Source organism: Ictalurus punctatus, chromosome 18 (assembly GCF_001660625.3).
Source record: "Ictalurus punctatus breed USDA103 chromosome 18, Coco_2.0, whole genome shotgun sequence".
Taxonomy (NCBI): Eukaryota; Metazoa; Chordata; class Actinopteri; order Siluriformes; family Ictaluridae; genus Ictalurus; species Ictalurus punctatus.
This window is the reverse complement of record NC_030433.2, coordinates 11,641,399-11,778,898: the sequence shown is the minus strand read 5'-3', so window position 1 is coordinate 11,778,898 and position 137,500 is coordinate 11,641,399. Positions and strand designations below refer to the sequence as shown.

Genomic DNA, 137,500 nt, shown 5'->3' with positions numbered 1-137,500 from the left:
CAGTGAAATTGTTTTCTTTGCATACCCCAGCCTGTGAGGAAACTGGGGTCAGAGCGCAGGGTCATCCCCGGTCATCCCCGGTGCCCCTGGAGCAGAGAGGGTTAAGGGCCTTGCTCAAGGGCCCAACAGTGGCAGCCTGGCAGTTCTGGGGCTTCCGATCAGTAACCCAGAGGCTTAACCGCTAAGCCACCACTGCCCCACTTTGAATATCCCATTCAAAAATCATGAACATTAACATGGAATTAGTCCTCCCTTTGTTGCTATAACAGCCTCCGCACTTCAATGAAGACTTCCCATTAGATTTTAGAACATGCCTGCTTGAATTTGTGCAAAATTCAGGCAGAAGAGCATTAGTGAGGTTGAGCACTGATGTCGGACAAGAAGGCCTGGCACACATTCGGTGTTCAATTCATCCCAAAGGTCTTCAGTGTTGTTGAGGTCAGGGCTCTGTGCAGGCCACTTGAGATCTTCCACTCCAACGTTGGCAAACTATGCACTCATGGATCTTGCTTTGTGCACAGGGGCATCGTCATGCAGGAACAGGTTTGGGAAGCTTTGTTCTAGTTAAGGAAAATCTTATTGTTAAAGCATACAAAGATGTTCTAAATCAATAGTCACCAACCCTGTTCCTAGAGATCTACCTTCCTGAAGACTTTAGCTCCAACCATATTTGTGCCCACCTGACAATTTAATCATTAGAAGCCTTCAGAAGTTCATTAGTAGCCTTAATAACTTGATGAACTAAAACAGGTGTGTTAGATTTTAGAAACCTGCAGGAAAGTAGATCTCAAGGAAGAGGATTGGTGACCACTGTTCTAAACAATTGTGTGCTTCCAACTTTGTGGCCGCAGTGTGGGGATGACCCACATATGGTCAGGTGTCCACATACTTTTGGCCATATAGTGTATATTAAAATATACATATAATATATATATATATATATATATATATATATATATATATATATATATATATATATATATATTCATACAAGCCACATGAGATGGTCACTTCTACACATGCTTCTTACTATCAGTCTTAACATGAGCTCTGCGTGTAGGTGAATTGTGAAGGATTTTATGTTTCAGTCCATTCGTTCTCACAGCTGTTGTTTATTTATGATAATTTCTGTAATAATACAAGACAATTTTAGCAGCCTGGTGAAATAACTAGCCTATTTAAGAAAACAAAGTGTTTTAAAAATGCTTCGTAAGGAGTAACATTTAAATATTAGATTTATACTCATTTGCAGGTGTAGTCATGGAGTCCTGGCTAGTGTTACCACTTAACAGCTCCAGGGTCCTGGACCCTTTGACTCCTGAGCTCAGGTTACTGTCTGTGTGGAGTTTCACATTTTCCCCATATGTGTATGGGTTTCATCTGGGTTCTCCAGTTGGTGATGCTAAATTTCCCCTGGGTCTTAATAAGTTTGTGAATGTGCATCGTGCCCTGCGATGGATTGGCCTCCCATTCTGCATGAATTCTTCCTCCTTGTACCCAGTGTTACCAGGATTGTAGTGTGACATTGTTTTCGGTTACAAATGACTCATAATGTACAGAGCTGTTTTAACAGCCCTCACAGGATCTGTACACACAGGAAAAAGATGTGGAATGAGAGTGGGCTCATACTATGTTGGTGTCATTTCAGCAGTATATATTTTGTGGCTCTTGGATTAAGGCCTAAAATAGATGTAGTACAACATTTGCAGTGAATATTTTTATGATAAGAGAATGGTAGGCTACACAATATAGGAAAGTCCATGCTAGAGTGAAAGGGAATTACACTTTACACTTGTGCTCTTCAGCATGGGTTTGCTTTTTTAAACATTTGTATTCTGACTAAATGCTGCTGTATCAGAAGAGAAAGAAATTCTCTCTCGCATTGCATTTCACTTTCATCAGCGTGTGGAAATTATGTGTGAATCGAATCACTGTCCAATCACAGCACAAAACCATTTGGAGTGTGACAGAAATCAGAGAAGAGAAGGGCCTGAAAGTCTCATTTTCCATTAGGTGTTACTGTCAATTTATAGGAACTTCTTTATCATTTCTACTACACTGATTATTGAACCCTTTAGGTTTTCAGAGTTATTACTAATACATGATAAGTGTTAATATGGCTAACAGCAAGACTGAGGACTAATTACTTGGACTTACATTCAGCTAGGAGTAAGATTAATATTTATCTATGAAATTCCTGCCATGTTTTAGGACAGCATCATGCTCTCATTTGAGCAGTTACATTGTACTAATCTGCTATTTGTGAATGAGTATGCTCTTTAAGGTGCACATGGAGAAGTGTTTTTGTAGATGTAGGCAATGAGATTACTATTGCAGTGTAACTTCATTAAAATGCTTCCATTGAAACCTTATTTCAGTGTCTGTTCAACTATCAGCTATGTGCTTTTTGTGAGACAGCATAACAGGGAGTCCACTACACGGCAGCCTGTTGAAGATACTCAGTACTGTATGTACTCAAGTTTATCCAGTATATTAAGGGAGGCGATCCATTCTCAGAATAGAAATGAAATGTCTTTCTGATTGAACAGCAATTTAGAGTTTATAAAATGCCATATATACGTAGTAATGATATTTTGCTAATTGGACCATAGAGAAAGATTTCTTTCAACAATTTCAGCCATAGTTAGGCAAAGAACAGCAATTTTTCATTAAAAAAAAACTGCAAACTTTTCTTGGTTCAAGAGAAAATGGCAATGAACCAAGAACCACTCTTTATAACCATGGTGAGCAGAAAAGCATCTCAGTGTGCACAATACATTCAGATAGGCTGCAACAGCAGAAGCCCACATCAGGTTCCACTTATGACAGGACTCTGAGTCTACAATAGTCACAAGCGCCATGAAAATGGACTGTTGAAGATTGGAAAAAGACCAGGTGAAGACTGTTATAAAAAGCGTGGTTATTTATGTTGTAGCCATCCTGTCAGCTTGAACCATTTTCCTTGGACTTATCTCATCAACATGGAGTTTCCACCCACACACTGTTTGTTTTTTTCACCACACCATTCGGTTTAAACTCTTAGAGACTGTTGTGTATGAACTTCCTATTCCATTCACCCATATGAAAGGCCTTCTGTAAACACATGGACAGGTTTCCAGAGGCTCCTGTTTTCTTTAGCTATAGCTTTAAATAGCATGAAGCAGCAGTGGGTAAGTTTACACATAGGAACCATTTAGTGAGCCGAGTGTTACACCACTGGGGAGGGGGACTGACACAAGAGTACTGTGCCCTTTAATCACTTTGGGGACGTAGTAATGGTGTGGTCTTTAAAAGCGGCTTATGCAAGAGCATACACAAAACACAGCACATGGCCAAAGACGCAACGTGCGTTTTTGCACCAAGGGAACACGGAGATAAATATGTTCAATTACAGTATGTAAATATAATTTACAGAAAAATAATTTTGTTTAGTGTTCTAAGAAATGTAACAATATTTAATATAGATACAACCATCGATCTTTATTTTCTTTGGATAACAAAAGATTATTTTGATTATGCATTAAATTGCAATAATAATAATTTACGGCATCCATTGCTTTAACTCCTCAGTAAGACTAGAAGACATTTGGGGTTATTTGGTTATTGTGTATTTAATTACGCTGTGAAGTCAGACACCTATACAGACCTCTAGTGTGCACTTGTGAAGGTCCAAATTACACTAAGAGTCATACATTCAACATTCAAACATTACAGGAAACATGATTTAGATTGGAAAAGATTAAATTCTATCCATAAAACACTAAAAAGCTCAAAAACTGTGGCTTTTATTTAGTATACATTAACGAGTAGAAATTTCTGACAATTCTGACAGTATTTTCCTCAACAGTTTTTACCCCCAATGAAACCCTTGGCTTTAAACTGAACAAAAACATGCATTCATCAACCACGTTCATCATCCTTCAGCTCTATACCTGTAGACAATTTAAATTCTAGCTATTTATTTGCTTTTGGCTACATATAATAAAATAATAATAATTAAAAAAAAAAAAAAAAACAGCTCAGTTTACATATGTCTAGAACTAGGATTGCATTTCTATAAATGTCTCAGTGCATAGCATTGAATTTATTGAAGTAATCCAAACTGGACCTTGTAAAATCCCTGAACAAAAACACACATCGCTCTTTCTTTCATTGGATCATTGTTTTTGCAGTAGTCATACATAAATACAGAGGGAAAAGGTTTTTACAGATGAGGGCTTTGCTGAAGACAGATTAAGTCAACATGTCCCAGAGACAACAGCAGCACAGAGCCGTCCAGCACGCGGTCAGACACGCCTGATCTCCTGAATCGCCCCGCCGATCTTGTTCCACAACATACACTGTAGAAATGGGGAGGGCTAATAATTATTCACAACAATTATGCACAATACACAAAATTCCTGGAAGAAATACTGTATTTTTAGCCACTTTTTAAAATTCTATAATATATAACAATGGTTCTCAAAGTGGAGACAGCATTTTTTTTTATTTAGTTACCAGAAATATCAGGTAATTCCAGGTAATCTCAATCTAGCTGCTCATTTGAATCAAATGGGTTTAATTTAAAAAATAAAAACCAAGGCAGCTTATACATAATGTCAACTTGTCCCTGTGAATGGAAAGTTCAGGAATAAAAAGCTCTATAGCGCCAATAAATCTGCCCTGAGGGGTTCTGTGGAATTTATGGTCACAGTTAAAAGAGTCCCTGGCTACAAAACCTTTGAGAATCTCTGCTATGTAGAAACCTAAGGAAATTTAGCACATGACAAAAATGGAGGAATCAATGCCATTTCATAAAGAGTGAGAATAACGATCACGTTACTATCACAAGAGAACCATACTGTTCCCCTATTCAGACACAAAGCTCTAGTTCCACCGCAGTGTGCATGTGTGAGTGCGTGCATATACAGTCCCTTCCGAAACTATTGCAATAGCAAGACCAATTCATTTGTTTGTGCAATCCACCAAAGACATTTGAGTTTGAGATATGAGACATGAGTTCAGGATTTCAGTGTTTACTTCCTGGTATTTACATCTAGATGTGTTAAACAACATAAAACAGAACTTTTTTTATCAGACCAGCCAATTTTTAGGTCAGCAAAAGTATAGGATCTGACAAGTCTTGAAGTAAATTAAAGTAAAAAACACTTAATATTTGGTTGTAATATATTTGCAATAACTGCATCAAGCCTGCGACTCATTGACATCACTGGTTTCTTCGTTTGTGACGCTTTCATTTGTTGTTTGTTTCACGGGGTTTCTCCTTCCAGTCTCCTCTTCAGGAGGTGAAATGATGCTGAATTGGGTTAAGGGCTGGTCATTGACTTGGCCAGTCTAAAACCTTCCACCCCCCCCACCCAAAGTCCTTTGTTGAGTTGGTAGTGTGTTTTGGATCAATCTCTTAATGCATGATAAAGTTCCACCCAATTTCTGTATACTTCTGAATTCATTCTGCTGCTACCATCAGGAGTGACATCATCAACAAAGATTAGTCAGCCTGTTCCAGAAGCAGCCATGCAAGCCCAAGCCATGACACTAACTCCACCATGTTTCACAGATGAGCTCATATCTTTTGGATCATGAGCAGATCTTTGCTTTCTCCACACTTTGGCCTTTCCATCACTTTGGTACAGGTTATTTTTGGTTCCAGAACTTTTGTAGCTCATCTCTGTATTTCATTGCAAATTCCAATGTGGCTTTCTTACCGCTGATCTTTGCGTTTGCATCTTGTGGTATTGCCTCTATATTTCTGCTCTCAAAGTCTTCTTCAAACAGTGTATTTTGATACTGTCACCCCTGCCCTGTGAAGGTTGTTGGTGTTGTCACTGACTGTTGTTTTGGGGGTTTTCTTCACAGCTCTCACAATGTTTCTGTCATCAGCTGGTTTCTTTTTCAGGACATTCAGAGTTGTTGTATTGGCTATGCTCAATGTTCTCCAATTGTTGTTCCCACTTTTCTCAGTTTCAAAATAGCTTGCTTTTCTCCCATAGACAACCCTCATGTTGGCTTCTCCTTTTTAACAACAAATGCAGTCTTCAGGAGGTGAAACTGAAGGCTAAACCCAAGAGTACATGTTCAGAGCTATTTATTGTTTAATCAATAGATCAATTTAATAGGACACACCTGGGTAACAGGTAACATTTGTCAGTCACATGTTCCAATATTTTTGCTTGCCTACAAATTGGGTGGACTGATACAAAATGTGCCATGTCGTTTAACACATCCACATTGTTACATCCCAGGGCATAAATTTGTTATTGCTTATTCATGTGGTATGTTTATTGTTTACTATAAAATGCAAGTGTAATACTATTGCCTGTGAGTATGGTTCCATTCTTATGGTGTTTTGCTTTCTTTCTTCTCGGTGTACAAACAGATTGCCTGATTACCACCAGCTGCAGATTGCTATGGTGATAATCAGTCTCAGGCATGGATTGGTTACTCTAAGTGAGGAAAGCAGTTAAAAGCATTGAGATGACTAGCAACGAGCAGAGTTGTCTTCCATTCCAGCCAGTGTGTTGAGATTCAAAGAAGGAAACTATTGAGTTGTTGTATAGTCCTAGCTGACTACATATGTTTCCAATATGTTGACATTTTGCTGCCTGCCTTTACTGTTTCTAAAATTGTGTATTTTCTTGTGTTGTTTATCAATGATAATTCCTTTGTTAATATTATCTGGAAGCATAGGGAGGAAGGTGCCATTTAGTTTGTGATTACCATCTTTTTCTCCTGTTTTTGTTAGAAAGAGAAGCTAAGTAAGATTTCTGTTGTTAATTTTCTATTCTTTTGGTTGTTAGATTATGATAAGTTCTGTCAGGAGACAGTGTGCGTTCAGTGCAGGAATTGGAGAAGGGCTCAGTTATACTTTTTTATTTTTCCTCTCATTGTTGCTTCTTTCTGACCCCTAGAAAGGGGAGGAAAGTAACAATATAAATACCAAGAGATAAAAACGGACATTCTAAACTCTCTCATTCATCTTTTGATCTCAAACCCAAACGTTTTCAGTCTACAGCAAAAAAAAAAAAAAAAAAAAAAAAAAAAAGAATTGGCCTTGCAGTTCCAATAGCTTCAGAGGTGACTGTATGCGTGTGTTAAGTCAAATCAAGACTACAGCAAGTGCATTGTCCTCTCTGTGGTAATAAAATGAAACCTGGTGGTTTTCAACATTAGATAAAACCACAAGCCTAAGAAGCTTTCTCAGGCTACTTAAAGCCACAAGCTGATGCACTGCAAGGGACAGCAAAGCCACATTTATCACTCTATTCTTGTGAAAGAGGATTATAATAAAGCCTATTTATAGAGTTCAGAAAATAATTTTTAAAAAATGTAAGTTTCTTTCACATTGATTTTTGTATTCATTATTTTTCTCTAAAAGGTTGGACAGAATTCAGTTACATGCTTCAAGACACTAGCATAAAACCCTAACTTCTGCACAGTAGCACTGCTCATGACCAGAAATGTCAAATTCCAGAGAATGGCTGTGCCCTATTACCCTTCACTCTTCAGCTCAATGCTGGTATTCAGCCTCACTGGTATAGAACTGCATAAAATAAAACCATAAGAATAAACAGAACTGGGCATGCTATTACAGGAAAATAATCAACAAAGCAGAAAGCAGAGCAGTTGAATAAACCTCAGATTATTTTTATGTAATAGCACATTGTGCTTGTAAACTTGCCAACAATTACAGATTTTTATTTATTAAAGAACAAGATGTCAGTTTGTTATGCAGTGCCTGCTATCAATTATGTTACAGCATCTGTAAATGATAGTTTCTCTCCCTTTCTTTCTCTGTCTTAATTTAATTTATTAAGACAAACATATTTACAGCTTATCCCATTACCAAGAAAATGCAATGCAAAAAAAATTATAAAATAAATAAAAATCATTGAAAGCTTTCTTATCACCAGAAAACGTACACGCTGACACTAGAAACCAGAACAGAAACCTTCTCTGTAGCAACCATTATGCATTTACTACCCTTGTTGTTCTACCAATTTCAGTTCTATAGCAACAACTAACTCACAGCTTCATTAAAGAAAATTGAAAACCACTTTGTATATTCTTTAAAAAAAAAAAAAAGAAAGAAAAGAAAGAAAGAAAGCTGAGTCAGTTGTTGCTATACATAATAGACAACATATTAGAAAAAGTATTTTAATAGATACCTATGACTTGCCTTGCAGCTAGTACTACTGCAAGAGCTGTGCTGTTATAGAAAATTAAAAATCAACACCCTTTGATCAATCAGAATTATAAAGTGCTGAAGAAAGTACTAACAGGGTTGATTTGAAGCAGCAGAAGCTCACCTGTGTTTTTGGGAGGCTCCCCATACACCGGTCCTCCATACCCTGGTTGAGGAGGCACTGGATATCCCTGATAGCCAGGTTGGGCAGGGTACGAACCTGGTGGTGCAGCAGGGTAGTTAGGGTATGGTCCTTGCTCAGGACCAGGTGGATAGCCCTGAGTGGGGTAGCCTTGAGGTGGATAGCCCTGAGGTGGATAGCCCTGAGGTGGATAGCCCTGAGGTGGATAGCCAGGAGCGCTGGCAGGAGGGTAACCTGGAACAGGGGCACCCGGGCCTGTATATGGTGGAGGATTCTCATAGCTCATTTTCACGTAGGAGTGGTCACCTGGAGAAAGAAAAAGTAAACACCGCTTTGTTAATAGTTGGCTTTTATTTGACACAAATACACTCTAACTCAGAAACCAAAGGCCAGTATCTGCTGTTGACGTCAAGTGTAGCCTCTTGACTATGCCTGTCAGCCTTGCACACCCTAGTGCTAGTTGATAATGCTCACATTAAAAAAAAAAAAAAAAGAACTCAGAACCTATAAATGACTCATTTGAGGCAAACATTCACACATTTCTGATAACATTGTCACAATGGATTACAGTCATTACCACACAGAAGTTTCAACATGTTACCCTGTACTGAGAACAAATAGGTAACTGACTCATAACAAGGTTAAGGGTTGTTGTTGGGGTGTTAATGGACAATTAAATGTAATGTAAATCAAAACTGTTAATCTCTAAAAATGAAGGTCTGAGAATGAGAGACATGAGACAATGTCCTACCAAGTCAAATACCAAAAAAAGATACCAACAGCCGATACGATGTGATACTTTGTAACGTAAGCATAGTGTACACTGTAACGCTAATGAACCGACAACACAAAATGACAGCGATCTGGATGCATTTCACGATTAATAATGGCAACCAAGCAAAGTAGACTGCAAACTGTACTGTGAAAATATCAAGAGGAGGTACTATAGCATCTTCCTACGGTACACATAACCTGATAAAACATCTTGTACACAATGCTCAGCACAAGAAGTAGCAGCAGATAGCAACAAACACAAGCTAGGCCAGAATGTCTACTACAGTCAGCACTAGGTCAGTGAAGATAAAAGCTCTTACCCAGCATGATGTTCTTCGTGATCAGTTGCTATCGGTCACTGACAATGAGGGATTTCGGTGCAGTGAAGACAGTAAAATGTAGTTTACATACAGCTGTACAGAAGCACAACTCCAAATTGGAACAAAACTGTTCTTCTCCATTGCAACTCCACTCAATCCAAGGTAACTAACATAGCTAGATAATGCACTTCAATTAATATCAATTAATATTATAAAGAACAAACCTTAGTGGCCTAAGTGCATGACCAAGAAAAAAAAACAAACAGAGCTAAATAAAACTTTCCATGACACACCTGATTGCTTAACACCAAGTAGAATATTATTCAAAGATATCATCAAGTAACAAAAAATATGTGCTGGTACTCAGACTACTGGTACTAGTCTGAAGAAATGGTATTGATGCATGATCAAGTGCAAACAGACACCTCCATGTTTTCTGTTAACACATAACCTAGTCATTTTCAAAATAGGCCTACCTTCGAATGGGGATATTTATGAAAGCATTACACAAAAATGTGTTTCACATAAACGTTTACTAACTGTCCAAACAAGTACCACCAAAAGTAAACAGGCTTTCCATTCTTTTCTCAATTTTGAAATTCTTGACTGTTTAATATTACTACATGTTACAGTACATGGAGATTAACTGAAAATGTAAACACTGCTGAAACATTTCTTCAAAGGCACATTCACTCTAGGAGGAAGTGCACCATGAACAGCCTGGATCATATTCCTGAACCTTTCATCTGTATTAAACTGTACATCATATATTAATAAACATTAACAACAGGCCACAGGTCAGAACTCTCAACAATAGCTGGATATGGTTGAGTTTTTAATGATTGGTTTGAACGGTCAGAAGAGTCTGTAGCGCCTGGAAGCTGATCGAAAATTATGAATATTTGTGAATTGGAATTATATACACGTCACATTGTATAATTCCCCCCCCCCATTTTTCACATTGTAATATTTTTTTCCCTGTTGTTTTTAACTAGATAGAAGTAACATTTGCCTTTAAAACATAATTCTAAATTATAGGTTGTAGTTTTGAGATTTAAAAACAAAAAAAAACAGAACCCTAAATTCAGATTTTATGTAAATTAGGCCAAAGATGAGAACAATCCATTATTCCCAGGAAAAAGTAAACATTTTCAAAGCGGTCAAACTCACAGTCGTCTGCCATGCTTACATCCATGAAGTGAAGTGAAGAGACATGGTGTATAGTTAAGAGTCAAAATGGAAGACATGAACCGTATAGTTACTGTATATTTACCGTATAATCACCATACCAAACCGTATATTTAGATAAGTGCATCTAAATTGCTATTAAGCAAGCAAGTTTGCCAGTTAGCTGCTAAAGACTGGCAGAAATCTAACATTAGTGTAGCCTGACCAGCGAGAATGTTACATAAATATGTACGCTGGTCGTATACTAAGCATCGTCTGTTTAACATCACTGTATAAAAATAGCTATTTGAGAACATAAAATCTCTTGTCTGAAAGCGTGTACCTTTCCCTAGAAATGCCACATTCTTTACCTTTCCATTAAATCTGTATTTTTTGAGATTTTTATTTAGGCCTCCGATTTTTTTTTTTTTTTTTAAATCTCAAAACCGTAACCCATGATTTCAAATTATATGTTTGAAAATCTTACTCCTTCAAAACAAAGGGAAAAAAACATAGGCAAAAAATTAACGTTTTTTAAAATACACAATAGAACAAAAACAATTTTATTTAATGTGATGTGTAGATAATTGAAATGTACAAATTCATGTTTAAATATTTTTGTCAGCTTCCAAGCTCCATAAGTCACCATTAAAATTTCTCTCTTGACATTTTATTTATTTAAAGACTGTACAGATTCTCGTATTTGTATAATGACTATGATTAAAGATGATAAAGTCATGTATTTTGCTTCACATAATGGTGTAGTAACCACTTTGATAAATGTCCCATGACAAACACATGACTTTCCCAGTGGTAAACTCAATCAGTGAAAATCAAGCCTGGACAGGATGTCAGTATATACTGTTAATATACAATAACACAGCTTTCACGCTGCAAATCCATTTAAGTGCAATATCTAGTCTAGCTAAAACTCACACTGAGCAGTTCCATAGTGGAGGTGAATTATTAACTAGAGGGCGACTTAATGGTGTGCACACATTACACAAACAACACTGGAGGGCTTGTATGTCCATATAACACAAATTAACACAGGAAACGCATTCACACATTGGAAATAGAAGTATTCTGTTTACGCTAGAAAGGTATTATAATGCTTTTGTTCAAATGTGTATGACATTAAAAATGATGTAAGGTCCAAACTTTAGGCTAGAACTGGTGGCTCTGGTTACTTGAGTATCGTTATTGTTTAATTATTAGTGGAACCACATGAACATCATGCGCTAGTGAACGCGCCATGTTCAGGCGAATGGAAGACCGTGTTTTCACCCACGACAAGAAGCAGGTGTTTGCGTGAGGAAGTCAGGCAGTCCTAGCAAACAAACACGAATTTATATTCTGTCCTCTTCACACTTGAATAAAAAATACATACAACACGAAGAGTAGCTTGCTTTTTATTTAAAAAGTGTAGTTAACGGATTCCTGTTTTGTTTTGTTTTTTAAAGGATGACATTAAGTAGACAGATCTTTTCTAATGAAGGAGATCTTTTAAAGGCTATGTCAGTAAAAACAAACAAGCAAAAAAAAAACACACACAATTACCTTTGGTTTTTCGGAAGATAGCGGTATCAAATGTCGAATGAGCTTCCCGAGCGCGTTCCTGCGTGCAGCGTTCACTTGATCCTGGTTATGATGGTTTATTGATCTTTAAAGTCAGGCTGTTGGAGTGCGTATGCTGAGTCAAACTCGACCAAGGCGGCGTAATAATGACGACACGGTTGCGACGGGTGCGCGCGACCTTATTGGAACGTTCCCACAACACTTTATCAGCTGACCCTCGGCGGTGTTGCCAGATTGTGTGTCGACTCACCCGACTGCAGTGTTTTAAAGTCGTACTAGGTTGGGGGAATAGGCCCTGTGCCTGTCGTACATAAATAACATTACAGTTTAGGCTGGTTTATTATTTAATTCGTGACTAGTTTCGGAAAAAATATTCAACTCAAACTGGCAACCTGACAACGCAACGCACTCCCTCTCTCATTCGATACTACGTCATTTCACCAAAATGAGGCTGATTGTGTAACATAAGTGGCTGTGATGGTGTAGCCTTTCATTCATTTCACTGTTTACTGGAAAACTTATGAAGAATGGAAAAAAAATATATTAGAAAGAGCTAACAATCTGAAAGAAAAATGTTCTTTATTGTTTTGATTATATTTTTTAAAAAATATTTTAACTTTGACATTTATGACGTCTCTCTCAACTTATTTGTTTGAAGATACACTATATGGTCAAAAGTATGTGGACAATTGAAAAGACAATCTGAAAAGAAGAGATCAGATATTTCAAGCTAAATAGTTTTCCTTTATTTATTTATTTGTTTGTTTTTATTATTTTCACATTTGCTGGGAATTTGTCAAACAGAAGAAAATCAGAATTTACTTTTAAAAAAAAATTAACAAAATGCAGTGTTCTACAATATGGACCAAGCAGGTTGTTTGTATATGTATTATATGGTCATCCTGGGTACACTTAGATAATCTCCCAGACAGTTTGCTTTTTACTACATTCGTGACAGAAAGTGGTTAAAACCCATACACAAATTATCCTCAACTGCCTTAAGCGACAATACTATTACATAGAGTGCAATGAAAATAAGAATAAAATAATACATTAGTCGCTGTGTGCATTAATATAACATCAACTAAAGCTGTTTAACTTGTGAACAGATTTGGCCATATTTTCTGACTAAGTCAAGAATGTATGCTTTGTCGCTCAGTGAAAGACTGTCTGTCTCCAGCGTTTATCATGGAGGAATGGCCAGAGACAATTTCTAATTGCTGTTTTAAAGGGAGTTGGTTCCACACTCAGCCCAAGTAGGTCCAGACGAGAACATTCTAACTGAGCATTCTGCGGCCTCTGAGCGCCGGCTCCAGCAGGCTGCTCGGTCAACTACACAGAGAGAGAGAGACAGAGAGAGAGACAGAGAGAGAGAGACAGAGACAGAGAGAGAGAGACAAAGAGAGACTATTTGCATATAGTGACCAAAAACATTTAACTGGGTGATTAAGTCAACAAATTTAAGTACAAGATCCTGATAGAAACAATCACCTATATTACACAGTACTGTGTAAAAGTCTAAGAAATGCAAATGCATGTAAAGCCAATCTGGCTTCAAAATTAAATAATGAAATTAAACATTTCTACATATTTAAAAAAAAAAAAAAACCCATAAAAAGAGCAGTAAACAGTGATCAACTAAACCATGCCAATAATTGGTGTGACAGCCCTTTGCCTTTAAAAAAAATTGTAATCTCAGGTATAATTTTATAAGGAAATTAGCTGATAAGTTGTACACTTATTTTTTGGCCTGTTATGTAATATGTTGCTTTCTTTACTAATAAAGTTTTTTTTTTGCATAACATTTAATTTTTTTTTTATTGGAAAAGTAAATGTTATGAAATACATGTACAATGTTTTTGCACTGACTAAAGGCAGAAATCATAAAATGAACATCTACAAAAAAATTTTTACTAAAAAACAGGGTGCCTAAAATGTTTGCACAGTACTGTATATTATAATTACATTTATAATAAACTAATTTGCTGGGGGTTTTTTCTATGTACTTCCAAAAATTCCCTAAAAATAAGAATGTAGTAGGCTAACTGTCTACATTTACAAGACACAACAAGCAGAATGTTATGGTAGTTTAACGTGACTAAACCCCAGTAAAACTGCATGCAGTGTGCATGCGACTGTAGACGTACCGGTATCAGGTGACTCCTGGGTAGGTTAAACGCATCTGCAATAGCACAGGCTATCTCATATTTAGTCATCTGTTCTTTTCCAGAATAATGGAAGATCCCGTGCAAGGATGAGTCCTAAAACGTCACATCAACATAAAGACATGAGTAGAGATCAGCAGAAGTGTCATTCCATTGATAAAGATGTGAATTGATCCCAAATCATCCTTCTCAAATACTCTTTCCTGATGCATTTTTTTGTAGACAGAGCTTTTTTATGCTAGTAGACCAAATCTAATATCTTGCCATGGAATCAGCACAAAAGATGAGACATCCACAGTACTTCAAAACACTGCTACTACTTCTTCAGATGATCCTCTTAAACCCTTTTCAAAAAGATAAATTTCCGACTTCTTTCAATATCGAATGGAAAACAATTTGCCTCTGCCAAGGGAAAGAGTTTAACCCTAAATACTAAATACTCTGCTTTGCACAGAGAGCAGGGCTCAGCATGCCAAAATGAAAATAACATGCAAGTAAACAAATTAGTTCAAGAACGAACAGGTTGTGCCCAGACAGCATAGTGTATTCACTATTCAGAAGAGAAATGGAACAGATATTTAGGCCCTGGTGAAATTTTGACCTTTTCTACTAATGCAATTCTTGAGTGCTTTTTGAACATCCCGTTCCAGACTTAGTCCCACACTGCTGCTATAACAACCTCCACTCTTCTGGGAAGGCTTTCTACTAGATTTTTGAGCATGGCTGTGGGGATTTGCCCATTCACCCACAAGAGCATTAGTGAGGTCAGGCAATGACGGTCAGCAGGTCAGGGCTCTGTGCAGGACACTAGTGTTTTTCCACCCCCAACTTTGGCAAACCATGGCTTCATGGAGCTTGCTTTGTGCACAGGGGCATTGTCATGCTGGAACAGGTTTGGGCCTCTTAGTTCCAGTAAAGAGAAACTGTAATGCTACAGCATACAAAGACATTCTACACAATTGTGTGCTTCCAACTTTGTGACAAGAGTTTGGGGAAGAACCATATATGGGTGTGATGGTCAGGTGTCCAAAACATTTGGTCATATAGTGCATGTTTCTCAATAAAAAAAACCAACAATATATAATCTGGTAAAAAGGGAGAAAAATCACATTTAAAGATTTCAATCTGACTGCAGCGCAGGAGCATCAGGGACCTTTTGAGCAGATATCTGATTACAAACTGAACCGATTAGACTTGTGGCTGTTTCACCATGGCATGTAGCTATCCAACAACTTGAACAACGCATGACATATGTAAGAAAATCTTAGCTAGCGTGGTTTTAGGCATTTTAATGCAGACTGACTGTTTTTCTATCTATTAAACTGGCTCCTTATCCAACATGGTCTTTCCATGATGATAGCCTAGGCAAGATTAAAGAGTAAATAATTTTCACATACTTTTCATGAGCCATTTTTGCTTATTAAAGTTGAGGTGCCAAAGTATGGAAAAACCTGATTTTGTTTGTCTCTCTCCCTTTTTTTCCTTCTGTTTTTTTTAAGCTGTTTGCCAGAATTCAGCCACCGTGACAAATTTTATTAGGAGCCCAGACTGGCTGTATAGCTGTCTAAATCTACAACTCAACAATTCAACACACGGCATCCATTGTGTAACTGCTACCAGCACAAGAAAGTATTTAATTTAATCAGTGTCTATACTATACATGCAACAGTGTTAATGAAACGAAGTCTTTTGTTGTCTTTTGCTGTCATTCCTCTATATAGCTTGTATACATTGGAACTAATGTTTCTCCAGGGCCATGTTGCAACACATAACAGTACGCAAGACTACATAAAGTGCAAATACACAACAGTGGAAGACGAGTGCAGCACAGTAATTAAACAGAACAATAAGTACACAGGACAATAAATACACAGAATAGGAGCTATAACTGCAAACTATTGAATAATATAGTAGCAATAAGTATAAAGTATTAAAAATATTAGTAGCAAAATGAGTTCCATAAATGAAAAGTGACAGATGCAGCTTTGTAAACTACAGGTGTGCAATGTTTGAGTCATACCTAAAGGGCGGGGCACTGAAATTGACCCAGTTTTTAAGCCTTACTAATATTAAAACCAGTGTTGTTGAACCTTTTCACCCCTGTTGGTTAGGTGGTTAAATGTGCATTTGCAGCATTAGCTATAAAGACACTCAGAAATGCTTAACACTCTTTACCTGAAGACATCGATCAGCCATATTCCTGCAGACACGTGCAACATCACTGGTATAGGTGGGGAAGCGCTGCTGGCAGTGGTCTACAGTTGAGCTCTCAGCTCCTTCCTGAATGCAGTCCCACAGCACAGTGACAGCACTCTCCTCAACCTTCTCCACCTCTCCATAGAGAATGGGCACCCTGAGTATTGCAGCACCTGAAATAAAATAAAAATAGAAATAAAAAATAAATAAATAAAAACATTTTAGGAAGTAGTTTTCCCAGATTTTCCTCACATCTGCTAAGAACATTAGGATTAAGGATAACCATCTTCTAATTAGTGACTGTGAAGCCACCAAGAGGCCCAGCGTAATTCTCAACATGATGCTACCACCACCACCATGCTTCACTGTGGAGAAGTTACATTTTGGTCTAAGCAAACCAGGGAACCATTTAGTTTTTTTGAGTAACCAACATCTCTTTGGGCAAACTCCAAATGGGAATTCATACAGTTCACCACTCTTCCATAAACCTGACTGTATTGTGAACAGCTTCTCCCATCTGAGCTGTAGATCTCTCCAGCTTGATCAAGAGTTAACCTTGGCCTTTTGGTTGCTTCTCTGAATTCCCTTACTTGCTTCATTGAGTTTTGGTGGATGGCCTCCTCTAAGCAGAGCTTTGTTTGTACCATGTCTCTTAATTTTTTAATAATAGATTTAATGCAGAATACATATACACTCATTTGGCTTCCTTATCAGTCAGAGAACAGAGATAGTTTTGTGAATATTTTGATGCTGTGTGGTAGCTTTTATTCAATGTATTTAATACAGTGGAAAAGGAAATACATGAAAAATTCAAGAAAGCTAAATTTAAAGGGAAAGTATTTCCCATACCTGGACAGTGTCGGAGTATCTCCTCTTCCCCCTTAAGCTTTGATTTCCCATACATGTTTAACGGGTTGGGGGTGTCGTTTTCTCCATATGGGGGATTGCGTCCATCAAACACATAATCAGTGCTAATGTAGATCAGAAAGATGCCAGCTGCATGAATTGCAAAAGGACAAACCATAAGTTAATCAGAGCCAAGACTCTTCAGGAAACTAAGCCTTTTTCCAAAAGATGCAGGCAAATATTATTGATTAGTTTCTATTACTCATTTGATATTTGCTGATGAAAAACTAAGTTTTAAGTCAGACTGGCTACACACAAATGAAATAAAGTATCAAAATTGATTGATTATATGTTATGTACTTGGCTTCGTACTAGCTTCATGGGCAGATTAGCAAAGCAAGCTAACTGTACTAGCTATGTACACTCCTGGTAACCCTGTTCTGATGAATCTCCAAGAATTTCCAGCCCAAAGTCTGCTGAAAAACCTGTGCATTCTGTTGCCTAGACTAACCACTTTCTTGGAAATTTCTTCCATTACACGTCCCAAATGATCAACAGATAAAGTGCTTAAATAGCAAGCAACATGAGAAGCCAACTCCTACACTGACCTCACTGGAATAAAGTGCTAGCATTTGTAAAAGGCGCAGCAATACTTTTGTGCTTTGCTAGAGCAACACAGGCAACCAGGTCAGCATGGTGAGCTCTTATTTCACATCTGCAGGCTTTGCAAAAATACTTGTTCCTTTTCATTTGGGACATGTTTTATCCAGTCCATCAGCCCCTTTACTCTTTACAATACCATCTACTGTATTTCTCCCATTTACCTGTCTTATTAGCTGTTTAAGCTACTAGCTATCCAGCCAGCCTTTCTCCTCAGTTTCTGTTCATCTCTCTCTTGCTCTTGTTTGCTTTCCTGATCCCCCCCCTCGTCACTCTTGTCTCATTTGTCAACTCATGTTATACTCTCCTTTTAAAACTATTTGAAATGGTTTTGCCAATGTTAACATGCACACACTCTTCCTCGCTCCAAATGTACAAATTTACAGTAAAGACATGTACGCAAGTCATCAACCAATGATGTGATATCAGACATGCCACCCACTTTCTCTCCTTTTCCTCCATCTCTCAATTGTAGCCTACTGAATGTGCAGGTCTGTTTTTATGTAGGCAGGTATTTAAATCACAAATCAAAAGAAGCATTGACAATTAAAAATAAACATTAAAAACAAATCATCATTTTTACCTGCGACTGTTTTTCCAAACCTGCCAAATTTGTGGGAAAATCCTTGGACCTGGCAACCCTGCAACAGAGGACCTATCTCTGCTACTTCCTGCCAAGCTTTATTTTTATTCATTTTATTCTTTACACATTTTATGAAAAGGTCATATATGACAGGAAAATTTAAACCATGATTTAAATTATTCTTCCATTTTTGCTTGTCAAATAGTAAATGGGAACTTATTGAAGTTATTTATGTACAGCTGTGAGTGTAGGACTGAAGAAACATCAGACCACATGAACCATAGGATTAGTCCAAGGAATCAATAAAGCCAATCATTTAGATTTGTCACTTTACTGCATAATAACTAATTTGTACAGAACTGAGAAATCATGGCTCCATGTATATGTACTGTGGTCCAAGTGGTAGCGGGTTGTCCACTAATCGCAGGGTTGGCTGTTCGCTTCCCGGTCCACATGTCGAAGTGTCCTTAGGCAAGACACTGGACCCCAAGATACTCCCGATGGCAGGCTTAGTGCCTTGTGTGCGCGCGAGTGTGTGTGAATGAGAAACAATGTAAAGTGCTTTGAATGGTTTCCTGTTGCTTTGACACTTGTTAATGTAAATGTAGGGTGACTAATCACTTGACTAACCTGCTTCTTTTGCCAGTGTAGCACATGCATGTACATTCAGGTTCAAGGCTGCTTCAGTGTGATGCTCCACCACATCAGGCCTTCTCTCAGCAGCACAGTGTACGATCACATGAGGCTGCACGAACAACACACAACAACTAGTTAAGAAGTTGCTTGGCATTAGTGGAAACTTAAATGTCAGAGGAAAACACTGCAAATTATTGTTCTGAATGCAGTAAGCTTGTAACCACCTGGAAGTTGTGAATAACCGCCCGCACAGCCTCCTCATCCAACAGGTTGCAGCTGAGGAAACGAGGCCGAGCACGAGTGTATCCACACCCCAGGACCTCCCAGTCATTGTTCTGGAACTCCTTGTAGACTGCACGTCCAAGTAGACCAGTGGCTCCGGTCACCAGCACACGCCGGCATGGAGTGCAAACATCCTCCTGAAACGGGCAGAGAAAGGGAATAACTTCTTACTCCTCACTTACAAGCAACTTAGGCTGTAGTGTTGGATGAAAAATTGCTATTGTGACACAAAGGTGCATGTGAAGAATATTTTCCTCTTAAATTCTAACTAATTTGGAGGGAATTTGTTCAAAGGTTAAAAAGGATATTCCAATGACAACAGCAAAAATATGTTAACTCTGCTTTTTTTTAACATCACAGCTTATAGCCAACATATAACCAGCTGAGAACTACACAACATACTAAATCGGAAAATGGCAGAGTCATGGCAGTCCGAGTTGATGACTTTAGTTTTCACAATCATGTGCTTCTATGTAAAAACAGACTGTAGACAGTCAGGCAGAATCCATCCTCAAGGGCTTCATCAATATAGACAGTGGCATGTACATGTTTTTAGACATGGGATGCCAAAAGTCAAGACAAAGTTGCTTTTTCAGAATATCAGATTTCTTCCTTGTTAGGGGATGTCACGATACCAAAAATCTAGAAGTCGGTACCGATACCACCAAAAGTACACGATACTTGATACCAAAGTCGATACCACGGTGTGGTATAAAAAAAATTAAATTTGATTGGTTTGATTCCCGCCAGGGCCATGTGTGTGCGGAGTTTGCATGTTCTCCCCAGTCCAAAGACATGCATGGTGTCCATAGTGTGTGAATGTGTATGTGCCCTGCGATTGGACTGGCACCCGGTCCAGGCTGTACCCTGGACTTATGCCCGATGCGATAGGCTCCAGGTTTCCCCGTGACCCTGAAGGATGGATAGTTCCTATTACTCACAATTTTGATTAACATTTCAGCAATGCTACATTGATTATTTAAATCAACATGGGGTTGATATCTACATGAATGGCACAGGACTAATATACTAACAGGGAGTTAAAGTAGCGAGACTTGTGACATCCACATCGGTTTCAGACTGAAATCAGCTTCAGCTTATAACTAACTAGATGTGTATAACGCATGTTATACAGCACAGGCAAAAATATTGCACCCTTATGAACTGTATCCCAAGTAGCAATTCACAACTGCATCCTCTAAATCAAATACATTAAGACGTAACTATAAGGTAAATGCATTTCCGGCGTGGCTGGTATTTAAAGTAAAGCAGGGAGTGCGGTTTCATTATTGAGCTTACCTGCACGAGCTCTACGTGACCTGGGCTAAAACGGATCTTTAGCTCCTTCTCCCTGATGCTCATGTTACTATCGTTACTTGACCAAATTTACAAAGCGCCACTGCCTAAATTCAGCAGGTAAAACCCAACATAATAACAAACACACGCGACATAGTCTTGACAGAAGTGCTGGTTAAACTTTAGGAACCATAAAATGACAGGAAGATTAGAGGGAATTTGCGCATGCGTGAATTAGGGAAACATCCACCGCGTCAATACTACACCGAATGGCGCAGTTTGTCATTATTCTCATATCTGTCGCATCGTAGTGCAGCACAAAAGTTATAAACTAACAACAGAATAAGAAATAGTTTCGTGATATGTACAGCCATAAAGGGAACATAATTTACCGCATTATCTGAACATATAATAATCAGTACTGGTGATATTTGGCTACCGTTGCATTTAATGTCCTGTATAGAAATGTGCTATTTGCAACTGCTAGGACCTTTTGTCTTTCCCTTTTCTCAATGTCCAAGTGAGCACATTTCATAACTGATCTGATATAGCCTACGTAAAAATAAATATCACAGAACAATGTGACAACAATCAGTTGCTACATTTATCAGTCGTTAACGCACATCATGACACAGCAGCAAACTGAAACTTCACTGAAGCCATTACACACTTTCTACACCGCCTGGATTTTTACCTTGGAATCGCCATATCCACATCCCAGCATAGTTGAGCAGCGTTTTATATATAAGTATAAAATGCTCCTGCAAAATCTTCCCAGAAGATTGTTTTGGTCCGTTCGGCTAGTTTAACTTGCTGTCAAATCATTTCAAAGTAAGAGTCCCGTTTCGAAAATAGGCTTCTTGCAGTCTGTGGCAATCTGCGGCCATCTTGTAAATTAATCTATACTATATGGCCAAAAGTATGTGGACTCCTGACCATCACAGTCACACCCATATGTGGACCTTCTCCGAGCTGTTGCCGCAAAGGTGGAAACAAAGTTTTTGTATGCTATAGCTTTACAGTTTCACTTCACTGGAACTAATTGGCCCAAACCAGTATGACAATGCTGATGTGCACAGAGCGAGCTCCATGAAGACATAGGGTGCTTCTAATTTCTTATTTGTGCATTCTCGTTTACCTCCCTCGCTTCCTTTCCTTGCGTCTTAGCTCCACTCCCTTATGATAGTGGTTTTCAAAGTGGGGGGCGCCCGGGGAGCCTCAACAGTTTGGTGTGAAAAATGAATAAATGATTTTTTTTTTCAGACAACCACACACAATCAAATCCTAATGTAATGTAATGTAAAGATGTAAGATGTAACTATTAATAATAAAAAATGGGGGGGGGGGGGTATATTCAGAAGTCTGTATTTTTTATGTGTTTTAAAGACCCAAAAGGGGGGCCTCGGTCAAATGTTAATGTTTGAAGCGTAACTTCAAAACAAAGTCAGTTAATGATGAGTGCACTCAGCTGCATGACCTCACTGCACATCAGGGATGTGCTGTTATGTTGTTGGAGTTTGGTTAATAACAACATTCTTAGTAAAGCAAAATGCACTGATAGTATATGGAATGTCTGGCTTATTTAACAACGAATTAATGAACAAGACATAATTTATCACATCTTTTGTCAATTAATTACAATACTCATGGTACACATATTATTATTTTATTATGTTTCACATAAAATTACCCACATCATCAAGGGACTTTTTGTCTGGGATTGTGGCAGATGTGCCGCGTGACATGGTCCATTTCTGGACAGGGAAAAATTTCTCCTGGAAGTAAATAAAGTGTTTCCGCCCGGTTTCGAACCGAGGACCTTTCGCGTGTTAGGCGAACGTGATAACCACTACACTACGGAAACTGCGCAATGGCAGAGAATGTGCACCATGCAACGTGTCCTCGAGAATATTACTAGTGTTATAATATTACTAACTAGTGTTAGAAAGAGTTAATTCTTTTCTTAAAGAGTAGTAAAGAATGTTAGTGTTAGAGATAATGTTAAAATAGCGTTAGAAAGTCTTAAATAGCGTTAAAGTATTACAGTATTTTAGTGTTAAAGAGTTAAAATACTTTAGTACTGGAGTAGTACTGACAATTTAAATACACAAAGGGTTTAATCCATCAATTATGTAGCTGCTTGCAAGTTGAATGGAAACATAAATACTCAGGCAAAGTTACTGGATGTTATTGGATGAAGAATTCTCGTATGTTATAGTATTTTCTGAATTGAAAAAAATATAAACGCAATAAAAAGCTTTCAGTGTTTCCGCCCGGTTTCGAACCGGGGACCTTTCGCGTGTGAGGCGAACGTGATAACCACTACACTACGGAAACTGCGCTGCAATGCAACTGAGCTCTACTGATTTGTTGATTCCCAGGCGCTGTTTCCAGGTCGGCGTCTTGAATTATTTCAGCTGCTGATCATCAAGCTCAATTATTAATCTTTTTTTTAATCTGTTTTTTTGTTTGTTTGTTTTTGCCAGACGTCGGGTGAGCTGGTGTAACCTTGGTCATTTTACCTGAAAAAAGCGCAATAAGGCGGCAAACGCAGCAAGTAAAATGAACTGTACACTGATATATTGAAAAGAAAAACGTCATCAGTATATTATTAATATTATTTGAATGGTTTATAAAGATAAATGTAGGGTAATTGCAGAAACATTATTATGAGGTTGTAAAGTCACATTTATTTTTGTTCAATAGTCAAACCCACAATAAAATAAGGTATTTTGGCAGATCCCATTATCCACTACAAATACCATTACAAACCATCAACTAACCTTTAAAACCATTACCCTTACTGATCCTTAATTCTGGATTCCTTATTCCTTATTTCTTATTCTGAATTCCTTAATTCTCTAGCCCAGAACCCATGGTTCTGGGCTAGAGTTAGTTCTTGATCCACTCTGTGTATAGTGTGTATATATCTGAATAATCTCAAATAGGATGTGCTTAGGTGACTTCCTTTACCCGTCAGACGCAAAGCGCTTTAGTGTGATGGTGTTCATTAGGGATGCACCGATCGGGATTTTTACGACCGAAACCGATCCAGATGCCAATCTTTTTTTGTTTAAGCTTTAATCAGGAGGTCTGTCATAAACAGTTAAATGTAAGCTCTTTGCTCATGGTCACTGTTAATTGAATTAAAATAATAGCAATGATAAATACTGTTGGATAATTGATAAATAAATAAGCATAAAATATTAAATTTTAAATATTTTAAACAATAAAAAAGTCCTAATTAAAAGTAGACTAACACAAAAATTATCCATATTAGGAAAAAAGCTAATAGCCTTCTAAGGAGCTAGCGAACTAAACTTAATGTCAAATTGATATTAAGTGCAACCCATAGTAATTAAACATCATTTAATTTCTCATTTTATTTATTTTTATGGAGTTATTATAATATCTATTTTTTTATATTAAATGATGTATTTATAACTAAGCACATTTTCTGTCTTTACATTTTATTATTTTGTTTGTTTGTTTGTTTATCAGTTGTTCCTTTTAGATCGGTTTCCCCAGTACAGTGTTGCCATGTCTGCTGATAATAGTGAGTTATTTGGGGGGATTAAATCAAGACATGGAAACTGGAGTTGATTTTTCTAGTGATATCTGGCAACCCTGAGTGTAAATGAAGTGAATGCGGCATGTATTAGAGTCCTGATGAGAGAGAAGGAGAGCAGCAGAGTACTGTATGTTTACAGACTGAACAGTTGCTACTCTTGATTATGATTGGTGAGGAATTATTTAATAAAGAAGCTTGAATTAAAACCCATCTTGTAGCGTTAACATTATTATTATTTTACCGCTGTCTCTACACGAGCAGGTCACAGGTGCAGGTCTTTCCGATTTTATCGTACAACTCCGAACAAGTCACTCGCACAGGTGCTCCTAAATATTTATTCACAGTCGTACAAAGAACTTTCCAGTCGCAAATGTGAATGAAATGGTCGCACTGTAAAGCCCGGGTCTCCCAAATATTTTTTATACTTGTATATATTGTTACGGCCCAGTCAAAGTTAGGCTGCACAGAGTAACCAGCTCGGGATTCAATTGGATTGATTTTTAAATAAGGGAAGCCAGGAATAACAGCACAAACAAGGTTGTGTGAAAAAGGCTGTGGTATATTGTAACAGACAATTATACACATATAACTGTATAAATGAACCAAACCAGGCGTAACTTCAGGGTGGGCCAAGGCCAAAATAATAAACAAAAGAATTCTATTATTAGGTAGATAGCTTACCTAAAAGGAAAAGAAAGAAAAATACAAGGATACTTCCCTGACTACCTAAGCAAAAAAACAGAGACAAAAGGACCCTCTCCCAAAATAAATGGCAGCCACACCACTACTGCTGGTGAACCAAGTGAACATATATACAATAGTGAAGAGAATGCACAATAACAGACACAGGGACAACCAAACTCAAAGTCCAAAAACCAGGGAAAAGTCCTTAAAATAGGTCCATAGAATAGGAAATAGCATGCAACCCAACACCAACACACATCATTCTCACTCCTCTTCCTCTTTAAATATGGCCGTCAATCAGCGAGGTCATCCTGGGAGGTGGGAGCAAGGCAGGCTAGGGCAGGCTGGAAAGTCTGAGGGAGTTTGCACACAAAATATGTCACAGCACACAAAAACTTCCCATCCCAAAGATAGCGGGTTGTGACACACACACACACACACATATATATATATACATATATATATATGTGTTTGTGTGTGTATACATATATATACAGTATCTCACAAAAGTGAGTATGCCCCTCACATTTTTGTAAATATTTGATTATATCTTTTCATGTGACAACACTGAAGAAATGACACTTTGCTACAATGTAAAGTAGTGAGTGTACAGCTTGTGTAACAGTGTAAATTTGCTGTCCCCTCAAAATAACTCAACACACAGCCATTAATGTCTAAACTGCTGGCAACAAAAGTGAATACACCCCTAAGTGAAAATGTCCAAATTGGGCCCAAAGCGTCAATATTTTGTGTGGCCACCAATATTTCCCAGCACTGCCTTAACCCTCTTGGGCATGGAGTTCACCAGAGCTTCACAGGTTGCCACTGGAGTCCTCTTCCACTCCTCCATGATGACATCACGGAGTTGATGGATGTTAGAGACCTTGTGCTCTTCCACCTTCCGTCTGAGGATGTCTTACAGATTCTCAGTACAGTTCAGTCCATCACTTTCACCCTCAGCTTCTTTAGCAAGGCAGTGGTCATCTTGGAGGTGTGTTTTTTGATCGTTATCATGCTGGAATACTGCCCTGCGGCCCAGTCTCCGAAGGGAGGGGATCATACTCTGCTTCAGTAAGTCACAGTACATGTTGGCATTCATGGTTCCCTCAGTGAAATGTAGCTCCCCAGTGCTGGCAGCACTCATGCAGCCCCAGACTATGACACTCCCACCACCATGCTTGACTGTAGGCAAGACACACTTGTCTTTGTACTCCTCACCTGGTTGCCACCACACACGCTTGACACCATCTATCACCATCTACCATTTATCTCGGTCTCATCAGACCACAGGACATGGTTCCAGTAATCCATGTCCTTAGTCTGCTTGTCTTCAGCAAACTGTTTGCGGGCTTTCTTGTGCATCATCTTTAGAAGAGGCTTCCTTCTGGGACAACAGCCATGCAGACCAATTTGATGCAGTGTGCGGCGTATGGTCTGAGCACTGACAGGCTGACCCCCACCCCTTCAACCTCTGCAACAATGCTGGCAGCACTCATACGTCTATTTCCCAAAGACAACCTCTGGATATGACGCTGAGCACGTGCACTCAACTTCTTTGGTCAACCATGGCGAGGCCTGTTCTGAGTGGAACCTGTCCTGTTAAACCACTGTATGGTCTTGGCCACCGTGCTGCAGCTCAGTGTCAGGGTCTTGGCAATCTTCTTATAGCCTAGGCCATCTTTATGTAGAGCAACAATTCTTTTTTTCAGAGTCTCAGAGAGTTCTTTAGCATGAGGTGCCATGTTGACCAGTGACCAGTATGAGGGAGTGTGAGAGCGATGACACCAAATTTAACACACCTCCTCTCCACTCACACCTGAGACCTTGTAACACCAACAAGTCACATGACACTGGGGAAAGAAAATGGCTAACTGGGCCCAATTTGGACATTTTTACCTAGGGGTGTACTCACTTTTGTTGCCAGTAGTTTAGACATTAAAGGCTGTATGTTGAGTTATTTTGAGGGGACAGCAAATTTACACTGTTACACAAGCTGTACACTCTCTACTTTACATTGTAGCAAAGTGCTATTTCTTCAGTGTTGTCACATGAAAAGATATAATCAAATATTTACAAAAATGTGAGGGGTGTACTCACTTTTGTGAGATACTGTATATACGCATATATATATATATATATATATATATATATATATATATATATATATATATATATATATATATATATATATATATTTCAGATAGCCTTTAAGGATGCCTTTGAAAACAGAAGAACTTATTGAAATCAGAAGCTTCTGTGTCCAGTTACATCCCAGATATTAGCTGCTGGAACTGCTCCCTCCATCAAAAAATCTGGATGAACACAGAGATGGAAGTCATGGTACTCCGGCCAAGATCACAAACAGTGACACCTTATGAAACCATGTTCCTTGTGGCGTTATCCTCCTCAGCCTGAGCTTATAGAAACCAATACAGGCCTGTCATCACCAAAATACTTCCAGCTCCATTCATTCTTGATATGGAAGCCAGAATACAGTATAATGGAAAGGCTCAGAAACAATTACATCCTGCCTTTTCTCTACTGTCTAGCTGTCAGGTTCTTTCTTCTGGTGTGGGATGACCTAGAGTGATTATTGGTACCAGTGGGCAATATTACATCCTTTCTTCTCATCTGTGCTGTAAATCGTGCAAAAAATACTGGTTCGCTGATAAACCCTAGTGGCTAGACATGCTACCAAAGTGTTTCAGTAACACCTTGCCAGCCTTCCTCACCCATAAGAAGGCAATCTGTAAAACAATGATGGATGAATTGTGGCCCTCTGGAAAAAAAACAAATGATATGGCCAACCAGCTGTCTGAGGTACTTCACCTCAAGTATGAAGAGCCAACCTAGCCTACCTGCTCAGGATGCAGAACATCAGGGATGCTGAAGCAGGGCTGTATGGACAGAGGACTATAGCTGGAGGACTGCGGAACAATTGCACACCAGCACCATTTGCGGGACAGGAGGACACTGATGGGTGGCATAGGGTGTCTGTGACTGAATATGGTGACATGCCTTCTGCATATCAGCACAGGAGGCAGCTCTCACTTATGTCCAACAAGGCAATTTTGAACCGGTGTTCAACACAACAGCTAGTTAAGAAGTTGCTTGGTATTAGTGGAAACTTAAATGCCAGAAGAAAACACTGCAAATTATTGTTCTGAATGCAGTAAGCTTGTAACCACCTGGAAGTTGTGAATAACCACCCGCACAGCCTTCTCATCCAGCAGATGAGCTGAGGAAACGAGGCCAAGCACGAGTGTATACACACCACAGCACCTCCCAGTCATTGTTCTGGAACTCCTTGCAGACTGCACGTCCAAGAAGACCAGTGGCTGCGGTCACCAGCACACGCCGGCATGGAGTGCACACATCCTCCTGAAACGGGCAGAGAAAGGGAATAACTTCTTACTCCTCACTTACAAGCAACTTAGGGAATTTGTTCAAAGGTCAAAAAGGATATTCCAATGACAACAGCAAAAATATGTTAACTCTGCTTTTTTTGAACATCACAGCTTATAGCCAACATATAACCAGCTGAGAACTACACAACATACTAAATCGGAAAATGGCAGAGTCATGGCAGTCCGAGTTGATGACTTTAGTTTTCACAATCATGTGCTTCTATATAAAAACAAACTGTAGACAGTCAGGCAGAATCCATCCTCAAGCGCTTCATCAATATAGACAGTGGCATGTACATGTTTTTAGACATGGGATGGCAAAGGTCAAGACAAAGTTGCTTTTTCAGAATATCAGATTTCTTCCCTGTTATGGGATGTCACGATACCAAAAATCTAGAAGTCGGTACCGATACCACCAAAAGTACACGATACTTGATACCAAAGTCGATACCACGCTGTGGTATAAAAAAAATTAAAATTTAATTAAAAACTCTCCTGGAGGACATCCTCCTCTGGCTGATACTGGCAAAAAAAAAAGAAGAAAAAAAAGAGAGAGAGACAGAGAGAGGGGATATTTTAGTTATCAAACACTGTCTAACATTGAGTGGAGGTGCACTCCTATAAATGCACACACACACGCACGCACGCACACACACACACACACACACACACACACACACACACACACACACCTTATACTCTGAATGCAAGCACTAGTTTAAATTCACTGATATGGTTGCAGGCCATAATCAGTAAACATAATTTACTATAAAATTACTGTATTGGCTTGCCAATTGCTTGAGTATAGTTCTTGATACTCAAGGGATTTGGTCAACAATCATTATTTAATTAAACATGAGGTAGATATAATTTCTTTAGTCTGTATGAATGGCACAAGATTAACGGACCTCACAGAGATGTCATCTGAGATTAAAGTTCAAGTGGCAAGTGTGATTTTAAGATTCATTTAACCCTGTGACATCCACATCCAGGGTTTCCAGCTTTCCGACTTTTTAGACCACTCCAGCAACTGTAATTGAAAAACCTTGCAAGAAAACTAGCAACTTTATGAGCATACATTAGTGAATGTCCTGCACTCAATACATCACAAGTGAAGGTTATATGACTTGAGAGATCAGGTTCAGTCAAATGAGTCACACATACATGTTAAAGGTCAATCGCTAATCAACACTGCTCCCAATGACCAATCAGTGATCACTGTTGTTCCCAACAACTAATCACTATTCACAACTGTTCCCAACAACTAATCACTATTCACCATTGTTCCCAAGGACCAATCATTGACCCCAATTGTTTGTCCCACCCATACTCCTCTTTGTTCTGCGTTTTGTTTTCTCTTCGTGGACATATTTACAAGTGATACAAGAGAGTTATTCCATCCTTAACAGTTTCTTTCATATCTGTGTCCCAATTTCTGACTAACACATAAAATTACCCACATCATCAAGGGACTTTTTGTCTGGGATTGTGGCAGATGTGCCGCGTGACATGGTCCATTTCTGGACAGGGAAAAATTTCTCCTGGAAGTAAATAAAGTGTGTTTCCGCCCGGTTTCGAACCGGGGACCTTTCGCGTGTTAGGCGAACGTGATAACCACTACACTACGGAAACTGCGCTGCACTGTAGTTGAGCGCAATGGCAGTTCTTATCACTACGAGTGTAATATATTTGTGGCCACACGTTGAATCCCTGGCGCTGTTTCTGGGTTTGTTTCGTTTTTAAAACGTGCGTTGGACAGTTGATAATTAGTGAGAATGTTTACAGCTGACGCCTTTTTTACTTTTTTTAAACATAAATACTCAGGCAAAGTTACTGGCCAAAATTAACACTTTTAGTTCTCTAACTCTCTTTTATTTCTGCATTTTGCTACCTTATTGTGTTTATGTTTTTCTAAGAAGGTTTGTCTATTACCACTACTATAATGCTCCAATTTCCCTCGGGATCAATGAAGTTTCTATCTATCGTTGAAAGGTGATATCGGTAATCGGTGCAACTTATTTCTATGGTAACGTAAATAGGCCGTGTGTATAGAAATAAAACCTCTGGTACCTACAGTATTTAAGGGTTGCATGTAAGCTAGTATTGGATGAATTCTTCTCGTATGTTATAGTATTTTCTGAATTAAAATAATATAAACGCAACAAAAAACGGTCTGTGTTTCCGCCCGGTTTCGAACCGGGGACCTTTCGCGTGTGAGGCGAACGTGATAACCACTACACTACGGAAACTGTGCTGTAATGTAATTGATAGTTTTTTTTTTTAAAGTTTTTTCACAACCTGATTACGACCTGAGCTTATAGAAACCAACACAGGCCTCAGGTTGTTTCCTCTGGTGTGGGAAGACCCAGAATGATTATTGATACAGAATGATACTTCTACCGCTCCAGAAACATCTTTGAGGCATACTCAGCAAAGGGACTGACCGACCCCACGTGTGGCCACAAATATATTACACTCGTAGTGATAAGAACTGCCATTGCGCTAAACTACAGTGCAGCACAGTTTCCGTAGTGTAGTGGTTATCACGTTCGCCTCACACGCGAAAGGTCCCCGGTTCGAAACCGGGCGGAAACACAGACCGTTTTTTGTTGCGTTTATATTATTTTAATTCAGAAAATACTATAACATACGAGAAGAATTCATCCAATACTAGCTTACATGCAACCCTTAAATACTGTAGGTACCAGAGGTTTTATTTCTATACACACGGCCTATTTACGTTACCATAGAAATAAGTTGCACCGATTACCGATATCACCTTTCAACGATAGATAGAAACTTTATTGATCCCGAGGGAAATTGGAGCATTATAGTAGTGGTAATAGACAAACCTTCTTAGAAAAACATAAACACAATAAGGTAGCAAAATGCAGAAATAAAAGAGAGTTAGAGAACTAAAAGTGTTAATTTTGGCCAGTAACTTTGCCTGAGTATTTATGTTTCCATTCAACTTGCAAGATGCAAATGCATCTTGATGTTGTTTAAGCCAGCAATATCCGACATCTTTGAGTCAGCGCTCGTAAGGATGCTGAAATTTCACTGAAACTCTGAATGAATATTCCAAGGTAATTAACCATACCTAGAAAGCGTTGTAGGGCTGTGACATTTTCTGGGATGCTCATCTCTGTGATTGCCTTAATCTTTGAAGGGTCTGGCTTTAGTCCTTCACTTGTGAACACATGTCCTACATAACATACCTCTGCTAGCCGAAATTTACATTTGACAGGGTTCAGTCTGAGGTTAAATTTTCGTGCATGATCCGGCACATTCCTGAGATTTTTGTCCTGAGATCCTTTCCTCCCACGAGAATATCATCCATTATAATAGCACATGGATAGCCCACAAATATTTGTTCCATGGGTCTTTGGAACCCCTTACTGGCTGAGCTATTTCTAAATGGCATGAATCTACCAAACTGGGTGTTGAATTTTGTCAGCACCGATGATTTATCATCAAGAGAAATCTGCCAAAAATGTTTTGCGTCTATGGCAGAAAAGACAGAGGAGTTTGGCATTTGAGATGTAACTTCTTCCACCATACGCAAGGGGTGGTGTGGACGTAGACAGGCCTTATTGAGGTCTCTTGGGTCGATGCATAACCTTATCTTCTCCGAATTCTTTTTGTGGTTGACCACCACTGATGGTACCCATTCAGTGGGCTCTGAGACTGAGGTAAGGACACCTATATTGACCATCATTTGTAGTTCTGCTTTGACGTTCTCCTGCATGGCTGTCCAGTTTCATTGAATATATTACTGGAAGCCCACCAAATTCATCCTTGAAAAGGTTTGCATATTCAAAATGAATTTGGTTTGGAAAACTTGAATCCTCATCTGCTGACACGTGGTGAATTTCTTTGTTAAATGAGACGAGTTTCATTCGTAAAGAGTCTGGTATCAATGGTTGCACATTTCTCTTTACCACATAGAACAAGAGGTTGTGTACCCTTTCTGATGACTGGCAGGTGAATTTGGCAAGACCTGCTAGGTGTTCTTTGATTAGCTTAATTCTTTTCTGTTTTTTACTTTTATGAATAAAGCTTCAGAAATAACATTGAATTTGGCACCAGTGTCCACTTTAAGGTCGACTGAATGTCCATTGATGGGCACTGTGCAGATTAGCTTAGTCTTTTGTGGAGTTCTCGTTTTAAGTATTTTAGATGAAAACTTGACTATCGCCTTAATCCTCTAAGACGAACTTCGTCCACGAACCGTCTTCGAACCGTCTTCTGACACCACGTTGAATGATGGACACATAAACAGAGCTTTGATTAGCATAATCCAGGGGTGTCAGGGGTTGCATGTAAGCTAGTATTGGATTAATTCTTCTCGTAGGTTATAGTATTTTGTGAATTAAAAAATATAAACACAATAAAAAGCCATCTGTGTTACTGCCCGGTTTTGAACCGGGGACCTTTCAGCGCATGAGGCAACCGTGATAACTACTACACTACAAAAACTGAGCTGTTTAAAGTCACTATAGAAGCCCACAGAAGAAAATAGGAGGTCAGGTCAGCAATAATATTAAAGTTCTGCTTAACTTTCCATAACCTACCATATTCATTCTGGATGGTAGTTCTTATCACTAAGGATGCAATATATTTTTGGCCACATGTTGACTCTATGGGGCTGTTTCCAGGCTTGTTTTTTTTTGTTTTTTTTTTTGTTTTTTTGAAGACCTACATTTTGAATTGCCTCCACTGCCTATCAACCAGTTAATATTTTATCGGCTTTATTTTTTTCAGCTTTCTTGTCTTTTTTTTTTTGTTTCTTTTTTTCCCCAGACGGCAGATTAGGGTTAGGATAACATTCATCATTTTACCTGAAAAAAAAGCACAGTAAAGCGGCAGGTAAAGTGAACTGTACACTTATTTACTCAAAAGAAAAATCGGTATATTATGAATATCATTTGAATGGTTTGTAACTATATATGTAGGGTCAATTCAGAAATATTATTATACGTTTAGTCAAACACACAGTAAAATAAAGTCTTTTGGTAACAAGTGAGCAGATCACACAATTATATTAGATTAGGTTAGAATATATTACAGTAGATGTGTATCTTTTCAATAGTTGTATAATTAAATGTTGGGTCATTGATCTTTTACTCTAACATGAAACCTGTCAAGTCATTTTAAAAGAATCAATTACCATAATTTTACTTTACAAAACATTATGCATAACTATGTAAATGCTTTTATATACTTATTTATGTCAGTTGTTCATATTTATGGGTACTACTCAGGCTGTCAGCATAAAGAAAACATTTTTTCCCCTGGGAGAATCAAAGTGTCCTTCAGGGGAGGCCCATCAGGTCATTTACATCGGGACCCATCTGAAGAGACAAGAAGTATTAAAGACAATCATTCTTTGCAAGACAAATCAACACCTCAAAGAGAAGATATGGTCAGGAACAATACAGCCACCCGCTCCATTCAATCCACCTGCAAAGGGTGTTCCTGAAGACGCCCCTCTAACACAGGCAGCAGTTGAGAAGATGGTTAAAGACACCCTAGAGAAGCAAGAGGCAGCCCTGCAACAACAGCAGCAGCAGCAGACATCAAAAAAACAAATTAGATCCTGTTTAGCTTGTGCTCAGCCAAAGTCTCGTTACCTGGGTGATGGCTCCTCGTGCATTTCTTTTATCAGGCTGGTGATGTTAAATACTTCTACTGCTCCAGAAAAGTCTTTGGGGCATACTCTGCAGAGGGACTGACCAACCCCAGGATGCCATTTGAAGATTTTTGCAGACACTCCCTTCTTTCAGCGGGAGCTGGAGGCCTCTAAGCAGAGGGGGCAGAGAGGAAGAGGGTGATTGAAGAGAGAGGCAAGAGGAAATCATTAGTGGAGCATCCTTCTAGTCATCTGTGCAGGTTCTGCCACCAGCCACTAAAACAAGGACCCAGTATCCCTCATGTCCATACTGGTTTACCTGGAGTGGCAGGCAAATACATTTACTGTCCTGCTAAAGTGCTCTCCCTGTATCAGGCACAGGGAAGGAATGCAGAGATGACATGGGCAGAGTTTCAGCAGTCTCCATTCTATGAGGCTGAGAGGCAGAGGTGGATTGTTGAAAAGAGAAAATAACTCTGTTGTGAAATACAGCATTTAAGGTCTGTGTATGGCATGTCTGATTCCAAGCCAAGCACAAACTTGGATTTTGGTAAATAGTTACAAAGCCACAAACACTTACTGTGTAATACTGTTGTCCATGAATCTCTTTCTGTTTGTTCTGTGCGCACGCTCGCTCGCTCTCCTTACCATTGTGGAATTGTGTACAGATATCTTTGTATTTAAAAAAATAAAATAAAATAAAAAGTTATTTGTCTTGTGTATTTGTAAATATGTTTGTATCATGCTTGTATTTGTAAATGTTTTAACTCTTAGTGCTTATTGGCAATACATTTTCAATAACTTACTATAACACACTCTGCATGTATTTAGTATATAGTTATTTTAATTTTGACAAATTATGAATTTCACATTCTCCTTTAACAGTTAATTTTACACACTGAAAGTGTATCAAAATAGTAAATGTCATGTCACAGCAAACCAGTGACCACATTTCCCATACTGCACGGCGGCCTACAAACATGGCCGCCATGGACTGCAATTCCACTCACACACACTCATTCTAATCACACGCACTCACAACCACAGTGTATAAGACTGTTCTAACACTATGACTTTGCGAAGCATTATGTGAGTTTTCCCGTATACCAAGCGGTTGTTATTCAGTTCATGTGTTATTGTTTTGATCTCGTTCTCGCCCTTGTTCTTGATTCTGGTTTTGCCTCATTTATGCCTGTTTTTTGACCACGCTATTGTCTGATGTTTTGGATTTGTCTGCCTGCCTCTCTTTAAGTAAAAGCTCTTATCTGTACTTGTGTCCATCCTTGTGTCCTTTACGTTTATTTCGTGACAAAATGTTCACAATTTTAAAATGGTTACATAGTTACAATATGTAACAGACAATAAAAATATACTAAAACTTGATCAAAGCATCAAAATATTGTGTGGAGTTTTCAATTTAAATGGAAATATCTAAACATTTGAAACAGTAACTACTAATGACAATGTCCCTATCAATAATGGTTTATTAATGATCATTTTTACATTTTCCTCACCTTAAACAAAGAAAACTCTTAGGAAATGACTTTTATTTTTGTTTATCATATTGTTATGGATTCGACATTAAAAACAAATTTTTAATAAATCATTTTTTTTTAGCCAAGGTGGGATTCTAACCGCACATTTTTCGCTAGGTTCGTCCGACCCGCCTCCCGGATTTTCCTTGCTTTCTATTGGCTAGCCTGGGCTCTACACCTACGTGCGACTGCGTGAGGCGAACGTACTAGCCAATATGCGATATCACATACATACCTGGTGGATATCATAATGTTACATCTCACTTGGTTGCAGACCAAGTACAACCCTCCATGGCAGTGGCCTCTTTCAGCAGGATAATGAGCCCTGCCATACAGCAAAAACTGTTCAGGAACGGTTTGAGGAACATGACAAACAGTTCATGGTGTTTACGCCAAATTCCCCAGATCTCAATCTGATCAAGCATTTGTGGGATGTGTGGACAAACAAGTCTGATCCATGGAGGCCCCACCTCAGAACTTACAGGAATTAAAGGATCTGCTGCTAACATCTAGGTCTTGTGGAGTCCAAGCCTCAATGGGTCAGAACTGTTTTGATGGTATGAGTGGGACCTAGACAAATATTAGGCAGGTGGTTTTAATGTTATGGCTGATGTACTGTAGACAAATGTATTAAATTACAACATGGTAAACTGCTACTTCACATTTATATACCATAAAACGATATATTTAAAAATGAAATGACAAAATCGGAATTGATATTTACAAAAAAGAAAGCAAGTGTCCAGTTTTTATTTATATATAGAATACTTCTGATGGTCAATACTCTTCATTTATTGCAATTCTATTGAATGGCCCTTTTAATAATAGACAATATCACAAAGCAGCTTTACAGAAATAGTTCATTAAGATCCAGGCATGAGGCTACAGTGGTGAAGAAACTTAAGAGATCCCATCTTCTTCTGGGTGACATCGGTTTGTAGGAGAAGTTGTTACTCCTCTACAACTGTATGCTGTAAATTCAAACACCACCAAGTGTGTTGTCCTTATGATTACAGCAACAGTTCTTAGGTACAAGTCCACAGTAACCTTGTGATATTATCCACTGAAGATGTGGACAAACTGTATTGGGGAGTGAAAATTTTTAGGGTATACATGACATCAAATTAACATCCTAATAACATTTTTGGGTGGTGTGCTACATTGTCCCAAAGTAAAACCAGAGGTAATTTTTTATTTTATTTTAACAATTTGTCTTAAATCAGACTAACTGTACATCCCCCTACAAGGTAGACTAATAAGGTAGTTTATTTATTTACTTTTTTTTTTTTTTTAAAGTGGCCAGTAAGAATGCATTATACAATGACCAATGAGTGCCAATAACAAAAAAGGTGTACCTAATAAAGTGGACAATTCTGTGTGTAATAAGTTTATTATAATTAAATGATTATATAATAATCAGTTGTATTTCCATCCCTTTTCAGTGAAGGCTGCATTTAATTACAAACAGATCCACCCCCCCACCTTAGTGTGTTGGATTGTTACTGGTATAGGAACCACCTGCAGAAATGTGTACTGAGATTTGTGCAACTGCCCAATTACATAAGACACACACACCGAGTACACAAGCATCTTTAAGACTTCAATGAAATTACACAAGTCAACCTCCAAAGGATGGGCGTTCCATGCATCAGGTCTACTAGGTGATGTGGCCCAGAATATTTTACAAAATGCACCAATTTATAAATATTCTTCAGGAAGTCAGAAAATGACTATTAAATATTTGTCCTTGAGCTTTACTGTACTGAGCTGCCTGGTACATATAGCCGTGAGTGAAGACCGTTCATCATCAGCAGAATCAAAGCATCGGCAGGTCTTGCCCCATTATGCCGATTTTAAAACGTGACAAGGTAGAGGTCATCTAGACTCAAGAAACTTGGACAAATTTTGATGAACAAGTCACAGAAGGTCCAGTTAACTAGATATAAACAGACCTATGCAACAGTGGGCTTATGGACCATAACATTAATTTAAAGTTGGTTTTGTTTTTTTAACCTAAAACCCCCAAGACATTAACAGTAGCATTACAAAAATATATGACAAAACGATAGACAAATATTAAACAAAAGGTTTATTTCTAACAATTTATCAATTACACTATAGGAATATGAGCTCAATAAAGGCAGAAAAGCCACCTTGTTACAGGCATTAAGCTTAATCTTACTGATTACTACCATTTAAAGGTTTACCAAGTTAAAAACGCAAAAGTCAAAATGAATCAAAACTGCCAACTGCAGAAAACATGACCCAGATGCTATGTCACTAGACAACTCTAAACCAATCACTTCCCTTGTCCCGTCAACCCCCCCTCCCAACCCCACTCCACTCTGTGCATGTGACTTGAAGCAACAAAAAATGTTAAATCCTGGAAACACCGGGAAAAAAAATTACTCAAACATTTTATTTCAAAAGCTCTGGCAGCTCATGATCCTCATACACTGTAAATTCAGTTGACATGTAAAATACAACCATACAATACATTAGATTCAAAAAAGGTACCAAAAAGTACAGTAAAAATTACACTTCCACAACTGGAAATGTGGACAAAGAAAATAAAATAAGAAATAAAAAGTGTGGAACGAGACACAGCGTCCCCATTCATCCGTTGTCCTGTACAAATGGAGCACGAGTCCCATCATACCAAAAAAAGGAGAGAGAGAGTCCCATCTTGTATGACCTCTTGCTGCTGTTATGGGTTCTTGGATTGAACATACTTATGGCCTGAAGAGAGGAAAAGGTGCAGGAATGACTGAGTGCATAACAAGGTAGGAAGAGAAAGAGAAAGGACATGCTCCTAAAGAATAAGGAGTAAAGAGCTGAATAAGAGTTATTATATTCCAACAGAAAAAAAGGCACCAAGCATTAAGCAAAGCAGAATATTCTACCGCATTTAATTGTAGAAGAATAGTTTAAATCTCCAACATGCAAATTGAGCAGTCCACCACCACCTCAACCCTTATTGATCAAGTAGTGTAGTTCAGATGCACATTTTATAAACGCTAGTAAGATTCAGTGGCTTCCCATAGCCCTTCTAATCTATGGCGGTTTATAGTTTTAAACTTTTATAATCCAGCGAATAAAATTGAGTTGTGGGGCATTTTAATGAATTCCAAATAAAACTAATAAAGTACCTACGCTTAACCACAGAAGAGTCAAAAAACGCATACCTGCACTACACGTGATCAGTATGGCTTGTAGCTACTCTGGTGGCCTCCACGTCTTGGAGTTTTCCCATAGCTCGTATTGCCCTGGTCTGAAAGACGAGAAAGAGGATCTGAGCACCTCTGTGCAAAGGTAAGTGAACCATGGTGATCAGGCAAGCGGAAGCAGACAGCCTGTGCACTTACTGTAGTCATATCCACCACCATAGCCATAGTAGCCAGGAGAATAGTCATAGTTGCCATAACCCCCATAGTTGCCGTAGCCTTGCTGTCCACCATAGCCATATCCCTGATTGCCATAGCCCTGGTTCCAGTAGTTGCCGTATCCCTGGTTCCAATTCTGGTGTTGGCCTGAGAAGGAAATTTTCCACAGGGCCAAGTTTACTTCTGAAAGGTCATCTTGGTTATGCATGTGTATTCAGTAAACAAAGAAACACTCAAATTGCACAACCCTTAGTCATACTGCACACAGCAACCATCTACATGTCCACGCTGAGAAGAGTGACTAATCTCTGCCGCACAACACTTTCAGACACCCTATGTCAAGGTAAAAACTAGCTCTTAAATTACCACCAACTCTTCAAAATGCCCACATGACAAAACATTCCAGACTGATAAGATCTGACATACCACCACGACCCCTGCCCCGACCTCCGTAGCCACCACCACGACCACCATACTGCTGCTGCTGGTAGACCTCCTTAGGCTGGGCAACTTTAATTTCACACTGAAATGGAAAAGAATAATTAATAATAGTCCATCAGCTGCATTACCCCAGGGCAGTTCGGGCCAACTGAAACACAACACCCCCTAAAGAGCACACATTCTCTAAAGGCTCTTAACATCGAGCACACTCTTCTCTATACACAAGTGGTTACCTCTACAAACCTTGAGCAGTACAAGGTTTAACATGCTATTTCAACATCTACACATGAATCATCATCATCATCATCATCATCCACACACACGCGTTTAAAAAGCATTTCCTTTTATTACCTTGCTTCCATTAACAGTATGGTATTTCTTTTCTAGGACTTTCTTGACAGACGACTCCTCCTTATAAGTAATAAAGACGAAACCCCTTCTCTTGCTTGTTTTTGGATCCGTGGGAAGTTCAATAGATTCGATCTTTAAAAAATAAATAAATAAAAATTTTCAGTATTCAAACACTTGTAGATGAAAGGTGTAGTTAAAATTCACTTGGCCAGTACTCACCTCGCCAAAAGCCCCAAAGTATTCCCGAATCTTTTCTTCTGTAGTCTCAGGGTTGAGTCCGCCAACAAATATTTTTTTAACAGGATCCTTCTTCATTGCCATCGCTTTCTTGGGATCAATCTGTCTTCCATCTAGCCGGTGTTCCTTTTGCTGCAACACCTGCAACATACAAAAGGGCTAAGAAATATGCCTATTGATATTGCCATGCAATTTCTCTCTATTTGTTTTCCTGAGTCACCACAGATAATGTCCGTGCATTTCCAAAATTGATGGATGGCAACAAGTAACTGATATTCTAATTTATTTTGTACCATGTCTTATTTCCTCCCCACCTTTTCCATCCTGAATAATTAAAAAAATTTTCATACACAATTGTTGGCACTGACAAATGAGTAGCAATCCTAAATACTGAGCTAGGCATCATGGAAAGCTCTCAGCATGGCTACCTTTCTGCCATATCCACCACGATTTACCCCCTAGTACAGATGTAATAAAATACCTTTTCCACACTTGCTGCCTCTTTGAAGAGGATGAACCCAAAACCACGTGACCGGCCCGTGTTAGAGTCCATTTTGATGGTACAGTCTGTTACCTCACCGAACTTTGAGAAGTAATCCTTAAGATCCTTTTTGCTCGTGTCCCAGCTAAGACCGCCAACAAACATTTTGCTGCAGTTAAAAAACAAAACAAATATTAGATTGCAGTAGTATCTATTAAATCAAAGTAGAGTACAGGGATTTGTTGTTTTCAACTTCCCAAATAGTTGTTTTCTTGCTTTAAAAACAAACAAACAAAAAAACCCAAACCAAAAAAACAAAAACCCCACACCATCAAAACTGAGATTTGAACAGCTTGTCTAGTACAGAGAAGGAAAAAAAAAAGAAGAAAAAAGAAAAAAAAAAAAGAAAGAAAGAAAAAAAAAAAAAAGTGTCTAAATGAGAGATGTATGACTTGTGCATCAAGGTGTCAGAACATCCATACAATTTTCAAAACACTGGAGTTCCCAAGGCTGGAAATCAGGGTCCTTAAATTAAAGCTTTTCCAGACCTGCACAAGACAACTGCAACTGCCGAACCCTTTAACAACTATGTAATAAGCCATAACAGAAAACTCTATACAAACAGATGAAACAAGCTGCACTAGCGATTGTAGCTCCTGATTAAAACCAGCGCATGCAGTGCTGCCAACATCTCTAGACTTTTCAACGTTTTAGACCCCTTCAGCAACTTTCATTCAAAAACAGAGCCTAGTGAGAAATCTAGCGACTTTTTGAGCAGACATTAGTGACTGTATTGAACCTGGTACAGATATCCAGCTCACATCAGAAATGCACATGAGAGCAGGTTTACTCAACTCACCAGCAGCATTTAATGCCTGACTGTGCTTGTGACCAATCACTGACTACGTTTACAAGGACAGCAGTAATCTAATTAATGACCTTACTCTGATTAAGATAATAATGTGATTAAGGTGTTTACATGAGTCGCTTTCAGAATACTCCTGTCATGTACCCATTTTACGTGTTATAGAACATAATTATATTAACAGCCCACGTCATTACGTCACCGTGCCACGCCGTCTGACATCCCTCCAGAATTTCACGTATCAACATACAGTTCGTCGTCGTTATGGTACCATATACAGTTTTGGGTGTTTTTATCAAAATTTTTTTTTTTTTTTACAAGCGCTTTAAGTGCAGTTAATTATTCGTCATGCTATATGTGCTAATAGACAACTGCTTGAAACCACGTACTTACCGTCTATATAGTAGCCGAGATGCATGTATTTTTCCCCACTACAGGCCTATAGTAGGCAATTATGCGGTTTGGGACGCAGCCGAACTCTCTTCGCCGTAAAATGTTGAGAGCTGCCATGTGTTTTCGTGTCCTGTCGCAAAATGTGGTGAAAACTCTCATAATGTGACGTTCATAATGTGATTAAGGTGTTTACATGTCTGTAATACACGTCCATAATGTGACTAAAACAGGAGCACTCCACCTGTCTTAATTCGATTAGAGCTTAATTCGAGTATAACCTTGATTAGATTAAGGTAATTAAAAATTGCTGTTTACATGGTAGTTTCTTAATCAAAGTATGGTCTTAATCGGGTTAAAAGTGGATTACTGTTGTCCATGTAAACGCAGCTACTGATCACTGTTTCACAATGACAAATCACCACAGTTTGTCTCACCATTGCACGTCTTCATTTTTCATTTTAAACTCTCTTCTTTGAGATGGTTACTAAGAAAAGTGAGTAACCAGTTCCTTCTTGATTATTCGCTTATCACTGCTTCTTTTTGTCTGTGGTATTGATGGAACATGCAGTGTTTGTAAATACATCAAAAGTTTAGTTTTTGCATGGTGCCATGACCAAAGAATTTATTCCTATAAGAATTACATTATAATCTTATTTTCTATTCTGATAAAATTTTACTGTATTAGTCCAAGAGAAAATAGTCCTTCATGTACCCTAATTTGAAATGCCAATGATCCTGATGAATAGATTAAAATGCAAATAAATCTTCTTACAACTTCCAACACGTGCCCTAGAAACATTCCTCTTAACCATCCTCTTTACTGCATGCCTTATGAAATAATGGATTAGAAAAATATTTGCACAACATCCACTGACTGTCAGCAGCACATCGTTGTGCCTTTGTCAGTGGAAGTCCACTTCTAGGTTGGTCCACAACACTTCCAGACTTTTGAATATGTTAATAAAGTTTGGTGACAGCGTCGTGTGTGATGTCACGGCCAACATGTTTACGTGGGCCCCACATTGGTTACGGGGTTCCACATGGGCATGGACCCAAAATGGGCATCTTACCTGGGGCCCACATGGGCGAATCCAGGTGGGCTCCTTAGGTGGCGCCTAGTTGGGTCACTAATGGGAAACGAGTGCATGGGCTCAAAACGGGGGCCTCAATTTTTTGCTTTTTTAAAAGGATCAAGAGCCCACAGAACATGGAGAAAAACAAAAGTTGGGGCGGGGGGTTTGCCAAAAAAACAAACAAACAAACAAAAAAAAAACACCATAAGCAAGAGGCCAGACTATTGAGAGATCTTGCGAAACTTTTTGCAGGATGTCGCAAAATCCCATTCCCCACCCCCTGACTTTTCCCCCCCATCCGTGCCATTGTGCTGTTAATTTTCCAGAGGTGACTTTGCTGTCGGTGTACCTGAGGCAAGAACTACATTTATACACTGTTTTCACAACATAACGTTAACCAATACATTAGACGTTCATCTGTCTGAACGTGTTTAATAGCAATTTATCAAATTGCTGAACAAGCAGAACATAAACTTAAATACGACATATTTGACTTCCAGCAGTCAACCCCCCCCAAATACATAGGCACTATATTTTACACGAGGATTTACTGATGGGTTGTCGTGACATCATCTGGGCAGTTCTCCATGGAAACTGAGGACCAAATCGGCTGGGCCCCAGTAGGTGGGCCCCAAATATCAGCCCAGGTGCAAACCCTTTGGGCCCCAAGTGGATGTGTTGGCTGGGGGTGCTTTCCATGCTTCCTGTTAAAGTTCACTGTAACCTTGCAACAGTTTTCAGATCCAGCCATGAGAAGGATTTCAAAACATTATTCTTTTGTCATAGGTGTTTATAAAGGCTATCTGAAAAAGAAAACCTAAAACTAAGACTGAAAATTTTTGGGAGACATTTCGCTAAAGCGTGTTTATTTCTCCTATATACACTGAGACCTGTGGGAAACCTGTTGAAAAATGTTCTTTCTTCAGTTACCCCAAGCTGTAATTTGATGTGCCAGTGATCATTTAAAAATATATAATATGCAAATTAAGACATGACAGGTAGCGCGCGCTTTAACGGCATTCATCTTAAGAGTTGCAACACTTGTTTAAACCTCCACAGCATCAGGAGCGGCGATGCTCACACTTCATACAACGGAGACATCCCGGGCCCATCCCCCATACACAGGCACATGGCGCTAACAAAGAGCAGCTGAACAAAAGCCTTAAAACAACAAATTAGACCAACAGCGGCACGAGTGCCTCGTCTCACCCGGCGTCCTCCTCTGCCTTGCTAGCTTCGATCTGCCCTCCATCCGCCGCTCCGTTCTGCGACTCGGCCTCAGCGGCCTCTCCTCCCGCCTCGAGCTGGGTGTCCGCGCCCGTCGCTCCGTTCAGCTCCTCCTCTCCGTTTCCGTTCTCCGAGGTCTCCATGAACTGCTGCTCACTGTCGTCGGCCATCGCGACTTTATCTTTTAGCCTCCTTTCAAAAGCAAGTTACATGAAAACATACAAAAAAGTACAATGTAGTCAGCACGCGCATCACTCTAATACAAAGATAACATTAGCGGCTAACAAGCTACACGAAAATACACCTACACTGAGTGATCGCATAAAGATACAAATCTGCAAGCAAATGAAGCAGATTAGCTTCTAGACATTTTCATGTCAAACATACCAGTATTTCGTTATAAATTAACCCGTACAACTAACGCATACCACCCGGCTTTACACATTTACAATGGCGCACATATCTAGCATACACTATTTACGCTACATGCTAATTAGCGCAGCTGAAATGCTACACTTGCGGCCTATACGCTTGCTATAGCAACGCCTTAGAAATACCCGGAAGTCTATTCCAAAAACGTTTTTTGTTGTTGTTTTTTTTTTTTTTAAGTATGTTTGTGCAACATGACAAAGCAAACTGTGAGTGACCATAAACGAGGAAAAAAAAATATGTATATTGCCGGCTTACTGTTTCAGCTCCGTGAGCCTGCGACTACTGTTCAAGATGGACTCTCGATCACATCGCCGACTCGTGGCAGCTTTTATATTGCCGGATGGAGACTCGCTGAATAAAACACGTTCCGATTGGACAACTAAAACGAACAGCGCGTTGACGGTGCCTACTCATTGGTCAGTGCCCCTTTACGTCATCTGTTACGCTCTTCATGCGCAATTTTTACGCCAGTTCAAACCGAAGGCTAACATACTGACTGCACGAAATGGTCCAGTGTGAGTCAGCTGGTATCACGTTCAACTAATGTATTTACAATAAATGTAAGGAAATCAGGTAATTTATTTACGTTAAATCAACTAATGATTAATTTTTTTATGCCGTAGTATGACAAAAATCATCATAAAACACATCAACATTAAAGAAACAAATGGTCAGCAAGTATACAAAAGCAAATTCTCATCAGAATTATTAAGTGAGATAAATTTGAAACTTTGAAACATCTAATCACATCCTTAAACTTTATGTCAACATTTTAACCAGCTTCAAATAAATATAATACTTTCCTAAACTGGGCAGCTCTCTTTCACATCACCTTATTTACAGGGACAAATATGCAAAAACTGGGATATTGTTGGATATTTGATTAAATATTATATATAATATCTAATAGATCATATCTATTCATATACTTAGATATACAAACATTGTAAAGGGATCATTATAAAACAAATATTTTTCATGTGTCATAAGAGCACTGCCAGATCCAAATTCATATGGGTTACAGAAACATTGTAAATTGAGAGATGGGGGTTTGGCTATACCTGTATACATCTGGTTTAGTGTTACACAAAGTTATACAAAGTGTAATACAAAGTTATAATTGTGTCTAAAAAATCCTGAAAATTAATTTTTACATCCATGATTAAAACATGCACAAGACTAAAAATAACCAGTGTTCACTTTGAAACTTCAAAGTGAATATTCAATGTGTAGTAATTTTTTGTTCAATTATGATTACAGCTAAAATGTTTTACCATCTGAAAAGTGTTCAGTAGCACAAACACAAATATTCAATAACTCATGTTATTAATTCCTCTATATCTATATCCATATACTAGACTGAAGGTCTAATATAGCTTCTCAGTGCCCATGCTACCATCACCTACATCCTTCTTACAAAATGTTGCTCAAATATATATATTTTTTAAAACAACAACTATTACTAAGATATTAAAGCCCATAAATGTAAGGGGAAGAGAAATAATGTAAATTTACAAAATGTCAGCAGACATAATCTTTTATATATAACAAAAAAATACACACCAACAATCATACTGAGAGTTAAAAAAAATTCTGAACACACCTCAACATAACCAGCCTTATCTTTATATAGCTTTACGATACATTCACTCAGTTTCAACTTTAGTTCAAGACTGTCTGATACTGTGTGTGTCGCACTAGAAAGCAACTGAGATCATACACAGTGTTCTGTCTACAAGAAAACAGATCAGACACATGGAAAGGGTAAAATTAACCGTAATCACCTGTAAATACTGTGCTGCAGCAATGGTAGATTTTGACCAGGATTTAAGTGTCAAACATGTTTTTGAAACAGCTCTATAGTCTTATTATTGCTTTATCTATTATTAAGCTTCACTTAGCCAAAGCTGAGTTTCTTATCCTTCAACCAAAGCCGGATTCTTTTCATTTAAGTCGCTACACTGATGGGGATTAAAGAAAATAATTATTTTAACTACAGTAAAATCATCCCTACATTTTACAGTGCTTGCTTCTCATAATTAATTTTTCTCAGGACCATTAATAGAACTGGTTCATGTGTGGAAAAACACCACTGCAAAAGTTTGGTCAAATTATTACTTAAAAAAAAGAAAAGAAAAGAAAAAGCAGTTAGTATTGATCATGTGACAGGCAGGAGTTATTGCATCATAAAACATAATTCGGTCATATTATGCAAATGCAGGCCACATATATATTTTTGTGGTAAGTTTTTTATGAAAAGATAGTTTTATTGGTGTGCGACGGGAGCGGCTGAGAAGCGTCCGCTGTCGTTATACAGTACGAGAGCGGCCTCTAGAGGCGAAATCAGCATTTTTTTAAACAATTCATTTTGGATGCCTCTATTTGTATCTTTTTTATTTATTTATTTTTAAATTATATTTGGAGTGTTTCTTTTTGGTTCGGATGCATATCTTATTTTCTTTGATATTTATTAATAGTTAATATATTTTAATATTTATTTAATTTAAAAAGCACACTACATTCTCATGGTACAGACAGTACTGTTTCTTTTTGTAATGAAGTTAGCAAATATTTTAATTTGAGTGGTGTTTTCATTCAGTATCAATTTTAAAAGCTATCAGTTGATTAATCAGTTATCGGTAGGTACAGCCCAACTTAATTACTGGTAAAATCCACTGTCAAACTCTAGTTACTATACCAAAATTTATATTTTTAATAGCACATCCTGATGCATGTTATTCCTCTTATAATCACAGCAAATATCTCCCAAATATGTTGCTATATTTTCTGCACATGCATATGGGGATGCTTATTTGATTTAATAAGCAATTATGTCAAAACAATTGTCAGCTCCATTATAAAAAAATAATAATAATAAAATAAAAGTCCAGCTTGTCTCCAAAGACCGCGCTATGGACTGCATTATGAGAAATTTGCAACTGTAAGAACTCAATATATAATTGCCTGAAAATTGAAGAGCAGATTCCTCAGCCAGTATACTTGAGGTAATTATCCTTCCATGCAACAAAAATTCACACGTATTGCGTAAAAAAAAAAACCTAGAATGTATAGTGTAACAATAAATAAACAATGAGTGAAACAATGCAAAATCTACGGTCACATTACTTCTAAAGCCTGTTATTTCAACAGTCACTTACACACACACACGTATGTGTGATTGATTATATATATATATATATATATATATATATATATAAAAAATCACACACATATATACACACGCTAATAAATATAAATAAGTATTTATGTATTTTTTTTTATGGATCCACAATTTTAAAAATCTCATGTTACGGTTTCTGTTCACTGCCTTTAGGCATATTGTTTTACTTACATTTACTCTGATCGTTGTGTTTAATCTGATTTTACTTACACTACACTGTTTATCACTGAATCTACATTGTGAGTGAGGAGCAACATGGCCTTGTTACAAATAGATCACTTCTGTTATAATAAATGACAATTCACACTGCATCGTGCAAACACAACATATAATGAGAAACTTGCATTTTGGTTATAAACATAAGTTAATACCACACGCAGACCAACTAATCAATAATGGAATTTGTTGACTATTTTCATAATCGATTATTTTCGATTAACTGTTGCAGCTCTAATGTGCAATATATTTTTATATATACACACTATCTCTCTCTCTCTCTCATATATATATATATATATATACATATATATATATATATATATATACATACATATATACATATATATATATATATACACATACATACACACACACACATATATATAAAAAATACATTAGAGCTGCAACAATTAATATATATGTTTTTAATTAATTTTTTTTATTTTTACATAAACCACTAATTTTCACTAAACGTTATTGTTTGCTCTTTCCATCATGCAGGCCATGATGATGCCCAGTAGCCATTAACAATAAATGCATGATGTGTTAACAGGATGTGTGGCTGCTATTGCTTTAAGACAAAAAGAAAGTTGAAACAGTTATTGCTGTTGTACTACACACGGTATTTTTACCTTTCACTGCAAACTGTATCCACCCACCCTGCAATTTTCTCCCTTGTCTAATCTTGGCCAGTTCCCACCCACCAGTCTCCCCCATCATACAACAGATACCACCCGGAAGGGTGAAGGCTCTCACATGCTTCCTCCAAGACACTTGAAGACAGTAACACACTCTGCGGAGAATGCTATCCGGCCCCTTCCGCATGCATGTGCTATACTTGTTTGTTTTTGTTTAGTTCTTGCACAAAACAGAAATCTCCAGCAAGTTTTGAAAAAAGTATGCAAGTAGATACATATGTAACTTACTTCAGGGAAAGTGTGAAATTTCACCTGTCACACAAACCTCAGCCGTACCCTAACAAATAAAAAAATTAAATAAACTGCGCCAAGTCACTAGAGACAGCCAGTGTGTAAGCATTCAGATACAGACGAGATGACCGTTAACTTTAACCGCATAACAGATATTACCAAGACAGCAGAATAAAAAAAAAAAATTAATCAAAAAACACTAAAGATACCAAATAATCCGATTTTTATTACTTTATTCGTTTTTATCCAAGTTCCATTCTTAGCATTTTGTTCTTGGAATTAAGGAGTCTATCGGGTTCCAATGGTAACCTGCCACACCCTGATGAGGTTGTCAGTGTAGCCAGCAAACAGAGTCTGAGAAAGAACACATATGAAACATTATGCTTAATACAGGTGCTCAAGAGATCACCCAGCTGCTGCATTCACACATCACATCACATCTCACAGCCCACTGGCTGCAAAGACACGTATGTCTTATACACACACCAATCCTGAAGTCTGCTCTCTTACCTGTCCATCAGCAGACCAGGCCAGGGAAGTGCACTGTGGCGGCTCAGCCTTGCTGCTGGTGCTGATCACCTCCTGCCTCAGCTCATCAACGATGATTTTGCCCTCCAGATCCTGTGGAGAAAGCAGTTACTCTTAGGTGACTCTTAGGAGCAATCTCAACAGATAAACAGCTGGTAATGGCAACAGATGAGCTCATGGAGCATAATAATAGCCACCATCCTGTAGTACAAGCCTTCCACGTGATAAAGAAAATCACAATGCAAGCAACCAGTAATTATAGTACCAAGTTTACTTGATTGGTAAACGTGTGAAAAGAGTCACTGCAGTGGTTTTGTTGTATTTGTTTAAGAAACAGGGCTTTTAATATTTTTTGAAAAGTTACAAATCTTAAGGGTTAGTACAATATGAAAACAGACTGTTCATATTACAAGGACTTTTATGAAACCTTATGACAGCAGTTTTACGTGGAAATGGAGCGACAGCAAGCAGGTTTGGGCTTTTAACGGTAAAACTGTTGACAATTCTGTGCCTTTTCTGCTATTTGAAGTTTTTCATGGAAATGTCACATCAATCACCTTATTATTCAATACAGAAAAATATCTTCAAAAGTACCAAAGTAGTCAATTCACAGTCAAAAGAAACCGATAAAGTTCTACTCTTAACTTATTAAGTACTAACACAAAACCTTACCGTCCACTACATCTAACACCAAGTTCCAGCCATCTTTCAGTGCTGAAAATAAATAAAAACCATCTTGAAGTACCTCATCTTAGACCCAGAAGTGAGGAAGTCATATTTAGGTCTGGGTGTCTACTCATTTCACTACATGTAAAAACGCAAGGCTTTGGAGCATTGAGCCTACTTTAAGGTTAGTTCTGTCTCCTTTCCGCTCGCACCCAATCACTTTGCCAACTGACTGAGAGATGCAGACGTTTCAGGACCATTTCCCACCCGTCTGTCCAGTACTTCCCCGTGTAAGCCTGCAGCATTGTTCTGTTGCATTAAAATGCAAGTCAATCAGGACCATTCTATCTAAAGCCTTCACGTGATCAAGGACCTGCTTCTCTTGCACTCTCGTCTCTCTTGGGACATACTAATCTCCACACGGATTCAAACACCAAACACACCTGATCCAGCTCATCAGCTAATTTTGCAGCTCTTCACAAATCAAGGCAAGAGCACTAGGAGCAAGGAAAGACCTAATACTGTTCTGATTAGTGAAGCCCTCAGCATGGATCTGTCAAACATTGGTATAGACCATTCTTGTTGACTTTAAGTTACGAACTTTCTCCTGTGGAGCTATCCATCATGCTACACTGACTAAATATTCATATGCCGATTTGTTTACTGATGTTTTGATCTCTTTCTAACATGTCCGGTCTACCTAGACAGGGGTCTCCTCCCAGAGGTGTTTCCTTTGCAAGCGAGTACATTTTTAAAAACTTACTTATCACGCAAAATACATACTTGTCCAATTCAACCTCGGTTCAAAATGTTTTGATTAAAGACATGAGAAATACCATCAATTTGGCTTAGCAGCAGTAGAGAGAAAAAAAAACTGAAATGAGAAGGTCAATTGAGGACAGATGCTTTAAACATGACTTTAATCACTGGCCTGCACAAGTGATCTTTCTCCAACAATCAAGATGAATAGAGACTCTTGGGTATGATGAAAGCTATCCTTTCGTTTTAATTGAAAATAACTGTCCATATGCGTTAATGTTAGACTCTACCTGCGTTACATCCAACACAATGTAACAAGTATAGGAAACTTAGTGCTAAGAAAATTTTTATAAAGTTCTCAGAACAGCTGTAAAGTGAAAATGAAATAGAAAAGCGGCAATACCCAGATCTTGATGGAGGGGCCAGTGGCTGCGCAGAGCCAGTATCTGTTAGGGCTGAAGCAGAGGGCGTTGATGGTGTCGCCACCATCCAGAGTGTACAGGTGCTTCCCTTCATTCAGATCCCACAGCATGGCCTGCCCGTCCTACATAACGAGAACGAGACAAATTATCAGTACAAATACACTACACAAAAGGCCTATTAATCTGATTCAATATCACCAAACGGCAGGATCGCACGACTGACTGCTTTCAAACAACTGCTGAAAATTTATCCTCATATGACCAATCAGGCTTGGAGCTGCTGACTTACGTTCCTTTAACACAAGCTAGTCGTTATCCATGGTTAAATGGTGGCGTTACCTTTCCACCAGAAGCGCAGAGGGACCCATCAGGGGAGACGGTGACCGTATTCAGGAAGCCAGTGTGACCAATGTGGTTGGTCTTCAACTTGCAGTTGGCCAGATTCCACACCTGAGGACCATTACAAAGTTACAGAGAAAAGTAAGATGCAAGAAACCCTGCTTTTTCTAAATATTTTATAACAATTTACAGCCTTTCCCAAAATCTACTACGGCTGCATGAATTGTCAATTTTCCAATCGATGACGGAAACCTGACCTGGAACCACTAATCAGAAAGCAACCAAATGAACAGGGGTTTATTAGCGAGCTCATTAGCACACGCGAGTGATAAAAGACCAAGAGTGTCATAAGGTCTAACAAGCGATACATTGTGCAGCCTTGAGTGCAATACAACAGTCTTACATGAAAAATGTACGAAGGTCAAAGTTGCCATAAACACGAGCTCACCTTAACCAGCTTGTCCCAGCCACAGGAGACAATGATGGGGTTGCTGCTGTTGGGTGAGAAGCGCACGCAGGAAACCCATTCACTGTGGCCCTCATCCTGTGAACACACACACACACACACTTTTAAAGATCAGAGCAATCAGTCAAATTTCTGTCTTCTTCATAATGGTGCACAAATAATAACCAACCAGAAAGTTACTAGTGTGAAATGGGGAAAGGGGGCGAGGCTTGATGGGTAATGTCAGTTAATACTGGAGTATTAAAATATATATATATATATATATATAATATATATAATATATATATATATATATATATATATATATATATATATAATATATATATATATATATATATATATATATATAATATATATATATATATATATATATATATATATATATATAATATATATATATATATATATATATATATATAATATATATATATATATATATATATATATATATATATATATATATATATATATATATATACAAAATAAAGAAACCGACACAATGGTCAACCTTTCCAGATTCACGTTGATATTAAGTGATAACTCTGAGTACCAGCAAACTCCTATATTAAAAAGGTTGGCAGGTCTGCCTAACACTCATCCAAAGTCAAAAATGAAAATATGTAGCCTTGCGAGTCGTTTTTTATAAATACTGAACACCTCTGGTGTAATTATTGGGATTTTCCAGGTTATAGAGATGAGCAAGTCCCACCTGGATGGTGTATTTGCAGACACCCAGTGTGTTCCACAGCTTGATGGTCTTGTCCCGGGAGCCAGACACAATTTGGCGGTTATCAGCAGAGAAGGCGACACTCAGCACATCCTTGGTGTGTCCAACAAAGCGGCGGGTTGTGGTTCCCCTAGAAAAAGGGATACAGAAGTAAAAACAAGGACGTGTCCTAAATCGCTAACAGATCAAAGCTTAGGAATGATATACCAGTATCATCTGCTCAGCCAACAACCACACTGACTTCATGCAACTTTAAAGCTCAACAAACATTAAGTTTACTCCAAACAACGTAACAGAAGCTTATAGCCACCTGTTAAGCATTGTACAAACTGCAGGCATAAACCATGCACCTGTCTAACAACATTACAGACTCGATTTAAACCCAAACTGTTCATGTGAAACTGATCCCACTGAGCCAGATGATGCGTTTTGAGGCACATGTGTGATGATTTGCTCTTGAAGATGCTAAACTGGAGACGATAAGATTCCTTTACATTTACATTATAGCTCCAGTGGAAAACTAAATAATCTTAGTCACCAAACATGTCTATACAACTGTCTACATTTGGGGTAAAATAATTGGTGGTGTGCTGTTAAGTCAGAGAGAGACTGAAAGCTGTCAGCCTTTGTGCCGAGCGTTTCCTCTCTCAGACTCACGTGGTGAGATCCCAGAGACGAAGGGTGCCATCCCACGACCCGGACAGAGCAAACTGGCCATCCGAGGAGATGACCACGTCGCTGACGAAGTGCGAGTGGCCACGCAGGGCACGCTGGGGGACACCATAGTTTGTTTCGTCACGGGTCAGCTTCCACATGATGATGGACTTATCTGCAGGACAAAGTGAAAAAAAATTTTGCTGTTCATAAGCGCAATCCATTTTTGACATTGCAGTTATATGGTGTTGTAAAAGTGCTCACTACTTTATAGCAAATTACAAATAAAGAGTATTTGTGATTGTAGTAAGGCATCTAACAGTAATGTTAGGTTCTAAGATAGAGCTCATTTTACTAATTCAGAAATATTCTAATGAATATTAACTCACAGTGAGCCTGGCATGCTTAACATTATACTCAATAGAATACTAATAAAAACAGGAGAATGAAGAGCGCTTGAAATTGAGACCCTTTTATATGGGTAACATTAAACCCGTCAGCTTAAAAATACACCTAGACACATTTTTCTGGCAATAATAAGTTACATTAAATACACATTTATAGGTCCTAAGGTTTGTGCTTCTATCGTTATTTGGGTAAGTTATTAATCAGAGCCCCGACAGAGAGCACTGAGCTGTGCCACATAGACCAGCCGGCACACAGCGCACAGTAATGGCGCGGCCCTCACCTCTGGACGCGGACAGAATCATGTCGGGAAACTGAGGAGTTGTGGCGATTTGGGTCACCCAACCACTGTGGCCCTTCAGGGTCCCTCTCAGAGTCATCTGCTCGGTCATTTTGGCAAACTTGTATCGCGCCTTTAGAGGTCGATGGCTTTAGATTGAATCGGAGGGCTAGGCTAGCCAAACTCCTCAGTTTTTTAGGCACAGGAAAAGGACCGTCAAACACCCGGAAGCAAATCTTCAGCACGCGGGTTCGTTCTGTTGCATTCTGGGATTTGTAGTCTTTCAGAAGTCGATTGGAAAATCATTTCCGCCTTTAAAAACACAAGGACTGCTTTATAATCTCAGTTCATTTTATAAATATAAACTAACTGTTCGAGTATTCAGCTGTTCACATTAGGCAAACATGTACTACTGTTTTTCATTTATTTATTTATTTATTCATTCATTCATTTATTTATTTATTTAAATTCCAGAATGTTCCACCAACAAAACACAGACTAATACTGTGCTAAGATACATATTTTGTGGGGTTTCCGAGGTTCATTATTTTTTTTTAAATTCATTTATTAGATTTAAATTGACCTCACCAAAACTAATTTACAGTTAACACAGAACGCTTCCCTAAAGTTATTATCATTTGGTTCGTCTATGTTTACTGTTGTTGGGAACCTTTTCATAAACCTCTGGGAGCATTCTGTTTTGGTTAACAAGTCAGTAATAAGTTGGTTAATAAGTCAGTGCTGTTCCTGAAATGTTAAAACACAACGGTCTCTTAGAGTTACATGACAACCAATGAAGAACGTTTGCTAAAGGTTGCTTTTTAGGTATTAACTACAAGATAACCTTCTGGGAACGTTCCTTTAACGTACGTTTATGTTCTCATAAACGGAAGTTCAACAAATAGCTAGGTGAAATATTTGCAATTACAAGCTAGCGTTTTGGGAACCTTCCTCCTCTTATGGGTTTTAAAGTTTTATTTTTGTATATAAAGTAAGGTTTTGGGTACAGATGGCTTACAGAAATATAAACAGATAGGTCACTGTAAAAAATTTTGATCAAAATGGATGAATACATATACTGTAATACAGAAATACATTATTTACCAATTATTATTATTATTATTATTGTTATTGTTATTATTATTATTATTAGAGTGGGCACATTATTCAATGTGCTTATTAAGGGCCTTGTATGAATCTATTAGTATCCAAAAAACAGAGCTACATTAGTTCCCTATGTTTAGGGTAAAAATGAATGTGTGTAGTGACTGCAGTACAATGTTGAATCCCATGTTACTCAATGGCGTCAGCCCTGTTAGACAGTTAATGTAAACATCACATATATATTTTTTATTCACTCAGTGAAAAACCATGTTTCTTTCTGTTGTGATGCGTAGCGTGGTTATGAAAGTCTAAATTATTCAACTACCCCCCACCAAAAATGTGTTTCCGCCCGGTTTCGAACCGGGGACCTTTCGCGTGTGAGGCGAACGTGATAACCACTACACTACGGAAACCTGTATAAAGTGTCTTTACATTTTACAGGAGGTCTAAATCATTTGAACCACATTTACAGTCATAATGATTTTTGTTTTACATGTATTAAATTATCCCTGCACAAACATACTGGGCAACCACTAGCACATAGTATTATACTATATATAGTCTAATAGCTGATTATGGATACTGTAGAACTGTGTACAGCAGTGTTAGAGCAAATGATGTGATTTACGCATGAAAAAAACACGCATAAGTAGACAATCAGTGCGTTTACATGGACAACAATAATCCACTCTTAACCCGATTAAGACCATACTTTGATTAAGAAACTACCATGTAAACAGCAATTTTTAATTTCTTTAATCTAATCAAGATCATACTCGAAGTAAGCAATAATCAAATTAAGACAGGTGGAGTACTCCTGCTTTATAGTATATATAGCACTTTACACTGTGGCTCATTCACACACCAGTGGTAGCAGAGTTACCATGCAAGGCACTAACTTGCCATCAGGAGCAACTTGGGGTTCAGTGTCTTGCCCAAGGATACTTCGGTATGTGGAGTCACATGGGCCGGGAATCAAACTGCCAACTCTACCACCTGAGCCACAGCCACCCCTCTGTTTTAGTCGCATGTACATGTATTACAGTCATGTAAACACCTTAATCACATTATGAACGTCGTGTGAGAGTTTTCACCGCATTTTGAAACAGGACACGATCACACACGGCAGTTTTATGTTTTACGGCGAACAAGAGAGTTCGGCTGCGTCCCAGACCGCATACTTGCCTACTGTAGGCCTGTAGTGGGGAAAAATACATGTATCTCAGCTACTATATAGACGGTAAGTACGCGGTTTGGGACTCAGCCCATGGTTTCAAGCAGTTGTCTATTAGCACGTATAGCATGACAAATAATTAAGTGCACTTAAAGCGTTTGTAAAAATGAAAAATAAAAACGCCCAAAACAGTATATACGGTACATATATGTACTATAACGAAGACGAACTGTATGTTGATACGTGAAATTCTGGAGGGATGTCAGACGGTGTGGCGCGGTGACGTTAATGACGCGGGCTGTTAATCTAATTATGTTCTATAACATGTAAAATGGGAACATGACAGGAGTATTCTAAAAGCGACTCATGTAAACACCTTAATCACAATATTATCTTAATCAGAGTAAGGTCATTAATTAGATTACTGCTGTCCATGTAAGTGTAGTCAGTGTCAGTATTGCTGTTAAAAGTCATATAAACAAACCCATTATACAATAATGAAATTTAATGAAATTACATTACTTAAAGTTTTAATATTAGAGCCTTTTGAGCTCTTGTAACCAACCAAACTACACAATCAAAACACATCTGCCAAGCTGAAAAATACATCCAATCATTATAAACCACACATCAAAACTGATACAAAACACTGCTGTAAAATCTTACAATATTACACGGGCATGCTATTAACACAAGAAAGCCTACTGCATGACAAAATGTACACATGTATTAAAGGACTGATGAGAGGAATACACAAAACACATCATGTTGCATATCAATAGGACAATCTTATTAAACACTGATCACTAGAAGACAGGGGGGGTAATAACTATACATATTATTTACACTAAATCAAAAAGAGTATTGAGAATGTCAAGCAGTTCCTTAAGATCAGTAATTGAAAAGCTGAAATTCTTTTGCGCTGAATATCCTGTCCACTTCTCATCTTCTCGTAGTGCAAACCCTGACGTTATCATGCTTTAATTTCTGGATTTTATTCAGATTAAAAACAAACAAAAACAGATTGGTTTCTTCTGACATGAGACGTTCTTCCTGTGGGATCATCCATGCAACAGTCAATATCCCATGTAGTTACATTTTTAGAGTTCAATCCCATGCGCTAGCACATCAGTGGTTCCCTCATTTGAACAACTGTACACCATGCGCTTCTCTCCTGATGATAAACTTTATCCTTTCAAAGAAAGAGAAACACTGGACAACTGAGAGTTTCAGACAAACAAAGGCTGCTTAAAACAGTGCAGTTCAGAAATCACATGTCACGCTACACAGTCTGTTAGATGGGTTTGGGCTTATGCTGGTGTTATGCAAACGCTGGTGGTTTTTCTGTAGTCAAGACCAGCGTCAGAGTACTCTCTCATTCCACAAGTCCATGTGCAATCCACAGTTGATCTCAAATCAACTCTCTTTGCTTTAGTCCTTCAAATTAGAGCCTTTCTTTGTAGAAAAAGCAGCAATATAGAAAGTACACATGGAGTTAAAAATATATATATTTTTAAATCAAATCTCACTATATTAAATAGATCATAAAAAATTAAGGGGGGGTTAAAATGTTAGTTTCAAATATATATATATATATATCTAAATATGTACAGACTCCAAAGCTTCTGGCTTGTCATCACTGCAAGAGAACAAGAGAGCAAAGTTTAATGTAGTATTCTGAAACAAAACATCATATTTAAAAAAAAAAAAAAAAAAAAGTCCAAGCCATAATGTACAAACCTTATGCCAGCATCCAGGTATTGGTAGTCCATCCCGGTCCTAAGAACAGAAATAAGAAAAAGACAAAAAGTTACTTGTATAAATACTGTTTACAAAATGTCTAGTCCTTCTTGTTACTAATGTGTATGCTTGACATAAAATATACTTTAAACAGGAAGGAAGCTAATAAAGAAAAACTATATCAGAAATTTGACCTTGCTGTTACCTTGACCCTGTTTGGATCAATTCCAAAATCAGTTAATTTCCTGGTTGCAATCATAGTACCAAATAAATCCTACACACCATTCAACCATACCCTAGCAAGAATCTTAGACAAACGGATAGAAACATAACATAATTCCTCCACCACCTAGGCATTAAAAGTAGAGCAACAGGGCACTTTTTTAAATATAACATATCACTCATACCTCCAGTGATTTATGTTCATTTATTTACAAGGAACACACCATGTGAGACATGTCTGGATTTAATCAATCCAAAACCCAATAACAACACACTAATGACACTAGAGACTATTTCAGAACTATTGAATTTCAGGATGGAGGAGGAGTATGTTTTAAAATCAAAATGGCAATGCTCTAAAACAGGGGTGTCTAATCTTATCTGGAAAGGGCTGGTGTGGGTGCAGGTTTTCATTCAAACCAAGCAGGAGCCAGAAGGTGTTGATCAGAAGTGATCAGAAGGTGTTGATTTTCTATCACAGCATGGCTCTGACAATAAATTTCATTTACACGTTTGTATTAATGCACTCATACTAATATGTTAACTTTTCTATAATAACTCTTCCACAGCGACCTGTATGGCAGACAAACCACATAATATAATGCTACTAATAATCAGATAAAAAAACAAGAAAAACATTAATAGTTTTCTGTTAGGAGATGTTTATTTAACATTTATCAAATGAGTGTTTGGTGTCAGTGCTTTGTAACAAACTGCAAAAAAATGTCTTATCTTGAATAAAGGAAGTTTTCTAATATTTCTAATTATGAGATTGTGATATAACAAACTTAATATACAATAATTATGCATATTTCTAGTCATATTTACTCGTTTCAAGCTTAGAATTGTCTCATTTTATTGGCAGATTGTTTGACTTCTTTCTAGAAATAAACACTTGAAATAAACAAAATGATCAATGATGAAATAGAATAAGACAATTCAAGCTTGAAATGAGTAAAAAAATCTAGAAATAATTTGAATAATCTTATAGAAATAAGATAGAAAAGAGAAATATTGGTTGAATTTGCTTATATTCAGAATAATTTTACTTGCTAAGGCAATAATATTCTGTAGAAAGTATCCCCCCATGGGAGAGTCTTCAGGATGGAGGAGTTTACGCTTTCTGGTTTTTCAGTAACATGACAGGATGTTTTTCTGCCTTATTATCTTCAAGAATTAGAAAGAGAGGCTGGTGAGGGAACAACTATTTATAACTGCTGCAATGTAAGTATTAACAGGAGTTAACTTGTTTCGCAGATGTTCTGCAACATTAATGTAACTATAAATGTTTAAAATGTGTGACATGTCACTCAGTAATAATTTATATATTATAGTAGTTGGCAATCGTTGGATTATTTTTCTTATAATAGCATGCACCATTGTGTTTTATTCCTTACATATTACACTGTTAAGCATATTTTTCTGTTTCTACAGTGCAGAAGACGTACCACAGGACAAGGCTGATCCAGCCCTGGAGGCCCCTGCTCTCCTTTATCTCCTTTTAGACCCCTTTTCCCCAATAAGCCTCTTTCACCCTGAAAGAAATAGACGATAGCATTATGAACTTGACAAAAAAAGAAATGTCCTCTCACATTCAACTGCTTTCATTTCCAGCAAATTTCTTAACATGTGTAAATATTTGTAAAACATAAAAAGATTCAACTGAACAAGTTTCTCAGACATCTGAGGAACAGAAATGGAATAATGAGTCCCCGAACAAAGGGGGGTCAATATCAAACGTAACAGTCAGTATCTGGTGGCCTCCAGCTGCTTTAAATACTACAGTGCATCTCATCCTCTTGGACTGCATCAGATTTGTCAGTTCTTGCTGTGAGATGTTACTCCACTCTTCCACCAAGGCATTTGCAAGTTCTCCATCACCTCTGGGGGGACACATGCTTACATGTAATTTTCCACTGCAAGGACGATCAGCTGTCCTTCCTGTCTCCCTGTAGCACTGTCTTAGGCGTCTTACATTACAGACATTGCAGTTTATTGCTCTGGCCACATCTGCAGTCCTCATGCCTCCCTGCAGCAGGCCTATGGCATGTTCACGCAGGTGAGCAGGAACCCTAGACATCTTTCTTCTGGTGTTTTTCAGAGTCAGTAGAAAGGTCTCTTTAGTGTCCTAAGTTAATGTAACTCTGAACTTAATTGCCTACCTCCTGTAAACTGTTCGTGTCTTAAGGACTGTTCCAAAGGTGCATGTGCAGTGATTGTTTATGGTTCATTGAACAAGCATGAAAAACCTTGTTTAAACCCTTTCCAATAAAGATCTGTAAAGCTTATTTGGATTTTACAAAATTATCTTTAAAATACGATCTCCTGAAAAAGGGACATTACTTTTTTGCTGAGTTTATAATGGTACAAACTATTAAGCCACCACATATGATGTCATGATGTACAGTACATTATGTACAAAAATGTGCAAGGAGAGTGTCTCTTTTTTCACCTTTTCTCCTCGTTCTCCTTTATCACCCTTCTCTCCTCGGAGGCCTGGGAAACCCTGTGCGGGGAGACATAAGGTCAGTAAAAGCTTATATAATGCTATATAATAATAGCTATATAATTCTATATGATTGTGCCCAAAGTCTACTCACATCTAATCCAGGTTCTCCTTGTTTTCCCTGTTAGAACAAAATTATATCCATATTTAAAGCAGTAAGAACAATGTTTCCCAAATCTAATATCAAAAATATATTCAAGTCAATTATGGTTTTTGGAAGTCACTGACCTTTTCACCTTTTGCACCTGGTAGACCCACCAATCCATTAGAGCCAGGATAACCTTGAAGACCCTGAACATAGTGGAGGAGAACAATATCAGACTAGTCCAGTGCATACTAGACCTTTTGTGAAGATGTCCTTATGAATTGCTCCTCTCCTGGACAGTTATTTATCATCTATAAAGACTGTGAGGTGAGAAACACGGCTTACCCGTGGCCCTTGTGGACCTTTCTCTCCAACATCCCCCTTCTCACCTTTCACTGCTTCACCTGGCTGTCCCTGAGTTAAAATACATGCACCCAGTTACATCAATCCTGCCTTTAGTCCAAAACAAACAGAAAATGGTCCTTTTAAATGATTTTGCTCATTCTCATTTCAAACTGCTATTACAATTGTACCTTTTGGCCAGGTATTCCATGATGGCCCTGAGAACGAATGAGACAAATTTAAGGCATTATTAGTTTTGAACCTTAATTTGCTGAAGAATGGTTGCATCTGAAAACAGAATGAAAAGGCTCTGATATTTTTTAGTACCATGACTCCCTGAGGGCCAGGTGGTCCTGGAGGCCCTGGAGGACCTGGCAATGCAATAATCTGAGCCTGAAAGGACATTCTTGACATTATAAGGACAACACAAAAGAACTGCAATTGTCAAAACAACAACAAAACAACCCAACGTAATAATTTGCATTTGTCCAGAATAGATTTTATTAAAACCAATATAGCAGAAAAAAAATCAAAGAGAGCTTTTTAGAGAATGCATATTAATGATTTCCACGTACCAGATTGTCCTCAATTCCGGCGTCTCCTTTCTCCCCTTTCTGCCCACCAGCTCCCTGAAATAAACATGCAAACTTTAATCAGTACTCTTCTCTTCAATATAAAACAATCTTTTCTTCACAACACCACATTTACTTTATATCATTGGTCACTTTCTCTCATATACTTTGCATCACACTCACCGCTGGCCCAGGCTGACCCATCTCACCCCTCTCTCCTCTTTCTCCTGTCGCTCCATGTTCTCCTCTATCCCCCCTTTCTCCTTTTGAACCCTGTGAGGAGAAAGATGGATTAACAGGTTAAGACGTGAAGACACTTACAAAAAAGTCACAATGTCTAGACTGTTTAACTATATATTGCAGATAAGATATGCTACAATACATGTTATATCTGATTTACTCTACCTGTCTGCCTTCAGATCCAGGAATCCCAGGAGAGCCCATCTCTCCCTGTTAACACATTACATTTCAGTGGCTAAATAAAACAAAAAATTCTTAAAGATCATAAAGGTGACTAAAGCCAATGCATTGATTCTGGGTCATTTTTGAGGGTGTGAAGGATGTGAATAGATCTGTATGGCAGTATTTCATTGTCGGAATTAGTGGTACATACAATATATAAAGGGTTAGACATAAGCATTTCTCTTAGTGCAATCATGCCTATTACAGGTGCATCTCAAAAAATTTTAACATTGTGGAAAAGTTAATTTCAGCCCCGTAATTTAATTTAAAAAGTGGAACTTTCATATAGTCTAGATTCATTACACATAATGTGAAATATTTCAAGCCTTTTTTGTTTTAATTTTGATGATTATGGCTTACAGCTCATGGAAATCAAAAATCCAGTATCTCAAAATAATAGAATAAAGAATTTATAATACAGAAATGTCCACCTGAGAAGAGCGCTAATCAGCAAATTAACTCAAAACAACTGCAGAGGTGTTCTGAGCCTTTAATCTCTCAGTCTGTTTCAGTACACACAACCACAATTATGGGGAAGATGAAAGTAAATTTTCTATTTCATTTGGAAATCAAGGTCCCAGAGTCTGGAGGAAGAGTGGAGAGACATAGAATCCAAGTTGCTTGAAGTTTCCACAGTCAGTGATGATTTGGGGTGTCATGTCATCTGCTGGTCTTGGTCTTTTCACGCAGGTCTTTTCAGAAGGTCGACATTTCTGTATTAGAAATTCTTTATTCTAATGTTTTGAGATGCCGGGTTTTTGATTTCCATGAGCAGTAAGCCGTAATCATCAAGATAAAAAAAAAAAGAGGCTTGAAATATTTCACTTTATGTATAAAAAATCTAGACTATATAAAAGTTCCACTTTTTAAATTAAATTACAGAAAAAATGAACTTTTCCATGATATAATTTTTTTTAGATGCCCCTGTAGTACATAATGTGCTTATGTTGCCCCCTTGACTATTGATGACTTAAGTGCAGGTCCTATTTTGCTTATATCAAGGACTTTTCACAATATATGAAAACTGTGATATCCAATTGTAATGTTATTATACTATGACCTTTCCATATTGCTTCAGATGGGAATCATAAAGAGCAGGATGAATATTCTTACCTTTACTCCTTGCTCTCCAGGAGGCCCTGGTGGACCAGGTGGGCCCTATAGGAAAAGTATGTAATACAAATTAAGTCTGAAATTATCTGATTTTATGAAACAATGCTACAAATTAGGATAATATTGGTTTTATAATGGCCTGAGAGATCCCCACCTGTAAAATTTGTAATCTTTCAGACAGGTCAATGTTCTCAGAGACTCCTGGAGCACCCTTCTCCCCAACAAAGCAATCAGGATAAGGTAGATGAAGTAAATATACAGCATATTAAAGCTAATCATATTATACTGTATGATTGCTCTGCAGTGAGAATAATCTATTAGGTTCATGGATTGGGGACACACTCCTCTTACCTGGAGTCCTGGAGCACCAGCGTCTCCTTTCTCTCCCTGTAAAATCAGATGTGCAGCTGAGTTTGTTATTTAATACTAATGTGCACCATGCAGTGAATGTTATATGTTCTACGTATATACACCTCAATGATCCTTTACATGAGTGTTACCTTTATGCCTGGTGGTCCATCCATGCCTCTTTTCCCCTCACCACCTTGGTCTCCCTGCAGAATAACAACGAGATAAAGACAGAGAGGTAGAGCTTAAGAAACTGATGCAGATACAAACCTCAAACTTACATTTAGTACTGGCTTTGGTGAATATTACAACCAATAATTGTTTAATAATTGAATTAATCCTAGAGAATGTTTGACAACATACCTTTAGCCCTGGAGGACCCTGAAGTCCAGTCATTCCAGGTTCTCCAATATCACCCTGTGTCAGAGACAGTGGATTTAACAAAAGTGCCAAGCTTAATCGTGGCATTTAAACAGATCCAAAGGAATAATCAAAACAATATTTAATGAAGGACTTACCTTTATGCCAGGTGGCCCTCTTGAACCCTTTTAAAGATAGGGGCACAAAGACAGTCAAAAATAAATAACTAACAAATTAATTGTTTTGATGCTAAATTTGATGCACATTTGATGCAACACCAAATACCAACCTCGTTCCCATCCTTGCCAGGAAGACCCTGTTAGAAAGGAAATCTGATGTTAGTGGTTCAATTCATTAAAAATTATGACGTGTGGTTATAAAGATTATCCACTAGATGTCTCTCTTTAACAAGCCCACAGAAGATAAGCCTAAGTACCGTACCCTAAGCCTAAACTGAAGCAGCAGTTAATAACTTTGTGTCTTATGCAACACATGTCCACAGTTTGAGACCACAGCTCAAAGGGAGAAAGACGTTATAGGTCTGTTTTCAGCTGTGTACAGAGAAAGCCACTTGTTCTGTCTGTAAATAGGTCAGAGTTATTATAATAGGGAACTTGTACATAAAAGAGTAATGTGTAAACAACAGAATTAAGCCTGAAATTCACTGCCTTCTTTAAAAGAAAAGAAGAACATAATCGAATCCTACAGTTGGTAGAACTAATGTTGCACAGATGAAAGTCTGCTGTAGTAAATACGCAGTGCATATTGCATATCTTTTTACGAGAATAATTAATTTCCCCTGACACAAAGCCAGCCTCACTGATATTGCAGTCTGGTAGTTATGAATGAAGGTTATGAAAACATATTTTCAACATGAAAGTGTGACATTGTGAAGGTCAGGTTGTTTTTGCTAAAGTACTGGTACTGGTTATGACGAAATAACAACAATAAATCCTGTGATGTAAATGGCACTTATATAGACCATTTTTTAAAAACCTTACCGGTTCTACTCTGGTTCTCATTCACCCATTCACACACACCATGCAAGGTGCTAGCTTGCCATCGGGAGCAACTTGGGGTTCAGTGTCTAAGTGTCCTAAGGACACTTCGGCATGTGAAGTCACATGGGCTGGGAATTGAACCGCCAACCCTATTGGACAACCCTACAATTAGCGGACAACCCACTCTACCACCTGAGCCACAGCCGCCCCATGTAATATTCCATGTAAACATGGAAGTATTTAGGTAGAGCACTTGAGAATGTGGCTGTTGTTGCAGAAACATGCACGTGCATATAGGTTTGGTAAAAGTCAAGATGTGATGTGGAAAAAAATCGAACCCATGCGTCAACATTGGGTTAATTGCCGTATATATTGTGTCACCATGTGAAGAGCAACACCTGTTGAGCAAAGAGGTACTCCTCCAGATGTGTCTGAGTCATGAAGGCTCATATGAAGCATGAGCTCATCGCAGGAGATAAAATGAATGTGTGTATGAATGCAAATGTGCCATGTTCACACTCTTACCGGCTCTCCTGGGTGGCCTTGGGGTCCGTCTCTGCCCATGTTTCCTGGGGGCCCTCTGGGGCCAGATGGTCCAGGAGGCCCTGGGGGTCCTGGAGGCCCAGCCTGACCCTGATCGCCCTATACACAGATAGAAAGAGAAACAGAGAATAGATGGAAAGCATAACACTCATCAAAATTGCTCTATAATATCCTTTTGTTTCACTTTCATGCCTAGATGTTACTTGGCTGTTTTTTGACACCCACAAGCAATCCGTGTTTCATATTCGTTTCACAATACAATACATAATAAAGCATAGACATTTGGCAGCCATGGCCAGACCCGAAAATTGGCTAGTTTAAAAGGCACGTGGCGGGATGAGATGGCCCAGTTTTCCAAAGCCTCACTGAGAAACGGGCTATTGGCGAACTGCACTCTCATCTAAAGAGAGAGAATTCAAGGCTGTGGTTTCATATAAAATAGTCCCATTTCAGCATATTATGCTGTCAAAATGAGAAAACACTATTTTGGTTCATTTCATCAGCTGTGGTTTGAGTGGCATTTTTTTCTCTCGTAATGTCCGTAAACAAAGCATTTAACCACGCCAAAGCTTATATACCTCTCTCTCAGTTTTGGTCTCTCTAATTCAAAACAGGCATGCCTGTTAACAGTCCAGGCTTCTATAGGAGCTAACTGTGGGGTCAAGGCCAAGGATACACATGCCATATGTCAGTAAAAGTATAAGAGGAAGCTGAGGAGAAGAAAGTGATGAAGAGAAATGATGATGAGAGCAATGAGAGTTGGAGCGAAGGAGCTGAAACGTGCGTGCCGTTTTTGCTCTACCTTCAGAATGTCTGGTGGTCAACTCTGACCTGTGAGGAAGCCAAGAGCTTAGTGTGGAAAGACCATCTGTCAGCAAGGGTGCAGAGAAAGACAAGAAATAGAGCAACAGTGTGAGAGAAAAGAGCAGGAGAGAATCAGTGAACCGTTTTGAGGAGAATATCTCAGCGTGAAACAGCCTAGGTGCAAGACCTCAGCAAAAAAGAGCAGCAAGAGTTCTGTGGTTCAGCTTTCCGTTCACATGCAAAATAACAAAAGAGCAAAAAAAAACAAAAAAACAATGGAGTCAGATTTTTAGAAACAATGCTAGAAAAAATGCAAAGATGACCAAAGTGATGGCGATAAATGAAGAGGAACAGCGGCCAGTGGAGGAACACACCTTGACTGTAAGAATCTGATTACTGAGCAGGCCAGCGGAGGCAGCGTGTGCTGGAGGGCCCTGGGAGAACAGAAGAGAAATCCAGGAGTAGAGTGACAGTTGGACATGAGGAGAAATGGGGGATACAGAAAGAGACAGATTTAGGATAACAGATAGCATGAGGGAAGTCAACAGGGACATTGTAAGAACACACACAAGAACTATATGACGCAATGTTTGCATTGAGCGGCAGTGATCTTTATGCCTCTTTGTGCTGAGGTAATTCACTTTGACTTAGTTCCCAGCCAACAAATTACAAGTAGACTCTTATAGACATCCTGATTATACTGTTGTTTCAGATACCATGCACTTCTGGATATGATTACCTTTCATTGGAGCACAAGGTTTCTATTTAGTGTTGCGGTTAGCATGGATGGCAAGGGGTCCAGAAAAAGGCAGCATTTTCCCAGGAGAGGTTTACTCTCTTTCCCAAAATAACAGTGGCTTTTGGTGTTGCAGCACTTTATATTACAATACCTATAATGAAATAATGACGACCACTGGGAATCTAAAAATGGAATGTTGGGAGAGAACATTGTCTTTTGTCTGGAGAAGCTTACAAGTTTGTTTGTCTTCAGTCATTTATATATAAATTATGATGTCGAGGAACTTGACTGATCATGACTGATGCGAAATAGACAGAGGTCAGGGGTCACCCACACTTCACCTGCAGTACAAAGTGAGTCCTACCATCTCTATGGAAACAGCTTGGATCTGCTTCCAGGTCTAAACGTAACCCTCCCCCAAAAGAAATAATGGATTCCACAGGTCATAGATCTTAAAATCTTACACAGGTTTTAATATATGACAGAACACAGTACTAACACACTATTATAATCAAAACACATAGGACTAATGTAATAATGCAGACCACACAAAACATTTACAATCTAGACAAGCCACCTGTTTTTAATAAGACAAGCTGGCATAGCAGGTGAAAAATAGCAAACTTTGTTAGTCTAACACGATGGGTCTGGAAAATATATATAAACATTTTGTACACACATCTTTGACCCATTATTATAATTGTAATATAAAATGGTGGGATCCAAGATAGAGACTGAGAAGAGAAGCAGTAATTGGACATCAGGACCTATGACTGCCAAAGCCAAAATCCTGAATAAGGAACTGGTCATTTTCTACCTCATAGTGAGAGTCTAATATAGAAGAATCCATATTTGAGCTTTGAAGAAACCAACAGGCAACATACACCCAGGGAGTAGCCTAAGCTACCTGGAAAAGCCATTGATTTTATAGAATCAGTACATTTTCAATGTCCTGTTAAGAATTTTTCATAGATGTTCTCTCTATCATCAGGAGATGGCCACTTTTCTCCAGCCATGTGTGGCTGGGAGTCTAGAGAGCAAAACTGGCTTTGCTGTCTGGGTGGGAGGAATGGCACACTCTCTCTGCACTGTCAATCAGTGTGGCACTAACCAATTGTGGGTGTCTGTGAGCTCATGTATGCAGAGGAGGGCAGACAGCACTTTCTTCACAGTGTGTTATGTTGCCTTGTGAGGTGCAAAAGATGCACCTACAAGCTTCACATGTCTCAGGGGAAACATCCTTAAGCCTTCATCCTCCTCGATTTGGTAGTTGTTGTATGATGGGGAGAACTGGCTAGTTGGTAGGAACTGGCTAGTCTTCTTGTTTAACTAACATTTAATTCTGAATACATTTTTTGGGGGATGAAATATACATACAACTCTGATGCTAAGTCAGTGTGAAAATAGAGTTCATAACAACACTGCCATGTAAATGTTCTACAGCAGAAATAAAATTGCCTAGCTGGTTTACACAGAACCTGGTGTGTGTATGCTCACTGGGGCTGTAGGGCAACAGTTTAGCATTTGATGATTATGTACTCACCCTGGGTCCCATGTCTCCCTGATCCCCCTGAAAAGACAACAGATAGATCTTACTTAGGTGCAACCATATCTGACATAAGTACTGTTCAGTGTTGTGTAATCTGTTTCGCAAAAACCCCCTGAAGCTGTGCTCTGGAAAGTGCTGCGATATCTCAGGACTGGTTTACATTAGGTTAAAACCTTTACTGATATCATACTCATTGCATTCTGAAGCTTACTATGCATACCTTATCTCCTTTTGGCCCTGGCATCCCCTGTCAGAAGAAAAGACAGATGTCAAAAAGCAGATAAAAGTTTCTTATCACAATAGAATTCAACAGGAAATTGTGAAATGTCCACTGTTATTCTTCAAGCCTTGTAATGGTATATTCTCTGAAATGAGAGTTTATGTGTACTCTGTAGGCCAAGCTTATGTGAAAAGAGTGCTATCATTTGTCTGCTACACACACTCTAGCCTCCAGTATGTCTGGGGTACAGTATTTGCTTGACTGGAGTGTAAACTGTGACGGAGTGTGTACTAATGAACTTGCAACACAATGGGAATGGGACTCAACTCTTCCATTTTTCCTACAGACAAATGGATTGTGTTCATGTTTCTCAGACATACAAGATTTTTCATGTTCTGCCATTTCCTCTTGCATTTCCTTTGTGTTCATATGTGCCTGCTGGAAAATCTGTTGCAAGTACACTCCACTCTGCAGTTCTAACACATAATTGTAATATATATTATTTATTATTTTTTTATGTAGGTATTTATTTTTCTCCCCAATTTGGTCACCCATCAGCAAGCTCTTAACAGCTACCAACCTGTATTTGTTTGTATGCACATTCTTAGTGTATCATTTGCTAAATTAATCATACCCACAAGCAAAACTGACTGCAATTAGCCACTTCTTCTCAAAGCTGTCCCTTAAAAAGCTTGATAGGAAGTTGAGAACATACCTGACTGCCTTTAGGACCAGGAGGACCCTGTAAACAACCAACCAAAAAAACAAACAAACAGCCTTATCACATGCACTACTGCAAATAGCAAAACATCCCTGACTACTTTATCATGATATACAGTATCTCTATGTTTTGTAAACCTAAAATATCAGGGTAGAAATAAAGTAAGAGTTAGATTAAACAATAGGCAAAAGACTCCCAAATGCCTTGCATGTACTGCTCTCTGCTGTTAAATGGTGATCTATATGGTGACAGATTAGAGTACTTACAGGCTTACCATCCACACCCAGAGGCCCCTGAATGAGAAAGAGAGAAAAAGGGAAAGTCATCAGAGGATCAGATGCATCATATTTAAACTTTGTCTCAGAACGCATGGCATTGCGGATGATTCATTTATTAATGTTACATTCAGAATATTTCACATTTCTGGCTAAATGATGCTACATTTCCTATCTTCATTTGATGATGCTGCATTTCTTATCATTTATTACATACTGTTATGAATAGGGGGAAATATATATCTATAGCTATTGGTCATGAGGGAGAGAAAGGTTTCTTAAAATGTTTTGGGAAATTGTATGACATGAGTAGATAGAGGTGTGGGTGATATAAAGCGCAAAAATGGCATTTAACTCATGGAATGCATGATACCACGAGTAACACACAACATATGGTCAAACGTTTGTGGACACCTGACCATCACACCCATATGTGGACCTTCCACGAACTGTTCCACAAAGTTGGATGCACACAATTGTATCTTTCTTTGATGTAGCCTTACAATTTCCCTTCACTGGAACTAACAGGCCTAAAAACCTGTTCCAGCATGTCAGAGCAAAGTGAGGTCCATGAAGACATGGTTTGAACTCATGTTGCCTGCACAGAGACCTGATCTCAACCCCACTGAACACCTTGGGGATGAACTGGAATGCAGACTGAACCCCAAGCCTCCTCACCCAACATCATTGCCTGACCTCACTAATGCTCTTGTGGCTAAATGGGCAAATCCCTACAGCCATGCTTCAAAATCTAGTGGAAAGCCTTTCCGGAAGAGTGGAGGTTATTATAACAAAGGGGAATAAATCTGAATGGGATTTCCAAAAAATGAATGTGAGTGTGATGGACATGTGTCCACAAACCTCTGGCTATACAGTGTATGTTACAACACATACAGATACACTGAATCATCATGACTGAGAAATTCATTCAAGCCTCATTCATTATTTCAGACTCAGGCTTATACTGCAGGGCAGATAGGCTGCTGTCCACTCCACATGAGGTGCTGAAACACCCCTCAGTGACTCGTAATGACCTTGGCTGTCTGCAAATAAATATATGTATGGGTGACAAGTTAAAGGAAAACCCAACATAAAGTGACTTAGCGAGGTGTTAAGCCACCATGAGCCACCAAAACATCTTCAATACACCTTGGCATATATTTTTCAAGACTCTAGAACTATACTGGAGCAAAGAACACCATTCTGTTGTTTATCTTGTGAGAGTGAAGGCCATATAATATAATTTACATAACTGTATTATTAATGAAACCATTCAGTGAGCCCATGTGCGCTGTAGATGGGGGTGGAGTCATTCTGGAAGAGACCACTCCCATCAAGATAGAAGGGTGATCATTCAGAAACACTTAGTATTGATTTGCAGTGACCCTTTCATTTAAGAGGACAATTGGACCCAAACCATGCAAGCAAAATAAATAAATGCCCCTACAGCATAACAGAGCCACGGTTTTCTCATTTCAATTGTCACTGCTGTAAGCTGATAATTACACACTTTCAAACTGTGGAAGGGATTATTAAGGCAATATGACTTAAATTACCACATACTTACTAGCCAAACTCGAGCTAAGCAGACAAGATTAATACAAACAAGACAGAAATGGGCAAGAGATACAGATAAGTAGGTTGAGGATAAGAAAGATCAGTAGATATCTTGTTTTGAGATAGCATCTAGCAGAGAGGGCTAGTAAGACCACATATGGCAGGACACAACAGTCTGGAACAGCTCAATTGTTGTGCTTGGACTGACTTCACACAGTTGTATTGCATTATTACAGTGCAGGGGCTGCTAAAATAAGTTGCATATGCAGTAGTCAGGCTGTTTACAACTAATACCTGTGTTCCAGTAGAGGTGTGTGCATACGGTGTTATCAAGACCAGCAATTTTTGAGCAGTACTCATATATAGAGAACGTTGTGGTCTGTAACTAATATCAATAATTGTTGCTCCACATGTTCTGGTTCAGTTTGTGTGTATGCACTGAGAAAATGTTATTCCTTGTTTGTTTTAATCTCATGTGAATAATCCTGAATCGGAATAAGAAAATGCAAAACATTTTGTCCAAGTTTGGGTACTTGAGTTTTTGCCGGTTAAAACTAAAGCAGAACTTCTAAAAACAAGGGACAAGTGCTCTCCAGAGAAGTACTACTTATTTGGTAAACAGTAATAAACCAAGAGGAAATAGTCTATCATCAGATCAAAATGTTCTCTTGTATTCATTCATCCTTGCCACAAAAATCCTTTCTAATCATCAAAGACTGAATATTGAAAAAAGACGCTAGAAGAAATGGCCATGTTTCCAGCAGGTGGCGCTCTGCATCACTTAAAGGCGGTTAAGTCTATAATTAAAGTCCCAGTCTGGACAGCAGTTATCCACTGATGAGAATTAGAAAGATATTTACCGGGTAGCCATCTCGCCCTGGAGTTCCCTGTTAGGATTAAAGAAAAGAAAATACCATTAATTCTGGAATAAGCACACAATTCACTACTGTCTCTAAAGAGAAAACAAACTGAAGCTGCACATGCCTGAACTAATCTTCTGTATTTAGTTAGTTACAGTTACATTTACATAGCGCTTTTCTAGAGGGGGGGATCTCATCAGAAATCTCCTCAGAGATCTCCTGTGTAGCATCCACCTGGATGATGCGATGGCAGCCATAGTGCACCAGACACAGACCAGCTCTTAATGGAGAGGAGAGTGATGTAGCCAGTTCAGAGATTTGTATTTAAAGATGAGTATTTAAAGGTGGAGTGCTGTAGTAAAAAGATAAACCCTGGAATGCATATTTTAAAATCTCTTCCATCTGCTTGTAAGTATAATTAACATCCCAAAAACTCCTTTATTAGCGTTGACATATTTTTAAGACCCACTGATGTTGCTATCTAGAAACATCCTAGGAGTGACAGTCCTTAAGACTATCATGTGGGGTGATAGTCCCTAAGAATACATCTGTGTACTTCTAGTATATATCTTTTCTTGAATTTCCCCTTGGGGATCAATAAAGTATCTATCTATCTATCTATCTATCTATCTATCTATCTATCTATCTATCTACCTATCTATCTATCTATCTACCTATCTACCTATCTATCTTTTACCTGGAAAATGAGTCAAACCTGTAAAACTCATCTGAGGTACATAATCTGACTTTAAGGATCACTGTTGTACCTTCTGAAGTTACTTTTACATTGCATACATCTTGAGGAGCAACTATGGACTTCGTATATATGTATAGAGTATTTTTTATGCAGGCACCAAGATCTATGCTGTGTGTGAAAACAGTCTTTAAATTTGTTGGCAGCTCAAACTCTTAAGGCAGAACATGCAACTGCGGTTGATTTTAAATAATTTTAACGGATCCACACTCTAGACTACATACCTTCTGATCTTACCTTGTTTATAGCCAACGTTATATCTGTTAGCTAGAACTGTGATGGGAATCGAATTTGGGTCATGTCACGGCTGACAATGAGCCAGATTCACATACATGTGTTCTGCATTAAGTGTCCACAAATATAGGGTTACTTACTGGAGTTCCTGAAAAACAAACACAAACAGTTAACTGTTAGCTATAGAGCACGCTTTTTACATTTTCTCAACAAGTTTGACTCAGCCATTGTTCTTATAGCATTTGACTGTCAGGTATGTTGAGTTTCTTCATTACATAGTTCAGTCTTTGATTCAGTCCTCTCCAGTAAGTACTTTAGCCTGGTCAGGATTGCGGTGGATCCGAAGCATATCCTAGGAACACTGGGTGTGAGATGGGAATACACCCTGGATGGGATGCCAGCCCATCCAAGGGCACCACGTACACACACATCCACACACTCATTCACACCTATGGCCAATCCACTTACACGCATTTTTTGGGGAGAAAAGAGGAACCCGGAGAAACAGGATGATTCCTGCATGCATGTAAAAATGTAACAGTCAACAACATATCAAATCCACCACAATCTTGACTAGGATAAAGTGGTTACTGAACAAAAATGAAAGACTAAATGAATGAGTGAATGGATAGCAAAAGACAAATGCAACATACACCAGCACAATGCAGAGAGGGTCTAGTTCTGAGGTACTGATATCAAAAGTTCTAAACATCATGTTCATGAGTGCCAAAAATAGTGTACAGGATCCTTGTGTCTGCCAGGGTGCAATTTGAGTCTATAATCAGAACGTAATCGGGCCTACTCATAATGGTGGTCACACTCTTGACCTCATACTAACATACGGACTAAGTATAGAAAATATTATCATTTTTCCGCAGTCTGAAGTTGTCTCAGACCATTATCTTATCTCGTTCATAATACGTATTGATCATAATATTTCCACCTCGCCTCGCTACCGCATAAAACGTACCTACACATCAGCTACTGCACCGAGCTTCATAAATAACCTTGCAGAAACATCAATTAGATTTGGATCACCGTCAGATCACACAGAACTCGATCAGGCGACTGAAAGCTTGGAGTCAACTCTCCGCTACACGCTAGATAGAGTGGCTCCACTCAAAAGGAAAATAATTAGAGAGAAAAAATTAGCACCCTGGTATAACGATCAAACGCGAACCTTAAAACAGACAACTCGACAATTAGAACGTAAATGACGTCAAACCAAACTGGTGATATTTCAAACAGCATGGAAGGAGAGCCTACTGAAATATAGGAAATCTCTTGGCGATGCTAGAAAAATCTATTTCTCCACCTTAATAGGAGACAACAAAAACAATTCTAGATTCCTTTTCAACACAGTAGCAAAATTAACTAGGAATAAAACCACTACAGAGAGAAACACTCAATCATTACATAGCAGTGAAGATTTCATGAAATTTTTCATTGATAAGGTTGAAAATATTAAAAATACAGGCCATTAAATTAAAACTGGACAGTACTGTAACAAACCCATTACATGACAATGTAGCAATATCAGATCAATGTTTAGAGTGTTTTGCTCCGCTTAGAGAGACCGAACTAGCTACATTAATCTCTTCAGCCAATTCATCAACTTGCATACTAGATCCCGTACCTACATGTTTGTTTAAACAGATTGGTCCAGGAGTAATTGAACCACTTCTAAATATAATCAATTCTTCCCTAAGCACTGGCTATGTACCTAAATCACTTAAATTAGCAGTTATTAAACCCTTGATTAAAAAACCTGATCTTGACCCGTCTCAATTGTCCAACTATAGACCAATATCAAATCTCCCCTTCATCTCTAAGATTTTAGAAAAGGTTGTAGCAAAGCAGTTATGCTCGTACTTAGATAGGAATAACATTCATGAAATGTATCAGTCAGGATTTAGACCTCATCATAGCACAGAGACAGCGTTAGTTAAAGTAGTAAATGACCTTCTACTGACTTACGATCAGGGTTGTGTCTCGCTGCTTGTGTTACTCGACCTTAGTGCAGCTTTTGATACTATAGATCACACTATTCTACTTGACAGATTAGAAAATGTTGTTGGTATTAAGGGAACCGTCCTCTCCTGGCTCAGGTCTTATCTGACCGATCGTTATCAGTTTGTAGATGTAAATGGTGATTTCTCCATGCGTACTGAGGTTACTTTTGGAGTTCCACAGGGTTCTGTTTTAGGCCCACTGCTCTTTACTTTATGTATGCTACCCCTAGGTCAAATTATTCGTAAACATGGAATTAGCTTCCACTGTTATGCTGATGATACACAGTTGTATGTTTCAGCGACGCCAGAGGACAGACAGAAGCTTAGTAAAGTTGAGGATTGTGTAAAGGACATTAGACATTGGATGTTAATTAACTTCCTTCTACTTAATTCTGATAAAACAGAAATACTTTTATTAGGCCCACGTGTAGCTAGAAGTATTCTTTCTGATCACATGGTTACTCTGGATGGTCTTTCTGTTTCATCATGTGCAGCAGTTAAAGACCTTGGAGTGATTATTGACTCCAGCCTATCATTTGATGCTCATGTAGATAATATTACTAGGATAGCCTTCTTTCATCTCAGAAATATTTCTAAAATAAGAAACATATTGTCACTACATGATGCGGAAAACTAGTTCATGCATTTGTCACCTCTAGATTAGATTACTGTAATGCCATACTGTCTGGATGTTCCAGTAGGAATATAAATAAGCTCCAGTTAGTCCAGAATGCAGCTGCTAGAGTTCTCACTAGAACTAGAAGATACGACCATATCACACCGATATTATCAATACTGCATTGGCTCCCAGTAAAATCTCGCATTAATTATAAAATACTTTTATTAACCTATAAAGCACTAAATGGTCTCGCGCCACAATATCTAAGCGACCTTTTGGTTTTATATGATCCGCCACGCCTACTTAGGTCAAAAGATGCAGGCTATCTGACGGTACCTCGAATAGTGAAGGCTACAGCAGGGGGAAGAGCTTTCTCTTATAGAGCCCCACTGTTATGGAACAGTCTTCCTATTAGTGTTCGGGACTCAGACACAGTCTCAGTGTTTAAGTCTAAGCTTAAAACGTATTTGTTTACTCAAGCCTACCCTGACTAGATTCTGTTCTACTACTTCGCAGTCATAATTATCTTTTTTCTCCCTCTCTCCTTTCGCCAAGTCCCACACGAATTTATGGAGATACTAGAGATCCAGATCCTTTCTGCCTCTGGATGGAGCTCAAATCTTCTTTAATTCCAGACTGCTGGGACTACGGCTGCTCCTAACGCCATACAGACTTCATATAAATCCATAATGAACTTTTTCACACTATCTGTTGTTACCCAGATGAGGATGGGTTCCCTTCTGAGTCGGGTTCCTCTCAAGGTTTCTTCCTCTTAAAACATCTTAGGGAGTTTTTCCTTGCCACCGTCGCCACTCAGTGGCTTGCTCAGTTGGGATAAATTTGCACCTTTAATATCTATATACCGTGTTGATATTTCTGTAAAGCTGCTTTGAGACAATGTCTATTGTAAAAAGCGCTATACAAATAAAAATGAATTGAATTGAATTGAATTGAATTAATCACAATTTTGTAACTATATATCGGAATTCGTATATGCATTCAGGTTAAACATTTGTATTCATTCACAAATCTTCAGTGTCCTGTTCAGGGTCATGGTGGATCCGAAGCTTATTCCAGGAACACTGGGTGAAGGATGTGAGAATTCACCCTGGATAGGCACCAAACAGACACACACACACACACACACACACACACACACACACACACACACACACACACACACACACACACACACACACACACACACACCTAGGGACAATTTAGAGTAACCAAGTTTTGGTTAGTGGGAGGAAACTGGAGAACCCGGAGGAAACCCATAGGAGGAAATCCACAGGGAGACCATGCACAATTCCATGTGGACACTAACCCAGACTCAGGAATTAACCTGGGACTCTGGACCTGTGAGGCGGCAATGCTACCCTCTGCGCCACTTATATTCATGCGTTGCATATTTTGCACTTTGCATATGATGCACTTTCGTTAGTTGCCACTACAGGTACGAGAAAAATAACAGTTAAGACCAGCAGAACCTCCTTGTCCAGCTGCACAAACATAGACATCTTATTCCAGCACATGGACATAACATGTAAATAATGGTCACATGGAAGTTGTCGCCCAGGAAGTCCTAAGGAACAAAGGCCACACTGACACTAAAGAACAAAGTGAATGTGTAAGGTCAAGAAGCTGCAGCACAAATATTCACCAGTGAAACGTTTGCTTCGCTCTAGCCACTGTGCATCCAACTGCCTGACGGTTGAAGCAGGAACGAAACAATACTAGTTACAATTGTGTCTGTGGTTCTATGACTTCTGAATGGCCGTTTGAGGTGGTGAGAAATACAATGGCTTTTTCTTCTGCACAGGCCTAGGTCTTAGATCAATCCTGCCAGTAATCTGATATTATATAAATTTGCCCTGAAAGAGTTGAAAACATCAACAGATTTGAGCATTGTTCAGAAGAAAATTCCTTTAAATCACAGGCATCTGTTCGATTGCTCACAGTCACCAAGAACATGTGAAGCATCCCAGCAGTGTGGAAGCAATCTTGGTGGGCAAAAGATCAGTCTTGCATAATAACTTTTGTACATTCTCATACAAGTCTATTTCGATCAGCTTGGATTTAACAGTAATTAACATCGGGCTTCTCAAAACATAACCTCTGCAGAAATACAATCAGTGTAATATACATGAGTTGATGCAGAAGCTTAAGCTCGCTTGACCTTACTTTAAAAGGTTTAAAATATTCGAAGTGTCTTATTGGATTTTGGTAATGTGGGCTATTACTTCCCACTCTTGCTGCATAGTTTCCTTTGCCCCTGTCCATTACACTAAGCATAATGGTTTAGGCAGATATTGGCAAAGCTCTGGTGACTCCAGAGGGATGATAGCTGGAGAATCTGACAGAAAATGGAGTTTGACTCGTATGCAGAACTGCAAAAGGTCTTGAGCTGATCTGGACAGGATCAGAGCACAGCGTAAACAAACAAGAACTCCTACAAATGGCTGCACTGATAAGGTCTCTTTTAAAGGGTGTGCTGTCACTCAGCCATGTGGGAAACCCGATCCATCTCTGCCATGGTGAGAATAATGAATGAGTGATTAGAAGATAGAGAAATGCAAGAAAGATCCCACTGTGTCAGTTCAGGTCACCCAGAGCACTGGGCCACTGAAGGGGAGCTTTTTATGGAGAGCAGGCAGAGTGTTTTGGAGGCTGTAAGTCCTCCCGTCGTCACCATGGGCCAAAGTCATCAAACTGAGAACAAAGACACATTTCTTCTCCCCTCATCCACCAAAGCATGTGTTTGTGACTGTGGTCTCTGATGATGTATATCCCATGTTGTTTTTTCTAATGCTTGCTGGTGTTGACTCTCCATTATCTCACCTACCATATCTCATTATCTCATACTGCACACATTACACATTAATCCAATAGCTCACATGCCATACACACACATACACAGTCATGATGTGTTACTGCTTTTTTTTCTTGTGTACTGATACTTCTGCACTGTGTAAATATGTGTAGTAAGTAAAATAAAAAAAAGTTCATTTCCATCCACCCATTCATCAATTCATCCTGTCCTCAATCCATCAACCGACAATTCATCCATCTATCCATTTATTTATCTACCCACTCATCCCTTCATCCATGCCTCAATCTATCCATCTATCATCCATCCCTTCATCTATCCATTAATCCACAATCCATCCATCCAACCATTCACCTATCTGTTCATCCATCCAAACATTCACCTGTTCATTCAACCACCCATCCATTCATTCCTTCATCAATCAATCCACAATCCTTCCATCCATTCATCCATCTACCCATCCATTAAACTATTTATTCCTGCATCCATCCAGCAGTTCATACACTCAATCATCCTTTTATCAGTATCCCATTCCACAATCCATCCATCCCTTCATCCACCCACCCGTCTATCATCATCCAAGAATCCATCCATCACCTATTCACTCATTCACGCAATGCATCCATTTACACAGCCGTCCATCCCTCCATTCGTCCAACCCTTCATGCATCTAGCCAACCACCTATTCGATCATCCAATCATCTATCCATCCATCCAATCGCTTATCTGTTTTGACATGCAGAATTCAGAGGTAATGCAGTTCATGGCACTGTATCATACATAAAATAGGTGCATGCAGTTAAGTGTTGCAGCAACACTATTAAAAGCAGCAGCTGAGTCTTACTATGAGATTTAACAGAAGCACCTTTCATCCATAAATTAATCGACAGTCAGGTGAAAAAATGTGGAGCCAATCCAGGAAAAAGCTACCGTCTGACAGGGAGTTATAAAAATTGTACTTTGATCTGATGCACACTGATAAAATGAAGTCATAAATATTGAAACAGCTTCACACATGTGCATGGGTGAATTCTGAAACTTGCTCTGTAATTAATTATTTTAAAAATATGTGAAAGTCCTTTGTGGTTTTACTAAAACAAATTTACAACCTCCTACCGTCTTCACCTTTTTATTACTTAATATGTACTTTTCATTTTTTTCTTCAATGCCTCACTCCTGCTCTGGACTCATGTTGCACATTTCCTTTCATCACCATTATCTTCATGAGCTATATGTTAGCTGCTCATGATTAGTCTTGTTATGTTTCTAGAGTTTAGTTACAAAGTCATGCATATGTATGGCTGTAAGACTAAGCTGCGGTTCTTTGAATCGTCTTTCTCTGTTCCTTGTTTTCCTCTAATCATGTAGTTTCTGATTTGCTCGTCTGTGATTTGACCCCTGTTAATGGATGCTGTCAGTAATAAAATAATAAAAATGCACACTTCCTTTTCTTTTATGCTACAAATACATTAAATTATAGCTAGAATACTCATTATGATATGTATAATATGTTTTTTCTCTGTATTTCCTGAAAACCAGCTTTTTATTGAAAACTCTGGGATCAACTGTAAGGTTTTTTTTTTTTCAACTGGACGGAAAAAATCATAACTATAACTGATATTTTTTGTCATGCATTGAAAGGTCATGCATTTATCCATCCATACAACCACCCATCCGTTCCTCCATACATCCAGCCAGCCATCCATTATTCCACCAACTCACTCATTTATGCATCCATCAATCCACAATCTATTCATCTATTCATACACCCACTCATCCCTTCATCCATCCATTAGTCCATCAATCCACAATCCATTCATCCATCCATACGACCAGCCATCTGTTTACCCATCAATCCCTCCAACCATTCATCATCCATACAACCACCCACCCATCCATTCATCCATCCCTTCATCAATCCACAATCCATCTATCTACTCATCGACCCACTCATCCCTTCATCCAGCCATCATGGATGCAAATAGTTACAATGATGTATTGTATGTTGAGTAGCTTCTGTTTAGCACATCGCTAAGACAGATACTGAAGCATTGACTCCTAAACCTCAAGGAAACATGGATGATTCTACACCTCACCTCAGACTTATAACACAATATTAGTTTCATCATTGTGCATTATTTTTAATGTAGGTACTGGGCAGTAAACCTTAAGGTTTGGAAATGTATAGGTTAATTCTCTATGTTATGTGACCCCATATGATAAACCTGATAGAAATCTTACCATGACTACTGTGTAAAGAAACCTCAAATGTGCACAGACTTTACGTATGTTCTAAACAGATGCTCTACAAACTAACATGACAAGAAGCCTATGACCAAAAAAACAAACAAAAAAAAGAATAAAAAGAATATTGAGCAAACATGAAGACATGGCATAAGGGATGAGACTTTTTACATTTTTTTTTAATTATTATTGGAACGCAACTGAAATAAATTTAAACTCTTTTTAGGTTTAAAGGTTATTATTATTATTATTAAGGAAATAAATACTCACCAGGATTCCCTTTTCTTCCACGTCTACCTGGGGGTCCTGTGAAAAGAAATAAAGAAAACGATTACCAGTGTTATCAATGTTATTTCACTTATACCACAGTGATTTACAATCGTTACAATGTTTACTTTATTAATGAAAGACACATCACACATTTTAACAGTTTATAGTTCAAATGTAATGTTGTGGAATATCTGCAAGACAAGCTAGCTCCTGTTACGGCTTGCATTATAGCATTGATAAACAGTCGTTGACTCACCGCATCACTTTCTCCCTCTCTCGCTCTCAAAATAAATAAAAAAACATTTTACTGACAAACCATCAAGGCATAACCTCCGTCGTGAAGGCATTCCACTGCTGGGAAACTCTGCAAAGCACTGTGTTAACTAAATATCTCCTAATGGAAAAACTTCACCACATCAATGATTATTTGTTTTTCTTTGTCAAACAACACATTTTAAAATCTGTTTATTATTAGTTTTAGATTATGTGGAGTGTCCACCGTACAAGTCCCTGTGAATGAGCTGTGACTATAGAAACAATAACATATGAGGTCGAGCACATTAATATTAACCTATTGTTCATGTTACAGATGTAACTACTGTCACAGCTGTGGTGTTTTATAAAAATAATACACACTGTCTGACCAATCAGATTCAGGAATTCAACTATGGTTGGGGTTGCTTCACTGCCTCAGGGATGGGACAGCTTGCATGCATTGATTAAACTCAGAATTCTGCATCATATCAAAGAGTGCTTGAAGATAATGTGAGGCCATCTGTCTGAAAGGTGAAGTTGAACCGAAAGTGGACCTTTCAACAGGATAATGATCCTAAGCACACTAGCAAATCAATCAAGGAATGGCTCAAAAAGAAGAAATGGAGGGTTATGGAATGGCCAAGTCAAAGCCCAGATTTGAATCCCATTGAAATGTTGTGGGGGATTTGAAACGGGCAGTGCATGCAAGAAAACCCTCAAACATCTTGCAACTGAAAGAATATTGCACAGAAGAGTGATTAAAAATTCCCGCAAGAATGGTGGACAATTATGCAAAACGCCTACAAAAAGTTATTTCTGCTAAAGGGGACAATACTAGCTTCTGAGGCCAAGGGTGTACTTACATTTTCCACAGAAGAATATCACATCTATTCATATTTCTGTTGAATAAATGATTGAAAAAGCAAATTTTCCTTGTGGGTTTGTTAAAGTACATCAACTTCATTAACAGACACTGTTTCAAAGATGATCAAATGTTTGCTTGTCCAAATATGTCGAAAAAGCCAACAATTTCCATGGGGTGTACTTATTTTTTCACATGACTGTACAACAGATTTTAAATGCTTAAAAGTGAGGCAACAATATATATATATATATATATATATATATATATATATATATATATATATATATATATATATGTAAAGAGAACATAATGAACAACTCTAAATTGCAACTGAGCTGAGACTGTCAAGTGAAACCACTCAATTCACTAGTCCAGTGTCCGGCGTTTACCGCACCATTGACACTCATTTATGTGTGAGAAAAATGGCACTTCCTTTTTTCCCAGTTGACACCCACATGAGCTGATTACACAGAGGAAAATGTCCCGAGGAGTGTCTTGCCTGTAGATAACGAGTGGAAGAAAGTTGCTTCTGACAAGGAAGTGTATTTAAACCCGTTCACATTGTCCTGCATCTGCAGCACCAAGGGGAGTCAAGAATGACATCACATGAGCTTAGACAAACAAACACAGCCATCTATAGTCACTCTTCCTGCTGACCACAGGCCGGATGGAACGGATGAGAGTGGTACAGAAGACTGAGAGCTGCCAGTCGCGTAAAACCGAACAGAAATGAGATTCAGATGCAATTGTAACACTGAGAGACACTTCACAACTTGTACTGATTCAAACCTGATTTCAGGGGGAGAATTTACAGATTCAAACAATCAAGAGCAATATGGTTGAAAGTAGTTCAGGTTTAAAGAAGTACAGTCATTAAAAAAGTTATAAACATTTTGCACCTATGTTGCACCTAACCCTAACCTTAGCCTCTCTATATATATTGTTATGGGGTTGAAAGCATGAGAACATTTTTGGCTAATAGAATAAAGTGTACATTCTCAATATTTGCAGGTAACATATATATTTATTACTAAAAATAACCACCACTCCCAACTTTACAGCCTTATGGAACAATTTGAATTAAAAAGGCACAGTATTAAAATTCCCTATGAAATAACTTCTTGGCAGTGATGGGATTTCATACATTGAACTATTTCCTTCTGAAACAGGAAGTCAGAGTGACGTCGGGTTGAACTGCCTGACTGACTTACACAGCCAACAGCATTTGAGATACGTCATGCTGCTGCCAAATCTAAACAAACCGGACAGTAGCTTAGTGAGCTAGCTAAATATGGTGAACAGCGAAGAAATTAACGAGAGCCTTTTGTTTACTCTTACTGATGGAAAAAACCCTGACTGTGTATAAAGACAGATTTGTGTTCTCGCTCAGTCTGAGGAAGCAATATATTCCAGTATTGAAGAATCCCAAGTTGGTAAAAACATCTCAGAGAAACGCCTGTCACATTTGTACTCTGTACAAATTCTTCAAAATGGATTTTATCTCAATTATTTATCTCACTGCCAAAAACACGCAGATAAACCATGTTTTCTTCTGAACCAGCTAATGCACAGCTACTGTAGAGCAAGACCGACTCCGTGGGTGGGACATATATCGTTCTATGAAGCACTTACTTAGACAATCATAAGAAATTTTTGATTGAATTCCAGTAAGTGATGAAAGAGAATATCCAAATTTTTTTTCCCAGATATATTACGGTATTGGTACAAAAAGCTCTAAAATACCAATTTCAATTTCAGGAGTCCTTTAATACACTAATACGATTAAAGATTCATGTGTATGTATGTAATGTAGCCTGAAGGTGACTTGTGCTATTGAATTTATGCTTATCCCTTATGCTATTGAATTTCTATGGATTAGGGTTAGGGTTAGGTGTATCCACTTCTCACCCAGGACAGGAGTCTTCACCCGAAAAGATATATGCATCATGGTAAACAAAGTCCAAAAAGATAAAGCAGTCTGAAAGCTTCCATCTAGTACATGTGAGTCTAACAGGAACATTTAGGATCTACAGCCTATGGTAAGTGGTACTATTTAAGAGGAGCAGCCTGCTATAATGATGTGACCTATGATTACACTCCTGCAAAGGAATACTCAGGATTTACTCTTGTGCTTTAAACACAGTCCTACATTTCATTCAAGCTCAGAGGCCTTACAAATAAAGGCTCCCACCCTGCTCCTTATGTTTTCATTTTAAGCAATGAGAAATCTTATGCCAAATGGACCAAAGGCTGTTAGGAAGTAACGAAGTGAGACTTATTTTCATCTAGATAAACAACTGTGTTCTATAACTATGCCTTTTAGACATTATTCAGAAGCCATTGTAGCATTTTTAAAATGAAATTATCCGAATACGCACAGAGTCATTCCAGGAAAATGCCGACGGTACTTAATGATTTCTGCTGTCACGATTTCTTTTTCCTTTTACTTTAACATACGAGACTGATTTAGGTTGAAATGAGTGACCATCTCTGAACTAAAGGTCATTAGTTCATAAACTGTACACTCCAGACATGAACTGAACGATCTTTTGATATAAAATGCTGGATGCTTCCAAATTGTGTGACTGAAAAGTGTTTCTCCTAACATCAGGAAATTGTGAGTTGAAATTCTTAGTGCACAAACACTCCAGAAAATTACACAAATGCCTCAAATGATGCAAATATTGTTTTTAATATCACAGTCTACACTGCCCTATTTCTGTTATAAATGAAATCTGACATGCACATAAAATCCTCCTAATAGCCACAATAGATGAAAAGGCACAACGTTTACAATACTATAACACTTCAAGTTAGCATATAAAACTCAAAAAGACTGAACCCTAATTAATACCGTAGCACTTCCTCTGGAAAGATTTATCAGGTGCCTGGTAGAGATTTGGCTCTCCATCAGTGTTATATTAAGAGCAACGTCAGAGGCTAAATTAATGAGTGGTTTTGGTTTCATGATGAATTCTGCAGGGACTAATTGTCCACGTGTTCCATGTTAGGATGTTTAATTGGTTACACCAGAGACAAGGCTTTATGGTACAGAAAGGTGTGAAAAAAAGGAGGAAAAAGCAGTAAATGGGCCTGGAATTCCCCACCCACCTGGGGTAAAAATTCACTCCAGATTCAGATTAATGCTGCATATCCAACTCGGAGTACTGCTGCAGAACATGGCAAATATTCTGTGTCAGATCAAAAAGTAACACAGGAAGTGTTTTTCACAAACTACTCATAAATGATGCATTAATATTCAGACTGTTAAGTATCATGAGTAGTTTGCTTCAAAAAGAATTACATGGAATGCAGAGGAAATCATTCATGGTCTATGGACTTGTTAGCATAATTTTGGACCAAAGTGAAAATCCAACTGTCCTGACAGATTTGCAATGTTACACTCCCTGTACTGCCACTACGTCCACATCAGAGCAAGTGTGTTTAAACCTGACCTCAAAAATAGCAGTCGGGTGAGACTAGGAACAAACTGGCTTACTGGCATGCAACAACAAAAATCCCTGCATTCATCCCATGAGACAAAACTACACTATATTGTATAGTATTATATACTATATTTCATTATATTATATTACCATACATGTCATGTGAGCAGTCTTTTTCACCCCAATAAAACAAGAGATTAGGACATCGACATATTAATCAGGAATGGTTTGCGCCAATGTTTTGAACTCTCTGATATTAAGCAACAGCACCTGGAAGCCCCGCCCCTTTCCTCCAATCTCACATGCTCTTGATGTCACATTTAAAAGTGATTAAAAGGTGTGCTTGTTTTTCTCTTCTGTGCTGCCGTTGTGCCGATTTCACGCCACACAGGAGCCTATTCCTGAAAATCTCACGCTCTCTCAGTAGAAACAGCAGAAATTTTGAGTAAATATGCATGCCTATTCTGTACTGATTGTGTATGCAGTCGGATTCTGCTGGGAAGTTGGAATTCAGCACAACCCCAACAAGCAGTTCCTGACTGCACAGCTGATAATATTATTACATCTTCCCCATACTCTTCTTCAAATTGAAATGGTAGAAATTTTCCTGTCTTTTGAATCGTTCAGCGTGATTTTTTTTTAATGGTAAAATCACAAACAGGGAAAAATCAATATTATACAAGGCCACTAGTGTGTAAACCCAATATATAAAAGAATATCCCAAAATATATCTTTATTACAACAATATGTATTAACTTAACTTTTATCTGACACACATTAGGATTTATGACATTGCGATAAATGACTCCTTAATGCTGCTAAGAGAAAAGATTTCAGTTTGACACTCTGGAGCTTAACTTCAAAAGAACTTCTGGCAAGCCAAAATAAAAAAAAAAAACCTTATGAGGAACTTCTAACACAAATGGTCTTCTGATAGCATTGAACATTCCAATCTGAATGACATATGAAGCGCAAAAGAAACCAGCATAGCACTGCAGCACTAGTGCATGAACACATGAACAGCGCTGGAGTCTGAACAGAGCCACAGAGGACACACAGAAAGGAAAGTATGACGACCAGAGAAAAAGTTCATATTAATGTAATAAAAAGCTATGACAGCAACGTCATCATTCCTGCTCTGTTTATTCATCCAGTTATTGGGGATCATGCTTTCAGTTAGCTATAAAATAAACAAACACTGTGGTTGAATTCATAGTTTGCAATCAGCGTGTGTGAATGTGCATACGGGCGGCTGTGGCTCAGGTGGTAGAGCGGGTTGTCCACTAATCGTCTGGTTGGAGGTTCGATTCCCAGCCCACGTGACTCCACATTCCGAAGTGTCCTTGGGCAAGACACTGAACCCCAAGTTACTCCTGATGGCAAGTTAGCGCCTTGCATGGCAGCTCTGCTACCATTGGTGTTTGAGTGTGTGTGTGAGTGTAAAGTGCTTTAGATAAATGTGCTATATAAGTGCAGACCATTTACAAATGACTGACCTGAGTAGGCCAGTGACACAGCCACATATGACATGGTTACCATGTGTCATATCCATCCATGTGAAATGAATATATAACCACGGTTCGTTAATTTGAGTATTTTAGCTACTCCACATTTTTCTATAATGTTGTTCCTTGTTATAACAGATTGCATAACAAGGTCACATTTCAGTTAAAAGAATTCCAGGAACAAATCAGAAACTTATGTCTAAATCCTTGAGAAGTTTTAGTTTATGACTGCCTGAAGGATAGCACCTTAGTTCCTTGGAGTTTAAGTTGAAGCAGTCAAAACACGCCGTAAAATAAAATGAGAAGGTTTTAGTTGAAAAAGTGTAGATACAGCAAAAGTGTACAACACGTTCTCCCGCTCAAATACTGCGTGGATCTGCACAAAGTAATATAACACATAGTTACTTTTACGATGCACCAATAAAAGATAAGTCTGTCTTTATCTCTATAACACAAGGGGTCAAAAATAGCAAAATGAGTGATGTACCAATTGACTAAAAATGCTCTTCCTCGTGCAACCCATAATTTCCTCGCCGAGAACTAGATGCTTCCACAAGAAAAAACTGCAAGGTCATCTATATATTCTTATACCAGATGCTCACAGAGTTTTGGAAACTCTATCCAGAGTTATAGCTGGCGGAGATCAGAACTGGAAATGATAGGGGAATAATGTATTATACTGCCTGCTGAGCAAGGAGTCTACCACTGAAGATCAGGAAATGGTTCTGCTTATGAAGTAGCTGCAATTCTTCAAGGGGCCATGAAAGAAAAAGTAAAGCACAATGTCTACATTAATATAGTTACACTATATTAATAGTAATATCAGAATGCTTATACCTTAGTCAGTATCCTGATATCTCTGTATTATTATTTTAGCGGATAGTTATATGCTAAATCAATCTAAATTCCAATTCTGATCAGACAATCATGCAGCAGATGATAATGTCATCAGAATAGGGAAGAAAAAAAAAAGAAAAGTAATCTCACTGACTTTGATTGTGTCATGGCTGTTGCTGCCTGATGGGTTAGTCTGAGTATTTAAGAAAATTTGGATCTCCTGGCATTTTCACACACAACAGTCCCTACAAAAATAAATAAATAAATAAATAAATAAAAAATAGTCAAGTGAGCGCCAGTTCTGTTGCTGGAAATGCCTTGTTGATGAGAGAGGTCAGAGGAGAATGCCTTGACGGGTTCAAACTGACTGGAAGGTAACTCAAATAATCACTCTTTGCAACTGTGGTGAGCAGAAAAGCATCTCAGAATGCACAAAACTTTAAACCTTGGGGCGGATGACCCACAAGAGCAGATCACATCAGGTTTTACTCCTGTCAGCCAAGAACGGGAAATTGAGGCTACAGTGAGCACAGGGTCACCAAAACGAGACACTTAGAATAATGTTGTCTGGTCTGGTCCAGTTTCCCACTGTACCCTTCTTTGCTGTCAGGTGTGTGGTTTTCTTGCATCTCTTCTTTTCCTGGAGCTTCTTGGAAGACAAAAAATGTATGTAATGGGATGCAGGGAATAAAGGAACATAATAAACATCAGTGCTGCACCCCCCCCCCCCCCCCCCCCCCAACGTAAATCCAGTCCAGTTGTAAAAACACTCCCTCTGCTCGTTATGCTGGCCACCAGCTGAAGACGTCTACAGAGTTCACTTTTCCTGCAGTTCTCAGTCCACATGCTGCCTCATGCAAGTTCTCACTGACGGGGAAGGAACATGAAGAGAGGCTTTAAGCCTTGTACTAATTTGCTGACTGTAGAATAGATTGTAGTTGATATGCATGTGTACTGCTTAGTTTGGGGGTGACCATGTTGGCAGCAGCAAATGACTCCAGATGTGGAGAGTACAGGGTGTAAACAACAGATTAACAGCCGCAGTCTAACAGGCTGTTCTGAGAATAAGGGAAAGAAAGAGAAAGGAACACAGTGAAAGGAGACACAGATGAGAGGCTCTCTGGATCGCAAATAAATTGGGGGTCTTAGAACTCAGGATGACACAAGACACTTAAAATAGAAACATATCATTCATCCTGGATTGTTTTATCTTGGCACATAAGCGTATTAGGCCTCAGTCCTGCTGAGTAGGAGACATTTGATTAACAGTCAGTTATATGACAAGTTATCATGTACATGTTTTCTTACAACTTTATTAACATTATCTCCAACAAATTCCTTCTGCTGTTGTAGCCCTGTGTCTCAAGCTTCGCCGTGGTGGGCATCCTGAGACGCCTTTCTGTTTACCACGTTTGCAAAGAATGCATTTTTTGAGTTACTGCAGCTAGCTTTTTTTTGTCTGCTTGAACCAGTCTGGTCATTCTTCTCTGACCTCTCTGATTAACAGGGTGCTTTCGCCTGCAGAACCGTGGCTCCGGGGATGTCTTTTGTTATTCGTACCAGTCTGTGCAAACTGTATAGACTGTTTTGTTTGCTAGCCAGAAACCAAAGTGAAATACCAACAGCTCTAAGGATTTCATTACAGTCATACATTCTTGTGCTAAATCGAGCTAAGACAGAATATTCAATATATTCCAGGATCTGCAAATTGAGATTTATTCCAGAAGTTGAGGACATAGTTCATATTTAAAATAGATCTGGGGTGGCATGTACACAGAAGATTTTCCTTCTCATAAAACAATCATGGATAGATTACAAGCTGTACAATTGATCAATCCTGAATTCTCCATAAAAAGCAGACTATTCTCAAGAAAGCATTAACACCAGTCTTGGGTATAATCAAACGCATGGAGTCCTCTAAAGCTTTAGAGGTGGGTTTATCATTGTGAACAATATCATCCATTGTGTCATTTTGTCCTATGCTATTGTGAAATTGAATGTCCCTTGGTGAGCATATGACTGTCCTCATCCCTCAGTGGTTCCAGATGAGGGACTGGGCTTTAAAAAGCATCTGGCATGTCATTACTCATATAAACATCCACGACAAGATAATTGGAATGAACTAGAGCACAATAACAGGCGTAAAGTAAAAGTTAAAGACCAGGACAAACTTCTGTTTTCCTCACACAGGTTACAAGCCTTGTCATCGTTTAGCTGAACAAATACGGTCTTCCAAAATACTATAATTTGTCGACGTGGACACACCCCATAAATCTTACTGTAGAGAATTCTTTATAAAATACTATTTTGAACTACTACACCAGCCCAAACCTGTGTTGCTTACTTGCGTCTACTTTGTTTTCCCTCTTTCATGTAGGTGAGTAATCTCCTAATAACAAACAGTCTCATTACCAGACTCTGTGTAATCTGATCCCCAATTTATAGTTGTTTTTCACTCCACTCTCAAATGGGCTGGTCTTAAAGTAGACTACAAATTGTGTTTCTGCACTAAAATGTGGCTTTCAACGAGCTGCAAACCTTACCCTCTTGGTACACGGTTAAACCGGGGTGGTATGACAGAAATATACATATTCCTGCAGCAAAAACAAACATTTCAGGCCTTCCAGAGAGTTCAGTATGTAATCTGTGCTGTGTAAATAAATACAACGAGCACAGAGCTCTGCTTTGCTTCACAGGCCGAGCGAGAGTGAAAGAGAAAAATATTTCATCGGTATGATGATAAAACATTCACTGGGTGAAAATATTTGGCAGATCATGAATGCAAAAGCATGTCCTCTACGGCTTCTCAGGTTCAAGATTTCATCAGAATCAAGACTGTTGGTCTAAACCTAACACCCAAGACTGTTACCACACAGGTTTATTATTATTATTTTTTTTCATTCTTGCGATCCAGAGAGGTAATTACTCCGATAAGAGAAGAACTGGGTCGGATGTTCTTGAGGACAAAGCAGAGGAACGAGAATAGACGAAAATTTTTGTATCATTGCGTCCAGGCAAATTTTGCAACGTGAATATTTATGTGAACAGAGCAACAAAGTCCTGTATCTGAATGGCGTATTTTACAGTGCAATATCTATCGAAGCTGATGACTTGAACAAGTTAATGTGAAACAAAACTATCATGCATTGTGCTGAAAACAGATTTGTTGGTTGAAATTATGATGCACTAATTATGTCATCTTTGCACTGATTTCTTGCTGAAATACACTCGATAATTAATCCGAACCATTTGAAATCATTTGAAAATTGTCTCCATCCATGGTTGAAAACAAAATTGTCAGAAACAAAAGTATACTGTCATCAACAACATCTTTGTTAGACTTCTCCCATGTGTTATCCTAATATCTAAGAGTTTATATAAGACCCCTTTTCCAAGGAGGTGCTCAATGCAATAAATCTACTGCGTTATCCAAGGAATCCGTATTTACAAAAAAAACAGTGGAGAGAACATGTTCCTCAGTGTGACATCGTTTAAAGCCTTGTGTCTTGCTATGACACACTGATAGCTCAGAGATGTTGACTGAGCGAGTGTCTCTTCTCAACAGCGAAGTAGCTGAAGGGTCAGTTAGCGCCATTCCCCAGTATCACTATCACAGCTTTAAAAGGAACACAGCAGGAAGGAAGGCCTCTAACCCTGAGTTTCAGCTCTGTGAGTGGCATAAGCTTTTCTTACAGGTTTCCTTTGAGTTAACAGGAACCAGACATGCATGCTAATGGAACTTTGACAGCGTGGTTACGTAGGACATGAGCTCAAAGGGAAGTGTGTGAAAATGGCAGCAGATTAAGACAGCTTTGGTGTCAACGTTTGACAGGCAGCAGTAGCTTGCAAGACGGTTTCTGAGTAATCCCTTAAGCTTCTGTACTTTTTCACTACCCATGGAAGGGGGAAAACTGTTTAGATATTTAAAATTCCAAACTTTCCCAGAGTAATGATTTTTTTTTTTTTTTTAAATTCTTATTCAGAAGGTGTTGATTACTTTTCTATAACAGCAAAATGATGTGTTGTTATTTAACAATTAAAAAACCCACTGATATGCTGAAGCATGGAGATGTTAGTAAACACTTTTTGGAAGGAGTATCCAATGTCAGGTCTTTGTAACACTTAAAGAGTTTTTCACCACAGGATTTTGCATTTTGCGGTTCTTCCGTAGCAAATCTTTGGCGTATTGCTGTGTTATGAGGAATAAACCATTTCAGGAATTGCTGTTATTGGAAAAAATCAATTTTATTTGAGGTGTTCTGTAACTTCTGCATCACATCACCTGTCGATTATTTACCTATAACAGCACACCTGTGTAGTGTTTTATTCCTTACCTAACCATGTGCTCGACTACTCTTTCATGTGAGGTCTTACTGTGGAAATATATATATACAGTTTCCCTCCACTAATATTGGCACCCTGGGGAAATATAAGCAATGAAGGCTGTGAAAAATTTCCTTTATTGTTTAATCTTTTGATCTTTTGTTCAAAACATTCACAAAACTACTCATTGATATAAAACTAGGGCTGCAAATAACGGTTATTTTCATAATCGATTAGTTGGCCGATCGTCCCCCCCCCCAAATGAGTGTTACAAATATAAACTTCAGGTTAAAACTTTGCATAACTGTTTATCCAAAACAGAAAAGAACCCAATACACACACAGACAAACAAAATAACAAAACAAACAAAATATATATACACACACACACATTTATTTGATAGAATTTATGCATTATTTTTATGGATGCACAAAAAAGCACTGAATTAAACTACAGTCCTAAATGAATAATAAAAACTCACTTTCACTGCACCTTGTGGTTTCTGTTACTCGCTGCCTTTAGACATAATATTTTACTTGTGTTTACTTTTGATCATAATGTTTTAATTAGACATTACAGATCTTACTCGCGCTCCCACACGCTACACCGCACGTGATCAGCAACGCGGCCTCGATACTAACACATCACTTCCATTATAATAAACAACAGAATTTACACTGCAAGCGCGCAAATACAGCATATAATGACAATAAACTGATATTAAACTAAACCTTTTAAGCAGCTTGCACCAGTTTCCCCTGCCCCTTGCACACAGTGGAGCATTTTGGATATAAACAAGTTTGCGCTCATGCATCACTGTTTGATCTCCGCAGTGTTTAATATAAAATGCGCTCCTGCCTTAGAGGACTTGGACACGCTTTCTTCCTCAGTCACGTGACGATTTCGCCTCCGTCTGATGGAGACTGAGGTCATGTTGGCAATAAAAGGTAACGCTGACAGAAACAGTAAACTGAAGAAAGTCATTATCGGTGACTCTGAGTGTCTGCTAATGCTAGCGTGCATATATGACGTCATGCGCCGTCAAGTAGGAAGCAGCTTATACTTCCGATTAGTAAAAAAAAAACCCCGCTAGTGTTCTATTTGAGATATTACCTTTCTAAAATCCACACACTAGACGGTAGTGCAGAGTGAATAGTGTATAGTACATCATTTGGGACACAACTTTAGTATTTACTCTCCGAGGCGTGTTTTCGGAACAGAAGTAATGTAGTGAGTAAATCTTCCCCGTGCCGCGCGCAGACTGACTAATCCATAATGAGATTCGTTGACAACAATTTTCATAATCGATTATTATCGATTGAATCAATTAGTTGTTGCAGCGCTATATCAAACAATTGAAAACAAAACACAGGTTTATCCTAAAAAAAAATGTTTGTTTTTTTTGTTAAATATAGATGTGCAACAATTATTGGCACCCTTTTAGTCAATACTTTGTGCTACCTCCTTTTGCCAAGATAACAACTCTGAGTCTTCTCCTATAATGCCTGATGAGGTTGGAGAATACATGGCAAGAGATCTGAGACCATTCCTCCATACAGAATCTCTCCAGATCCTTCAAATTTTCGAGGTCCACGCTGGTGGACTCTCCTCTTCAGTTCGCCCCACAGGTTTTCTGTAAGACGAAGCTGTATTTTTTTGAATCGTCTTTCTCTGTTCCTTGTACTTCCTTTAGTCATGTAGTTTCTGATTTGCTCAGTTTGTGATTTGACCCCTGATAGTGGATGCTGTCGGTAATAAAATAATAAAAATACACACTTCCTTTTCCTTTATGCTACAAAAACATTCAGTGATACTCATTATGATATGTATAATATGTTTGCAATTGTTTGATATCCATGAGAGCAGGGTATTTGTGATTTTTTTTTTTTAAAACAAAAAAGATCAAAAGGTTAAAGACAATTTTTCAAAGCTTTCTTTGCTCATATTGACCAAGGGTGCCAATATTAGTGGAGAGCACTGTGTATATATAAACCCAACATGCATCACACAATCTTTCTAAAAAGCTGAGGTGCTCAGATAGTGCAAATCGTCAGGAAATGTGTTGTTTTTTTGTTTTTTTTGTCTGAAGCCAGGCAATGTAAGTGGGAACATGTTGAGTCCAATACATATATAATGACTCATATCTCATATCTGCTGTTGATTACACCAAGCTGCTCTGGGGGTAGCCTTGAAACTGCCCCATTAAGAAGAAGAACTCCACTTTCACGTGCTTTGGCAAAAGGTGTGAAGGTACACGACTTGTGGAAAGAAAGAATTCCATATACAGTCGAGTGCAAAAGTTTACATACCATTAGGACAAAATGAAAATGAAGGGAAAAAATGAAGAAGAAAAACAATCAACATTTGTTCATTTTCTGTATTTGGTGTCACTGATGTTCCTTCATATACATACATACATACATACATACATATATTTTATATATATATATATATATATATATATATATATATATATATATATATATATATATATATATATATATATATATGAATAAAGGGGAAAAAATTGTGAATCAAGAAAAAATGTGAATCTTTCTGATAATGATATACTGTAAATACCCACTAACAGCACCTTAATATGCCTTTATAACTCTCTGGTTTCATATTCTTTAAAATATGTGGAAATATTCACCCCATTCTTTTTGACATTTCTTTTATAACTCTGCCAGATGTCTGGCACAGCTTTGCCAATTCTTCTTGACATGTGTTATACCTCTGTCAGATTTCACAGACTAACTTCTTCCAATCAGGTCTGCAAACAGAAAGGTTGGAGACAGATCTTCCTTTTAAGCAACACTTCTCTTGATTCTGTCTTATGTTATCGATTGCCATGTCTTTGCAGGACACACCAACATTTCATTTCATATCGCAGCATGGTTGAAATCTTGAATGTGATTGGTCAGAAGGTGTGCATTATTTATTTTTGTATCACGGCACAGCTTGGACAGTAGTTACCACTCTAACATGGACAATAGGTTAATATTAACGTACTTGTTCTAATACGTTATTGTTTCTATAGTAACAGCTCATACACAAGGACTTGTACGGTGGACGCTCCACATAATTTAAGTCTAATAATAAATAGATTTAAAAATGTGATGTGAAACAAAAGTAAAATGTATAATAGTTGAGGTGGTGGAGTTTTTTTTGTCTGGTGAGTGAACCACTGTTTATTGCAACTATGGCATCAGTGAGCAGAGGAACTAATTTGTCTCTTGGACATTCCACAACATTAAATCTAACTATAAACTGTTAAAATGTTCAGAGTTTTGTACATTAAAAAATGAAACATTAATCAGTGACAAAATGCTGTGGTAGAAGTGGAATAACACACTCCAGATTTAAACGACCCCGACCCCGACCAGGCAGTTACTAAAGATAAATGAATGAAGGCTTTATGTTCATGTTAATGGTCTATATTTTTGTAGGTAACAGTGACAGTCATAGTAAATAAAAGTTGAAAAAAACGTTACTGTCCTTTTACTTGAGACCGAACTACACCGTTCTTGTTTCAGAAAACAGTATGAAAACCATAAAGAGATCTGTAAAGAGTTTCAGGCTGAAAACACTTCTAACTCAATACTAAAGAACACAACCTTTAATACGAAGCAACAGCTGTGTTGTAGCAACTGGCGAGATGTATACATTCCATCTAAATCCCTCACTGCTAACTGCAATGCAACCAGATTACCGAGAGCCAAACATTCATCTAAAAAGGGCTTAGCTATCTTTTTTATCCTGCTTTAATCCAGGAAGAGTTTACATGTAGGTCAGCTTTAAGACCTCTTGGCCTGCAGCCGGACTCTCCAAATGTAGAGCTAAAGCACCAACAGATGCTGTTCATTCCACATGGATCACGTTCTCACAAGCCCCACTGTCTGACTGTATATTTTTCTAGACAATAAAATGATCACAGAGACAAATGCGAAAAGTCAAAAGACGTTTCATTTCATTATACTGAGTTGGCACATTTTGCTGTCTTAATTACACTAGAAAATAAAACACAGGTACTAAGAAAACGCACCAGAGAACAGACTGACTGTATAAAGATCAGATTTTGACTGGTAAGTCATTAAGAGATAAAGAGCAGGTCTGCCATTTATCATTTCGAGCCTGACTAGCTATCTCCCTGATGCAGAGCGAGGGATGAAAAGCCGAGGAAAGACCCCACAAAGCATCTGCAGCTCATGAGGAACTGTTTAAGTATGTGTTAAGAATTCCACTGTCTGTACATCACAAGTCTGATCAACAGTCAGCGTCCTACACTCACAAGACACAATGAACACACAGAATTGTCAGGCAAAGGATTAAAGGTAACTGACTTTTAATCGAGGAACAAATAGGATGATAAGTGACACGTGGGAGGGAGGAAGCTTTACGATACACTGAATGAAGGAATGCATGAACAGATTTCATGGGAACTGTTCAGACATATTTGCAATTATTTTGCTGATTAAAGTGCTTGAATTATAGTTAATTACTGTCTCTTTTAGTAGACTTATGATAAAATATTGAATGTGGTTTTAATTTGTTACATAGCATGATTTCCAAATAAACTCCAAAACACTATACTGATGCTAACCAGCTGAGAGATGGGAAATTTCTACAGTCACTATTAAAATAAATAATGGAGAGAAGACTGCATTAATACTGAGCATATCTTAACAGAGATAAATAGTTATATCCTACAAAAACATCTACATGTTTTTATAGATACATTAGATCAGGACAGATACATTAAATATAAACTCCAACTGTCAAAAGATGAAAACCCAGCGTAATAAAAATCTGATAAAAGCTGTAGATGAACGTCAGACTTTATTTTCTGTAAAACGCTCATTAATCAGATATTGCCAATACAACAAGGAGCGTAAGAGAATATGAGAATTATCATGAACAGACAGTTTTATTGAAATAGCTTCCATATGAGTGATATTTCTTATCAACTGTAGTTTGAAAACGATTTACTATTGTTCAAGTGTTGCTTTTACACACGTAAGAGATAACACTTTATTAATCCCAGGTGGGAGGTTCCGGTGATATAGCAGCAGACAAGGCACAATAAATAATATAAGACAAAAAAGGTCAATATAGCTTGTTCATACATAAATGAAAAACTATACAAATGGATAAAATTGTAAAGATATTTTTAAAATGTTTTAGTGCAAAATAAGGTAAAAGTATAACCAGAGCTGAGGTTACAGGCTGCAATAGCACGCTGCCATTTTGAATAATGTTCATTTTCATTCTTTTCATTAAATATACAGTGTGTTCATTTCTAAAGACGCAAGATTTTTTGCTTCAGCCACAAGGCATTGCTAATTTCAAATTCATATTTATAGATGAAAAAAACTGTTGCCAAGCATAAGCGATAAAGGGTAAAGAGAAATAAGGGAGAAAGGAAATGTATAGCAAAAGACAAAAATCCATCTAGAAGTCTAATGACTTGAAAGTTTTAACTATCTGTCGTTATTTGTTAATCAACTGATAGCCATATATACTGTAAGTAATGGGGAAAAAATTGACGGGGCATGCTTTTATAGAAAAAGAATCCACAACGGGTTAGTGTGATACCGATGTTCTACTACCAGCACGTCCTGAAGTGTTTCATTGCTCTTATACCACTAAGATTTACCAACATAATGGCATGTCATGCTTTTAAAAAATGTAATGTGGAACATCTCTCTTGAACATTTCTCCCTTGAAGTTAATAAGACAAAAAAATGCAGCTTTATCATGATACCAAGAAACCGTGAACTCCTCTGTCCTGAAGATTTTACCATTACAGGAAACTTACTGAGCGTTACAAAGCGCTGACACTGTACACTCCTTCCATAAATGGTGAATAAATGTCTTCTTACAGAAAGCTTCACCTTGTCAACAACTACAGATTTTTCTTCTTAAATAACAAAAAGTCTGTTTATTATTAACCTTAGATGATATAGATTGTCTGAGCCTGTGAACGAGTTGTTACTATAGAAACAATAAAGTATCAACATACAGTCTGCCCTACTGTTACAGAAATTTAACCAACACCTTTTGACCAATCAGATTCGAGTATTCAATAGCTCTGGGGTATAAATGCCAGTATAAGGTATTTCAAAGTATCCGAATTCTAATGATAATGACCCTGTAATTACAACTTAACTACAACTTGACCACCATCAATCGTTCCACAGAAACCAATCTGTCTGACTATTCATCACTATTAGTGCAAGCTTCCTGTGTGTGTCAGAGCTGTAGGTCTCTGGGGAAAGTTGTCAATCAATGCCTCTGCAAATCAATCAGTGTCACCAGAGTGCAGTCTGCCCAGAAATCTGGCCTCTGCCACTCCATCCGATTAATCCACAAGTTCTGACCAAACAGACTCAAGAATTTAACCTCAGTGTAGTATAAAAAAAAGTTTATCTCTGTGTCGAATGGATTATGAATCCTGTAGTTAGTATCAAGTAAACGGAACATAGCACTCTTTGTTTTACTTGTTACTGACTTAGTTTCTCCGCTCGAGAGCTGAAGAGCTGTTTCACTCTTATAACAGGACATAATGAGAATATCTACAGATCTATCTATTCTCTTGCCAAGCAAGGAGCTGTGTGTTAAATGTTCCTTTGTTTTTTTTAAACCAGCAACTCAACTCCTCTAATGCCTGACACTGATACACTTTTACCAAAGGTGAGTGACCTGAGAGGCAAAATATGGCATTCAACTCATCTTTGGTGATTTATAAGACCCAATGCAGAGGAACCAAGGGTCAGCACTGCTGGTCTTTGTCAGTGTACCCATGCATGACCTTTCCCCTTTGCTCCTACCCTCCTGCTGGATCTCTAACCCCCCCCCCCCCCCCCCCCCCCCCCCCCCAATGCTGTTCTCACTCGCTGTCCTACCAGTCACCTGAACATGAGACTAACCAGGCTTAACTAAAAAAAAAATCCTTTAACAGCAGTAGAAACTGCAGCTTCAGACACATTCCATAGCCATTCCGTCTCTGCGCACTTTTGTATTTGGTCTGAAACACTGGGAAAGCAAACTCAGCATAAGCAAATTCTGACTTGGTGAAATTGGGGTTGAAAATAGATCATGTTGGTTTTTAGACCATGGAGACTAGAAATGTTTTACTGACCAGAATTTCTTAACCTAACTCAGAACAGAGCCCAGATTTTCCCCCTCAGTATATCATTATTACATAAAGTTGTGGTTAAGCCATTAGCGGATCGAGTCTTGTGGTGTCCATGATGACTCCTGAGACGGAGCTTCGCTGCTGGAGAATTTTTCAAAATAAGAAGCCGCTCATTCTATAAGTATGTATTTATCTACGAGCATCCTATGATTCGAGACCTTGTGCCACAGGGGAGAAACTTATAAACATTTTACTGTAGCTCAGCTATAATAGATGTGTTCTTTACTCTACTTACAATGAATTCCAAGTGAAGAGAGAAAAAGCTTCTCTGGGGTTGAACTCCAAACAGAAAATAGGGCCTGCAACCTTATAAAGAGAGAACACATGCTCAGTTCTTTTCGTGCTCAGTTAGATCAAGTGCTCAAACATAACCTGACGTCCGTCTCTGCATTAGGGTTTCGTTTACGGCGATTCAGTGTTTGCTCTCAGCAGCACTCTTGTGAGTCAGAGAAGAAGGGGAGTCAGAAAAACAGAGCTTCTCTCTGGATATGTGGCTTCGCATAAAAAAATAAAAAAAATTTAAAAAACAACAACCCCTAAGCATCACTTCTCAGTCCAAGGCTCACACTGCAGGAGATCCATTCTTTTTAAAAGTGGATTAAAGTAATAACATATTAGGGGTTTCTGGCTATTCAGCCTCATGTATCTTCGCTGTGGTGAAATAATATCATGGTAAATTAAGACTAAGTAATCATAATCATTCAGTTATTCAGCACGAAACATCATCTCATACACAAAGAAGCTGGATATGAAATAAAAGGATTTCAGATTTTTCCTAATTCCCACTGGATCAGATAAGTGCCCCGGGGAAGTGCAGCATGAACACGGCAATACAAACTATACAGTAAATAAACAGTGCAACGAATTTAAGTGACAGCAAAAACTCTCTCTACATTCGTCTTCAGTCGACACCCGCTTGGTATTTTGCCACATTCCTCGCTGATGTCTTATCATTTACACAAATTGGAATATCAAAGATGTCATTTTTCTTGTCATGTTTGGACTAGCCATAGTCCATATCAATTTGTCGTCATACCAAACACAACAGAAGAGAAGTTATAAATCATATAATGACACAGGGGTTCGTGTCCTCTAGTCCTTTTGCTGTGGAGGACCACTCTCTGCTTTTATCTCCTTGGCATACATAGAGCATGTGGAGAGATGCAGAACAGCTCGGGTCAAAGGTCACCCCGTCGTATAGGACAGAATAAGATTTAGCCATGGTTATAACCATGTATTGTGTTGCTATGTTGTGTTGTAGTGCTGTACTGTGTAATGTTGTGTTGTGATGTATTGTGTTGTGTTGCTATGTCGTGTTGTAGTGCTGTACTGTGTAATGTTGTGTTGTGATGTATTGTGTTGTGTTGCTATGTTGTGTTGTAGTGCTGTACTGTGTAATGTTCTCCTGTGTTACTGGGCTGTTGTGTTGTAATGCCTTGTGTTGTGTTGCGGTGCATTGTGCTGTTATGTTGTGTTGTAGAAGCGCTGTACTGTGTTATGATGCGTTGTGTTACTGGGCTGTTGTGTTGTGCTGTAGTATATTGTGTTGTGTTGCTATGTTGTGTTGTAGTGCTGTACTGTTGTCCTGTGTTACCAGGCTGTTGTGTTGCAATGTATTTTGTTGTTATGTTGTGTTGTAGCGCTGTCCTGTGTCGTGTTGTATTACTGGGCTGTTGTGTTGTGTTGTAATGTATTGTGCTGTTATGTTGCATTATAGTAGCGCCGTACTGTGTTGTGTTGTATTACTGGGCTGTTGTATTGTGTTGTGTTGCTATGTTGTGGTGTAGTGCTTTACTGTGTTATGTTGTGTTGTGTTACTGGGCTGTTGTATTGTAACGTATTGTGTTGTTATGTTGTGTTGTAGCGCTGTACTGTGTTATGTTGTGTTGTGTTACTAAGCTGTTGTGTTGTTATTCAAGCCAGTCATTTGGATTTGTCACTTTACCAGGTCTTTCGCTCTGCTGCTTGCTTTTTTTGTTGTGTGTTGCTGAAATCACGGCTCTGTGTCGTGCACCTACGGGAAAATAAACCATCGCCTGTCACTTTGTTGTTTGCTAGAGTGAATGTAGGGTCACTTACGTGTGCAAGTGAAAAAGATAGATGATGTTTTTAACGCGCCTGTAACTGTTTGATGCACAAACGCTCTGAAACACGATGACGTCCAGTCTTACCATGGACGTTGTTCCAGTGTGAGACAGCCAGGAGAACCTACCTCACAGCCACAGAGGTTAAGTGGTTACTACAGTGTGGTTACTCATGTGGAGTGATTCAGTTACTGAGTCCTATTAAGGACACATGACTAGATACCTAACCAAAACTCCTCTCACTGCCTATCCTAACATGTAGCAGGTTCTATTCCAGGCAGTTGTGTGCATCTGTACATAAACATACCTTAGCGAACTGTAATTCATATAGCATGTACACACCAGATGTGAGCGTGGAGTTTAACTAAAGACACTTGATCACCTCTACCTGCACAGTATACAGTGTTTTCTCTAAAATGGCCTATGACAGGTGTGTGAGTCTGTCACGTAGCGCATGTATTAAACAGAACAGCAAAAGCTCATGTGCTGCCACGTGTCATGGCAGACAGGCCATTTATTAAACAAAGCCCACAAATGTACAACAATTTCAGTGGGCTATATGAACAATATCTCCAGCTGGTGCTGGACTTGGATCATTTATAATCCTCGAGCCCCTGTGCGTTTAGTCTTCTTATGTACGTGGCATTAACGTATTATTTTTGTTGTTATGAAACAAAGAGAAATGGATGGATATGTGTGTAGGGATACGTTTATTTAATTCATGGAAGGAGTCCCGGTTGTGTCAGCACTTTCTAACTGTCATGTAACAGGACAGAGGACTTTGCTCTTTCTGGTTTCTCTGGAACATGACCAGCTGCATTTCGTTCTATTATTAACTTCAAGAGAAAAGGGGAAAAAAGATGGGTTAATCATAAATATATTAGATTCGGGTCTGTGTCTCTAATTTAATATGTTTTGAGTTCACAGCACCAAACACAACAAAGCAACACAACAACCCAGCACCACAACACAACAAAACACGACAACCCAGCACCAAACACAACAAAACACGACAACCCAGCACCAAACACAACAAAACACGACAACCCAGCACCACAACACAACAAAACACAACAACCCAGCACCACAACACAACAAAACACGACAACCCAGCACCACAACACAACAAAACACGACAACCCAGCACCAAACACAACAAAGCAACACAACAACCCAGCACCACAACACGACAAAACACGACAACCCAGCACCACAACACGACAAAACACGACAACCCAGCACCACAACACAACAAAGCAACACAACAACCCAGCACCACAACACAACAAAGCAACACAACAACCCAGCACCACAACATAGTACAACATACCAACACAAAGCAACATAACACAACGAAACATAACAACATAACATCATGACATAACATCTCAGCAATATGCCACAACACATCACACACAACCCAGAAACACACACAATGAAAACATAACAGCACAACATAACAACAAAACTAGGGCTGCAACAACTACTCTGTAATAATCAATAATTAAAATAATGTACAAGAATGTCATTATGGATTAGTCGGGTCTGTGACTGTCAGAGACGTCACTTCACGACGGTGAAAAACACATTTCTATGAATAAAGCCATGTGAAAAACAGCGGCGGTCACAGAGTGAGCTGCTGCGGGAAAAGGGCACGATCCAGGTCGTCCAAAAGAGGAGAATGTTTTATATTAAAGTGCACCTATTATGGTGTATAAACGTGCCTAATTTTGTTTTAAAGGTCTCATATAATAGGTTTACATGCATCCAAGGTCAAAACACACTTTAATTTTCTCATAGTTTACACTGCAGCCTTTTTTTCCTACAGTCACAAACGACTCATTCAATGATCCGTTCACTCTAAACTCCTCCTTTCAGAGAGCCTACTCTGCTCTAATTGGTCAGATGTCCCAGTCTGTTGTGATTGGTCTACGGCTTACAGTGCGTGTCGGAAAGGAAATGCCCACTACCATATCAAAGTTTACCATATTCGTAATAATGTCGGTTTTACCTTACCAATTTGAGCCCGAGTCCAATAACGATGCATTGGAAGATCAACCCGAAACACCATCGCAAGCTCGACAAGAACAGGACGTTTCTCATTGGTAAGTTTATATGTAATTTCGCAATAACGTGAGTTAGCAGGTTAGCAGAGGCTAACAGCTAACAGGCTAACACCCATGCACTGGCTGTACACGTATACAACACAAGACTACACATTTGGAACACTCGGTGAGGAAAATATATATAAATAATTAATCATACTTACAAGTTGTGATCCAGAGGCGCAAGATGGTCCAAATAAATTGGATACAGCCTCATCTTTAATGAATAATCGTTTCACAAATCCAGCTAGTTTTGAGAAGCAGTTGTCAATGAAATGATGGGAACACAAATGAAGGTCAGATTTGAACTGCTGTGGTATTGTTTTAAAATGAATTCTAACCACTGACGCTTTATATCCTCAACATTTGGGAGTCCATGCAAAGTGGTTTTGCTTTTGCAGCGCAGAAAACAATGTCTTCTAGACATGAACGCAACCTCTTTCAGGACGCAACCTCAACTGTAGTGTTTGATGGCGAGTCAAAGTGCACGTTGTTCGCGAGCAGCCAATGAAGATCAGAGGCGGGTTTCCTGTTACCAAATTACTTAGGTTAGTACAGGAAGTAAGTCTGGAATTACTAAGGACTCGTTTCAGGTGATCAGAATCTGTTCTTTCTTTTGGGAGTCAATAACTCCGTTTGTCGTGCGCTTTGATATTTGAAACTTTGCAGACTTTTTACATTCACAAACAGCTATAACACACGACATGAAAGGTAATATCTGAAAAAGCGAACAAACAAACTCGTAAGTGTATTAACGTGGCTTGTCGTGTCGGATGCTGTGACAGATGCGTGTGCTGTTTAATGTGTTCTAGACATGTTTTCTTCAGCACAGAAATGACATGTTTACCTTTATATCCTTATCTGTAAATGTTAGAAATTCACACCAGTATTTCCATTTTACATAAAGACTTGTCCTGACAGCGAGCGAGTCTCCGTTACACGTCACTGAATGAGCGCGAGTCCACGCATACGCGTCAATCAAACAGCGTGCAGTAGAAAGGAAGCGCAATAACTCTGACTAAAATATTCATTTTGATCAGACATGTTTGATGCTATATTTAGCGATATTTAGAGACTAAAGTAACAGTGTTTTTATGAGCGCAGTAACTGTAACGGGGTTAGAACAGGTAATTGTATATAAATGTAAGAAGTGTCGTACATTTACAGAATAAAGAAACATGTTACTGTGTTCAGACGAGTGAATGTGTGTTACTGCAGAACATTCAACCTCTCACCAGTTAACACTTAGTTTGTGCTTTTCTTTTTCTTTTTTAGCATTGTAATATAGTGATTTATCTTCTGCTTTAAAGCTTGTGGACAATCAGTTTGTTTGTTTTTTCAAAATATAATGTTAATATTTTAAAAAATCTGCTTTCCTAACATAGTTCCCCATACAAATACTACACAACGTTTGTACGTTTTATTTTATACACAGTCTCAAACGTGTTAGGGAATTTGTGAGATGGGAATCACCCTGCATCTTATGCAACTGTCTAGTCTTATTATCTACAGCCTATGACTTTAGGGTCATTCTTCAAAACATTTACTAAACCAGATAAAGGAATGGAAATGACTCTGAAGACGTGTGAGTGAGTGTGAACTCATTTAAACTCATCGCCATGAAATGTTATACTCTCTTAATATGTCATCAGGACGTATAAAGCTTTTTAAATATAAGTAAAAGCCACTGTGCTGGTGTGTTGTAAAACACATTCAAACTATGCTAAGTGCTCTCTTTATCCTTTCTCAAATGACTTTTACTGTACGCTGATTCTTTTCTAATCTTTGAATTATTACCGATAAGGATCTCTAATTGATACCACATGCCTTTGCAATGTCGGGCGAGGCAAAACCAGACTGCACACGCAGGCCATGATCTAGCACGATGCTATGCTATACTATTTAACCTTGCCAAAGATTAAATCTGGCCTCCTGATGAGTATTTTACTTTGAATACATCTTCACTCAGTCTTCTCCAAACAGTTCTTAGCTATAGGAAATCGAATCTCTGGATTCAGGCGTTCCCAATAAATGCTAATAGCAGGCTTCGGACATTTAATGTAATATTTTTAAAACACTCGTAAATGTCACATGTTGGTTGACGCTATTCGTATTTGATTGATTGAGAAAGTAATGATTCTAGATGAGTCATTTCTTTAGTTTGTTTGTTTAGTATTCTGTTTCCCCTGCTATCCTGCAGACCTGGCCGGGAGGAGAAGAGGTCAAAAGTTGAAATGCTAACGAAGAGATCCACACACAATCGCGCTCTCACTGTGACATAGTCCAGTGGACAAGCGCACAATTACATTACAAACCGCAGGCCACAGTGGGCTAGGCATTCTTCTCTCTTCTTTCTCCATCTTTCTTCATGCGTGCAATGCGTAAAAGGTTGTGGGTACAAAGATGATGTGGTCTGATGAGGCTAACACCGCGCACTTCTACATACGCACACTTTCAGCCCACAACACTCAGAGCCAGTTCCAGACATTTGAAGGCTGTAGGCCAGGGGTGTCCAATCTTATCCACAAAGGGCCAGTGTGGGTGCAGGTTTTTATTCCAACCAATCAGGAGCCAACCCTGATTCCACCTGTTTAATCAGCTGATCTTGGCTTTCAGTAGACTCAGGTGTGGCTTTTGCTTGGTTGGAATTAAAATCTGCACCCACACCGGCCCTTTCCGGATAAGACTGGACACCCCTGCTGTAGGCAAATTTTATGTTGGAGGCCCCCTGAACCCCTCCTGTGACAACATGTCTTTTCCCATTACTTTAAAATGTAAACTTAACTTGATTAAACTTTTTTAAGTCAGTTTATTATAAATTAATTATAAATTTATCCTAAAGCTACACTGACTAAAAAATTTAAGGCACCCACCCACTATTTGGGATAACGAACAGTTTGCCTACTCCATACAGTAAAATGGGAAACAAAAAACTATAACACTTCCTGCACACCACTTCAGTAAATGAACATCAGTGCCTTTATAGTTTTTCCTAGCTGGATATGAGCAGGATTTCTCCTACTGAATCAATATAGACTATAAATATAATCATGTTATGTACTGCAGTGCAATACCTTGAATATGCACAAATATACACAAATCCCCTGCTAGTGGTGAAAGTGAGAGAGACAAACTACTAAGCAGAAAGAATAGTTAATTTCTTCATAAAATTGTATGCTTATTTTTTGTTTATATAAATATAAGAAAAGCATTTATGATTTGAAAACTAAAATGAAGTATTGTGTTAGAGCAGTAATGTAAACATCAGCGGAATTTAGATGATGTACTGACAGTTGAGGTACTTTTTTTTACATGCTCTTTGACTTTGAAAAACACACAAACTTCTTCACATTTACTTCAGTATTTTGCTAGTCAGCTCCCGACGCTATTTCATTGTACGTGTGAATTTAAAGTGTCTGACATTGTCGACGGCGCTCGCGCTCTTTTTCGCCATCATAAATCACTGACTTAAAGTCAGTCAGCTGCAGAAAAGTTGCATTGTTGCATCTCTTCATACTTTCCGAGCCTGGGACCCTCTTTGAAACGGTGACATTAATTGGTGTCACTACAGGTGAGTGACGATTCATCTATATCCAATGGACAAAGAGCATAGTCTTTTGCTGCCCGTCTTGATTGGTGGACTAGCGTACAGTGATGTGACGGAGGCCCCACTTCCAAGCCCGAGGCCCTAAGCAATTCCCTACACTGCCTAGGTAACGCTGGCCCTGGACACACTCAAGACGATATCTCAATGCTCACACTAAGATTCATTGAGATTTTCTGACAAAAAAGATCAACACACACACACACACACACACACACACACACACACACACACACACACAAGTGCATCATTACCAATAGCTTATTTTAGACATACGTTTTTATCATGTATTTCTGGTTTATTTAATGTGATGTGGTTTATTGTTATTGTCATTCTCAGAATGTTCTCTTAACTCCATTAACTTTATTTTTTACCAGAAGTGTTTATAAAGGCTATGTGTAAAAAAAGGGCACATGTGGTTGTGGTTATTTGTTTTCCCCCCTCTCTCGTTCTCTCTCTCTTGCTCACACTCCCTCTTTCTCTACACTTAAAGCAAACATTTAGCTGTGGCTCTGAATATGGATAAGTTGAACAGGTAAATAAGGCATAACTTTCTTGTACAAAAAGACAAGATGGTGTCATGTCCGCATACAGCGATTTTGCACTCCCCAAAGCAAAGCTAGCTTTTCTGTATCTCATCTTTTTTTTCGTTTTCTTTTTTTTCTTTACATTCATCAGGAACTGCTACACATCGGAGAATTGTGCCATCTGTATGTTACAAAAGACAGTGCTAGTTTCCTGAATTTCATTATACTTGCATAATGACAGTAATGGTTTTTTGTATTCATACAGTGCTTATTACGGCCTATTCATCTGTAGAACAAGCAAAACCAAGGCTGACCAGCTCAGGCTTTCAGAACGTTTTCGGAAAGTCTAAACCCAGGCTGCAAATCAATTAAAACTAAAACAGACAAAGCATGTAATAAATAAATAAATAAATAAATAAATAAGCAGAGTTGCCTGTGGCGTACATTCTGAACTCTCACTTTTTTGTAACTCCCCACTAGCTAAACCACAGCAGCAGAACCAGCTATCCCACAGTCTCCCGAGGAAGAGTGATCACCCAGCAGGAGGAGTAGATAATAATCCTCCAGCCATGAAGGAGCGCATCAGCCAAACCCTCAGAACCCCCTTGCTGGAAAACTACCACATTACCACTTCCAAACCTTCTGAAGCGCACATGACCATTAGATTCCCATTACAAGGAAAACGCTTGCTGTAATTGTGCGCCGCTTTTCCCCGCTCTGCTGCAGAAACGTGTCCCACTGGACTCGCAATCAACGAGTGCTAATTAATGAAAGCTAGCAAGAGCGTGCAGCTGCTGAAAATCTGTGTCACTAACTCATCTGTGCTCGTGCTCCATTTCAGCCAGGCTTTTACAGCCTGAAATCGCAACCTGATGTGCATGTTGTGTGTAAACTCGCACAAATCAGTGCACATAAATCAGTCCTTAGCTGCAATTAAGAGTAATCAGTGGTAGTGAGGGGTTAAGGGTGAAAGGTTAAATAGCCTGAGCTGTTGTCTGATGTGGCCTGTGAGCTATCACTCTGATAAATGATCTTATTGCCCTCAGTGCATTTCTTTTTATTTGTTTCTCTTGCTCTTACAAATTGAACTTGCCAGATAAACAAATAAATGGGGTCCACTCTGTACAGCTACGTATTTTATGGGGAAATCTACAACCTTAAAAACCGGAGCTAACTGCTTTTACTAAAAATTCTAATTCAAATTGAGACATGCAAGAAAAAAGTTAATCTATGGTATGCTTAATGGATGACAGGTGTTTCTCATTTAAACATCTGCAGAAAACATCTGCATAGAAAATGTGACTTACATTTATTGTCGGGAAATGGGACACAAATAGATTTTTTTCAGTGATTTAATGACAGCCGTGCTTGGAAGTATTTCTGGACTTTTAAGGTCATTGTTATTTGTGCAGTTAGGACGATGTGGGCTTCTTAGTTAATCAAATGCAGAGAGAGAGAGAGAGAGAGAGAGAGAGAGAGAGAGAGAGAGAGAGAGAGAGAGAGAGAGAGAGAGAAAGAGACTTAACAGTAATGCAACGATGCTGGAGCAGGTGCCACACTGCTGGGTAATCTCTCAGGCTTTTTCGCGACATCTCTCCAACACAACCTACTGTGGCAGTTCATCTCCTTTACTGACTCGTGTTGACATGGGCATGATCACTCAGTTGAATGAGTGTGAAGATCAGGAATGCTACATGGGTGCATTCAGATAAAAGAAGTCGAAGTAAGATTGAGAACACGCTTGCTATCAATCAGAATTTAAAAAGTGAGGCTCACCGTGGTGCACACACATTTCTGATGTACGGACATTATCCACTCCATAATCCTCCTTTCAATCTCCCAATCTTTGCAATGTATCTCACAATAAAATTTGTTCTGTACATTACAGACACACTGTTTGCACTTACACTTTGCCTTTGTTTGCAGAAATTTTTCAGATTAAATTCCAATTATTTCTGAGATAGGGCTTGATTAAAAATACAATGCGACCACCACAAGATCTTGGTAGCTGTGTTGAGTTTTTAAACAAGCCCGATTTAGCATACAGTCCCCTCAGAAAATATTGGAACAGCAAGACCAATTAAAATGTTTGTGCTATACACCAAAGACATTTGGGTTTGAGATCAAAAGGTGGATATGAGACGAGAGTTTAGGATTTCAGTGTTTATTTCCTGGTATTTACATCTAGATGTGTTAAACAACATAAAACATAGAACCTTTTATAGAAGTCCACCCAATTTTTAGGTGAGCAAAACTATAGGAGCAGATAAATCTTGAAGTAAATTAAAGTACATAACACTTAGTTGATTATCACTTGCTTGCAATAACTGCATCAAGCCTGTGACATCACCAAATTGTTGGTTTCTTCTTTTGTGATGCTTTTCCAGTCTTTACCACAGCCCCATTCAGTTGTGTTTGTAATCAATAAAGATTAGTGAGCCTGTTCCAGAAGCAGCCATGCAAGTCCAAGCCATGACACTACCTCCACCACATTTCACAGATGAGCTTGTATGTTTTGGATCATGAGCAGATCCTTTCTTTCACCACACTTTAGCCTTTCCATCACTTTGGTAGCGGTTCATCTTCATTCCAGGACGTTTCTCTACATCTCTGTATTTCTCTGCAAATTCCAATCTGGCTTTCTTGTGGTATCGCCTCTATATTTCTGCTCTGGAAAGTCTTATACGAATGGTGGATTGTGATACCGTCACCCCTGCCCTGTGGAGGTTGTTGGTGATGTCACTGACTGTTGTTTTTGGGTTTTCCTTCACAGCTCTCACAATGTTTCTGTCATAACCTGTAGTTGTTCTACATCATTCTGTTGCTTAGTATATTCGTTGTTTTCTGTCCTTTTCAGGATATTCCAAATGCTTGTATTGGCTATGCCCAATGTTTGTGCAATGCCTTTGATAAATGCTCCCCCTTTTCTCTGCTTCAAAATGGCTTGCTTTTCTCCCATAGACATCTCTCTTACCGTATGTTGGTTTATCCTTTTTTAACAACAAATGCTGTCTTCACAGGTGAAACTAAAGGCTAAAACCAAGAGTAGATGTTCAGAGCTATTTATTATTTAAACAATCAGTCTAACAGGACACACCTGGATAACAAGAAACACCTGTCAATCACATGATCCAACATTTTTCCTCACCTACGAATTGGGTGGTCTGATACAAAACATGCTATTTTCTACACATAAATACCAGAAAATAAAAATGAAATTCTAAACTCTTCTCATGTTCATCTTTTGATCTCAAACCCAAATGTCTTCAGTCTATAGCAAAAACAAATGAATTAAAATTGCCGTTGCAATAGTTTCAGAGGGCACTGTATATTATTACGGGGCAGTGTGATTCATGCCCGAATATTAGCGCTTTGTTGCAATAATAACTCTATGGAGCTAAATTGGGCACTGAGCACACTGCCCTACGATTGCAACATCTAAAAAGGCAAGCAAATCAAAGCAACATGGGCATATATCTGTAATTCTTTACATTGTTGGTCACTCAAAATAGGTCATTAGTATTTCAGTGGAATTTAAACTGTATGGAGTTGTGAATTGAGCACTTATTCCAGATTAACATTTGTTGAACAGCTGATATATATGGTAGGGCTCTGTCCCATCTGCCCCTATATACTGCCATATGCACCCATTCATTCACAACTAGGGTCAATTTAGCACACCCAATCTGAGCTACAGCCTACTGGTATGTTTTTGGGAGGTGGCAGGCAACTGGAGAACTCCGAGGAAACCCATGTGAGACATGGTGAGATCATTCACACAAACTCTTTGCGAGTTTAGTGTTTGCAGTTTTGGCCCCTGCACTTATTCACACTTGCAGACATGTTTATGGCGTGTGCTTGTGACTAAATTAAGTGTTGTGTCCATCACATGTCGCAGCTGTCCATGCTCTATACGCATATATATCACTCTTCCAGGGGCAGAAAGATATGCCCCTTACACGACAGGGTGCTGACACTAAACCTCCCCTCTGTCACTCAACCTCAGAAACTGCACCAGCCATCTAAGGCATTCCACTCATTCACAGAGGCTCTCACACACGGCAGCCATTTCTGAATGCTACACCTGGTCAGACCATGGTCTTACCATGAAATCTGAAACAGCATGGGCCAAGAAGGTTTGATTGACCATATTTTTTAACTTTAAGGCATTTTTTTTTCCACCTCTAATTCTAGAAAAACATTGATACATTTTTTGATTTATGGAGCAACTGTAAAATAGCACTTTTGATGCTGTTAGGATGCTATTTATATTATATAGGCAATATTCTACAATATAGCTCAAAAATCTTTCTTCTGCTCAAGCGATCTAGTCATGATCTCAGCATCATAGGAACTTTACACAACGTCAAAGGAATACTCCAGCATTTCTCAACCTAATCTATATCCACCACAGCTATAGTATTTGTTTAGTTACCACACCCATGAAGTTCCAAGTCCTGAGAAAAGAACGGAAAATCTGTTTACTTGGAACTCCTTATTATGAAAGTTCAAGGGCAGTTGTTGGGGCTTCAATAAACATTTAGGCAAAACACAATTCCTTAGAACACTTTCATGAATTCTGCAGTCATGGGTATTTGTAAATTAAGCTCTAAATGTGCACAATTCCTGTAAGAGTTAGAACAGCTTTTTTAGGTGGAGGAATTTGTGGTTATGTGCTCCCATAGTCAGTGTCGTTCCAAATAAACACCTCAGCTTCAGTTTGATGTCCTCTGTTTGCAAATGACACCACAAAACCTTCAGGAAATCCACCAGAATTTAACCAGAATGACCTTTTAGTGTACTGCTCTGGTGTTTGAAATTTCATAATAATATAACTTTCATAACATCCTCGGTGTGACATATGACATCTAGTCCTTAATTTACACTATATATTTATATATTTTAATTGATAACTGACAGAATTCAACAGCTGCCCTTAGACTTCCATTATTACTGTTTTGAGGAAAAATGGTTTTCTGTTTCATTTTTTTTTTTTCTAGGGAAACTGGTTGAAATTCTTGTCTATGGTAATCACACATACGTTACCGAGGCTGTGATAGAGATTAGGTTGAAAAATGATAAACTCTTCCTTTAAGTATGCATAGCTTATTGCCACAGGTGAAATTTAAAGCCCAAGAGGAAATTCAAGCAAGCATCCTCACTTCTGTGGGACATAACATATGTTTGCAGTAAAAAAAGAAAAAGAAAAGAAGAAGCGCTATGACTTCTGATGTGAGGTTTTCAACCGAGGAGACTCATCTCCAGAGGTTAGGGCAGCCATTAACACTGAGAGGCCAGGTATATCTGATGGAAAGAGGTCAGACATACAGGAAGGATTCGGTTTTACGGGCCCTGCTTAAGCCATATTTATGACCAATTCTCACAGTTTGTCCTGGTTAACAGACACAGTAATGATGTTAGCATGTGTACTGCTGAAACCTGCCAGTTAGAACACTAAATACACTTCCTTCTCACTGTTACAATTGATGGATACAATTTGTTAAAAGTGGATTCATAGTGTAGTGTAAAGCTCTTCCTAGATCTGCACCATTCATGATGATTCAGACAATAAGAGAAACAAAAGCTTATAAGCCATTTATACTTTCACAAGAGACACCAGCAGACATGCCATCAAAATGGTGTGTCTTCTTTGAGCCCACTGATTGGACAATTATATGATCAAGCTCTACACAGTACTATAGCTATATGTATTACGGGCTTGAAAATTTTTCCTTGCATCACTGAGTATTTAGCTTTACAATGTCATACAATTCATACAAACATGTTTGAGAATGAGTGACAGTCTTATAAGCAATACAAAACAATATGGCTTCCACAGTGCTATTGCAGTCCTTACATGTGTATAAAGTTAGATTAAACACAGCTTGTTTTAGATGAGAGAGAAACTAACATGCGACAAATGTCCTGCTTGCTTAGCAACTTCAGACAAACAGGATATAAAACTCGAAAGCGCCAAAGCTTTTTGCGGGATAGATGAAAGACATTATTTCATCATCAGTGCATTACGCCTGTGTCGCAGTTTACATCACTATCCCCCTTGTTGCTCTGAAGAAAATTCCTGTCTCTCAACAATCTATAGCCAGAATGAATATAAAACATGACTAATACTTAAGATTTTAAGCACTAATTGCAGTAGGCTTGGGCAATATCTGTCTCTACACAAATATCCAGTGATGTTTACTCAGACTATATTACGCTGCCAGACCTGCAAACCTTTATGCATTTTGTGTAGGAGCTCCGCAATTTAACATCGGAATATGCTAGTACGAGTTATTACTTAAAATATATCAAAAGAGCATGTTTTTCTTTTTTTTTAAATGGCAGACGGATTAATCAACACGTGAGTCACGGAAGTGTTTTGAACTGTCCAACATTAAAACTTACTAGAAACTCCGCACCTTCCCCCATCTCACATCCTCACAATAAGACTTGCAGGGTGTCCTTGTTTCCTGTCAAGGTAAATGTAGAATGTTTTAAGTTCATTACCATATACTAAAATCTATTAATCAGTCCGTACAGGATTTTGCAGAGTTATTTGAAATGCTTGATTTGCTGCTTTATTCAAAATTTTGTGATGCAATTTGCAGGGCTGTTACACTTTTTGTGGAAAACTACTTTTGCAATTGCAAGGAAATTGGTTTGCACGGTCTTTCACAGTCATGCTTGCTGTACGTATGTTCGACGCACGTGAATCGAAGAGGGTTTTGGCTGAATGAGCATTGTGATGACGTCGCATGACACGTCCTGTTCCAAATCTGCGCAAAATCTGCTGTCATTTTGAAAAATTACAAGCTCCTCCAAATATTACGCCGTTTGCTTGATTTCTGCATTCATTTCTGCAATCACAAAAACGCCAAATCCTGGAGGGACTGTATAATGTATGTTAGACTTAGCTAACATTACACAATTACACAGTCAACATCAGTTAACTATATTTATTGTAAAAGCCACTGAAAAATTTGGTCAAAAATGTCACTTCCAGTTCTCGGACAAAAGAGAACAAGAATGAACATTTTGACAAATTAAATTGGTGAAGTGTCAAATTGAACAATTTACAAATAATATTAATAGTAAATGATCATTTTTTCCCCTTTCCTGTGCTTTCAAACACTTTGAGAGCAGAACAGGAAAAATCTGTCATGTGGATATTACACAAACGATTTGTAAAAGGATTAAATAAAAATTGTACTGGTGTGTTGTTGTTGTTGTTGTTGTTTTAAACTGCTTGGTGCATTACTATAGAATCATGTAAAATCCACCATCCTCTCTCTCCTACTCTGTTTAAACCTGAAATGGTGGAAATGCTCGTTTTCCTGTCGGGTCTGGTTTAAAAATAAATAAATAAATAAATAAATGGAAAATTGTGAGCAAGGAAAAATCAATATTGTACAAGCCTAAACGCCTAAACTGAAAATAAGTATATATAAAGCAGTAACTGAGGAGACACTGAGAAAGGAAGTGAATGAATAAGCATGGAAGCCCGTGGGAGCGGAGATGCAATTGATTGCCTGGAAAAGTTTAATGTCCTACGCTTCATAGTGCATGCTGAAAAAATACCCAACAGGTCAACATACCCCGGCAACTAATATAAATGTGCATGCACAGACACACAGACACACTCATAAGTACTTCATGAATAATACAAAGCAGGGCCTTATGTAAAATTTGGGTACAGACAAGGCCACATGTGTGATTTATGCCATGACCTAGAGAGTCTGGGGTAACCACAGAGGTCATGGAGAGGGGACGGGAAGTAAGAAGGGTTAATTGCCTAAATTAGGTTACATAATAGTGTATTAGCACCTGTGACTTGCACTTGTATTGTTGTTATTGCTGCGTGTCTTTTTCTAAGCATGGTTTAATTTTCTAAGCAAGCATATTAGTCACGTGTCCAGACAAAAATTTAGTTACCCAAAAGAAAAGTCCATTCAAAGAGAAGGTACATAAAAATGAATAATTATAAACAGTTCTCTGGTTCCATGGTCTGCTTTTGTCAGTGGCAACAGAAGTTTTCATATGGGAATGTTTAGCACAAATGAACAAAAAGCAAACAAGACTGACCTTTTAAAAAGCTAACAAATGTGGATTAGTTCTTGTTTAATGTTAAGTAAAGACTAAGTGGCATTTGTAAATGTCTTAGATGTAAGTACCACAGATAAAACATCTGTCTTTCACTAACATGTGCAGTTGTCAGGTGGGCTCATGCAGATGAGTGCTAGCGTTAGTTAAAGTTCTGCGTCACTGGTACTGGTCCAGGGATTGACTTTTCTCTACCAGCATAATTGTAGGACAGTGACCCCTAAGTGTAAAGCACATTAATAAACTACAAACAAATCAGAATATGCAACAGCAAGACAGAGTATTCAAAAACACATCTACATGAACTAAAAACAGAAAGATTACTTCTTTATTAAACATCACATGCTCATTGGTGATTGGATACAGCACGTGTCAGTCTGAGAGACCGCAGAAAATAGAGAGTAATCATCAACAAGCCTGTCATGTTCAGTAAGGACCTACCTGTTCTGATTTGAGTTCATGTTGTGTTTTTGAATTTGCTGTGGTGTCTTTTTTTTCTTTTTTCTGTAGCATATCTGAATTCGCTGTTGTGTTTCTGAATTTGATATCATTTTGGGGGGGTTTTCTGTTGGGTTCTTTTTTTTTGCTTTTGCTCTCATGTTTTTGTTTTTGTTGTGGTGTTTCTGAATTCGCTGTCATGTTATTGAATTCATTGTTGTGTTTTTGGCTTCGCTCTCATGTTTTTGGTTTTGCTGTTTCTAATTTTGATTTTAGTGCTGTTTTTTGCAATTTGCTGTCATGTTTTTGGTTTTGTTGTGTGTTTGAATTCGCTGTCATGGTTCTGAGTTTGCTGTTGTGCTTTTGAATTTGCTGTCATTTTAGTTTTTTTGTTTGTGTTCATGTGATGTTTCCAAACTTGCTGTTTTGGTTTTGCCATTGTGATTGTGTTTTTGGTTCCCCTTCAAAGGGAACTCAACGTTGCGTGAGCTTCACACGGTGGGAAAAACCATCATGCACGACCAGCATCTGAACTCTGTAAAATCACAGCTATTTATTGGCCTGCCATGGTCAGGTGATGTGGCATTTTGCATGTAACGTGACTATAAAACGGCACCTGTAAAACATGTCATCAGCTCTTTTGTCGATTGTCTCTGTGAAAATTCCTAAAACTCTTCAATCTATATTTTCAAAAGAAAAAAAATATACATATATATATATATATATATATATATATATATATATATATATATATATATATATATATTATTTTCTTTTCTGTCGCTATCCTGTGCAAAAAGAATGAGCCTTCATGGGACCTTCTGTAGTTTGGGAAGGTCTGTCAGGCGCCCCAATTGAGCCCTTCAAGTTAGCTTCAGAGAATCTTCTGACCCTAAAGGTAGCTTTTTTGGCTGGCCCTGACATCTCTGTTGACCCTTCTTGCCTTGACTCTGCCCCTGGATTAGCCAAGGCCTCCCTATATCCTAGGCCAGATTATTCCTAAGTGCCTACATCTGCTGCCTAGCCAGTAGTGTTGCAGGCTTTCTCCCCTCCTCCGTTCCTTGCACCAGAACGAGGACGATTGCACCTACTGTGTCCAGTGAGAGCTCTTTGTACTTAAGTCCTGTGCTCCGGCCAGTGGCGTAAGTCGGAGCAGTTACTGGTCTGCTTGGCTGTGACAGTAGAGGTGATGCTGCATCAAAGCAACATATCTCTATTTGGATAGTGGAAGTAATCTCTATTGCTTATGAGGAATGTGGTTTTGCTACGCCTCTGGGCATAGGGGCTCATTCCACTAGGGGGGTGACCCCTCAAAGGCTTTATCTAAGGGGTACCCTTACAAGATGTGTGTGCTGCAGCAGGTTCGTCTATGCCACACACATTCATTCTGTATTACAGTTTGGCCTTATTAGCCAGCTCATATATGGTTTTCGGAGGTAATGTCTCTGCTGGATGGCACCTCGGCCAGAACTATGAAAACTGTGAGCCTGGCCCTTGAGGGGCACCAGCTCATAGATTCTGGTCTCTCAACCAAGGGTGTAGAGACCATGTTAAATGCTAGAAACATCAGTGAGATACAGAAAATTATGCAATGGCTACAGTGGGTATACTTGTTCCCACAGCATAAAGCTCATGCAACGTTGAGTTCTCTTTGCAAGGGAACATCTGGGTTATCCCTGTTGCCTGAGCAGGGAACAAAACATTGCATAGCTTTGTCACACTGGGGTATGCCTGTAAATTGTGTGTTCGCTTCAGACAAAGAGAAGCTAATGAAGTGGTTTACAGGTGCCGTTTTATAGTTACGTGACGCACGAAATGTCACGTCACCTGACCATGGCAGGCCTATAAGTAGGCGTGATTTTACACAGACTTCTGATACCGGTCACGCACGAGGGCGCTTCCCACAGTGTGAGGCTCACACAACAAGCTACCCTTCTAAGGGAACAGGGTTACATGCGTAACCCAAACATTTTGGTGTTGTGTTTTTGTGGCTTTGCTCTCAAAGTTTTGGTTTTGCTGTTGTGTTTGTGTTTTTGCATTTGCTGTTGTGTTTTTGGCTTTGCTCTCATGTTTTTGGTTTTGCTGTTGTGTTTGTGTATTTGGTTTTGGGGTTGTGTTTTTGGCTTTGCTGTTGTTTTTCTGTTTTCAGTGTCATGTTTCTGAATTCACTGCTGCATTTTGGCTTTTCTGTTGTGTTTTTAATTTTGCAGTGTTTTTGTTTTTTCTGTCATGTTTCTGAATTTGCTGTCATGTTCTTGCTTTTCTGTTGTGTTTGTATTTTTTTATTTGCTGTAGTTTTTTGATTTTGTGGTTGAGTTTTTGGATTTGCTGTTGTGTTTAGGCTTTAGTTGTTGTATTTCAAAAATTTGCTGTCATATTTATGGTTTGCTAACATCTTTTACCCTTACAGGCCGTCATACCCTAGTCTAGTTTGCATGGACAATGTCCACGCCAACAAGGGGATCATCTAGTAAGATAAAACCTTACAGCACTATTGATGAGACTTAAGTTTGGGAGATGGCTCTTTGATGTCCTTATTTTGTTGATTTCCATCTTGCACTTTAAGTGCTTCCTCCAGGCAATAAAATCTGTGTTACGCCGTCTCTACTGATAAAGTGTACTCAAGCTTAAACCCACTGTGTTGTCTGAAAAGAATGTTCTGTTTAGACCAGCCTCTGTGTTCCCTGTCCAGATAAAAGCCATGTGTGAGAAAGTGGAAGATGAAGCAGGGCAATGGTGAGCACTAATCGATTTATTATAATCTGTTCAGTGGTGTGACAATAGAGTGAATTAAACCAACAAAGTGATACAATGACCAGCTCCTGAACCTGAAATCCTTGAGGCAGGACAAGTGCTCACTTTCGCTTCCCCCGACACACACACACACACACACACACATCCACACAGTCATGAACTGCTTTCACGCACAGACAATGTGAACGCTGGAGGGATATCCTGAGTGGAAGTTTGTTCTTCTCCATGGGGTCTGAGTGTCACCAGGATAGCCCGTGGCATGTGTCTACACCGTGACTCGGGTCTGAGATAATCAGCAAATTGAATACACACCCCATCCCTCTCAATATAGCAGAGGAACATTGGATTAGCGTGAAGGAACTGTCACAGAGAGCCAAAAGTTCAGAGTATGGATTGAGCATGTGTTTTTTTTTCACTCTAAGATCTGAGAGCTGACTGTTCAAAGCCTCTGAATAAATCTTTATGTTTTACAAGTTTCTGATGATCAATGCTGAGTCATCTTTAAGATCTTTTATCTGACATTTGATCTTCTTAATCATCATCTTAATTTTATCAATGTGTATATAATCAAATCTGCCCCAATATGGATGAAAAGGAATATAAAAATGCACAAATACCAGAGCAAATATCAGCGCAGTCATTGATTTAAAAAAATTCTGGGTCACAGGCTGCATTTTCATCACTGTTACTGTTATTGTTAGTGTAAATGCATGATTATATAATGTACGGCAGGAAGTCAAAAAATAAACAAAAAACAAAAACAAGCCCCATGAATCACACATAGTCACAATGTTGGTTAGGAAAGGGAAGCATAAAAAAGAGAAGGCATCTTATCAGCAGCCATCAGTAGTGCCTACAATAGCACATAAATTAAGAGATTGCCATCATCCAAATTCAACTGCACGCAACTCTGAGGCTGTAAAATCATCTTCACACAGAACTGAATTCTCTTCCAGCTGACCTGAAGATAACTTCCCTTGTCCTCTTGTTTCCAAACCAGTCCACAGAGGCATAATGTTATTTAATGTGTTTGTCATAATGTATTTGTTTCAATCCATTTTGTGTAACGTATATACTACCCTTTTGTGATATGACATAGATTACAAAAATATGTTTAGCTTTAGAACTGCCAATTTGCCACATGAAAATTACAGTCACTGACAGACACCGAAATTGACACTGCTTCATCATCTTTCTTCAGTGTCAGTGATGTTTATTGGTGTAGACCAAGGGTTCTCAAACTTCTGCAGCGTGGGCCCCCTTTAACTTTAAAATAACTTCTGCGGACCCTTTCAGATTTATTTTACGAACATAATCCATATGCTATACAAATATTACACTCATTTTAAAGTGTATAATAATATTAAGGCGATTTTTTTCAGAGCAATAGACCATATTATCCTGATTTTTTTTTTCTCATTTTGAGGCTTTAATCAATTCAAACAAATCAAGTGATCAGTCAAACAGGCAAGAAGAACCATACGAACCCAATAATAAATATGATAACTTTTTTAATAGTGGCTTGTGATTTCAACAGCTGTAACAAAAGTTTGTTTTTTTTTAAATCACAGACCCCCTGGCTATGCTTCACGGCCCAACTTTGGAAACCACTTAAAGATACACCGGAACAATAAGTTTAATGTTACCTGACTCAATTTATTAATCTGAAAGACCCATTCACGTTTGGAAATTCACACCATGTTCAGGCTTGGCATTTATAATCCATTTTAGGTGATATGATATGTGGACATTATTACATACATTGTCACAAGAGAATAGCTGTGAGTATGAGTAGAACAATTCACTAACATAAACTGGCTACATTCAAAAAGTGTGGAGTTTATGTTGACAATGTTAACAAGTGTTCATATGAGAGGAGGCTTCATTAATATAATGTGTTAAAAAACAGCCTGTTACCTCTATCAACAGTGCAGCTTGACACTTTAAAAGTGGCTTGATTGAAGTTAGGCTAGGTTTGGAACTAGGCTGTGTGTGTGGGAAAAGCAAGTCTGTGAGTGGAGACTTGTTTAATAGCAGATAATCGGACTGAAATCTAATCAATTTCCACAAACAAAGTGTAAGTGCAGACAGTGTACCTACCATGTACAGAACTATTTCTGTTGATATAAAAGATTGGGGTTTGAAAAAGGAGTGGATAATGGTTGGAACAGATGATGATAAAACAACATAATGCAGATATCACAAATCAGAAATGCGTGCACACAATGGTGAATTTGTTTCCCACACAAAAACTGAGAAAAAGAAGAAAAATGCATTTCCCAAACTTTTCGGGGGTTCTTCTGGTCTTTATGCACTTAAAAAAAAAGAAAAAAAAAAGAAAAAAAAAAGAAGTTGGGTTGGACATTTTGCTGAGATCTGGCATCCCTGGCAAAACGATGTCAGATTTGTAAATTAACATTACACTTTTACAAAAGTTTGATGTTCAGCCATTTTCTCTGCTAGTGGTCCTAGGATTGAATATCAGAATAAACCAAACTGAAAAGAGCTGTAACTAACAAATTGTTTTTGAGCACAATTAATATTTTTGAGCCCAATTACTACATCTTAGGATCCTGTATCATACTGCAGAGTAGATTGCCTACACTTTCAAACCATGTAACACCATCTATTAATATGTATATTTATATGGTTTTCTTTATACACTCAAAACAATTTTCCCCAAGTCAAAACGATTTTCGACTATATGACCAGACCCGGATGGGCTTGTAAAGAAACTTATCATGTACAGTTTATTTCTACTTTTGAACAATGCACTACAGGTTTTAATAAAATATTCCAGAGCAGTCCACTTAGTACTGTAGTAAGTAAACATAATAAATGTGTAACTTTTTTTTTGTCTATTACATGGCCATGTTACTACACAATGAAAGATGAAAGCACATGTCTGTAAAATTCTAACAATTTCTGAAAACTGTAAAAAAAAAAATAATAATAATAATTATGCAGGTATAACTCTGCACGTTCAGTATTTTTCAAAAACAAATATATCTATAAGAACGCCAAATCATTGCTCCATTCAGCTCCCACTTCATGAAACAGGCTCCACAGGTCCAATGCCCTCCTGCAGATCATGCAGGTCTAGAAAGTGCCGTCTGGGGGAAACTGAAATAGTGAAGAGACATGGCATGTTGCCACACAGATGGAGGAAGCAAGAAAATAAATGCCTGGCTGGAGACATTTGGGAGATTTGCAATTAAGATTAGCCAGGGCCTGACAACAGTATAAGAATCAGACTATTTCTACTCATACGTGCACGCAAACCATCAGCGTTCTTAGAGGCTTCTCCATCAGAGCCGGAATGACGAGGAGGAATTTCATTCAGCAAGAAAATTTTAGGAGAAGAGGTTAAGTTGGGCAGAGCACTTTAGTGATGGTGTATTCAGATAAAGAGCGATACAGCTGGATATTCATTCAAAAAAATCACAACAGGATTAGATATTTAGTAGTTCCACAGCGATAATGCTGACTCATCTCTACAAACTGATCTTCAGACTTTCTAAGAAAATGAGGCAGATCGTAATGCAGTTTTCCCAACTGAGTCAGCTATCGTGAGCAGACATGCTATTACAGAGTCTGCTCTGTTCATCTGACCGCAAGTGCTTAATGAGCATTTTAACACTTGTTTATCAAATTAAGACACAGACAGTCCTGCCAACCCCTGTGTGTAACCTGAAAACAGCAAATAGTTAAGCCAACTCCGAGCAAATACCAGCAGTCCACATGGCCATGAAAAGTACAGGAAAGTGTCATTAAAACTTAAAAAGCCAGATATCGTTCTGTTAAAGTGTTGTTTAACCTGCACAGTAAAATATTACACCAAAAAAATTATAAGCTGATTGTTCTAAGTCAAGCTATAGTTCAGCACAATTTAAAAATGTACTTTGCAAAAAGGGCTTTGCTAGGCTGACAACACAATAATCTGAGGTTTAATGTATTTATATTGCCTTCCATATTCAAAAAGAACCTAAGGAGTAATTCAAGAGATGAGAACAAGAGAAAGACAGTTTTGGTGAACCTGTTCCCACTGTAATCTCAGATTTTTGGCTGACAGGAGTGGAACCCGATATGGTCTTCTGCTGTTGTAGCCCATCCTACTGAAGGTTGGACATGTTGTGCATTCAGAGATGCTTTTCTGCTCATCACGGTTGTAAAGCGTGATTATTGGAATTACTATGGCTTTCTTGTCAGCTTGAACCAGTGTGGCCATTCTCCACTGACCCCTCTCATCAACAAGGCATTTCCACGAGCAGATCCATCACTCACTGGATGTTTTATTGTTTTTCCACACACTGTATAAACTCTAGAGACTGTTGTGTCTGAAATTTCCACGAGATCAGCGGCTTCTGAAATACTCAAACCAGCCTGTCTCGCAACAATAACCATGCCATGGTCAAATTTCACTGAGATCACATTTACCAGCCAATTTTATGTTTGATGTTAATATTAATTGAAGCTCTTGACTTGTTTCTGCATGATCTTATGCATTGTATTACAGGTACATGATTGGCTGATTGGATAATTGTATGAATGAGCAGAGGTTTAGATGTTCCCATGAAACTGGCCGGTGAGTGTATTTAATGGTGCTTTATACAATTTTTAGTTAATGAAATATACCATACTATAATTATTTCCATACCCATGTTATTGTGTGTTCTTATATAAAGGCTTTACGGTTAATTGAAATACATCAAGAAATGTTGCAGTGGAATAAAGGAGAGAGCATGCACACAAACTAATGACAGATGCTTTCAATAAGCCAGTGGTACACTGACCATAATGATATTATTTGCTGTCTTATCTTGACCTTGATGGAGGTGATATGTTTTGCCTGCCTGCTTCAAGAAAGCAACTGCAGGCCAATGTCAATTGAACATAATTGGAGAGGTTTGTACTGCATTTATGTATGGGACAGGGCTTAGTCTTAAAATAGCTAGCTGTGGAGATCCTTGCCATCACTCAATTATCACATCAAATGTATTTGGCAATGGAAACAGTATTAACACTGGAATAAGAAAAACACCCCAAAATTCCCCAAACTCACCCACAATCTCAGTAGACGTCATATTGAAATGACTTCCAAGTTTCTTACAGCAGAGGCATATCATACATCGGCAAGTGTTAAATCATTTGACAGACTACTGACACATTTAATACAATAACAATTAAAAATGAGCCATTTAGTCCACTATTTAGGTCTCAAGTCTTCCTTCCACAAAGCACACAGAGACAGAAAGAGAGAGAGACCTTTTCAGACCCAGACCAGCTTCAGGGAGGAAGTATTAAAGATTACAAGTCTTCTCAATGGGTAGGCCAATAAAACAGGGAAGATTACATTCTTTGGAGGTGCATTTATCCCAGCAGATCACCACAGTGCCAAAAGCAGCTCTACGACTAGACCAGTGTGAGTCTAAATCCAACTTGCTGTTACCCTGCGGCCTAGGCCACAAGGTTATGTGGTTGTGCAAAACATTCAGTTTTCTCTCTTGTTCCCTCTCACAGTATCACCCAACTATTCTCTGTCACATTTGAAACTAAGTATTAAAACAGTTTGCTGGGTCATAAAAAAAAAACCAATCCATGTTTTCAGGTTGTAGAGTGAAAACACTTCTCCATAATCACTAAAGCATGCTTTTGTACTTTCCACCACTTTCCGTCAATGTGGTATCTATTAATATGGGGCCAGTATGAAAAAAAGGAAAAAGGAAGTGCAAAGACATGTTTCTCATGCAAGCTCTGCATAGACTGATCAAATCTAGCATTAATCACGAGGGATAATATTTTAATGAAAAACCTATAATGAGGACTTCCACCATCCGTACACCATCTCTGGCACTTTACAACTATTGTGTGCTACTATTATGTCTGACCTGCACTCATGTTCACATTGAATATCAGAATGGGGAACAAATGTGATCTCTGTGGCATGGCTGTTGCTGCCAGATGGGCTGGTTTGAGTATTTCAGAAACTGACGATCTCCTGGGATTTTCACGGACGCAACAGCTGTCTCTATACAGAATGGTGCGAAAAACAAAAAACATCCAGGGAGTTGCAGTTCTGCAGGCGGAAATGCATTGCTGATGAGAGAGGTCAGAGGAGAATGGACAGACTGGTTCAAGCTGACAGGAAGTCTACAGTAACTCAAATAACCACTCTTTACAAACGCGGTGAGCAGAAAAGCATCTCAGAACACACAACACATCAAACAATTGATACAGATGGGATATGACAACAGTAAACCACATTAGACTTCACTTCCATCAGCCAAGAACAGGAATCTGAGGCTACAGTGGGTACAGGTTCACACAAACTGGACAGATGAGGATCGGAAAAATATTGCCTGTCTTTGTCCAGTCTTCAACTGTCCAGTTTTGATTAGGTTTTAATTTGATAGTTTTCCTCTTTACTCTTTTTTTGCTGGCACTTTTTTGCAATACTATATTTTGTGATGGATATTTTGTATCGTAAATAATATTTTTGTCATATTGTCCAACTCTAAAAGGAATTAATGGACCACATACCAATGTCACTATGTGTCTCTCATCCATAGTATGAGCATAGGATGAGCATGTATGAGCTGCACAGTAGTCATTACGGTTTGTGGTTCTGATACTCTGTTACAGTTCATTATCTAGCTCCTCTGAACGTGGCCTGACAGTATGATGGAAGGGAATATTCAAGAAGCGGAAAACAATGTTAAACTCATTTTTAGGAACAAAGCTCAAGATTTCAGAGAGAACACTGCATTATCAATCAGAGTCTTGAGGAAACCAACAATTAAGTGGTGGGCTTGCTTCAATGCATTGCCCATTAGTTCATTTTCTACAGGCCTCATTCAAGTGTGCTTTCATGCTTCTTATGAATGAAAGGCTATTAACAAGGGCGAAAGAAGGCTCTCGTGGACTTCCATTCATGTTTGTTGGTGATTCAAGAATATTGCCCCGAGTTACCTTCATCGTGAGTCCTTCAACACAGCCCTTAGTCACTGCTCTTTAATAGCAGAGAGGCGGAAATGCTGCACAAAGACACATTCAGAAAAGCCCTGAGACGTATTCAGATGCACACACATTCACAGTCCAATTAATCCGGTCAAGAGCCGCAAGAAACAGACGCCGCTTCCGTCCCAATTGTTCCCTCTAAAGTCCATTTGTATTTGTTTTACATACAACAGATTTCAGCAATGACTTTAGAGGAAAAATATTTTAAGACGATAAAAACTAAGGAAGCACTAAAATGTCCCTGGTGGACCTGCAGTGAGGCTGTAAATTGTAAGCATCCCTTCATAACTGTAACTGCCACCAAATGAGGTTTATTACACAGCCAGGAAAAACACTTCACTGAGGGCTGTATGGGGCTCTTGTGTTTCATTTGGAAGAATAATTTTGTCTGATAAGTAACAGTTAATAAAACGATTTAAAGTACTGCAGAGTAGGACATGACCAACTGTATTTGAGTTGAACTTGTGCAAAACATCCTAAATGGAAAAGTGTCATAGAAATTAGCCTGCAATCACAAAATGTTGCTAATTCTACTACAAATACTATGTCAAATAATAGGGAAGAAATAACTCAGTGTAACAGGAAACAATGTAATTGTCAAGGACATCCAGAGTGTGTTTTCATTTTATAAACCATAAAGGCATCTTGGTAACATAAAACACATTTGGCAAATGGTTACATAATGCTTACCCACTTAAACCATGAATAAGTGTGAAATCTCACCTCCAGGTGGAGTAATTGGATTGGTTTGTTTTGTTTGCAGAATTGCTAACATCAATACCTGAGAATCCATGAAAGCAAAGGAATTCATTGGAAACTCACCAGACAGTCCTCCTAGTATTTTCAGCTGTCAAAAGATTGATCGAAAACATGCGAGAAAGCATGCCTCAGCCTTTACACTCTCAAACTGGTAGATAACAATGAGGGCAACTTAGTTGATAGTGAGTGGAAATTGCCAGCAAATAGCATTAGAATGTGCAAGCATATCTTTAGGCACTGCCCTGGGCCCTGTTTCCCAAAAGCACCATTGGGTAATTTCATGCATGACATTATGATTTTGACTTTGCTGGACTGTAGCTTTCAGCTCCCATCCTGGAACCGACATTGAGAAACCCAGTGGTGGTTTTCATAAAACTGGCAGCTATATGCACTGTATGTTTCTTGTAATCTGTATAGTTTGCTTCAAGGAAGAAAGTAAATGACATTAAATCTTAAAGTAATATTAGCCTGTGAAAAATAGAAGCGCAAACTTGATTTTTATTTGAGTTATTTAACAGTAGCACAGTGGCCTTAGCCAATAAGTTAGTTATAACGGCTGTTTGATTGTTGTTTAGAGATCGTAATGTAATTGTCTCACAAGTTCCATGTATTTGCAGTCTAAATATTAGCGCCTTGGAATCTCTAATGTCCCTATCACAGAAAGAACAATGTCCTGATCGTTTGTTAAAGGTTTCTCGCAGGTACACAAAATGAAACGTTTCCTCTGAAGACTGTACAGACTGTATCATTAGAATGCTTTGTCCAACATTATGAAGTGATCTCATGACTACAGCACTACAGGAAACTCACCTGTCCTTGGTTAGTTATGGTCCATACTCACATACCCTTCTGGCAGTGCGCACATGCAAACCGTATGCTGATTTGAACTTTGCACAGGTTTGCAATGTTTCCTTAAGATGCACTTTTACAAATGAAAGAAATATGACTAGTTTTCTTTTTTTAAAAATCCATAATTCATTCAACTGACTCACTACAAATGGTGGTATGGTGGTGCAAGGTCCCTAGTTTGATCCTAGACATCTGTGTGGAGTTTCGAAGTGTTCTCACTATTTTCGTTTGGATTTCCTCTAGGGTTCTCTGGTTTCCTTACATCTCCCAATTTAGGGTGTGTCCCTGCTTCACGCCCAGGGATCCGGGCTCTACTACGACCCTGACGAGGATAAAGTGCTTACTGAAGATGAAAGAATGAATGACTAACAACAATAATCATCTCAGGGATGCACTTATAACACTACATTACAAAACATATAACCTTAGTTTAAGGCCCTTCAAGCGTTCATCAAAATTGAATGTTTTGAATGCCTTAGTTGTAACCTTTCAAAACCTGTTGCTGTCTCTAGGGAGATATATTCCCAGAAATTTTTTTTTTTTTTAAATCAGCCACACAAATCCACACAGGGTTAAACACTCTGTCCCCCTCTAACAGAGTGGGACTTCAAACTGAGATTACACAACATACCATGTCTGTCAATCAATCTAAGTTGAGAAAGAACCACATTTTGGGCTTTATAACTTCCACATGTCGGCTGCCTTTAAACTACAAGATGTCCATGAGATGTATTCAGTTTGCGGTTGCACAAATGTTGTCACTCAGCAGTGAATATCAGGAGGAGAGGCACTGAGACGCTTGATGCACACATTTGTGAACTACCAAAAGAAGTACACAGAAGTAGCCAGAGACAGGTCACTTTGTCCAGTAGGCGCATGTTGATCCAGTATAATTCGGAAGAGAGGAACTAGTACAAGGGACTTACCTGGTGGGCAAGAGCACTCTTGACCTACTTCCCTCGGTGTTCGAAGTTTAGGCACTTCCTCCATGAGTCTCTGCAGATTTCCAAAAAGTAACTGTCATTTTTGTGTTTTGTTTGTAAATTCAATGTCTACAGTAATGATCCTTTTTTTCTACACTATGTGACCAAAGGTTTGTGGACAGCTGATCATCACACCCCTATGTGCTCCTTTACAAACTGTTGCCACAATGTTGGAAGCATACATTAGTATAGAATGCATAGAGTACTGTAGAATATACATTTCTGTCACTGGAACTAAAGAGGCTCAAACCTGTTTCAGCATGACGATGCCCCTGTGCACAAAGTGAGCTCCATCAAGACATGGTTTGCCAAGGATGGAGTGAAAGAAGTCGAGTGTCCTGCACAGAGCCCTGACCTCAACCCCACTGAACCCCTTTTGGGATGAACTGGAACATACATGACCCCTCACCTGACATCAGTACCTGACCTCACTAATACAGCTGCTCTTGTAACTGAATGAACACAAATCCCCACAGACATATATATATATAGAATGGGATGTTCAACAAGCACATACGAATGTTATGATCAGGTGTCCACATAGTACTTTTGGCTATATAGTGTATATTCAGTGGTCATTTAATCAGGTAGACCTACAATATAGGTGCATGTATACAGGTATACGGGTGCTGACTAGAGCTCACCTGAGGCAATGAACAATGTGTCAGACGCCCATGGTGGCATTTTTGTTAGTGTTGAGCTGATCTGAGTATGAGGGATGCTGAGGTTTTGAACATAGAATACACTTACTGGTTATTTTATTACATGCTTACCATTTTAGTCCATGTTAAAAGTGTACAGTTAGCAACTATTGCGCACTTCTTCTATGCTCAATTTATGTCAATCTTCAGTGTCAAATTGATTGATGGCCCTTCCTCAACCCAGCAGTAACACTAATATGGATAAAAGAAGGAATAAAAAGCAATTTCTCTGAATAAATAAAGAAAATTCTATAGTACATGTTTAAGTAATGAATGTTTAATATTTGAATATTTGGTTTATGGTTATAAAATAAATCTTAAAGGTCTCACTGTACTGGAAGCAGAAATATGTCCTAAGGGTTATAGCAACAAATGAGATACAGTCAGTAACTGTACACATACAAAGTGCACTGATATGGTAGATATCCCTGATTCTGACCATATAGTAGAATAAAAGTTGGTGTCCATTCCAGGGGCCCAAATCTGGAGGCTGGAGGGGGGCCCACCAAAATTCCAGTAGGATGTGTTCCAGGTATGCAAAATGAAATATGGAATTAAAGAGGCCTATAACAACATTGACTCAGGTGGGACAGAATAACTAATTATGTCCCTGACCTGAAAACACACCTCCCTGACACGTGCTTTTACCTCCTGTTCAATAACTTGTATACTGAATAATCAATACTCTTGAAATTATTAGTGGTAATCTTTGAAAAACTTTTTTTTTTTTTTCACGTTTATATACTCCTGTTAAATGGTAAAGAAAAATGTTTAACTGAATGACTCATAATGTTTTACTAAAGTTTAACAAACAAAAAAATTGTGCATGTGCATGTTTAATGTATATTGTATACAGACTGATCCTAATTGCTGAAGCTAAAATGCTTCTACTTTTCATTGGCATACAGCCAAGAATGAATTTTGCACACGATATACAACGCATGAACTTCATTTCCTTCCTAACAAGGTATTCATGAATCAATTAAATTGCTATATAAATGTGTACAGTTGAGGTCATAAGTCGACATGCACCTTGCAGAATCTGCAAAATGTTAATAATTAAAAATAATAATAAGAGGGATCATAAAAATTGCATTTTGGTTTTTTATTAAGTACTGCCCTGAATAAGCTATTTCACATAACAGATGTTTACATACTGTATAGTCCACACGACCCAATAATAACTGAATTTACACAAATGAAAAAGTTTAAAAGTTTACATACGCTTGAGTCTTAATACTGTGTGTTAAGAAACAACTATTCCAGAAAGTGCAAACATTCACTAATGCTCAAGAAGGCAATACACTACATTAAGAGCCAGGGGGATATAAGCTTTCATTTAGTACTGCTCTTCAGAAGCTACATAAGATATTTACATATTTTGCAGTAGGCAAAATAATAACAATTTACACCAATCATCCTTTTCAAAAGTTTACACCCCCCGGCTCTTAATGTATCTGTGTTGCCTTCTTGAGTATCAGTGAATGTTTGCACCTTTTGTAATAGTTGTGTCCGAGTCCCTCAGTTGTCCAGTGTGAAAAGATGGATCTGAACATCATATAGTCACTGTTAAAAGGGGTCAAATATGTAGAAGATGCTGGAAAAGCAAAGAATGTGCAGGACCTGGAGGATTATTCTGAAGAACAGTGGGCAGTTTCACAGCTCAGGACAAACAAGGGACTCATGAACAACTATCACAAAACATAAACACAGTCGTTGATCATCCAGGTAAGGACACACAGTATTAATAATCAAGCGCATGTAAACTTGTGAACTTTGTGTAAATTCAGTCGTTATTGTGTCTTGTGGATTATATGTAAACATCTGTTATGTGAAATAGTTTATTCAGGGCAGCACTAAATAGAAAACAAAATGCATTTTTTAAATCCCTATTATAATTATTTTTTAATTATTAAACTTTTGCTGATTCTACAAGGTGTACGTAAACTTATGACCTCAACTGTACAGCCTGTTCTGATCTGTTTATTGAAATGGCTACAATATCATTTTGCCACCTGAAGAAACAAAATGTCACTAGGATGAAGACTAATGAGTGAAAAATGCGACCTTTTCTTGGAGGTACATTTTAGATAGCATTAGCACAGAGAATAATATAGAGTCTGTTCCGTCATTAAAGGTAAAGAAGGTATCTCTCTGAGGCTACCACTCCAATGACTAAGTGTTTGTACCTTAATACAGCAGGTCAAGGTCTTTAACACCTCCGAGCAGAAATGTTACTTCATACAACAACTAAATGTTTCTCATCCAAGTGAAAATCCCAGTGAAGTTTTGTAGCTCACCTTATAGACGAGTTTTTCTATCGCATCCCACAGAGAGAGGTTAGCAGCCTGCGGTGATGGAGGTGCAGAGCTCAGGACAGAAACGCGCTCGCTTTCCAGAAACTGCATTCTGTGCTCCAGGTGAGACGTCCTTAAGGTTATGACGACACAAAATACCACCGAAAATACCGACAAAACTAAACAAAAAACAGTGTGGAAAACGTGGAAGGAACTTGTGTAAGCATTGGTGTTGACCATCTCCTTCGACAGAGTCTTCGCGCGCATCCTTGGTACTCTGGTTGGTGACCAGTCAGAAGTTCCTGGTATCTGAAGAAAAATAAATCTGATATTTAAACAAAACTGGTGTTACACGTTTAACGTAACAACTCGTACCGACAGCAAACAGGTTGATAAAGAAAAGAAAAGAAAAACATTGACTGGAGGGATGAAATAGAGAGAAAACTGAGCGCGTGATGCGTCTGTGTGCTGTGTGGTAATACTTAGTGCGCGAGCGCTGCTTAAACCGCTCCGCTCCGCTCGCGAGTATCTCGTGTCAACACTTTGGGCAACGCACTTCCTGTCAATCTGAGCGCATTTAACCAAGGCATGATGATAACTATTTCGGTAGTGCATTACCAACACAAAGTCTGCAAATGGAAAGCATTTGAATAAGCATCTAACAATAATAATAATAATAATAATAATAATTATATATATATATATATATATATATATATATATATATATATATATATATATATATTTAAGAGAAATCATAAAAATTGCTTTTTGCTTTTTATTAATAGGCTACTTGTGAAACCTATTTCACATAGCAGATGCTTACAAGACGCAAAAATAATTGCATTTACACAAACGAACCATTTCAAAAGTTTACATACACCTGATTTTTAATACTGTGTGTTGTTACCTGAATGATCTTTTTGTGATAGTTGTTCATGAGTTCCTTGTTTGTCCTGAGCTGTGAAACTGCGCACTGTTCTTCAGAATAATCCTCCAGGTCCTGCACATTCTTTGATTTTCCAGCATCTTCTACATATTTGACTCCTTTCATTTTAACAGTGGCTATATGATATTCAGATCCACCTTTTCACACTGAGGACAACTGATTTTCCAATGTGTGTGTGTGTGTGTGTGTGTATATATATATATATATATATATATATATATATATATATATATATATATATATATATATATATATATATGGGAAAATATGATCAAAGAAGGCTGTGAAAATTTGTCTTCACTGATTAACCTTTTGATCTTTTGTTAAAAAATAAAATAAAATACAAAAATCTGCTGTCATGGATAATAGACAGTTGCAAACACAACACGGGATTATAAGAAAAGATCTTTGTTAAATATAGGTGTGCAAATATTATTGGCCAGTATGAATTCATATGAGAAAAATATATTTGAAGTATATTCTCATTGATATTTTAAAAAGTTTTTGTACACCTGGGTGACCAGGAACAGGAAATTGTTCAACCATGACTTCCTGTTTCACAGGGTATAAATATGAGGTAACACATAGGCCAAATTCTCTTAATCATTCATAACAGTGGGTTAGACAGAGGAATATAGCTATGGGACAAAAGGATGTTGAGCTTCACAAAATGGGAAGTGGCTATAAAAAAAACAGCACAATCATTGAAAATGCCCATTTCTACCATCAGGGCAATAATTAAAAAGTTCCAGTCAACTGGAAAAAATCTCCAAGGATCACAGCTGGAGAATTGCAGAAGTTAGTTGCATCTTGGGGTCAGAAAGTCTGCAAAACTATAATCCGAAGTCACCTACATCGCCACAAGTTGTTCGGAAGGGTTTCAAGAAAAAAGCCTCTACTCATCCAAAAACAAACTCAAGCGTCTTCAGTTTGCCAGACACTACTGGAACTTCAAACAGGATCGCGTTCTATGGTCAGATGAAACCAAAATAGAGCTTTTTGGTAATAAACACCAGAGGTGGTTTTGGCGCACACAGAGAGTTAGCCATGCCCTCGGTGCCCACGGTTAAATATGGTGGTGGCTCTTTAATGTTTTGGGGCTGTTTTTCTGCCAGAGGACCTGGACATTTTGTTAGGATACATGGCATCATGGGCTCTATCCAATATCGACAGATATTAAATGAGAACCTGACTGCAAATTTTTCTTAAATCAGCATCTCTTCATGTACGGCAGCCATTCCAGTGTCTGTTGAATTCTCACATAGGCACACCTCATTTTACTGAATGAGGTACTGCTTAGGTGATCACCTGACCCAAATCTTATTTATCGAGAAATAAGTGTGGTCATCACTATTCTCTTGCAATAGGACCAGCTGGATGGTAAAGACAGGGCTAGTAGTAGCTCAAAAGTAACTGGACAAAAAATAACTATTGACCATGCCAAAATATATGAAAAATAAGGTTTTAAGTGAGGAAAAGAAGGGTTCAATTCTGGCTTTACTGGCAGAGGGATACAGTGAGTGTTGGGTTGCTCCCATCCTTGAAATTTCAAAGACTACAGTTCATAAAAACAATGTCAAACAGCAGATATTGGGGACAACAAGGCCACAGACTAGCAGAGGGCGAAAATGACTCTCCACTGACCGGGATAACCGCCAACTCATTTGAATGTCACTCAACAACCGTAGGATGACATCAAGTGACCTACAAAAAGAATGGCAAACTGCAGCTAGGGTGAAGTGCACGGCGCGGACAGTTTGAAACAGGCTCCTAGGGGCAGGGCTGAATTTCTGCAAAGCTAGAAAAAAAAAATTTCATCAAAGAAGAGCCAGGCTGAGCTTTGCAAAAGACCATAAGGATTGGATCATAGAGGTCTGGGTAAGGTCATCTTCTTTGATAAGTCCAATTTTCAGATTTGCCCAATACCTGGCCATCTAATGGTTGGATGGAGACCTGGAGAGGCCAACAAGCCAGAGTGTCTCGCACCCGCTGTGACATTTGGTGGAGGATCTGGGGGTGCTTCAGCAAGGCTGGAATTGGGCATATTTTTCTTTGCAAAGGACGCATGAATCAAGCCACATACAAGGTAGTCCTGGAAGAAAACTTGAATCCTTCTGCTCTGACAATGTTCCCTAATGCTGAGGATTAGTTTTTCCAGCAGGACAATGCTCCATGCTACACAGCCAGGTCAATCAAGGTGTGGATGGAGGACCACCAGATCAAGACGCTGTCATGGCCAGCCCAATCTGCAGACCTGAACCCCATTGAAAACCTCTGGAATGTGATCAAGAGGAAGATGGATGGTCACAAGCCATCAAACAAAACCGAGCTACTTGAATTTTTGTGCCAGAAATGGTATAAAGTCACCCAACATCAGTGTGAAAGACTGGTGCAGAGCATGCCAAGACTCACGAAAGCTTGAAATCAGGGCTATTCCACCAAATACTGATGTTAAAACTGATGATAAAATATTTAACTGGAGTTAAAACATTAGCATTGTGTTGTTTAAAAATGAGGTCTGACAACACTGCATCTTTTTGTTATTTTGACCAGTTGCCATTTTCTGCAAATAAATGCTCTAACTGACAATATTTATATTTGGAATTTGGAAGAAATGTTGTCAGTAGTTTATAGAATAAAACCCAAAGACATACATATAAATAGTAAGCCCAGAGAAACATAATTTTGCAGTGGTCTTTTAATTTAACTCCCTCTTTTAATTAACTTAACTCCTTTGTTTAGGAAGCAGTGTCAACTCCCTTGTTATGATCAGATTTACTTTATGAACATAATCCAACTGCTACATGACACATTATGCAAAACACCATAGGGGGGAGTCACGTATTGTAAACCTTATGAGTAAAGCTGGCTTTACATTGTACATTATTCTGTAATACACTGTACGATACACTGTAAAGGATCTTTGAGTTGAGGTCAGTAGTCTTAAACCCTATTCAGATTAGATAAATTGCAATTATCAGGGGGACATCTGTAATATATTTTTTACATGTCTCCTCTGTGATATGAATCTTGCATTCGGTCATCTATAAAATGATCACAGGAGGAGTGAGTTCGAGTCACATGGTGAAATGATCATGCTCCGTTCACAACATGGTGTCCAAGCAGTCGAGGAGTCACTAGAGTAGAGAAGAGGCACTGGGTCCTATTTCAGTTTGAGGCAAACTAACCTTCCAGCAACAAACTGATAATACAATAAAGCAACAATCACAAAGTATATATGAGAAGCATCCATTTTTCGTTTTGTGACTCAGGAAGAGTTTAATATGTGTGTGTGTGTGTGTGTGTGTGTGTGTGTGTGGGGGGGGGGGGGGGGGGTCACTGATACATGCACAAGACTAAATACAGCAAGTAGCAGCTGTCAAATATACTTTTTTCCAACACAAGGTGACATCTGCGTAGAAATTCATGGATATGTTTCTACTAAAACTATCAGCTGAGTTTGGTGAAAAACAGTAGATAATTCATCCTGTAATTTTCTCAGAGGAGGCCTGAGGAGAACATCAACATGGCTGATCTGGATGGAAATCAAGTCACAGAGGAGCACCTGTAAAAAAGGAAACTACCCCAGGACCCCATGTAAATTTAATCCCATCTGGATAGCACTACTGAATGTATAAACATGACATGCCTACTGGCAGCCGATTTAGTACAAATCTGTTAGTGGCAATGGTAAAACGTTAACAGAACATACAAAAATTAAAATAAGAGCGATTTGTTGAATTGTGGTAGCAGATTGCATGTCTCTGTAATGCCTCGTCACAATTATATCGCAACAGGACAAAAAACAACATGACATGGAAATAAACAAAGGATGAATTACAGCTTCTATGTGTGTAGTTTGCTAATTAGCACACAAATGCTCTGTTCATAAAGCTTGTTTACTATTAAGACAATGTGAAAATATTTTTATGCTTTTTATACCAGTGCTGCGTAGTTGTGCACCCAGTAAGGCAGAGCGTAGTAACTGTTTTCATCGTATTTTCTGACATGAAGAACATGTCATCGCATGATCTGTTATAGAATTTGTATTCTGATAATCTCGTACAGCATGACAATTAATGATTGTTAAAAAAAACACACGCTGGAATGGCGTGTAAATCCAGCCTAGAACATTCTAAAGCTCTAGTTTCTTGACTGGTATAGTTCTGTGTTAGCTATTCATGATAAACAAATACCATTTTCTTGTTAATATCAGCGGATATACGTACACAATTAAATGGCAAGGGCCAAAATGTTATAACTGGCTCTGTGCTGTGCAGACGGTTGTAACATTGCATAGGGTCATTTGTTTACAATTCTATATCTATGGCAATTGGCAGACGGCCTTATCCAGAACGACTTACAGAAGTGCTTTGAAGTCCCTATCAATAAACACATCCTCAGGTCAGAGTCTAAGAGTACCATCAGTTTAAAAACCCTGTTGGGGAGGTTCATAGGGAGGTTGGAAATTTATTTTAAAAACAAAATTCTAATTTAAGTAATTGATGAAGAGGTAAGTCTTGTCGTTTG

At 38.4% G+C, this 137,500-nt stretch overlaps 6 protein-coding genes and 6 non-coding genes across 13 annotated transcripts; 1 reads left to right on the top strand and 11 right to left on the bottom strand.

The window, feature by feature from the left end:
* Window positions 1-3,592: 3,592 nt before the first annotated feature.
* Window positions 3,593-12,333, bottom strand: zgc:165573 (cysteine-rich and transmembrane domain-containing protein 1). The gene is made up of 3 exons (XM_017493056.3): window positions 12,146-12,333; window positions 8,307-8,630; window positions 3,593-4,340 (listed from the first exon to the last, which is right to left on the bottom strand). Exons 2-3 carry the CDS (start codon window positions 8,608-8,610, stop codon window positions 4,234-4,236), a joined length of 411 nt encoding a protein of 136 aa, XP_017348545.1. The 5' UTR covers window positions 8,611-8,630; window positions 12,146-12,333; the 3' UTR covers window positions 3,593-4,233.
* Window positions 12,334-12,983: 650 nt separating this feature from the next.
* On the bottom strand, window positions 12,984-21,644 carry mat2b (methionine adenosyltransferase II, beta; the record flags this gene model as incomplete). The annotated part of the gene is given in 10 exon segments (NM_001201231.1): window positions 12,984-13,495; window positions 14,311-14,413; window positions 14,415-14,424; window positions 16,504-16,506; window positions 16,508-16,542; window positions 16,544-16,697; window positions 17,374-17,520; window positions 19,244-19,358; window positions 19,474-19,668; window positions 21,522-21,644. Coding segments are annotated over 10 exon segments (969 nt in total). The 5' UTR covers window positions 21,552-21,644.
* A 974-nt stretch (window positions 21,645-22,618) lies between these two features.
* Window positions 22,619-22,691, bottom strand: trnav-aac (transfer RNA valine (anticodon AAC)). Its single transcript has one exon. It is a non-coding gene; the product is annotated as a tRNA-Val (tRNA).
* Window positions 22,692-23,091: 400 nt separating this feature from the next.
* trnav-cac (transfer RNA valine (anticodon CAC)) lies at window positions 23,092-23,164 on the bottom strand. Its single transcript has one exon. It is a non-coding gene; the product is annotated as a tRNA-Val (tRNA).
* Window positions 23,165-30,048: 6,884 nt separating this feature from the next.
* Window positions 30,049-30,121, bottom strand: trnav-aac (transfer RNA valine (anticodon AAC)). Its single transcript has one exon. It is a non-coding gene; the product is annotated as a tRNA-Val (tRNA).
* A 544-nt stretch (window positions 30,122-30,665) lies between these two features.
* Window positions 30,666-30,738, bottom strand: trnav-cac (transfer RNA valine (anticodon CAC)). Its single transcript has one exon. It is a non-coding gene; the product is annotated as a tRNA-Val (tRNA).
* Window positions 30,739-31,011: 273 nt separating this feature from the next.
* Window positions 31,012-31,084, top strand: trnav-cac (transfer RNA valine (anticodon CAC)). The gene has a single exon. It is a non-coding gene; the product is annotated as a tRNA-Val (tRNA).
* Window positions 31,085-37,727: 6,643 nt separating this feature from the next.
* On the bottom strand, window positions 37,728-44,908 carry LOC108278948 (heterogeneous nuclear ribonucleoprotein A/B). Of its 2 annotated transcripts, XM_017492738.2 has the most exons (9): window positions 44,795-44,908; window positions 44,090-44,299; window positions 40,550-40,718; window positions 40,051-40,209; window positions 39,832-39,963; window positions 39,466-39,562; window positions 39,022-39,186; window positions 38,842-38,927; window positions 37,728-38,395 (listed from the first exon to the last, which is right to left on the bottom strand). In XM_017492738.2, exons 2-8 carry the CDS (start codon window positions 44,275-44,277, stop codon window positions 38,857-38,859), a joined length of 981 nt encoding a protein of 326 aa, XP_017348227.1. In that variant the 5' UTR covers window positions 44,278-44,299; window positions 44,795-44,908; the 3' UTR covers window positions 37,728-38,395; window positions 38,842-38,856. The 2 variants fall into 2 exon arrangements, with proteins under 2 accessions (XP_017348227.1, XP_017348230.1); XM_017492741.2 differs by lacking the exon at window positions 38,842-38,927.
* A 4,178-nt stretch (window positions 44,909-49,086) lies between these two features.
* On the bottom strand, window positions 49,087-54,326 carry gblp (guanine nucleotide-binding protein subunit beta-2-like 1). Its single transcript, NM_001200506.2, is given in 8 exon segments — window positions 49,087-49,222; window positions 49,379-49,489; window positions 51,225-51,365; window positions 51,583-51,693; window positions 52,031-52,126; window positions 52,758-52,905; window positions 53,433-53,604; window positions 54,118-54,326. Coding segments are annotated over 8 exon segments (954 nt in total). The 5' UTR covers window positions 54,227-54,326; the 3' UTR covers window positions 49,087-49,156.
* A 1,232-nt stretch (window positions 54,327-55,558) lies between these two features.
* On the bottom strand, window positions 55,559-55,631 carry trnav-cac (transfer RNA valine (anticodon CAC)). Its single transcript has one exon. It is a non-coding gene; the product is annotated as a tRNA-Val (tRNA).
* Window positions 55,632-56,879: 1,248 nt separating this feature from the next.
* On the bottom strand, window positions 56,880-72,497 carry LOC108279329 (collagen alpha-1(XXIII) chain). The gene is made up of 26 exons (XM_017493501.3): window positions 72,412-72,497; window positions 69,986-70,012; window positions 69,714-69,740; window positions 68,999-69,025; window positions 68,773-68,799; window positions 66,865-66,924; window positions 65,669-65,785; window positions 64,432-64,458; window positions 64,301-64,327; window positions 64,146-64,199; window positions 63,935-63,988; window positions 63,786-63,821; window positions 63,589-63,645; window positions 63,435-63,479; window positions 62,265-62,309; window positions 62,043-62,132; window positions 61,863-61,916; window positions 61,615-61,680; window positions 61,479-61,505; window positions 61,291-61,359; window positions 61,089-61,151; window positions 60,955-60,981; window positions 60,807-60,860; window positions 59,803-59,889; window positions 58,133-58,171; window positions 56,880-58,031 (listed from the first exon to the last, which is right to left on the bottom strand). The coding sequence occupies exons 4-26, from the start codon at window positions 69,020-69,022 to the stop codon at window positions 58,029-58,031; spliced, it is 1,152 nt and encodes a 383-aa protein (XP_017348990.2). The 5' UTR covers window positions 69,023-69,025; window positions 69,714-69,740; window positions 69,986-70,012; window positions 72,412-72,497; the 3' UTR covers window positions 56,880-58,028.
* Window positions 72,498-73,361: 864 nt separating this feature from the next.
* On the bottom strand, window positions 73,362-132,553 carry LOC128635340 (collagen alpha-1(XXIII) chain). Its single transcript, XM_053687872.1, has 4 exons — window positions 132,025-132,553; window positions 128,967-129,036; window positions 81,375-81,410; window positions 73,362-73,547 (listed from the first exon to the last, which is right to left on the bottom strand). Exons 1-4 carry the CDS (start codon window positions 132,286-132,288, stop codon window positions 73,510-73,512), a joined length of 408 nt encoding a protein of 135 aa, XP_053543847.1. The 5' UTR covers window positions 132,289-132,553; the 3' UTR covers window positions 73,362-73,509.
* Window positions 132,554-137,500: the final 4,947 nt, after the last annotated feature.

Excerpts from the sequence above, each read along its gene's own strand:
- zgc:165573 (XM_017493056.3), bottom strand. The coding sequence starts at position 8,610 with ATGAGCTATGAGAATCCTCCACCATATACAGGCCCGGGTGCCCCTGTT. Across the intron at positions 4,341-8,306 it reads GGAGCCTCCCAAAAACACAG|TGTATGTTGTGGAACAAGAT; the intron begins GTGAGCTTCTGC and ends CCATTTCTACAG.
- LOC108278948 (XM_017492738.2), bottom strand. The coding sequence starts at position 44,277 with ATGGCCGACGACAGTGAGCAGCAGTTCATGGAGACCTCGGAGAACGGA. Across the intron at positions 39,563-39,831 it reads ATACTGTTAATGGAAGCAAG|TGTGAAATTAAAGTTGCCCA; the intron begins GTAATAAAAGGA and ends TTTCCATTTCAG. Across the intron at positions 38,928-39,021 it reads TGGTGGTGGATATGACTACA|ACCAGGGCAATACGAGCTAT; the intron begins GTAAGTGCACAG and ends CTCGTCTTTCAG.
- LOC108279329 (XM_017493501.3), bottom strand. The coding sequence starts at position 69,022 with ATGCCAGGGCCAAAAGGAGATAAG. Across the intron at positions 63,989-64,145 it reads AGGGTCCTCCAGGGCTAAAG|GGAGACCAAGGTGGTGAGGG; the intron begins GTATGTTGTCAA and ends GTTATTCTGCAG. Across the intron at positions 60,982-61,088 it reads CAGGTGCAAAAGGTGAAAAG|GGAAAACAAGGAGAACCTGG; the intron begins GTCAGTGACTTC and ends TTGTTCTAACAG.
- LOC128635340 (XM_053687872.1), bottom strand. The coding sequence starts at position 132,288 with ATGCGCGCGAAGACTCTGTCGAAGGAGATGGTCAACACCAATGCTTAC. Across the intron at positions 81,411-128,966 it reads AGAGTGCTCTTGCCCACCAG|GACCCCCAGGTAGACGTGGA; the intron begins GTAAGTCCCTTG and ends TTCTTTTCACAG. Across the intron at positions 73,548-81,374 it reads TGGAAGAAAAGGGAATCCTG|GAACTCCAGTAAGTAACCCT; the intron begins GTGAGTATTTAT and ends TTTGTTTTTCAG.